This window comes from Talpa occidentalis, unplaced genomic scaffold (assembly GCF_014898055.3).
Source record: "Talpa occidentalis isolate TD23 unplaced genomic scaffold, MPIMG_talOcc4v2.1 talOcc4.5, whole genome shotgun sequence".
In the NCBI taxonomy this organism is placed as follows: domain Eukaryota; kingdom Metazoa; phylum Chordata; class Mammalia; order Eulipotyphla; family Talpidae; genus Talpa; species Talpa occidentalis.
This window is the reverse complement of record NW_023604861.1, coordinates 35,657,900-35,802,078: the sequence shown is the minus strand read 5'-3', so window position 1 is coordinate 35,802,078 and position 144,179 is coordinate 35,657,900. Positions and strand designations below refer to the sequence as shown.

Below are 144,179 nucleotides of genomic sequence, written 5' to 3'. Positions count from 1 at the left end.
ATGTCTTTCCATTTCTTTGTGTCTTCTTCTATTTCTTTTAACAGTGTTTTATAGTTTTCTTTGTATAGGTCCTTTACCTCTTTTGTTAGATTTATTCCCAAATATTTGATTTTTTTTGTTTCGATAATAAAAGGGATGGTTTTTTTGATTTCTTCTTCTTCAGATTTGTTGTTTGTGTATAGGAAGGCTACTGACTTTTGCGTGTTGATTTTGTATCCTGCCACTTTACTGAATTGATTGATGAGTTGAATTAGTTTTTCTGTGGAGATTTTGGGGTTCTCTATGTATATTATCATATCATCTGCAAATAGTGATAGTTTGACTTCTTCTTTTCCTATTCGGATTCCTTGGATGTCTTTCTCTTGTCTTATTGCTCTGGCTAGGACTTCCAGTATTATATTGAAAAGCAGTGGTGAGAGTGGACATCCTTGTCTTGTTCCAGATCTTAATGGAATTGCTTTCAGCTTTTCACCATTGAGAATGATACTGGCTGTTGGCTTGTCATAGATGGCCTTTATGATGTTGAGGTATGTTCCTTGTATCCCAAGAATTTCAAGGGCTTTTATCATGAATGGGTGTTGCACTTTGTCGAAAGCTTTCTCAGCATCTATTGATATTATCATATGGTTTTTATATTACTTTTTGTTGATGTGTTGGATAACGTTGATTGATTTTCGGATGTTAAACCATCCTTGTGCCCCTGGAATGAATCCAACTTGGTCGTGGTGAATTATCTTATGGATACATTGTTGGATTCTGATAGCTAAAATTTTATTGAGGATTTTTGCATCAATGTTCATTAGGGAGATTGGCCTGGCACATATTAAAAAAACTAGCAACAACAAATGTTGGCGAGGGTGTGGAGAAAAAGGAACTCTCCTGCACTGTTGGTGGGAGTGCAAACTGGTCCAACCACTGTGGAGAGCTGTGTGGAGATTTCTGGACCTACTAAACATAGAGCTTCCATATGATCCAGCAATTCCACTCTTAGGTATTTACCCAAAGGACACAGAAACATCAATTCCAAAGAGCACCTGCACCCCTATGTTTATAGCAGCACTGTTTACAATAGCTAAGCTTTGGAAACAACCCAAATGCCCAAAAATAGATGACTGGATCAAGAAGATGTGGTACATATATACCATGGAATATTACTCAGCATTCAAAAAAGATAAACACATGCAATTTGCAGCAACATGGATGGCGCTGGAAGGGATCATGCTCAGCGAAATAAGCCAAAAAGAAAAAGAAAAATACCGGATGGTCTCACTCATAGCAGGAATCTAGAAAACTTAAATAAGGGACCAGGAAAATGAATATAAGAAAGTGAAAATCAAAATCAACAAAAAACTATGAACCAGAGACACTTTTTGGGGGTGGGGGGCGGGAGGGGAAGGATTGGGGTCAGAATGGGGCATTTGCAATTGTATGGGGGAATATAAAAATAAAAAAAAAAAAAAGTAACATGTGCTTTAATTGAAATAATGGTAGAAAATTGTGTTTGAACAAAAGATACAAAGTGATTTTGCTATGTTTATATTGTCTATAAATATAGCATTTACTCTATAGTTATAGCTAAGTTGTTAAATTTTTACAGGTTAATATACAATTATAATCTGCATACACAAAATATGCAGCCTTGTGTTCTTTTAAGTTATTGCAGATCTGATGTAATAATTGGTCCCAAATGAAAAAAATAAAAAAAGGGGGATTCGACCCAAGTAATTAAACTGTGCTCATGCAGCAGAAAATATTTCAAAGTACTCTCTTGTAATTTTTATGTAAATTATTTTTATGTAATTTGGTTTACCTCTTCTAGACAACACTCTCCACCCTGGCACCCAGAGTTCTTCACCTGTCTTCTGCCCCTTTTCATTCTAAATCCAGTGCCTGTTATTTCCATAGTAGCATTTGCACCCCTTATTAAAAATGTTAATTTGTAGTTATCATTAAATATCAATGTTGTTTTAAAGATATTCCTAAATCAAAGTTTTCCTCTTCATATCTTAGGGCTATTTTAAGAGATTTGCTCATTTGGCAGAACAGATGTGAATCTTGCTGTTTTTAACATTAATTTTTAAGAAGATTACCAAACCTTGATATAGTTTGTGAACTTTTTTCCAGATCCTTTTAGAACACAAATATAAAAAAATGTAGATATTTATAGCTAAACATATTGATAAATGCTATAAAATGTCTTATGTCAGAAGAGATTTTTGTCATCAGACGTAACTACTGAAGATGCAAAATCTGACTTTCTTATTTTTGTTGTGTTTTATGTAATCTGGTTTTTGTCTCTGGATAATTTTAGAATTTTCTAACTTCCTTAGAGTTCTGAAATTTGACCTGGATATATCTAAGAATGGGTCTTCAAAATTTTCCTGCTACTGGCTTTACTCAGGTGAAACTGAATATAAATATTCATATATAGTTTTTCACTCAGGATATATTTTGTATTGTTACTCTGATTAATCAACAATGGACTTCATTGATCTCTTCTCCTTATTACTTTAAAAAAAACTCTACATATTTATTTTTATTATATTTTAAATTCTTTATAATTTGGCTCTAAATATCTGAGCATCACCTTAACTTTGCCTTTAAGATCATTGAGCCAATTAGTACGTGCCTGCTTTTGGCACTTAAGTACCTAGCTAGATTCAAAGTTCTAGTGTGACACCTTCATTCAAAGTGTGACTGCTCATTGCTAGCTTTATAGTCTTGGGTAGTTAGTCTAGTTTCCTCATTTATGAAATGGAGATGATAAGAGTATCAAATTCATGGATTATTTCTGACAATTTACTGAGTTAAAAAATATATTGATTTTGTAGAATAGTATCTAGCCAGTTATAATCCCTAAATAAGTATTGTCTATTTTATCAAGGAATTGGTTTTTGTTTCTAAGGTATTATTAATCAGTTTGTTTACTGATTCTTCGCATATCAAAATTCCATGATTTTTTGCTGCTCTCTTTGCTCCTCATTTTGTTGCAGTTAGATCTGTAACATGGAGTATATGTTTTAGCCTACCCAATCTCTCCATAGAAATATACCAAAAACTAGTGTTATGATTGCAATCCTTAACTTTTCATTTCATTTGTATTAAAAAACAAACATATCATTTAGTATAAGGAGTTGGTATAAGCTTCTTTTTTCGCTCTGTAGGGCTAGTTGCATGACAAATCACTCCTTTGTAAGGAAGATTGGTGATGCACTCCATGTAGGGAGATGGCTTTGAGGCAGGATGTGCTCCTGTAGAATGCCTGATCCTAGCACAACTGCCAAAGCAAAGAATACTTTACTCCTTGACCACACTTCTTCAGGAAGCTTTATTGGTAGGGAAAGGTGGTATTGAACTTTTTTTTAAATTTTTTCCCTGCAGAAGGAACTATGATTTCTTTCTATTGGGTCTCACATTCCACATTTGGAAATTTCTGTGACATATCTGTCACTTAATTTAAAGAGTGGATCTTAGTTTTAAAACTGAGCACAACACTTGCTGCCTGTGCTTTGTATGAAGGTCAAAGCAATGGGAAGAGGGAAACAGCCTGGCTCAGATGTTTTAATTAAAGTTATGTAATAAATTACCTAGGCAATTTCTTCTTCTCATCTTCTGCTCTTTGGATTTATTGACCCTGAACTTAGAGATTGTCTGGGGATGCTTGGGAAAGAAACTTTATATCTGGTGTTTGCAAGTGCTAGTTCTCCTGCTTTATCCTAAATCCACACCCAATTGATTTCTTCTATATTCAAGAAAATTTCCAATCAACTGCTTTATACATTTTTTAACATGTTGTCGCACCTTTAACTCTCTTATAAAAACTCCTCATTATCTAATCCTTTATCAGTTATCTTATAACATAATAACACCTCATTATCTAATCAATTGTTTAATTAATGGCAGAAAAAAAAAGGCATTCAAAGTAAATTCACTTAGAGCAAAGACCAAAATTTTATTTGAGAAGAGGACAAAATAAGATTTGGGATATCAGATTGAAATATCAAATAATTCTCCTCAAAGCCCTTGATAAATTTTTCTTCATCAGTAGTTAATTAATTTAGTAATACAATATTTTTTATTACTTGGCACTTGATTCCTGCATTTGCAGTTCTCCAAAGTCACTTCCATTGCTTTCATGATATCTTGCAGAATTTCAGTTTTCATTGTTATAAATATACATTGTGTACATAATATATGTGTATGTTTGAAATGTAAAATTGTGAAGGGAAATATAGGTGACAAAAATTTGATGCAATAGACCAAAGAACAGCTGGTATTAAATGGGAGGAAATGTTTGTGAGAAAACAAGCATCTTTTGTAATGACAACGTTAGCTTCCAAATGCAGCCTCATGGGAGCTACTCCAAAGATCCAGAGAGGAGCACCCCTATATGCATATTGTATCCACTCAATAGAACAATAGTACTTTTTAAAAAAATTGTTATACGTTTTATTTTCAGTTTTGATTTTTTTTGTAAAATTCCTCTTTTCTCCATCATACATTGCCAATTTTTTGTACTCCATGAAAATCAATGATTTCAAAGAAATACTAGTTAAATAGCTAATTATATTTAAATCTTGAATATTTTCTTACAGCCCTTTTCATAATGCCATTTCAATAAAATAGACATTCAATGAAAGAACTGCAGACAGTGGTTTCTGATTTTAATCACATAAGTTTGTACTATAGAGTTTCTATATATTGCTTATATATACACATATTCTTTACTGTTTTAAATTTTTAATATTTTATTTTATATAATTCTTACATCATTTTTCATTTTTGAAAAATGAAAATTCCTCAGAGCAGGAATTTAAAAAACCTAAATAAGGGATCAGGAAAAGACTAATTTATACACATATTCTTTATTGAACATTTCATTTAAACCATTCTTGCTGGCAGGAACAGACACACTAAGATATTCTTTTATTGGAAAGAACATCCAACAATTCCTCACTGTAAACACTTTTGAATAGGATAAGGCATGAATGATTGTTGCTTAATTTGTAAAAGCCTCCTATCCATGACAAAACACTCTAATTACAGTCCACCAACAATTAGCAAAAGGACCAATACCTTATGGATATGGGTTTCTTGAATGTTTTGGAAGACCTGGGTCACAATTGTATACCACCTTTTTTTAAATCAAAATCTCAAAGATCTTCCTTGGTTGAAACAAATCTTGTTCTTCTTCATAGGTATTCTCGACTGACATATTATATTTGCAAGAGTTAAGTAAAGGCTTTTGGATTCTAGAAGTCGAGGGTGGCAGGGTGGGTGGTGACCCAGTGGAGTATATTGGGGCTTGGTTAGTGGGAATGTTGTAAAAACACATATTTGTAGAAGTTTGAATCTATAACTCCTAAAACAAATGCAATGTTGTAAACCAACTTTACCTTAATAAACTTAATGGGAGTAATATATATAAATGTTTGTACTTTCAAAAGATATTTTCCTTGTCATTTTTTATTTTGTGTATTGGTCTTTCCTTTCTTTATTCATGATTATGTTAGCTATTGGTCTGTCTTTTAAGTTAATTACTTTAATACATCTGCTTGGTTATTTATCTATTAGTTATATCTTCTTGTTTTCTAACTTGTTAATTTCTTATGATAATATAGTTTTATTCATTCTGCTTTTTTTCTATTTTTCTTGTTCTTTCTCTAGCTTTACAAAGTGTATCCCATCTTCCAGTTTATTATTATAAGAGCTATGCATTTTCTTCTGCATACTGTTTTAACTATATTCTATAGATTTTATTTTATACAACTTTGAACATTTCTAAAAGAACTTTTATTTAAATTTTGAATTGTTTTCTTCCTTCGACTCGAGATGTTTATGAGGACTTTAAAATTTTAATTGTAGAGATTTTCTCCTCTTTAAAAATTAACTGCTAGATTAATGTACCATGAGATTGTTATTTATATTATTCTTTTTAATGAAACATTCTGCTTTATCCTATTTTTATCAGCTAAAACTTATATATCCTTACTTAATAATTTTTTATCCCAATTACTTAAAAAGCGGGATCTTGGTTTATCTACTCTATTTTGTACTACCTTTACACACATGAATCTCTCTCATATATAATCCAAGGTCTTTCCAAAGTGTAAGTCCACAGTCAGATGGTAAACAAGATTATTTTATTTCATGGTGTAAATCACAACACAATTTCTCTGATATATAACATAATTTCTCTGATACATGAAATATTTTTAAAAATGAGTAAGTTACCTGCCATATTAATAAAATATGTAAAAATAACCTAAACTAAATGGTTTAATTATGTTAACAGCTTGAATAATTATTACCAAAGATTGATAAAAGCTAAAATAATTTTTACAAGTTGGAATCTTCCTTACTCTATTTAATATTATTTCTAGGTAATTCTAAATTATGATAAACATAAATGAACATGGAGTGTAATGTTAACCTTCCTTGTTTTCTATAAAATACCCATTTGATTATCTCCATCCTTTCAGTAGAGAAGAAACAACTGAAGTGATAGTCTTATTCATTAACTAGGATAAGAGGATGATTGATTGATTGCTTAATATTTGAATTGTTCTTCCATGTGCATTGAATTAACTCCTCTGTTTATAGGGTAACTGTCATGCATAATGCTTAGACAGCTTAAATAATGAATTATTTCATTAAAAGAGCTGCAGTATCATCATTGTTATTTGTTATACAAATTACGCTGATTACTATGCTATATTTTAAGAAACTTAAATTCCTTAAAATTAAGCAAAAGTTTTCGGACAATAAAGTAGTATACTAGGAGAACCCTTTTGCAAAAGGGATTATGTGAGTCCTGACTTTAGAGAAGATAGCTTTTTTTTTCTTTTAATTTTTTTAAAGATTTATTTATTTATTTATGCACACAAGAACTGAGGTACAGGCCAAAGGTGGGGGGGGTTGAGAGGCTTCACCAGAGACAGAGTGGGGAACAGAACAGGCAGAAAACCTGAAGTACACTGCTGAGGGGAGCAGCGGGTGAGGCAGGAGAGGTCTGCTGCGCCATGTGGGTTGCTCCCTGGCCAGCTGGAGATCAAACTCATGCTGCAGAAGCTGCGGATAGCTTCATAGTGCTGTGCTTAACCCGTTGCACCACGAGGGAGGCCCAGAAGATAGCTTTTAATGATGATTGTATATGTATTTTGGGTCACATATCATAAAGATTTTATAGTGTATATGTATATATATATGTGTGTGTGTGTGTATATGTATGTACGTATCCTCAATATATTTATAGTTATTTCATGCCATGTACTTCTTACAGTTTAACATGATAAACGTGTGTTTTTTCCTTCTTAATTTGTAGACTCAAATGTTGTACACAACAGCTATTGAATATTTCCTGCTGTTAATTCAGCTATAATATGTCCTGATATCTGCACTAGCTGAACAGTTAAGAGACAGTAATTGCATAGCTCTTCTTTTGTACCTATTGTATTCTCAGTTAACTGAAGATCCATGTTCTTGAGTCTTCAGACATTTTACTAAATATTCTGTCAGAGGAGAGTTAGCACTATTACACTGTTAGCACTGTAACACTATTACAGGCACTCACAGAAAGAGGTAGGAGAAGTGCTAGACACTTAAAGACACAGAGATGGGAAAAGCATCTTTGATCTCTAGGTCTTTATAATTTTTAGAAAGAGTTGTGTGGTATATTTAAACAGAAATGATAGTGCAGAACAAAATAAAATATTTCATAAGAAATTATAAATTCTGTGACTATTCAAGAAAAGCAGAATCATATCCAATTGTAAGGAATCAAGAGAGGATTTGCATAGATGTGGGCTTTTTATGAAGACATGAAAGGATTAAGGCATGAACTTATGGGATATTAATATAAATGATTAATATGATTTCAACAGCTGTGAGGTTTTAAAGACATTGTAGGAAAAAAAGGAAAATGTTTAGGAAAATAGAGGCATGTTTAAAGAATGGCAACAAATTCAGAGTCAGAAATGCATGTAAGCACAGCATTATTTTGATCACTGCTTGATTTCACTATTTTATTATTATTACATCTAGAATAGAAAAATTCCATCTCAGAAGCAAAAGTTGGGGAAGATGTAGCAGGTATATAATTCTTTCTCAATAGTGACTACAATACACTAGGATTTTTGTTTAGAAAACCCTCTTATGATGCTGGCCCTAAATGCCGGGGCCATATTTCCTAAGTAATTGAATGAAGATGAACATTCTGGCAAGGCTTCTATGCTCAGCAATAATGTAGTGCAGCTATTTATCAAGGTTTTCACAAATTCTCCAAGAAATAAACAGTAAAATATATAGATGGAGGAGTAGCAACGAACTCCCAACTGCTTTCTACAAACTTCTATGAGCATCTTCTGGGGAGAATGGAATGATGGGGGTGACTCTAACATTCTATCACCACTGCCTGGAAGAGGCTCTTGTCTGTAATTAAGGAAGGAAAATTAGAACTCAACCTTTATTTCTATTCCTGATAGTATAGTGACAAATTTAATTATAAGTCAGGAATCATCAAGGTTTTCAAACTTGAACTTTCATTTCTTCTGCAGGACCCAAAACTTTGGTCACATCTAAGGAGTTGCAAGTGGTCCCAGCTTACATCTTGCATGCAGTCATGTTCAGGAAAGACAATGGCAAAACATGGTGAATGAAGGGAGAAGAAAGATTTATGTGCTTTAGTCATTGCATTTTCTCACTACTCACTTCCTGAAGACCAGAATGGTTTTGACCAGAGTATCTTGCTTTTTAAGATTGGAGACAAATATGTTGGAATAAGAATAAAATAAGACCTAAATAAGAATTAAATGTCACAAATTCCTTGCTCAGTTAATGTACTACAATCAGGAAAACAGCGCCACTGAAGAATTTAAACTCATTATAAATTAACAAACATCTCACCAATAACAAAGAGAAAAAAAATTCTGTTTTCAAATTCTGACTTTGTCACCTACCAATTTTTGACCACAAAGTTATCATTTTGCACCAGTTATTTGGTTTCAGCTAAACAACATCATCTATGTGAGAGTTGGCTTCCTTCTTTATCAATTGGGTGGTGAGGATTGCTATTTACAGTACTGTTAACATTTTACAGAGGAAGATTTCAGACCACAGTGAGGCTAAGCTATGATCACACAGCTTGCACATGGAAAACCCAATTTTGACTGCAGCTTTGGATACACTGCTGTGAAAAGAGAAGAAATCAGCAAAGGAACCTTTGAAGAAGCATCATTATAGACGGTCAATCGGAACAGTTAAAAATTTTAAAAGCTCATTCAGAATTTAAACTTTTTATCACCTGATTTTTATAGAGATATAAATACCAATTCATCTGTTATTATACTACAAGGTTACTGAAATGATTCTGAAGAAAAAAAAATTAGAGTGTGAAGTATGTTTCAATATCACTACAATACACATTAAAAATGATGAAACCATAAAACAGAAAGATCTTTGGGCAAAGATTTTGAAGGTAATGTTTCTCTCCTACCCCTCATTGACAACCTCCTTGAGTTAAAATAGACAAAACAGGTTCATGTGGAACAACTCTGGCTACCAAGATTCTACATTCACTTTTTTCCACATACACTGTTCTGGGGCAACCATCCTCATAGTGATTCTTCCCATTTGATGAGTCATCATCTTTGGAGCAATGTGTTTCAATGTCTGTCATTACAAGGAGTCAAGAAGTTGTTCTTCTTATATGATAGCTTATTGAGCACATTTTTAGATAATTAATGCTCATAAGTTATGATTAAATTATTTCTGAAAATAGTGCATTTTAATGTATAACATAATCCTTTCTTAAAGTCACAGAAAAAAAATCATATTGCTGACTTTTTTGAGCAGTTTTAAGAACAGCCAGTGTGAAAGGAAAAAAAACCTGGGACTCAGAGTGAAAGAATATTTGTATGGATATTTTTAGTCTATTAGTATTCTGGTTCATGATCCTACTATTCTTAGATGTTATGACCTTTTTATTTTCTATTCATCACATGCATTGCATTTAATATAATATATTATGACTTAATTTGAATTCATTAAGCCATACAATTAGCTGCATATATTAATATTTTGCCTGTTTTTTTCCCTAAAATGATTCTCAGAGATTTACACATTAAAAGCAAGTGAAATGTCCTTGAGGAAGGTTCAGTAACTGGACCTTAGTAAATATTATAAAAACAATAATTTCTTCATCAGTATGGGGAGCCAGTTTCAAAAAGCTTGAAGAATATAAATTAAAATGTTCTCTGGGAAAATGGAAAAGGTTAAAATTCATCATTTTAACTGATAGGCTTTCTACAGGAAAATAAGCAATGCAAAGAATACTAAATATAGTTTTAATTTTATTGTTTTCCCAAGCACACTTTTACAAGGAAAAACAGTTTATTTCAGTGGAAAACAAGATTCTTATGATAACTATTGATTTCATATTTAATTGTCTTTAATGAGATATATTCCTAGGTTTAAAAAACCATTAAATGAAAAAAATTAATGCCTTTCTTCTTTTATATGAAGTACAACCCAAGAGCTATAGTTTTAAGTCCTTCGTGTTTGATGTGCTGTCTCAGGCTTCAATTAGTTTTTAGCCTGATTTTCATGGGTACAGTGACACAACTAACTGTAATCCTAGAATTAAAACATCCTTGTCTTCTCAGGAGTATGAAATAAGATTTTTTAAAAAGATTTATTTATTTATGCATACAAGAACTGGGGTACAGGCCAGAGGTGCAGGGGGTGAGAGAATTCACCAAAGACAGAGTGGGGAACAGAACAGGCAGACAAACTGAAATACACTGATGAGGGGAGCAGCAGGCAAGGCAGGAGAAGTCTGCTGCACCATGTGGGTTGCTCCCTGCCTGGCCGGGGATTGAACTTGTGCTGCAGAGGCTGCCGATAGCTTCATAGTGCTGTGCTTAACCCCGTCAACCACCAGGGAGACCCCGAAATAAGATTTTTTAAATAACCTTGCTATTCTTATCTATTGGATTCCCTTTATTGGTTTGGGAGTAAAGTAAGAGAAAGTTCAAGGTCATTGGTGTCCTGGTGTGATTAGAAAGAGAAATCTTAGTAGTAAATTGTGACACGGAGATGAGGAATTTTTCTGTTTCCAATCTCGGTATGATTAATGCACGCCAAAGAGTGTCTCTGTCATGGAGCAGCTCTGGCATTCTTCCCTTTACTGAAAAGCAAAATGAGAAAGTCATCACTCCATGTCTAAGCAGAAAACTGGAGGTTGTCTTACAGACAGAACAGGCTCCAGGCAATATGCATAGTGCAGAGGCATTTATGTCTTTACTCCTTTTGCCTTTTAGCTTTTTATTTGAGAGGCCAAGGGATCTTTGGGGAGGCCCTCAAACTGTGTTTCAAGCACAGAGGAAGAACAAAAATTTCCTAGAGATTATTATTGAAAGAGAGATGAACTTATGGGATATTAATGTGAAAATTTTGGTTTTGTTTCAACAAATGGGAACTTGTATGATCTGGAGGAAGTCTAAATAGCAGGATGGACATGAGGACTAAGGGCATAAAATTTCTTTCATGTATGATCTGTGTGTAATGAAATTGAATTCAGGATGTGTGTGTGTGTGTGTGCACAAAAGAAAAGCTGGAAGCTGTATTTTTCCCTGAAACGTTTTATGAGAGAGAGATTTCATAGAGCACATCCTTGATACTGATACCAGATCAAAAGCCAAAGTGAGTCCAAGGGCTCAGGTTGACCAGGAAGTACTGAGGTGAAGTTTCGACAGGTTAGACTATGATTAAATACACAGGTAAATACTTAGGAAAGGAAATTCTGGTCTGTACCTATGGTATTTCCGAGTTTAAAATATGCTTCCAGGGCCTCCCCGGTGGCGCAGCGGTTGAGCGCTGGGTTGAGAAGCTGCCCGCAGCCTCTACAGCGCCGGTTTGATCCCCGGCTGCTCCCCGGCCACCGCAGGAGGGTCCCACATGGCGCGCAGACCTCTCCTGCTCCCCGCTGCTCGCCTCAGCAGTGTACTTCGGTCCTTCTGCCTGTTCTGCTCCCTGCTCTGGCTCTGGTGAATTCTCTCACCCTCCTGCGCTTCTGACTGTACCCAGTGCTTGTATAAATAAATAAATAAAAATCTTTAAAAAAAAAATATGCTTCCAATGTCTGCTTTAACCCTCATTGCCCATTATTTTTTCCTCTAGTTTTCCATATCTTCTGTGATATCTCAACATTTAAGAAAAACGAATTCTACTTTTTACAATATCAAATGGAATTTTTAAGGCTAATCTTTTTATTTTTTAATAACTTATGTTTATCAAGGTAATGACTTATAACACTCTATGTTTTAAGGGTATGGTTCACGCATCTACAAAACTGTCATCACACCACGCCCAACAAGCCACTTATAAGTTTCCAGCATGGTTCATTGATCTCCTACCTGCTTTACTCCTTACATCCCTCTACCTTCTGGTACTTCAGTGAAGCAGTCAGATTTCTAGAGTTTATTTTGGCTCGATTTTGTCTAGTTGTTGTTTTTTTTCATTTTTGCTTTGTGTTTATATTCTATATATTAGTAAAATCATCTGGTATATTTCTTTCCCCTGACTTATTTCACTTAGCATAATTCTTTTCCCTCTATGTTATAGCAAATGGAATATTACTAACTGAGTAGTATTCCATTGTGTACACACCACAACTTTATCCACTCATCTCTTGTTGGGACTTAGATTGTTTCAATAAAAGTTAATCTATTTCTAATCTTAAATATTTTTTTGTTGTTAAAGATTTATTTATTTATGCATACAAGAACTGGGGTACAGGCCAGAGGTGTGGGGGGGTGAGAGGATTCACCAGAGACAAAGTGGGGAACAGAACAGGCAGACTGAAATTCACTGCTGAGGGAGCAGCGGGTGAGTCAGGAGAGGTCTATCGAACTCGTGCTGCAGTGGCTGCGCTATTGAACTCGTGCTGTAGTGGCTGCGGCGAGCTTACAGGTTGCGTCTTAACCCTTTGCACCACCAGGAAGGCCCTAATCTTACATTTTAACCTTACATTTATTTTCTAAATATGGCCATGATATTAACTGGGTCATTACTGTCTATGTAATAAGAAATTCTTCAACCTCTCTGAATTCCTCATTTTTAAACTGGTGAAATCACACATCAAAATGTTGTCTAGAGTATTAAATGACATGATGCATTGGAAATTGGTCAGTGGCAATAAATAAGTGATTATTATCATTAATTGTAAAGCTCCATCTAGTCTCTTAATTTTGTATCTTTAAATTCTAGGGCTTGCTAGGTAACCTAAGATATAAGATTGGCTTTATTGATGTTTTGGTCATATCATCATGGCACAGCCCAATTTGCCTAGAAATTTTGGCATTGTTGCTGTGCTGCCAGTTTGTTTTATCCCCATGTTGGAGAAGAGAAGAGTAAGGTCAATGAAGTCTCCTCAGTATCTTCAATCAGTTCATCATAATGAGCAATTAACTCTCGGATGTTTTTACATTAAGTCTCCACTAGATATGAAAAATAGCATAAAAATAAACTTGAAATTTTGTGAGCAACACAAATAAGAAATCTAAATAAATATGTATCTTCAGGCAACAGATTATCTCTTCTTATGAATTTGTATTAATAATTATTTGAGTGGCAATTCAAACAGTCTCAATTATTGATATTTTAAGTTATTTTTACTCTGGTGAGAGATAATCTTTAAGACAGTCAAGTGCAATTACATCAAATATATTTAGATACACTAGATGTAAATACATTAGATACATTTGATCTAAATACATATACATCAAATACATAATCTTTTAGTGTCAGTACTGCATGTCCTTTGTTCATACAAAGTTCTGCTTATTTCTAACATGTCTGTTTAACCCAGTTTGCTGCTGAATGCTTTTAATGAAGCTGAGCATGGATGACATCTGTTTTCAGGCCGATTAACTGTATGCTATCCACATACCATAACCCTAACCTACAGCAAATTGTACTAAAATTAAATTTGTTTGTCCCAAGTGGGAAAACAATTTGACATCCATGTCTGTACGAGACAAGTCACTAGAGAAGAAACATCATCTAAATCTAACCTTCTCGGGCCTCCCCGGTGGCGCAGCGGTTGAGCACTGGGTTGCGAAGCTGCCCGCGGCCTCTGCGGTGCCGGTTCGATCCCCGGCTGCTCCCCAGCCACCGGAGGAGGGTCCCACATGGCGCGCAGACCTCTCCTGCCGCCCGCTGCTCCCCTCAGCAGTGTACTTCAATCCTTCTGCCTGCTCTGCTCCCCGCTCTGGCTCTGGTGAATTCTCTCACCCTCCGGCGCTTCTGACTGTACCCGGTGCATGTATAAACAAACAAATAAATAAATAAATAAAACTTTAAAAAAATAATAATAATAATAAATCTAACCTTCTCAAACTACCTGTGCTGAAGAGCCAGTTTTCTTTTTTTTAAAGATTTATTTATTTATTTATACAAGCACTGTACAGTCAGAAGCGCGGGAGGGTGAGAGAATTCACCAGAGCCAGAGCGGGGAGCAGACGGACCATGGTACACTGCTGAGGGGAGCAGTGGGCGTGACAGGAGAGGTCTGCGCGCCATGTGGGACCCTCACCTGGTGGCCGGGGATTGAACCGGCGCTGCAGAGGCTGCGAGCAGCTTCGCAACCCAGCGCTTAACCGCTGCGCCACCAGGGAGGCCCTGAAGAGCCAGTTTTTAAGAAATATTTTTGCAATGTATACTGGACTATTACTTTTGTAGTACATTATAGAAATGAATTACCAAAAGATAAAATGAGATGATATATAGAAATGCAAAAAAAAAAAAAAACCAACTACAGTGCTACATAAACATATTATTATTTATTCAATGACCTTTATAAGTTCTTATAAGTTCTTACTTTTTTCCTTATTTTTTTTTTTTAATTCTTTTTCTGCATAGAAGACCTGGCGTGTTGGAAGGGGATGGAGGGGAGAGGGTTTGCCAGAGACAGAGTAGGGAACAGAACAAGCAGATCTACTGAAACACACTGCTAAGGGGAACAGCTGGGAGACAGGAGAGGTCTGCTGCACCATACGTGGTTTAGCTCCCTGGCCTGGGATGGAACGCAGGCCAAAAGCACTGAGACTTAACCCCTATGCCACCAGGGAGGCCCTTCCTAGTCTATTTTGAGACAAAACAGTTAATTGATATTCAAATTCTTTTATTTTTTTAATTCTTGGGTATATATACTCCAAATCATAGAGACATGAGTGGTAGTTCTTGTTGTGGGTATTTTATCTTGATTTAGAACTATCGCCTTATAGAAATAGTTTCAACTTTCATTCCATTCTCCATGAACCCACAAATAAAAATATTATTTGAACTTTTAGGTCAGTTTCTGCTTTAGCATTAGGTTCGATTGATGACCTCTATTCACAGTCATGGTGTGAGTCAGGTTTATGATTCTCACAGGGGTCTAAAGTCTTTAGACCTGTCCATATACCCCTTACTATTAGTTAGCCCCTAAAAGTGTGGCTGAACATTTGAAAAAAGCTTATAAATCATTTCAAGCTGTCCATCCAAAACAACTGGTTTGACGTACCATCTGTTATTTTTCCTTTAAAACCCTTTAGTCTGTTTATCTTAGGCAGCCATTAACATTTAAAATGATGTTCCTTTTTAAGGTGTGTGATGGACTGATGAAGACATGCTTTTGTTTTAATTATCAACAATTTCTGTGATGCGATATAATTTTTGCAGTGCTCAGGGCCCTTTACAAATCAAAAGGAATCCAACGAAAACAGTAATTAATGTCAAATGACTAGTCACAAAAGGCCCTATTTAATTAAAAAGTTCTAATCTTTGATTAAACCTCATCACACATTCTCCTGATTGCAAACTGTTGTTAAAAAAGGAATGTAATTGGGTACATAGTCTATTGTCTCTCTAAAATGACACCTGCAAATTATGTAAGATGACTATAGTTGTCTTAAAAACTAAAAATCATTCTTAAGTAATATTTTTCATTGTTTTTCTTTTTGCTACTCTATTGGAAACTTTGTTTTTCATTAAATAACGTACCAACAAAATATTAGTAAGTCAAATAAACTTAATTATGATTTATTAAAAATACGTTAATAAAGATATTTTGAACTGACCATATTTTTTGGAGTTGAAATTAAAAAGAGTAGCATTATTCTTGTAAAATAATTTGGAAAGTTGCAAGAAAATTACAATGTTAGCTCAACTTATATGGCATATTTTGTGCTTATATTTAGAAATATTTTAAAAATACAGTGGCATGAAATCTCCACTTTTTTAGTTCTTTTCATATTCTAAGGCATATTGTCTTTTATTGCATGTTGAAAACACTGTTAATTCAGGTTTATTTCTATATATTTTGTTGCACTTACTTGTGATGGTAGTGATAGATTTAATTACATTTCTCTTAAGTTTGGGCGTTAAAATAGGCATAATACTAATGGATACAAAGACAAAAGTTTGTTGGCATATTCTGGGAGGTGGTTACTGCCTTGTTTTTCCTCCATTTTGATTACAAGTATCTAAACCTCATGCAATCAATTAACACTATGCTCATTCAAGTTTTAATATTATATATTGACAAGTTTGATTGAGTGTTTTATTAGTGAGTGTTTTATTGTTATATTTTTTCCCACATTTTCATTGTTTTTATCCATATCATCGATATGCATACAACCACATCCAGCCTTATGCCTATCTTATGTTCCATTCTAACCTGTGTGGTACTTGCCATTTCTATCATTTCAAATTGAATTAATAAAGGAGAGATTTAAGAAAACTTAGGGGAAGAAAGATAATGACATTCGTTGTGTCTATTACTGCCCAATGTGTAGCATTTAATATGTATCATTTCATTTAACCTACAAATCAAATAATTCATCTATATTTTAAATAAAAAACTTATTTTTGTATTTATCACCTGGAATATATATAAAAGTAGAATATGTATATATTTTTTCATCATATAAAATATAAGTAAAGCTTTTTAATAGACATTTCTTGAGCTTATGACTATTTGGTATCATCAAGTATTTTAAATTCTAATATCAAGCTGATTACTAAAGAAATAGAAATTTTTTCTTAAATTCGCCTTTTAAATTAGAATTTAGTCCTTGATTAACTAACATAACACATCTTACATGATAGTATTTATTCACTTATATGTATGACATGAGTAATGCAGTTTGCTAAATTTGGTGGATTTGCCCCTTGAGTAAAAGATGGAATTAACTTCATATTATAATTGAAACAAAAACGCAAGTTAAAAGGTAATCATAAAATGATTCAAAAATTACTCCTGTCACGCATTTAGTATATGATATCAAAATTGATAAGCTCGGGCCTCCCTAGTGGCTCAAGGGGTTGAGACACAGCCTGTGAAGCTGTTTGCAGCCTCTGTGGCATGAGGTCGAGCCCCACCAGAGCTACCCACATGGCGCAGCAGACCTCTCCTTACTTGCCGGCTACTCCCCTCAGCACTGTATTTCAGTCAATTCTCCTGTTCTGCTCCCCACTCTGTCTCAGGTGAATCCTCTCACCTCCCACACCTCTGTCTTGTGCCCTAGTTCTTGTATGCATAAATAAATGAATCTTAAAAAAATTGGTAAGCTTTTTTTTTTTTTAAAAGATTTATTTATTGGGTCTCCCTGGTGGTGCAGCGGTTGAGCGCTGGGTTCCGAAGCTGCCCTCAGCCTTTACAGCGCCAGTTCGATCCCCGGCTGCTCCCCGGCCACAGGAGGAGGGTCCCGCATGGCGCGCAGACCTCTCCTGCTGCCCGCTGCTCCCCTCAGCAGTGTACTTCGGTCCTTCTGCCTGCTCTGCTCCCCGCTCTGGCTCTGGTGAATTCTCTCATCCTCCGCTCTTCTGACCATACCGTTTTTGTATGAATAAATAAATAAATAAATCTTTTAAAAAAAAAAAAGATTTATTTATTTATTTAAGCAAGCACTGGGTACAGTCAGAAGTGCGGGAGGGTGAGAGAATTCACCAGTGCCAGAGCGGGGAACAGAACAGGAAGACTGATGAAATACACTGCTTAGGGGAGCAGCAGGCGAGACAGGAGAGGTCTGTCACGCTATGTGGGACCCTCGCCTGAGGCCAGGGATCGAACCTGCGCTGCAGAGGCTGCGGGTAGCTTCGCAGCCCAGCGCTCAACTGCTGCACCACCAGGGAAGGCCCAAATTGATAAGCTTTTTAAAATGAAAATAAAATATATAAAGTGTTACTGAATTTTGATAGTTCTCTACACTGAAAATGAACCAGACTCATAATTCTTTTATATATAATATTATAATAAATTATCTAATTCTGGATATCATTATCTTTTATCTATTGTAAGATACATGAAATAAAAATTCCACCAGACCAGTTAAGTAGGTAATGAAAACTTTATTCAAGACAATTGCAGTTTTGGGGTAAGATTGTACACCAGTGAAACAAAAGACAGGAGAGTTTCAGCACACAGGGCTAACAGACCCAGAAAATTGCAATTTAGCCACCAAATATTCTATTGAAGAAGAAAAGCCTTATTTTGACTTTAAGATGGAAATAAGTGAATTTACCCACACATTTAAGTTAAATTAAACAAACTATTTTTGAATCCTTAATAGTTCTCCCTTCACTATTTCATGTTTTTAAACTAAATAAATTAACTCAAGATTTATTGATGTACATCAAAGCATTAAAGCTCTGTTTTTCTGCTGTATCAAATATTCAGTCTTATACTGACAAATTTTTTTTAAACAAAAGACAAGTTTCCTAAAAGTTGAAACTACAAATAAATTTAAGTAATGCATACCTTTATATAAATACATAAAAATGTCTAAAAATCACATTACAATTTTTCATTTGTTAATGTGCCAATCAATATATATATATAATATCTGTTAATAAGAAATTATGTAGAAATAGGACCTTTGCACTTGTAAAGTTCTAATTCAGTTTGTATTTTCTTTTATATAGTTTCAAGTGTATTCGTTGCAAAAATAGTGCAAAGAAATACAATGTCTCCTTCACTCATTAAATACAGTTTTCTTTTTTTTTTAAAGATTTATTTATTTATTTATACAAGAACCAGGGTACAGGCCAGATTTGCTGAAGGGTGAGAGGATTCACCAGAGACAGAGTGGGGAACAGAACAGGCAGACTGATGAAATACACTGCTGAGGGGAGCAGCGGGCGAGACAGGAGAAGGCTGCTCGCCATGTGGGTTGCTCCAAGTACTGCGGATATCGAACTGTCACTGCAGAGACTGCAGATAGCTTCACCACGCTGCCCTCAACCGCCTGCGCCACCAGGGGAGCCCCAGTACAGGTTTCTAAGTAAAGTTCTTGGTAGCAAAATATTCAATTGCAGACTCACTATTGTGTCCAGCTATGTGTTGGTTATAATTGACTTTGGAGCAATCTCTAAATCTCTCCTTAACTTCCTCAAATTTGGCAAGTTTGGATAGTATAAATAAGTCATCTTTCAGATTACCAATAGATCAGTTTCTTATTGCCTCTGTAACAGATTAACCCAGTTTTGTAGCTTAAAGCAACACAAATTCAGCATTTTACAGTCTTGAAAATTAAAATCAAATGAGTCTCACTGGGCCCAAGTTAAGGTGCCAAGGTATTTTTCTGGAAGCTCTAGTATATAATCTGTTGTCTTTCTGTTTTTAGCTTCCTCTGTTTTTTTGTTGTTGTTGTTGTTGTTTGTTTGTTTTGAGTTAGAAACCAGTCTCACTCATTTCGTGACTTGTCATCCATTTGAAGTTTCGTCGGCAAAGGACTACTTGGGGTCTCCCTGGTGGTGCAGGTGGTTGAGCACAGCGCTGTGAAGCTGTCTGCAGCCTCTGCAGTGCGGGTTGGATCCCCGCCCAACTCGGAGCAACCCACATGGTACAGCAGACATCTCCTGTTGCGCCCACTGCTCCCCTCAGCAGTGTATTTCGGTCTCTGCCTGTTCTGTTCCCCACTCTGTCTCTGGTGAATCCTCTCACCCTCCTGCACATCTGGCCTGTACCCCAGCTCTTGTATAAATAAAAAAAAAAATCTTTAAAAAAAAAAAAAAAACCATCAACCACAAAGGACGACTAAGTCTTCTTAGTAGTGGGGGATAGAAGGAGGGAAGTGGTTAATAACATTTGAAGAAAGGGGGTAAAAAAACAGAAAGAGTCCTGAAATAGTCTTGTAGTATGAGAACAGTTTGTAAATGTCTACAGATTTTTATGTTTTACTTAGAAGCACAGTAATTTCAAATCTACAGAAAAGTTGCATTAATAAAAGTGTAAGGAACACCTATAAATCCTTTACTAGATTTACCATTTCTAAACATTTTGCCACATTTCCTCCTCATTCTCTCTCCCTCTTTCTTCTCCCTCTTTTTAGCATGTATATATAAAAACATATATCTGTATGTGCGTAAATAAATATGCATGTGAATCTGTGTGTACATACATTTATTTTGTGAACCATTTTAATTTTTTTCTTTTTTTAAAAGATTTATTTATTTATGCATACAAGAACTGGGGTACAGGCCAGAGGTGTGGGGGGTGAGAGGATTCACCATAGACAGATTGGGGAACAGAACAGGCAGATTGACCAAAATACACTGTTGAGGGGAGCAGTGGGCAAGACAGGAGAGGTCTGCTGTGCCATCAGGGTTGCTTCCTGGGCCAGGGATCGAACTCATGCTGCAGAGGCTGTGGACTGCTTCATAATCCCTTGTACCTTCATAACCCCTTGCAGAGTCTGTGGACTGCATCTTAACCTCTTGCACAACCAGGGAGGCCCTATTTCGTGAACCATTTTAAAGTAAGTTTTGCATTGCCATTTTCTCTTAAATATTTAAATGCATATTTCATCAAAATAAGGTATTGCCAATAAAATTATAGGCATCAAAATTATAAAAGTGATACATTTCATCCATCCTAATCAACTATGTGCATTAAAATCTTGTCTTTTTATCCACTTATACAGCATTTATAGCATTTTAACAATTCAGTACAAAATTCTAAGATCAGGTATTATGACTAATTGTCATGTCTCTAATTTCTTTTTATCCGAAATATTTCCACAGTCTTTGTCTTTTATGATACTGACATTTGTGAAAAATATAGTTTCCTTAGTTTTTTGTAGAATATATCCATTTTTTATTAAAATATGCATTTCTTTTGATATAGCTAATTAAATTCTCATAAATTGTGTGAAAATATTTCCATTTGTATATAAATATGTTAGTAATTGTGTCAATCTCTACACTTTCAAAATAGTACATCAAAATCAATCTATAACTTGTCAAAAGGCAATTAATTATTTATATGTTTATGTACCTATATAATGAAATACTGCATATATTTTCAAAATCTTTATGTTCTGACATGGAAAGATATACTTAATTTATCATTACTGGGAAAAAGATAAATTAATATAAAAGTATGGTAGAAATGTAATTGTATTCAAGCAAGCCCTATTTATGTCTATACCCCAAGAATGTGGTAGATTATTGATGCCTCAAAAAGGCACTATGATTGAAACATTTTTTAAGAGTTTTTTTTTATTATTTTTTATTTATTTATACAAGCACTGGGTATGTCAGAAGCACGGGAGGGTGAGAGAATTCACCAGAGCCAGAGCAGGGAGCAGAGCAGTCAGAAGGACCAAAGTACACTGCTGAGGGGAGCAGCAGGCAGCAGGAGAGGTCTGCGCGCCATGTAGGACCCTCCTCCGGTGGCCGGGGAGCAGCCAGGGATCGAACCGGGGCTGCAAAGGCTGCGGGCAGGTTCGCAACCCAGCGCTCAACCACTGCGCCACCGGGGAGGCCCTATGATCGAAACATTTTTGAAAAAATTATATCAACACTATTTTGCACTAAATTTTATTTCCTATCAAATACACATGTTTAGAATACTATTCAACTTGTATTTTGATATTAACCTTAATGATTAAAATCTTTCCCATTAAAAAATTTTAGAAATGTTCCTATTCATTAGTTTTCTGACATCATATATCTGTAACAATTTTACTGACATCCAAAAATATCATAGTCCCAAATATTTTATATTTTATTAAGTCTATGACTTCTAATAGCAAATTGTCTTTACAGATACAGAATAGTTATATCCATGATTACTTTGGAATGTGTAAGGTTAATATTATCAATTAATGTAACTGGTAGTTTTTAGTAATCTATCTAGTACATAGTCAAACAAATTATATGTTAAAACTGTGCTTACATATGTATCAAATATCTTTTAAAATAATGTGTTGAGTATCTTCTGAATCAGACTTACAGACTAATAACAGAGAAGGGCCCATGTAGAAACACCCTCTATGTAATCAACATGCATGTCAATGTCAACCCCAAATCATGCTATAGGCAGCAGAATATTGCTGCTAATTGGTATATGTTTTTCTTCTGAAAGTGAAAATGCTAACCTTTTACTTGACAGATGTTTGGGTAAAATGCCATGTAACATTTTGAAAGCTTATCTGTGCTCTTTACAATTGTGTTTATACTACCACATTTCCGGAGCAAACAAATGAAATAGTAAACAAAAGTTAGAAGATGACCTAGCTAGCTATTTATAAATAAGCATAAAATTCAAAAGCAAGTTAATTTCAAGTATGTTAAATATTTAATAGATCAATCAAATAAGATATCAATAAGTACATTACATTTCTAATCATTTAGAACATTTGAAAACTAAAATCATTAGGATGGTTTAGAGATTGGTATTTATAAGTAAATGCAATTACTGTATTTTTTAAAACAAAAAAGTGTATAACTCTTGAATGTTCACCATATCCATTTTTGTCATAACTTAGCTACAGAGGAACTAACACTGCAATAGTAATGACAACTGATTATTAGTCAGGAAAATCCTTTTCATTTGGTCTCCACAAATTTGGAAGGGAGGAAAATCAGATATTTCATTAATTTTTTTTGAGATGATAAAATTTAGTCTCTGGGAAATTATTTACCTACTGAACCAGATAAAAACCAAGGTCATCTAGTAACATTTTCAACATCAGTATGATACATTCTATTCTGATCACCCAACTGACCCCACACATACTCTAAGATTGTCATAAATTCTAAGATACAATTAATACTGCCAGTGAGCCTACATATAAACAACAGTGAACCATAGCAATTTAGAGTGTCTTAGCTAGATAAGTCACACAAACAAAAGGCAGTTCTCAGAATTAAGGTCATGGAACCCATAAGCATCTTAATCTGCCTCAAATTTAGTGCTCCATCTATACCCCTTTTCAGAGGCCTATTATCAGGCTCACCTCTTAATTTTAATTCAGAAGGGGTCTCTCATCACAGCCAGATGTTTATCTGCCCTTGTCTCTCACATGCCTGTTTATCAGTGTCTTCATAAACTAGTGGCTACTCTTTAATTGATAGCTGTAAGTTGTTCTCTCTTAATTGGCCCCACCTTGAGATTAGTTGGGGTCATTACAATGTCAATATGTATAACATCTTGATCAGTCAGGAGCATGACAGCATCAATACATATGACAGACTTAATTACAGCAGTCTAACTGCTCTCTGCCCACAGGGTGGAGCCTACTCAAAGCAGTATAAAACGGGGGAGAAAAATTTGGAGTTAACATTTAACTATATATTTTTGCATCATCCTTGAAATTTGAAAATCAAGGTGTTATAGGACAGGGAGAGGGGCAGCCCAAGCCCCACAAACCTGCCTATTCTAAATGGGTTCTGCCATCCGCCGCATCAACACAAAACATAGGAGACTAATGGGAAGGATTTTTAATAAAACTAGGAAACAATACAGGTAAGGCAAAGAGTTTAGTTTCTAAATGAAGCACCCAAAGTTACCCGTCCCCTCGTGGGTAAAAGTCCATCCATATGGAATTGGCCCAGAGCAAGGCCCCAAAGCCTGCCACAAGTCTAAAGCATCTTCCAGTGGGGACCCACAGAAAAGGGTCACAAACAACTGGACAAGCCCGGAAGGAAAAGAGCAAAATCAACATCCAGATAAAAGCTGCCATGGTCACCTCCCCACGGGTCTCACCCACATCTGTGTCACCCAGTCCACGACCAAAAGACAAGCGCAGTTTCTTCACATGTCTCTAGGCTCCATGCGCCTCCTCCAGGCCTAATATTTTGAGTAAAACTGGCACAGAACAATTTCCACAAAATCAAATGTCTTAGAAAGTCACTACAAACAAATTACATACAGACACACAGATCTTCACAAAGCCCAAGCCAGTTTCTCAACAGCAAATCGACATATGAAACAAACACACCGGAGAAACCAAAAATCACATTTGCGCTTATGGTAGCCAGTGCCATAGGGAAGCCCAATTTCCCCATGGGGCTGACTAACCACGGATGGCTCTGTCCTAAATCTTCGTGGTCGCCAAATCTGTTATAGGACAGGGAGAGGGGCAGCCCAAAAACCCTGCAAACCTGCCTATTCTAAATGGGTTCTGCCATCCGCCGCATCAACACAAAACATATGACACTTTAATGGGAAGGATCTTTAATAAAAACTAGGAAACAATACAGGTGAGGCAAAGAGTCTAGTTTCTAAATGAAGCACCCAAAGTTACCCATCCCCTCGTGGGTAAAACTCCATCCATATGGGGTCGGCCCAGAGCAAGGCCCCAAAGCCTGCCACAAGTCTAAAACATCTTCCAGTGGGGACCCACAGAAAAGGGTCACAAACAACCGGACAAGCCCGGAAGGAAAAGAGCAAAATCAACATCCAGATAAAAGCTGCCATTGTCACCTCCCCACGGGTCTCACCCACATCTGTGTCACCCAGTCCATGACCAAAAGACAAGCGCAGTTTCTTCACATGTCTCTAGGCTCCATGCGCCTCCTCCAGGTCTCCTGGCTCCATCTTGCTTCCTTCCTTCCTCAGTCTCTTCTTCTCCTTCTCCTCCTCCTGCTCAGCTCCACCCTCCCTTGGGTGGGGCAGGGAACCTCCCCCTTTCCTGGGACCACCCTGTTACAAAGGGACTATTTGTGTTGATTTTCATATTTTCCCTGATAATCATTTGAGCTGTTTTAATTATTTTTTTAAGATTTATTTATTTATGTATATAAGAGCTGGGGTACAGACCAGAGGTGCAGGAGGTGAGAGGATTCACCAGAGACAGAGAGGGGCGCAGAACAGGCAGATCTACTGAAATGCACTGCTGAGGGGAGCAACAGGCGAGACAGGAGAGGTCTGCTGTGCCATATGGGTCACCTCCCTGGCCAAGGATAGAACTCGTGCTGCAGTGGGTACGGATAGCTTCATAGTACTGCAATTTAACCCCTTTCGCCACCAGGGAGGCCTCTGAGCTGTTTTAATTATTGAACTTTGATTTTTTAATCCAAAAAACCCTTTCTCATAATTTGTGGTTGTACATTTCCCTGTTGTATTTTTTTTTCATTTCCATAACTTTCATTATTTTTAATGTTTTCAGTAACTGGATATCCTGTTGTGTTTATTTTTCTCTGATTTCATTTAGCTCCATTGGTCCCTTTCACCTGAATTACAGGAAAATAGCTAAACTTTTTCGTGAATTTGCCTAAGTTTTTTGCCATATTCTTTCTGCTGTTAACTATATCTACTGTAGATTTGCATTTCATAATCACGCCTTTTGAAATTTTATATTATTTTCCTAACTCAGCTACCTCTTCAAGATTCTTGGATTCATGATCTCCAAAAATAATTTTGAGATCATAAACCAGAAGCTTGCAAGACATTCTTCTGTTTCTGCATTAATACCACTACAGTAGAGCAAAGGTTTTATTGCCTCAATGTTATTTGAAACTCTTACCTATAACACCTTTTCCTTTTTTTTTTTTTTTTGAATGATGCACTTATTCTGTTCAACTTCAAAAGGGGAGATGATTGAGTGTAAAAACAGTCTCTTTATGGGCCTTCCTGGTGACTCAGGGGTTAAGTCTTAGCTCTCCCATGTTTCATACCAAGCCCAGGAGCTAACCCATGTAGCGCAGCAGAACTCTCCTTTCTGCCCACGGCTCCCCTCAGCAGTGTATTTCACTCAATCTGCCTGTTCTGCTCCCCACTCTGGTGAATCCTCTCCCCCCTCCCAACCCTGCACCTCTGACCTACACCTCAGTTCTTGTATGCATAAATAAATACAAATTGATCTTGAAAAACAAAATAAAACAAACAAAAAAACCCTGTTTCTTTCTTGCCTGGGAGACTGTACAGATTTTAGTCAGATTCATCTGATGCACTTCCCAGAATTAGTAATAAGTTATTCGACCACCCTCTCCCCATAGCCTGATCTTTTAACTTTTCTCTCTGAAACATGCCATTTACGTTTCTCTAGGTCTTTTCCTGTAAATCTGGGGAGTTATGAGAAGTTTCCTTCAATCTAGTCCTGTCTCAACTATATCTATAAAACAAGTGTATTTGTTCAAATATGTCATTATTTCCCTTTCCACATTGATTTTACATTTCTAAAGATATTTTTATTGAGAATGTAGGGAGATTTAGAGGCAAGGGAAGAAGTGTCATCTATACACATCACTGACTTACTTTGAAACTAAAACCAGTATTGAAACTTTGATTAATCACAAATATTTCTTCCTCTTAAGGTATGCATGCATTTAAAACCATGCACTTTGGATTCCTTTTCTTTAATATTTTCACTGTTAACCTAAATTACACTGTTACCCAAAGTGTTCAAGATTCTTCTGAGTCCAGTGATGTACAAGTAATTCCATTGTTTGCTCTTCATAAATGCTCCCTTAAAAAGCACGTAATAATTTCAATGTATGTTTTCATATGCAGATATGTTAGAAGTAAATTTTAAATCACTGATGAGATGCCTGCAAGTATCCCTGACTCAATAGTTACCACTTTTCAAATATTGTTAATTTATGCTTGTTGAAGTGGCTGAGTCATAAAATAAACTTTTGTAACTTTACCTTTTTTTTTTAAGATTTATTTTTTTATTTATTTATGCATACAAGAACTGGGGAGTAGACCAGAGGTGGAGAGTGGGGAGCAGAACAGGCAGCAATACACTGAAATACACTGCAGAGGGGGAACAGCGGGTGAGACAGGGAAGGTCTGCTGCGCCATGTGGGTCAGCTTCCTGGCTAAATCAGACTCGTGCTGCAGTGGCTGCAGATAGTTTCATAATGCTGAGACCTAACCCCTTGCGCCACCAGGGAGACCCCTGTAACCTTACCCTTTCATACTCTTTTGTCTGTTGACACCAGCAGTACTTTTTACCTCTAACTATACAGAATTATATGTCTATTGTTCTCCAGAGAGAGAAAGATCTCTATATCTTATGGACTTCTTGATGCTGAAACTGAAATAAAGGAAAAAAAAAGGCTACGTTCTGGACAATCTTCTAAATCCTTTCTGGTTGAAAGATTCATTTGCAGCATGATAGCTATGATCAATTAAGCTTATCACTGCAAATGAAGCTTTCGGTTAAAGTACAGGAAGCTTTTTATTTTTTAAAAAAAATGGATTTTTGAATTATTAAAATATAGCTTTGGAGTGTAGTGTGTCACATAAATTCATCTCACCTCTCTTAAATCTTAATATTATCAGAACAAATATTAATTTGATAATTAATTTTGTTGTTTGTACTTAGTGAGTATGGTAATCAAGAACATTCAAATCTTTGGCACCTCCCCTGGTGGCTCAGGCTGTTGAGCGCAGTGCTGTAAAGCTGTCCACAGCCTTGGCAGCAGGAGTTCCAATCCCGCCCAGCAGGCAAGATTCCCACATGGTGCAACAGACCTCTCCTGTCTCATCCGCTGCTCCCCTGCGTGTATTTCAGTCAGTCTGCCTGTTCTGTTCCATGCTCTGTCTCTGGTGAATCCTCTCAACCTCTCTTGCATCTGGCCTGTACCCTGGTTCATGTATGCATGAATAAATAAATCTTTAAAAAAAAAAAACAAACATTCAAATCCTACAAGTGTTCATGTAAGTATTTCTATAAACTGAATTTATAAATCACCATCAAATTTATTGAAAAAGAGACTATAACATTCAACAAATTCTTTATTTTATTTTATTTTTTTTTATTTGTGCATACAAGAGCTGGGATGTAGGCCAGAGGTGCAGAGGGTGAGAGGATTCACCAGAGACAGAATGGGGAGCAGAGCAGGCAGATTGACTGAAATAAATGCTGAGGGGAGCAGCGGGTGAGACAGGAGAGGTCTGCTGTGCCATGTGGGTAGCTCCCTGGCAGGGGCTGGAACTCAGTGAGATAGTTTCATGGTGCTGAGATTTAACCCCTTGTGCCACTAGGGAAGCACATATTCAGCAAATTCTTGGACGGATCCTTGACACAAAAATTTAGTAACTGTTGTTCCTTATTGATATATCTTCAGAATATTTTTAATTTATATTTCTATAAACGATTGAGTAGTGCAATTTTTTTTTCATTTTTCAAACTTTTCTCTGATTACTATGCTGCAATCAAATCATTCAGAAGGATAAAGTAGATCACCTCAACTCATCTAATTATTGCAGTCAATATGCTTGAGAATTTAATCTGTATTTTTCTATGGTAAATATTAAATAAGTGCACTGAATCTACTTTTTTTTTTTAATACTATACTTAAGGATGTCACATATCAAACTTATACTACAATTACCATTTTTGGTAGAAAGAAAGTTATCTCCTTAATTACCAGTATTGAACTCAAGTTCTTCAATGTCTAAAAAAATATTATGAATCATTATTTTTCCTTTTCAGTATTGACAATTTGTATATAGGCATGGCTTTTTTCCTGAATATTCTATTCTCATCTTCTAGAAACAGGTGACACTGACTCAGAAAACTATGGCCACTCTCTAAGAATGTATAGTTAGAAATTATGTTCCAATTATCAATCCAGCCATGGTAATTTCAAAGATGACTCATTGCAGTGATTCCTTTTATTTAACATTTAATATGATTTCAAAAACATCACTCAAAAATAACAGACAAAATGTTATTTGTTGTGTACCTGTTTATGGATGTTTGGCAGGCAAGAAAACTAAGCAAAGCTTCTTTACCTAAAACAAAAGTGTACTATTTTCAGGGTGACAAACAATAGCATTTAACAGCCTGAGGTTTTCAACTGAACTGCTCTGAATTTTTTAAAGATAAGAGGAAATAATATGCTTAGTTCACTGGAAAGAGGAATTTGCATAAGTAGAACATAATTACCCAAGTAAGACCTTGTCACTGAGACTTCAGAGGGTTAATGATTATGATGATAATTAAAACGCAGAGGATTTGTAGAGCACTTATTTGCTTTCTGAAGAGCTCAGTGACTTCCCGCACATTCTCATTGATCTCTGTGCAATAGCTATATAACAGGATGTTTAAATATCTCAGAATAATGGAAAGGAATGTGTGACCCGCTAAAACCATAAGTGATTGTAAGCTTTTGGGTTTTTCCTCACCTGAAAGGCAGGACCTCCAGTGACACAGCTTTTTGAAACATCATTTTAGGTCATCATAACAACTGACTGAGGAAAGAGTGCCACCTACTGAATCAGATTTCTCGGGTTCCCTCCAAGGGCTGATCTCTTAGTTTTAGCATTGTCCTACCTACTTAACTGTAAGAAATAATGGGATTGCTGCTCCATGCATGAAATACTTAATATCTTTTTTCCAGTTTCAGACACTTTGTTTTAACGACCCAACCGTCACATCTATAAATTAACTATTTCATTCGTAAACATTTCATTTGTTTTAAAAAGTAGTATGCGAAAACTGAACAAACTGAACTTTATTTTAATGAAAGAAATTTCCAAAAGAAGTGGCTGAATTAATGTCTCTCTTTTTTGGTAGAAATAACCACAAGGGGGAGCTAGCATGTAACGTCTTATGGGGCAGGAGAGTGGAGATTTCATAATTAATTGAATCCTCTTATTTCTGGCTAAGTCAGGAGAAGATATAAATGTGTCATTTGGAATTTATGAGGCTGAAGATACCTTTTCTCAGAATTAGATTTTGTATAATGTAATCCAACTTCCCTTTTAAATATATACCAACTAATACATTAGATATAATGTAATATTTTTGCTATGACAACTTTTGTTTCTATATGGTCTCTCTCATGTACTCTACATTCAGGTAGACACACACACACACAAAATCTATTTAAAACATACCAAATACCCTTCACCTCTAAAACAAATATAAAATATTAAATTAACTTCTAAATTTGTCTCAATACTTTGAAACAAATGCCTTGAAATATGTGCAATTGCAAAAGTTAATTGTTGTCAACTAATACCTGAATTTTTCTTCTGATGTATATGTGTTTATTATAAATATTACGTATATAATACAGGGACATCAGTTGGAAAATTAGTTCATTTATTGTGTGAAATTCAAATTAACATACCTTGCCTGTTTTTATAGGGTTAATCCTGTAGCTTAAATTTTTGACTGTTCCTTGGAATACACTTACCACGTATGGGAGGAGAGCACAGATATGTATCTGTTATGTCATAATATTACATATACATATGAGATAGAAGAAAAGTGAAATATATTATTTACTGAGAAATACTTTTCTAATAGCAAGATTTAATAATATCAAAAAAACATTAGAAAACATCACTATTTAAATTTAATGTACTGGTTTTTAGAGATATTTTGATTTTTTTATTTTATTGCTGTTAAGTAGAAATAGCTGAGTTCTCCAAAACTTTTTAAATTATAAAGCATTTCCTTTGAAGCTTAAAATTTCAAATTAATTTGTTTTGCTTGATTGTAATTCTTATTTATCATTAAGGAGAAAGATATGTTTAGGTGATTCTCCTATTGGTAGTGTAAATTTGACATTTGTTAAAAATCAGGTTTGACATTTGATTAAAAGTAAGCAAATGGTCAGCAGCTGTGAATTAGAGCTGAGCCACAAATACCTCTAAAGTACAAAGAAAACTAGCTATGAATAATGTACTATTATTCATTTGAGGATTTAAATGATGTGAAATCTTTAATATTTATTATATCTAAAACAGTTTACTTGTTATGTTAAATTTATTTATGAAAATTTTCTCTTAATATGAAAATATTTGAAACCAGCTAGTGAATAATGATAAAAATGAAGAAAGAAAGAGTGGGGAGAGAATTATTCATTCATCTAAACCATGGCTGTGTTGAAAATATCAACATCAAAAATTTTCTGTTAAGAGCCGTATTTTATTGAATTCAAGAATGCAGTAAACAGAATGTTTTTGAAGAATGTTATAACTGTTGCCATTATAGTTACATGAATAAACTCTCAGACGTACAATTACCACTTGTAAATATGAATTTTAAAGAGTCAGAGTCAAAGTTAAATAGTTTAGATCACATGAAATTTCATGACATAACATTTTTTAGAACATGTCTTAAAATAATATTAACTTAATTTATAATTTAACGCAGCAGTATAAATCAGATTTTGTCCATCTATAAAATAGACCTTCGTAATTCTATTTGAATTTATTCCAATATAATAACGTATTTTAAAACTCACCCAGATTAGCATAATAGCTAATTAAGTGTTACATTTATATACATCCCTCAAAATACTTTTTCTCAATGAGTGTGCAGACATATTATATCTTGATTAACTCACACAAGGTGATTGGATGTTCAGTATATATGTAATAAAAAGGATTAGTATAATTTTGGTTTAAGATTGAGACTATAATTATAAATCATGATTATCAACTAGCTCTTGAGAAGTGCATGTAGGTATTGCTAGCTATGCACAATGCTACATTTTTCTAGATTCCTCGACTAGATCTCATATATTTATAACCTGGCATAAAAACTAATAGGATTTTTTAACTCTTTTATCATATTTACATCATCTTTGTTTTCAGAAACATTGATTTCAATAGTTTAGGCATAGTTTAAAAAAATCCCCAATAATGACATTGCAAATACATATGTAAAGTATTTTGGGGGAAAAGATAGAAGTTATAACATATAATATGATTAAAAATTAAGAAGGATTGTAGTTTTAAAAACTGTGCCTGTCTAAAGGGAAGTTAAATAATTAAAAATATCAGTTGATTCCATGTCCTTTCAAAATAAAATACTGGGATGATACATAAGGATGAGAACATTTTGGATATATGTCAGTCTAACCATAAAACTCAAGACTACAAATTAAATAAAATATGCGAAAGACATTTGACATAGTACTATTTCCTACCTTTGGCACATGCCCTGTGGTATTTACCATAAGCATGGTCATTCTCTTCCCACACACTAGGGGGAGGTGTGACATAATTACTCTGAAGGGAGGATGGGCACATTGATACTTATGAAGATATATTCATATCACTAGTCTCCTCTTAGACACTGTCTTTCTCTCCTTAGTTATATAATATCACATCTAATTAAGATTCATTAATAATTAAAAATTCCTTTCCTTGGAATTTTTATTTGCTTATTTTTGTCTCATCATAAACAGATATTTTATAACACTTCCTAAATAATAATGTAATGCAAAAATAAAGTCATAGATTTGTCATATTTAGAAGTAATGATTAATAACTGAGTTTATAATCTTTAAGTTAGCAGCTGTTTTTCAAGCCTCAAAGCTTCAGCTTCCAGAATACAAGATATACTAACCCAGAACAGATGTAAAGGTGATGTTCACAACGGGCAGCATGGTTAGGTACCCACACAGCAAAACAAACAGATTTCTACAAAGGTCTAGCTCCCCTGCATAGCACCACTGCATACATATCAAACTATTTATCTAGATTATGTAAAAACAGACTAGGACTAGAAGGTCTTACTGCAAAGAGCTCCCCTTTGAATTTTTAAACTGTCAAAGATAATCTTTAAGGGGAGTGGTGAATTTTGGATCCAGATCAGACAGCAAATTCAGACTGGAAGTTAGCTCACTGGATCCCCTGGGAAATAAATTATTCCCTTACCTGAATCTTTCAGCAATTATCCCAATAACAATCATCAGAACTTTCTTGTAATTGTACTTGATTTGATTTGCTTTGAATCCTGAATTTTCCATGTTACAATTCATATGTTAGTCATTCACAATTTATAAATGGCAACTTAAATTTAGTATTTATGAATTGCGATCAATACTCTAGCAATCAAAACACTCACCTTTTCTATTTCAATACTTCAATTTTCTTTTTTCGTCATAACTCTTTCCCAGAACAACTGGATCACAAGCAAAACAGTCCTGGTTTGTGGATGTTTGTGATAATAGTTTGGAAAGAAAAGAATCTCTGGGATTAGGAACTGAAGTTGGAGTAGTGGTTGAATCAGGAACCTGTGGGAGAGGGTGAGGGGGTTGGTGGTCTTTGTGGTGATGGTGGTACTTAGGATGACTTGTAACAGATTTCCACTGATCTGGCTTCATATTTTACCATTCAACTTCCATGCCCTAGGAGCGCTGACAATGCGGTTTTATCAACGTCTATTTGGTCTTATGAAATAAAATTCAAATTGCCACATGAAACTTTAATAACAAGATCAAAGTGAACAAAACACCAATAACTTCTGGGGGTGGGGGGAGCTTGGGGGCGGGGGAGACAGGATGTCCGCTTTGCCTTGAATCTAGACTGAGACGTAGGTGACTGTAAAGTATAGAATCCTAAGTATTATTTAGCCAGATTTGAGTTTTAACGAACTATAAAGCTCGATATGCCAGAGAGCCTTTCTCCTTAAAGGAGAGGTGCTTTTCCTCTGGGAAGAGGCAACCTCTCTTTCACCAGGCTTCTGTTTTTCTTCTGAAACACTTTCATAATCAAGTGTCTTTCCTTGCATGAGTGCCTGGGGACGAGTAATTTTTCTCCCAGGATAGAGAAAGTTACCTATTGATTGCTGTTGCTCCCCATGCGCGCGCACCAGCGCCCTGGAATCCACACACGATCCCTGATACATACATAACACTCCCCCAAAACACACACGCGCGCGCATAACCACACACAACACCTCAGACGCACGCACACACTCAGACACCCCTCTGCAGCTCATCCAGCCAGATCCACGCACAGTCAGGAAATTTGCGCCTCCCTTGGCATGGATGTGTATATGCTAAACTGCGGCGGTGGAAAAGGGAGGGAGAAACAGAAAGACAGAGGGAGAGACAGACAGAGAGAGTGAGTGTGTGTGAATGCAGAAAACCCATCAGGAAGACCGCAGCTACCTGATTCTGCAAGCAGGCTGCGATGCCGGTGTCTGTGTACCTCTGACCAAAAATAAAATAAATAAATAAATCGCTGTCAAACTTTCAAAGAAAAGTCTTTCTTTTCCAGGGGTAGACGGTGGAAGAGCTTCTGCTGCTAGTTAAAGACAAGGGAGGCCCGGCTGCGAGGCCCTGGGCGCCGCGGTCACAGGAGAGCGCCGGGCTGGGCCAGCACTGCCCGGCTCCCATCTAACTGATCTAATCAATGACTCTGAAGCTCTGGGGTTCCTGGCTCCACCCCCGCCAGTTCTTCTGTTCCCCCCATTGGGCTCGGGGCTGGGAGGCAGGGCTTGGTTCCTCGCGCGGATTGGCTGGCAGGGAATCAGTATCAATGTTTAAGCGGCGGCGTGAGGTGAATAGAGTCAGTCAGCTAGAGGCGCTGGGGTGAGAGCTGGGACCGCCAGCCCGGCGGATGCTGCAGCCGCGGAGGGCGGCCAGGGAGACGCTCTCCAACTGTTGAATTGAATTTTCACCTTTCATTTCCTCTGATGCTTTGCTTGCGGAGATGGATTTATTTGCTTTGAAATCCGCGAGTCTTTCGCAGGCTGTGAGCTGATCCTGACAGGCACCAGATTGAAAGAGACCACCCGTGGCAGAAAAGGAGGAAAAAAAAAACAAACCAAAAAAACAAAAAAAAAACAAAAAACCTCCACAACGGACTGCACAATTAACTATGCACACCGGTGCTGGACTTTGTGACTAGAGAACATTGAGGGGAAAATCTTGAACTATGGTGCGGGGCTAAGCTATGAACATTCACTGGAATCCTGATTTCCCCCCAAGACTCTGAAAGATTTTGGGGTGTCTCACGTCTAATCAAGAGGAAAGGGTTTTTTTTTTTTTTAACTAATAATTATAATAAATAAATACACCTAGCAAAAACAGAAGCCTTGTTTTCCAGAGCCTCGGACTCCGGCAGAAAGAGGTAGTGTAAAAGTGCTGCTGGATTCAGCTTCACCTTCTTCCTTCCCTCCCTCCCTTTCTCTCGCTTTTTCTTTATCTCCAAAACATGAATCTCGCTTTTCTTTCTGTTGAGTGAGTCAGAGAAAGCGTTAGGAAGAAGCTGCAACTAATGTCTGTGAAGGGAGGACCATGAGGCGAGAGTGAATACGATTCGTTCCGCTGCTTCTGACTCATCCGGCAGATCAGAACACCTGCATTTCTGGATGTGTCATTCCCGTATGTCGAGGCGCGTCGAGAACCCGAAATATGTATAGACAGACCTGTGCCTAATATCCCCCCAGAGGTGTCTCCCCGGGGTGGGCGCCCCTGGCAGGATCGAGGCTTTTTTTTTTTTTTTTTTTTTTGGCTGCAGCTCTTCACACCCTGCCCTCCCCGAGTCGCCCAGAGAGACTGAGTACGAGGCAGACTGCAGAATGCATCACGCCAAACCTTGATGTGTTTCTCTCCTCCAGCCCACTCCTTCTACTATTAAATTTTTTTGAAGAAAAAAAAAAAACCCGCACTTTATTCGCTTCAAATATTCGCCACTTTTATTCCTAGCCAAGGTTTTCCTTTTTAAATGAAGAGGACTGAGAGGCAGGGCCATTGGAAGGAGATGCTGAATAGAAAGAAAAGAGAGGCACTTGACAGCCCAGCCCTGTGAATGCAGAGACTGTTTCCCTTCTAGCGAGAGACAGGGAGTGTGTGTGTGCTAGGACTGGGAGGGTGGCTCCCCCTTCCTTTTTATTCCGCCTCTCCCTCCCCCTGCAAATCTGCACATCCAACCATGAGTTGCCTGTTGATTTCCTTTCGCCTGGGAAGAAAAGCAAACTGGAATTAAACTGCATGGAGAGAAGTCCTTGCTTGCGGGCAGAGGATGGGATGGTAGCGGCAGCTCCTGCCTGGGTTTAGGGAAATCTCTGAGTGTGTGTTCTACGAGCAGAGGCGGAGATATATCTATATATTTTCCCCTCCCAATAGACTCACACAGCAAACGCTGATCTGGCTGTGGTTTTCCTGACTTGGGGGAGAGCCTTTTCCGAGGAAGAGAGGGAGGAGCCTGCTGGAGGGAGGAAACTACAAATCGGGACACTAGTTCTTTGCGCTGCATTTCCTCCCCTCCCTTTGGCTGCTCGGAAAGGAGAGAGAGAGAGAGGGGGGAAAAAAAAAAATACGCTGGGCTGGGAGATGCAGTCCGCCGCCGCCGCTGCTTCCACCGGCAATGCAAGATTAAATCTCTAAATGCAGCAAAACACTGCCTGAAAACAGACTAGCCCGCGAAGCAAGCAGACATTTCACAGAGCTCCGGGGAAGCTTCAAAATACGCCCGACTCTCTCCTCATTGCTCCTCGTCCCCACCAATTTGAGACGAAAAATAAGTAAGGATTTTACTTTCAGATCTGCCTGGAGACACACCTCCCTGCTCCCTCCCCCACTAGCTGTGAAGAGTATTCCAGAGACTAAGGGCGGGAGTGGATTTGCAGCGCCCTAGCGGGAGCGAGGAAAACCTACGGATTCTTGAGCTCATTATCATTCCTCCCGGACGCGATTTCCTTCTCTTCTCCGGCCTCATCGCTCAAGTTTGAGTCGCCCGAAGTCCGGGCAGGAGAAACAAAGCCCGGGGCTCGCCCCCAGCCGCAGGGAGTCGCCGCCTTTTTCGGTGGCCCTGCGGCTTCCCTGCACCGCTGCTTCTCGCCCAGTGCGGATGCTGTAGATCAACAGGTTCGGGGAACTTGAGCGGAATAACGAAAGACCGCCAGTGCCGCAGCCGGGGAGCCCAGGGAAAGAAGGACCCACAGACTTGTGGCTCGCGCCTCGCGCACGCAGCGCAGGGACTCCAAGCTGGCGCGCGCCCACCGGCTCGCCTCTCCGGTCCGGCTGCTCCTGCCCCCACCCCACCGGTCTGGGATGTACCTTTCCATCTGTTGTTGTTTCCTCCTATGGGCCCCTGCCCTGACGCTCAAAAACCTCAACTACTCGGTGCCAGAGGAGCAAGGGGCCGGCACGGTGATCGGCAACATCGGCAAGGATGCCCGGCTGCAGCCGGGGCTTCCGCCCGCGGAGCGAGGCGGCGGCGGGCGTAGCAAGTCCGGCAGCTACCGGGTGCTGGAGAACTCCGCGCCGCACCTGCTGGACGTGGACGCCGACAGCGGGCTGCTCTACACCAAGCAGCGCATCGACCGCGAGTCCCTGTGCCGCCACAACGCCAAGTGCCAGCTGTCCCTCGAGGTGTTCGCCAACGACAAGGAGATCTGCATGATCAAGGTGGAGATCCAGGACATCAACGACAATGCGCCCTCGTTCCCCTCGGACCAGATCGAGATGGACATCTCCGAGAATGCCGCCCCGGGCACCCGCTTCCCGCTCACCAGCGCGCACGACCCGGACGCGGGCGAGAACGGGCTCCGCACCTATCTGCTCACGCGCGACGACCACGGCCTCTTCGCGCTGGACGTCAAGTCCCGCGGCGACGGCACCAAATTCCCAGAGCTGGTCATCCAGAAGGCCCTGGACCGCGAGCAGCAGAACCACCACACGCTGGTGTTGACCGCCCTGGATGGCGGCGAGCCGCCGCGCTCAGCCACGGTGCAGATCAACGTGAAGGTGATTGACTCCAACGACAACAGCCCGGTCTTCGAGGCTCCGTCCTACCTGGTGGAACTGCCCGAGAACGCCCCTCTGGGCACCGTGGTCATTGATCTGAACGCCACAGACGCCGACGAGGGTCCCAATGGTGAGGTGCTCTACTCCTTCAGCAGCTATGTGCCAGACCGCGTGCGGGAGCTCTTCTCCATCGACCCCAAGACCGGCCTGATCCGCGTCAAGGGCAACCTGGACTACGAGGAGAACGGGATGCTGGAGATCGATGTGCAGGCCAGAGACCTGGGGCCCAACCCCATTCCTGCCCACTGCAAGGTCACTGTCAAGCTCATCGACCGCAACGACAACGCGCCGTCTATCGGTTTCGTCTCCGTGCGCCAGGGGGCGCTGAGCGAGGCCGCCCCGCCTGGCACCGTCATCGCCCTGGTGCGGGTCACTGACCGCGATTCGGGCAAGAACGGACAGCTGCAGTGCCGAGTCCTGGGCGGAGGAGGGACGGGCGGCGGCGGCCTGAGCGGGTCCGGGGGGTCGGTGCCCTTCAAGCTGGAGGAGAACTATGACAACTTCTACACCGTGGTGACCGACCGCCCGCTGGACCGCGAGACCCAGGACGAGTACAACGTGACCATCGTGGCGCGGGACGGGGGCTCGCCTCCACTCAACTCCACCAAGTCATTCGCCGTCAAGATTCTGGACGAGAATGACAATCCCCCTCGGTTCACCAAAGGACTGTACGTGCTGCAGGTGCACGAGAACAACATTCCAGGAGAGTACCTGGGCTCCGTGCTCGCCCAGGATCCCGACCTGGGGCAAAACGGCACCGTGTCCTACTCCATCCTGCCCTCGCACATTGGCGACGTGTCCATCTACACCTATGTGTCCGTGAACCCCACCAATGGGGCCATCTACGCGCTGCGCTCCTTTAACTACGAGCAGACCAAGGCTTTTGAGTTCAAGGTGCTTGCTAAGGACTCGGGTGCGCCCGCGCACCTGGAGAGCAACGCTACCGTGAGGGTGACAGTGCTAGACGTGAATGACAACGCGCCGGTGATCGTGCTGCCCACGCTGCAGAACGACACGGCTGAGCTGCAGGTGCCGCGCAACGCTGGCCTGGGCTACCTGGTGAGCACCGTGCGGGCCCTCGACAGCGACTTCGGCGAGAGTGGGCGCCTCACCTACGAAATCGTAGACGGTAATGACGACCACCTGTTTGAGATCGATCCGTCCAGCGGCGAGATCCGCACACTGCACCCTTTCTGGGAGGACGTGACACCCGTGGTGGAGCTGGTGGTGAAGGTGACTGACCACGGAAAGCCCACCCTGTCCGCAGTGGCCAAACTCATCATCCGCTCGGTGAGCGGCTCCTTGCCCGAGGGAGTTCCCCGGGTGAACGGCGAGCAGCACCACTGGGACATGTCGTTGCCGCTCATCGTGACTCTGAGTACGATCTCCATTATCCTCCTAGCGGCCATGATCACCATCGCGGTCAAGTGCAAGCGCGAGAACAAGGAGATCCGCACCTACAACTGCCGAATCGCAGAATACAGCCACCCGCAGCTGGGTGGAGGCAAGGGCAAGAAGAAGAAGATCAATAAAAATGATATCATGCTGGTGCAGAGCGAGGTGGAAGAGAGGAACGCCATGAACGTCATGAACGTGGTGAGCAGCCCTTCCCTGGCCACCTCCCCCATGTACTTTGACTACCAGACCCGTCTGCCCCTCAGCTCGCCCCGGTCCGAGGTGATGTATCTCAAGCCTGCCTCCAACAACCTGACTGTCCCTCAGGGGCACGCGGGCTGCCACACCAGCTTCACTGGACAAGGGACTAACGCGAGCGAGACCCCTGCCACTCGGATGTCCATAATCCAGGTAGGAGACTTTTAGCATAACTGGTGCTTAACTTTATGGCTGGGTTTGGACCTGTCCTGCAGCCTTAGGGACAGGACAAGCCATCACCCCAGCGGCAAGGAGAGGGGGAAGTTTCCAAATGGAAATGGTTTTGCACTTTTGCCACTGTGTGTATGTACAACAGAGTCTATACAAAAAATCCTCCCGTGTAAATAGCCCAATACCTACAAAATGTAAATTGTCTTACTTTTGTTGCAGTTTTAAAGTTTATTTTTATAGATTTAAAATGTTTGCACTGTTTAGTATTTATTTTAGATTTTACTTTTATTTGTTGGTCTACATTTCTTCCAAAACAAAAAAATTCCCAGAGTAGAAAAAAGTTTTAGTTTTATCTCACTTTAAGTTTTTAATTCCATCAAAAAGTCTGATACCAAAAATGAAAGAAATGTATACCTGAGTGTTAAGAAGGCAACTCACTGAAGTTCAACATAGCAACCAGTCAGAATTCCAGAGCCTGGACTGATTTGAATTAAGTCTTCCTCCCTCAACAACCCAATTTTTTAGTTAAAATGTGTTTTCAAGGACATGAATTCCATTTTTTCTTCATTTGGAACTGAGGCATAATGTAATAGTGGAACTGAGCTATGGAAGTGTGAATCATGCTCTCATTTCTAGTTCTTTCAAAAGTTTGAATAATTGTAGGCTCTGGAGAATGACTACTAACTATGAAAAGTTCATATTTAATTTAACCTGTGGTTTTCCTAATCTGTTTTTTGGGTTTTTTTTTTTTTGAATCATTAAGCAGAGTACACCAGGGGGTCGAAAACTTATTTTGTGCTATTGAAAGAGTAGGCAAGTAGTACTAAAGGCATCTGATGTGTGAAATAATTCTAGGCTGCTTTAGGTTTGTATACTGTATATTTTCAGTATACTTAAGTGTTATACGATATACAGTAGTGAGTGTAATTCAAAGTTGTTCATTTAAAATACTAAACAACTGGCCCATCACGGATGTTGAGTTTAACAACAGCAGATGACTGGCTGTATTGTCTAGTCACTGCTTAATTTCTTTTACTCACCATTGAGTTGTGTTATAGAAAAAACATAATTCTTGCCTATTAATAAGTCTTGCTACAAATTATTCTGGATGAGCAGGACTTGAAATTCAAAATTGAGTTAAACTAAAATTGACATTTTTGGGAGGAAGTATAGTTTGGGGCAAATGAAAATAACCTGCATAATTTTATGCTTTGAAAAGCAAATACCTTTTAATGACACTTGACTCAGTAATATTTTTAATATTAAAATTGAGTATTAAGATTTCACAATCTTATCCTTTCTAAATGATACTGTATAAACGCCAAAACTAAACAAACCATATTTACTTATAATAGAATATCCATAGAAAAGACTCTTGTATTTGAGGATACTGAGTGCTAAAGTATGAAATGTAGTATTAAATTCCACTTTTTAACAGTGTTTTACTGTATATTAATAGTCATGATTTTTTGAGGTCTCTATAAACTGAACAAGAAACTCATCCCTTTAAAAAATTTTCTTCAAATGTCTGCACCAGTATAAAAATGATATTTATGATCATTTATTCAGAGGGAGATATGTTAAAATATATCTGTAGATCTTTGTAGTTATTTAATAAGTGCATAATATGTTACATACTTTTTAAAATTTTTACCACTGACAATTTCAGAGATATTGCAGAGGTGCTAATTTTTACTTCAAGTGCTATGAGTTGACTTATTCTTGAAATCCAATAAAAATGAAGTTGGTGCCTTAAAATTCTCAGCAAGCCTGATTCTTTTAGTCAGATTAGTGAGGAATAATCTTTCATAGAAGTATTCAGAAGGTTTTGATGGGCAGGAATGACTATATTCTATTTACACCAGGCTGTTCTTAAAGCTGGTCACTGTTTGAGGGAGGGATGCATGAGGATGAGGGTGATGATGATTCCTTTCATTAGGAGGAAAATTTAAGCCAAAGCAAACACACACACACACACAGACACACACACACACAGACACGCGCGCGCTTGCACACACCCTCACCCACTCACTCGCTGGGGTGTTGGGAGGTGGGTATGGTAAGAGAGAAAATTTCAAAGGAAAACAAAAGACAAACTGCATTCCATTGCTTTTCCTCTAGAATCATTATCCATGACATTAAAGTCTTAGAAGTTTTAGTTTTCAAATCTTGATTTTTTTTTACCAAAGTGGTTATTCCCTATATTGCTTCTTCCATGGAAATATTCTCAATATAAAATGTTAGAACAGGCCTTTTTTTAAAACTTGGTTTTTACTTTGTAAATTCCTAACATGCTTATTTCATTTTAAATATGTCAATTTTTTTCTTAATGCCTATTAGGGAGAACAGAGTAAATTAACTGCAATGACCTTTCTTTCTCTTTTTTTTTTTAAAGTTAGTGCTGCATACACTTTGTCTTGGAGTGACATACTTAAATTAAAATGTTCAGGTATCCATAATTTTGTTTCAGGTGCATTTATTAGTGTGTGCATTTAACACACCACACTATTAATCTCATGTGCAATTCTCAAGAAAGAATTTTAATCCACAGAATGCTTGTAGACTAGCATCTAATAGGTCCAGTTTATTTTCCAGCATTTTGTGTACTGTTTAGAAGATGCACAGTATATTTCTATTGATGGAATGAAAATAATTTCATAATTGTTTCAAGATTTCCTGGTAAAGTCTGGTGAAGTGAAATTTTGGACTTCAGGATTTAGTATAATTCAAATTATGGCTTGGTTAGTATGAAAGCATTTTGTGTGAGTCACAAGGTCTAAAGATTTGAAGCTTCAAATCTTTAGGTTTGTAGATAAGAGTATGTTTTACTGCATGTGAATGCTGAATAGTCATGTAAGCTGGTATAGCAACTGGTTTGTGAGAAGAGATTTTATCGCAGATTTTATTCAAGTGTCTCAAAGTAAAGTCACCTCTAAGTGATGAAACAATAGACTGGTGATTAAAATATTTTACTAATCATGCCCTAGTTCAACATTGTTAAAACAAAATATTTTATCCATTTTAAAGCTATAAAACTGACTTTGAAAAATAAGAACAGTATTTGTGGTAGGTGCGGCAAATTGATATAAATTCATTTAAACATTTTCATAGGCTTAATTTACATGTGAATTATTTCCTATGTTAATAGGAGAATCTAAAAAATCAAATAGAGATCATTGCTATTTGTCAGAAACAACTGCTAATCTTGGCTTATAAGAATTATTTGTTAAGTTTCAGGGTAACTTCTCAACAGGTGTTTTCAACGAAGCCCTCACTGAGAAGAAGGGAGGAGACTGGGGACTTCTCACTGGTGGGAGAATTTACAGTTTTGTTTGAGCATCTGTGTTTTCAGATTTTTTTGTAGCACTACTACAAGTCATTTTAATGTTCTCTGGAAGAAAATATATTGAGCCAGCAGAATAAAATCTACAAAAATAAGTTCTTTTTAATAATACATTCATATATAGTGTTTTACAGTTCAATTTCAAAAGATTTACTTTAGGGTTGACTTTAGATTCTATCTTCTAGGAAGGGAAAATTCTTTTGATATCTAAGAATGGCCTTTTCAATAAAAAGAAGTTAAACACATGGTAAATATTACTGTAATCCAAACATATAGAAATTATATTGAGGCATATAGGGCTAAAGTGTTTTAGCACAGACAATAAATCCAATGTTTTATAATAAAAAGGTGGAAGAGTATATCTTTACAACCAACATGATTTGTTGTCTGGCTTTATTCTTACTTCTCTAATGCAAGAGCTTATTGACTGTAGATGACTTTTCATGATCTTGAAAACTTTTCTAGTACACTAGTGATTTCAGTAACAAACAGAAAGCACGTGAAACATTTCTTTCTTCATTTATGATTTGAAGATATTTTACCGAAATTTTATTATGAGACAGCATTTTATTATGAGTCGCTGCTTGCATTAGTTTCATAAATTTTTATTTTCCATCTCTGTTTTAGGAGTTTATGGTAGACTGGGTAGGAAGGGAATGTGCCCCTTCAGGAGTGTTTGTCCACTTGTCTGTTTTTAAGATATTTTTTAATACATGGAAGGATCCATTCCTAATTAATATTAATATGAGTACGTAATCACTTTTTCTAGGTTCCCATATATGAATAGTAGTACAAATAAAATGCACATAGCCTTAAGTTAAAAGTAATCAGTCACTTAGGTGTTTGAAGTTTCTATGGAGAAGAGTTTAAAATTCAAATTATTATCATACTTAGTATACTTTACCTTATTCTTAGTTTTTTGTGCACCCATAAAAACCTCAGCTCCAATGTAAATATGTGCACTTCTCCATTTAACAATAAATGAAAAACAGTTTAATTTTTTTTAACTGCGTGAACTACAAGCCAGAGAATCTTATCTTTAATAGTGGTAAATATAAGTATTCAAAAAGCAATAACTTCTTTATCCATTAGCTTTTAATTTTCAATAAAATTTCTAAAATATAAGCTGGAAACATTTTACTATGTTCATATAAATAAATTCATCAGAGTTTTTAAAATGTAGGAATGGGATAATTTTCAACTTTATTTCTGTGAGTGCTTTAAGTTTACTTGAGTTCTATGAGTGAACTCTGTAATTTACTTGAGTTCTAATGTTTCAATAAATATCGTATGTAAGTCTGCCTGGAGGGAGGATATTGAAATTTTATTCTTGGCTTCTTCATGCTATTTAAGGCTATGAGTGATTGTGAAAAATATCAGATAATAGAAAAGTATGTCCTAAAAAGCTTATCACTACTTCTGGAATGTATTTTCAAAAAAAAAAAAATTTACCTGTTCTAAAGCATTGTCTAGTAATTGTGACTATATTGCCTAAGTCACACTCTCAAAATAAAAATGAAAACAAACATTTTCTAGGAATTTTTTTCTGTAAAGTTGATATTATATGTTTTTCATTTTTTTACAGTGCAGAGTTACAGGTTTTTATATGAGGTTAAAATGAATTAATTATTCTTAAAATAATCACAACTATCATTGCTATTAAAAGTTAAGAATATACATATTTTAAGAGTAAGACTAAAACGTCTCCAGATAAATATTTAATTCTATTTAAAAACATATTTATACTTTATAATGTTTCACTACTATTGTCAGATTTCAAATTTTTCACTGCTGGTGCTGCTTATGTAATAAAACTCCGTAGAAATCTATCTATACAAATAATAGATGTAAACTTAAAAATATTTTATGTTTTTTAAGACTAATAAAGGTTTACATGTATTGATTGCAGTGAAGGTCGGCTCTGCCTATATTTATGAAATGTGAACAATAAAACTGCTTGGCAAAATTACAGCATGCGTTTACATGTATATATATATTTATATTTTCAGTATAATGTATGTAAATACTTATTTAAGCACAATTTGGATATGAGACTATTAGCCCATTTTTATACTGTTTTAGTGCAAAGATATTTCTCTTTTTAAGGATGGGCTTTATTTTTCTTCAATATATGTTAAAACTTAATTCCTTTTCCTGGTATTAAGCTTCCAAAATTTTGATTTTCCTTAGAATCAGTAATTCTAGAACAATGAAGGAGCTAAGGAACAGCAAGTCTTCTGTGGGGAACATTGAAGCTTATGTAGATTAAGAGGGAAAAACCTCTGATTCTTTTGGGAGGATGATGGGATGGCTTTAGCCATTGTGAGAATATACTGTAAGCCTGATGATGAAATACTAGGAGGAAGATGAAGCCACTAGCACTGGGCTCATGCCAGTTAGGAAGTAAAACAACTCCCTAAAGCTGAGAAGTCTTGCAATATACTCAATAGTGGGTAAATTCTTACAAATGCACCCACTAATTATGATATTAGTCATTGCTCCAGAATGTATTCCCTTTAGTGATACTTCTGTTTAATAAATCCCACAGGGCATTATCTAAAAGTCATATTTTAGTAAAGCCATTAGGGAAGATTTTTTTGTATTGAATTCCTTCAACCCAATGATTGTATGTTTGTTTGAGATTAGTGTAAAGTTCATTTTACCTATCAATTTGAAGATAGTGTGACTTGTGCCACCCACCCACAAAACTCTTTTAAAGTTCATCAGACCTACACTAATCTATTGTCAACCTTTTTTAGAAAAGGAGACATTGACAAGCATTTCCTTCAATGGCACACAGTATTTTACAGTTAGTCATAGCTTTCACCACTAGCTTTGAAATAAATTATCTATAATAAAGAAGTCCTTAATGACATCAACATTCCCTGCTGTGACTAAGCAGAAGCATACTCCTGCTTCTTTGCTACTGCAGAAGCATAAGCTCAATATTTTGAAGGTAAAGGGGGCGGAGGGTGAATACATAACAAAATGCAGATACATAAGTGTCACTGTGTGGGTGGCATCTTTCTCTTGTATACACCGAGTTCTTCCAGTGATAGACTGTAAAATTGGTTTCAGATAGTGTTTGAGAGAGCCTATTGATATACATGTGACACACTCCTATTTGTCTGTTCTAGTCCTAGTGACATTCTGATTACTGGTATTTGTAGGCCTTGCCCTGGATCTGTTCCAGGCAGTTTATTGTAGTGAAATGGCTCTTACAGTTCATTGAGCATCTAGCATAACTGTGCCGAATATGATTGGCGCGTTTGCATATATTTATTCAAAAAATAAGGCAGTTAAACAGCATAATTATGGGAAAATGAATCATAACAATAAAAGATCATTTAAGTTAACAAGCTTTGTGATCAAAGGATAAATACAGGTTGGATAAATGAGACTTCAGATGTAACTAATCTACATAAAAAGATTTTGGTCTGATTAGAGGAATAGAATATATTAAAATAATTTACTCATATTAAAAATGCATTTTATTTCAGTCATTTTGAAATATTTAAAGAGCTTTGGTATTTTCTTTCTGTTCAGTATTTTTGTTGGGTGGAAAATGGGCAAGGTAAAGGTAAATATTACCTTCTAAGCTTCTGTTTAGTTCTGGAATACATCCTGTCTGAATAATATTTATTCTTTTTAAAATTTGTAATGTTTCTGATTTATTTTTAATTAAAAATATATTAAAGGGACAATTTAAAAGATGATTTCTTGTTTTCTCTCTTTCTCAGCTAAAAGCAGTCTTTGTGGAATTTGAAAGCAAGAGTTTTATAAGTATTACAAGTTTTCAAAGCCTTACATTCATAATGTTTTATAGATATGTTGTGGTTAAAAACACACTGAGTACATTCCCATAACTTACATTAAAACATAATAATTTTATATTCAGAAAGGTTCTAGTACTATTTTGATAGCGTATTTGATTCATAGTGTGATTAAATAATTTATTTTAAAAACCTATGGTCCTTCAGATGTATATTTTCTTCAGCTTCTTTAGGTGGTAATTTTTAAAATGTAATTTAAACGTAAGCCATCAATTGGTTTGCTTACTTGCAGTATTTCAACCTGAATCCTTAAAATCATTTCTAAGTAATGACTGGATTCTTCTTTTACCTAGATCTTTCATGTTGTCCAATTCCAGAAAAGCTCAAATTGAAATATACACATATTTCCTAAATTCCAATAGCTTTTAGGGAATGGAGATGGAATAGATATCTTATTTTAGGAAGAAATGGTCATGAGAGTCAAAATATCTTTTTTGTTTTAATTATCCAGTTTTAGGCCATCAATTTATTTGATTACATTTTTTTGTATGCAATACTAAAATTAGCATCAGTTTTGAAATTTAAAACCATATATATATATATATTGTTCACCTTTATGCTATTGTGTTCCTTTATGTTCAGAGGCCTCAATATAAGTACCACTGGTAATAGTGGTTCATTTTGCTTTTTACATTTTAGCAGATTATAGATTATTTTATGAGTAGATATTGATAGATTTTTCTATTGTTTCACAACACCAGAGCAATTGCATAAGCGGGACTGATACAAAAGCAAATTCACCTGTGATCACCAGAAGTGTTATCTAACCACATGTAAAGTAGCCTATCTGTGCTTTTAACTGATGCATCCATTGCACTAGGTGAGATAGCATAAGAAATTAGAATATTTGAAAAGCAGTATGCTTAAAATTTGAGCAAAATTTACTAAGAAAAAATATTATTTAGTAACTTGGAAAACAAAGAAATTAACTTCAAGAAAGGATATTTTCTAGTTCAAACTTGATACTTGATGTATCTTTACCTAAATATTAATCACAAAAACTTTCTGAACAAACTTAAAATCATTTGCTTTCATTTCCATTCTGTCAGCAAAAAAAAAAAAATCTGAAAATCAGCTAAATATTGGTGAATTCTATCATTCTGTCTTCCTGAGGCACATAATTCTTACTTCTATTTTGTGCCAATGGTTTTAAAATTGATTATCCCAATCTACTTATCATATGAAGAATGTGGATAAGAGAAGTTATATTATGCAAAATAAAGGAGAAATCAGCCATCTATATTTTGCTATCATTGTCATTATGATAGAATTCAAAATTGCATACAAATTTGCTTTCATGTGTTTCAAGGCAAGATATTTGATTGCTTTATCTTTATTATTATTTTAAGTTTTACATTTTCTCATGCTACATCAATTAATCATTTTTTTCATCTTAAAGCAGTGCCTGATCTGTTATTTATCTTGGTTGATTAAATTAGAAATTCCTGATTATGAAAGATTATTTGGTGATATGCATTGATTTCTGCTTGGCATGGTATGCATGATATACATTTGTAATTTTAGAAAACAATGAAAATGCGTTGTTGCTAGTGCAAGAACGTAAGTGTAGAGTAAGATACAAGGTAGTTAAGACTATATATATTTGCATATATGAATAATTGCACATATTTTAATACAAAACATAGATTGTGAAGAAGTCGATAACCTTGCACTATTAGTGTTGGCACGTACATGGATTGTAATTATTAGCTAAATTTCCAGATCCTGACCTTCTGAGTAAGCTGTTATTTATCCCTAGATGATAATAAGGCAGAAATAAGAACTATCCTATTAAACAAATCCCACTCACAGCAATTTGTAAGGGTTGTTGGCAAAAATCTATTCTGTAGCGTGGTTCTAATGTCAGGTGTGCCGGTGCAACAAATGAAAAAACACCCCTAAGTGCAAGAAAAGCTAAGAGACAAGGAATACATTTAAAGATACCTTTTTTTTCCTTCTAATTTTGAGCAGTAGACTTTATAAGACTTTTTATAATCAAGACAATTACATAGTAATTTGGGTTAGAATGCATGCCCAGTTCCCCATCTCAAAACCCAATTTGTTACCACCTGTGGCTATTTCTATTAAAAAAAAAAAAAGAAACATAATTACTATGAATCTCAGCAGTCTTAGAGTAAATTTTTGCAATTACAATACCTCCCTTGGGCAGATGTGTGAAAATGGCAGATTAATTCCTGCCAGGATCTTTCTGTTCCTGGTGCATTTTTAGGTTTGGTGTCGCCTTCTTATTAGAGTAGTCCTGTTTGCTCTGGTTAAATGTTATGTCAGTGTTTCCAGAGTAAATGTCTAGAAATGAAAATTCACGCATCAGCCATTAAATTTTGCTTTAAGCAAAAAGTTGACATGTAATGTCTCGGCAAAGGAATTGATGATATTTTCCATCACACTCTTCTGTTGTCTGGTTAAGTTTGAAGTAAATGGTAGTAAGACCATTTAGCAATGTTGATAAAGCAGGACTTAGACTAGCAGGTAAAATGGAAAGTGTAGTCTTTTTAGCTGTAGAATAACATCTAATCATCAAAAGTCAATGGAAGTATTTTTATTCTACATTTGATTCTAAAGTCACTGAATACATAAGTAATTTGATAAAGCCATAATAAAATAGAGACTAGATGACTAAGGAACAATTTAACATCCTAACAATTTCCGTTCATTCCTTTTCCTGGTTGTGGTATGTAAACTCTATTCATAATTAAAAAAAAAAAAAGCTAGCTGGATCTGTGGTTTAACTCTTAATTCATGGAGTTAATTTGTCACAACTTTATCTAGCAGAATATTGGAGGAGAGGGATCATATTCTTGCTTATCACCATAGTTCAGAGAACCCAGCAAGGTTTCCAGCACATAGTGGACACTTTAGAAATATGAATTATTGGTTTCTTATGATCACTGGTCAGATGTGAAATGCAGCTTGGATTCAAACATGGAAATTATTAAAGTCAAAGACTAAGATTTTATTTATGTAAACATGCTGAAATAATGATCTGCTGCTAATAGTTACTTGAAGGTGGCATATTTTGGTATTTTTTATTTATAGGTATTGTCTTAACTATAATGACAATTGTATTAACAATATTACAAGTTCATGGAAAAAATCAGTTGATCAATGTTTATAATTGTGAGCATAAAGTGTTTACATCAGTTGCCTATAAATGTACATATACATCCACACATACAGACACATACAATATATCAAGAGAAACTAATGTTGGTAAGAGTATTTCTTTTTTGCCCTTTTCCATAGTATACTCTATAAAGTATCGAAACTGTACATTTCAGATATTATATCTATTTATTGCAGTGTTTAAGATCACCAGGCTGTAGTAAATTAAGAAGCGAAGTTGATTTTTTTTCTATATTTTAATTAATTTGAAGATCCTTATGCTTAAGGAAATATTTATACAGGGTAAATACTTATTTTCCAAAACTTTAATGAAATTATAGATAAAACATAAATAGTAATTATGGGAATGCATCTATTTTATGATTTAATCACTTTGTTGCCGACCATTTGCCATCTGATGATGAGAAAAGAAAATCATTGTGGGCAATTGTAAAATGTCTATAAATAATTACCACTTAAAAATTCCTCTCAAAATTTCGGAATCTATCTTGTGTAGGTGATATGAAATTATCATGCACATATTGAGGAAACATAAGGTAAGCATTTGTGTAAACACTATGTTGCCCATTTTAATATTGTTATTTAAAATTCATCCACAGTCTGCAGAGTTGTTCAAACCATATCCATTAATTTCATTAGTAGATAATGAAATAATTTAAAAAGCTATTAATTGAAATAATTTACTACTTTTAAGCTATTAGAGGATTTAATTACTATTTATCTGAATTTTAAATTCTAATTGCAAAATCCATATCAACCAACAAGGAGGTCTGATAGAATGGAGACTTCAAACAGAATGAGTTTCCTAACCCTATTAAAAAAACTAATTGTTACCGTTTGGCAGAGAGCTGGGATACAATATGAAAAAAAAAAAAAAAGAAACGGGGAAAAAAAGTATAAAATTTAGGACTCACTCCAATTAATACTCATTCCAATTAACACAAGAGATACTTTCTGAAAGACTAAACTCAGTGTAAATATTATAAAAGATTAGCTAGAAATAGCAAGTTCTAAATGGGGACACATCCACAATTATCTAAACTTTATAGTTAAAGTTCACTTGTAAATTCACCCTAGAATATTTAGCATTTTGGAAAAGAAGGCACATATTGATCTGCTGTTCTCTGCAGATAGACTGCCAGGCTAGGTCTGGATTGGAGATAGGTTGGATTAATTATTATTGTGTTTGACATTGTGAGAATGCATTTGATTTAAAAGACAAGAAACTTTTATTTATTAAAGTAGAATGTTTCTTGATTTTCCTTTCATTTAGACCTGAGTATATATTTTAAGAGGTAAAATGTTGATTTTTCTTTTATACAAAACAATAAAATAAGCATCTCCACATGATTCTTTTTGTTCTTCAGGCAACATTGTGTTCTGTTGAGATACAATGAGATAAATCCTCCATCTGTCACTTCTGAAAACAAAATGTTTAATTTTTTTTTAAATATGGGAAAAACATTCTCTATATGTTTATACCTATCCAGGTCAAAAAATTGACTAATGTATCAGCTTACAACTTAAAAAAAGCAAATATATATTGAAACTTAGTCAACAAATTCTTTAAAATTATTTCAGTTAGAAATTTCCCATGGAAACTCAGTGAACTTAAGCTTGATATTTATGTTAAATACTTATTTAGCTAGAGATATCAGATCTCCAAGGATATATCTGTTATTTAATGATATTATAGGTTGGTTATTGTTTGATAGGAAGTGTGAGATGCTAATGGAAAAGTACTAGGTGTGGGAGAAAGGTAAGGAGCTGTGATTCCATGTCCCCAGGTAATATGATATAAATAATTGGAAAATGGATATATCATTTCAGTTGGTTAATTGTAATAAACCTATTATCTTGTTAGAGCATTAAGGTAGAATCAACATGTTGGGAAACAGATAAAAGGTGCATGAGAGCATTTAAAATTCAATCATTAGGTTTCATTGCATCCATCTGCTCCCAGGAAATATAATTGGAAATATGATTCATTGACCTTTAGCTGCCATTTTGGACCACCATTTCTAAATCTGTTTTCAACTGTATATTTGAAGTTAATTTGATAAGAGCCATATTCAACACATTTTTAACCCAATTACCTTTGTGAAGAAAATTTGGAAAAAAAAAAAATTAGGCTTAATGGGCTGTTGTATATTTGACAAAGAGTCAGCACAGTTATTTAATCCTGATCTGGTTAAAGCAACTAATGTTCAACTTCATTAAGGTTCGATTAACTAGAGGGACTGTTGAACTTTTTAGTGTTATTTTATGCATGAACTCATGCTTTTTATTAATTATTCACTGGGTCCATATTACACTACATTTATACTTACAACATTCAATTACACTAAAATTACATACCATGAATAACAAAAAAAATCAGTATTTTGTGTTTCACGTGGTTATCTTGAATTTCAAAATTTATGGCACCTCCTGAAACCCTTTTATCAAGATACCAAGGAGCCTTCCTTAAATATTTCTTATGTCTTCACACTGAACGGTGATAGATTGAAAATACATATTAACCTAAGTATGTGATATAAGTTGATTGTGATTTATTTTCAGTATATGTGTAATGCTCTGCTCTCTGAAGTTCAGGTAATTTGGAACAGTGTCATGATTAGACATGTATTTCTTCAGTCTATGAGATGAAATTTCTAAAATACGTATATAGTGACACGCCAGATGTATATAGTTTAACCTTATAATCCCATTTCACAGAGTTTCCAAATACTTGGAAACTTGCTAAGTATGAGCCTGATTACTTTGGCAGCATATTGCCATTAATAGAATTTAGATCTTCCTTATTTACAAGCCAGTACTCTCAATATAATCTAATTTATTAAATCAATAGAGAAACCGAAAAAGTAGAATCCACCTAAGGATAAATTGACGGGGAAGTTTTTTTCCTACAGTTTTTAATTTTTTAAACTGATTTCATAACATTGCACATACATAAAATAAGTAAATGATCTATTAATAAATATTTTGGATACCATGCCACTTCCATTGTGGTGTGAAGAACTTTCTGCTCAGAATCTTGTACTCTCTCCTAACCTTGATCAGCCACATAATACCATGTATCTGCCCTTTATAAATATTCCTTTCAGCATCATCCCAGTTGCAAGGTTTACTGTCTTTGGCATTTGAAATTATTTTAAATACACTTTTTTTTTAATGAATAGCAGCAATGCAGAGTAATGTGTCATGATTTTCATTATCCTTATTTATTGGTTCTACAAGCATTGATGGAGAGCTTATTGTTATGCTTTCAGCTTGAGCTATTTATGTTGTCTCCTACTTGTTGTACAATTTTATATTTGTGATGTTTTCTCTTCTTAAAAAAGGTGTCAGGATCTTTAAATCAAATTAGACTAAGGGAAGGGTTTTATACTTTGTCTTTTTTATATTAAATAAATAGCTTTTATAAGCTACCTGATTCTGCTTGAATAAACTCATGCTCTTTCAGAAAGAGGAAAAACTTATTTTTCAAATTATGTATGAAAACTTGGTTCCCTATATTGAAAAGAAGGAAGGATAAAGCAGGCTATCAGTGAATACTTCCACTTTTTCATTTCTCTTTGAGAAGGAGTATTTATTTTGTGTTTTCTAGGACAGCAATAAGACACAGCATTTAAAAAAAACAACAGAGAATGAAGTAATCTATAAAAAAGTATTTTTAAAGAAAACAAAAATGTAAATATATGAGAATTTTAGATCCTTGATTTTTTGTTCCATGACAGTTACTGCAAAGCTGATGCTACTCCACTGAGACTGTGGGTCTAAACCTGTGTGGCTGAGATTCAGGTACTGCTAGTCAAGTGCCTCTTGGATTTCTTCTGCTCTGTCATTGAACTGGGGATTTGTTGTCAGCCTCCAGGGATGTTTGGCTATGTTTGACTGCAGGGCCAGTTACTCTTTTCCTGTTTGATTTTTAGCAAGTCAATAGCTTCCCAAGAAGAAGAGACAAGAAAAACAACAATTATTACAAAACCCTAATATGCAAAACGCAAGCTTTTGCATTAAAACAATTTCAGAGTCTTTTTTCCAGTATACCTTTGAATTTCTTTATCTTTTTTTTCAAAAGTACCTAATTATCAGAAGAATTGTTACCAATTGCAACTACTCAAAATATATCTTAAAAAGCTCCCAGTGTATGGAACAGAATTCATCACATACTTGTGATATGAGTAAAGTGAATTTAAAAAGTAATTGCTTTTAAAATTTAGTTCTCAGAGGTATCTATTGCTAACCATTTGTTGTTCAGATATACACAATCTTTTCTTTAATTATGAAAGACAAAAGACTCAGACCTGAACTGATTTAAGACTGTATTTAAACCTTTATTTACTCCACTTTGTGTTAATATTAACAATTTTAATTGAAGAAAGATTAATAAGTTTAATTTTGAGATATCATTCATGAGTCCCTACTGGAATAGGTAATACATGACATACACACTAAAATATCATTATAAAATATGAAAGAGTTAGGAAGTACAGAATATGTCTGGTGCAAGGATTTTGAATAAAAGACTGTGAGCCTGGATATCTTCTGGCCTCTTTATGTGCTCATGTATGCATAGATACAAGCACAGAGTTAGATTTTTTTTTACAAAAAGTGATGTATATCAAACATATTAGGCTGTTTTTTCCATTAAAATGATATAAATATATCAAGACATTTCTGAATGTCAGTGATATAATTTCATATTTATTTTAACAATAGTGAAATTCTGGTTCAATTAGTGGATATATTATCAATTATATAATCATATATTCCTGAATGATAGATTCTTTACACTGAGATTCTGATTGTGGTATTTGATTTAAAAAAAAGTAGCTTTCAGTTCAGAGGGCGTTGCGTAGCTGTTGTAATCTTTTCTTAACCATGTATAATAATATTTCCTGCTAAAAAATAAGGATGGAATTTAATAATGCATATAAATAATATATTCAATATTAAATGCTGACTAATTCCTAACATACATCATTAATGTTGCTGTTAACTAAAACATGACATCAACATTCTGGAGAGATTAAATTTTCAGGTCCTATGTAGACATTCTCTTTAACAACATTATTGATATAAATGTTAGCAATTGTATAACAAGGTAGTTTTATGCCAGTGTAGTTATAATTATAAAAAGTAATTTTGCTGGAATGCTAATTTATTTTACCGTACATGTCCATTTTTACTTCTCTAAGCCAGGATTCGTCACTTCTGTTTTAATGTTCAAATAGACATTTCTAAAAATTACCAGATTTCGATAGACCAGCTTGTAAAAATTAATTTCTAGATATCTTAAACTTCTTAAACTACCAAACTATACTCTCAAGTGGCAATACCTTACTAAGTCTTTTTAAAAACTGTTCTTGTTACACAGGGAGACATCATAGGGAAAAAATTCACACTTTGTACAAACTAAAGAATTACAAAAGACTTCTTGAACGACAATGAATACCAGAAAATTAGAGACACGTGAATGAATCAGATTTTATTTACACTTCTTTTCATGTTAGAAAAAAATTGAAGCACAGAAATGTTACCTAAGATACACAACTAACTGGGAACAGAATTATGTCATATGACCCAGAGCTTAGTGGTTTTGCTCCTATACCAGGTGGGATATCATGTTTGACATGTCTTTCTAGTGAAGTTTTTATAGAATACTAAACCCTCTTATCACATACACATGTTATTAAATTTTGTTTTTTCTCCTGCTATTATGGCTATTATTAATCTGTTTGTCCATACAACCTCAGGACAACCAAGATGGGGTAAGGGGGTTTTCCCCATGCATCCCAACAGATCTGACTTTGAATCCTTTAATATAATCCAAATTGTCCAGTAGAGGCATTGCTTTTTGTGTGTGTTTAATCAAATTCATAGTTGAATAGTTACAGGAACAAAGTTATTCAAGGGGGTGTAACTTCATATTAGAACTCTGTAGGGTGCATTGATTAACAAGCTTTATTAGAATGAAAATAATAAATCTGTAAAAGAGATCAGACAATGATAAATAAGATAAAATAGAAATTAAAATATAATATACACAATAGCAATATGAATCACATGATGCTTGCAGGTTTTTTATTTGAAACAATGCAAAATTTTGAGTGAAAAGAATCTTGTTCATATTACTTACTCATACTGGGAATTCCTCCTTGTCTTTCATGAATTCCACTGACCTCAGTTTTTCTAGCCATAAAATAGAGATAATTATAATGGTCCTAAGATGAGATTGAAAGGAAATGATAGATTTGGAAAGATTGAATTACAGTGAGGAAATCACCCTGTGAAATATGTAGTTAGTACAGGAGACAAAGGACCAAGAAATGAAAAGTTCTTTTTTCTGGAAAGAATAGGTTACTTACTCTTATTCTAATTACACTCCAGGGGAACATGTAATACACTTCAGCAAACTTCATGGGTCTAAATACACTTCATTTTCAGGTGTTCCCATGATGGTATTGTCTCTACAGCTTTAAGTAGTTTGGAATTGAATATAAACACGATACGAATCACCTAACAATGAAATATACTTAAAAAAATACGAAGTTTTTCAACATTTTCCAAATGTATATCTTGTGAGGGAAGTCTGTGTCCTAGACAGAGTTATAACTATAAATATTAGTGAACAACTGTAAAATAACTAAGACCCAATAATGCATAATGCATATATGAAAATGCCCCCATATTTTACTTATGGAAATGAATACAATGAAAGTGATTATATGGTTAAGAACTGGCACTTACTTAGTCTTTTTAAGCTTTTTAGTCTAAAAAGTCTGCAACTTTTTCAACTAAGGGCCTGATAATAAATTTTTCAGGATTTGTGGGTCATATGCTCTATGTCACAAATACCCAAATCTGTCAATGGAACATAAAAGCAACCATAGACAATAGAAATGAAACAAGATATATTCCAATAAAACAAATAGTGGACCAGGGGTCACTGACTGGTGTTGTAAGGCATTAACAACTGTTTAATAATATTTCTTAATTTTTTTTCCATTTCTGAGTTTGTTAAAAAAAAAAAACAAAACCCTGCTCAATGTAGATTATAGACAGTTTCAAATAAAATTAAAATGGGGCCTCCCCTGGTGGTGCAGGCAGTTGAGCACAGTGGGTGAAGCTGTCCACAGCCTCTGCAGCGTGGGTTCGATCCCGGCCGGCTGGCAAGATACACACATGGCACCGCAGACCTCTCCTGACTTGCCCGCTGCTCCCCTCGGTAGTGTTTTTCAGTTGGTCTGCCTTTTCTGTTCCCTGCTTTGTCTCTGGTGAATCCTCTCACCCTGCTGGCCATCTGGCCTGTACCCTGGTTCTTCTATGCATGAATAAATAAATCTTTAATAAAATTAAATTGATTGCTAATTTAAAACTAAATTTGGGGGTGGGGGTGGAGAAAGGAGAGCTTGGGGTCAAAAAAAAGGGGTTTGTAATTGTAAGGGGAATATAAAAATAAAATGTAAATAATAAAAAAAATAAACTACAGAAAAAAAAAACTAAATTTGGAAGAATGTAGGCCTATCGTCTGCCTCATGAAATGACTGCTTAGGTAAGATTGCTCCTTTCAGTAGAGAAGGACAATTCTTGGATTAACGTGTTCAAGCAAAGAAAGAGCTGGGGATGCTTGAATTAGGTACTAAGTGACAGTCTAATAAAAGGTAGAGATATTTTATTTCATTTTGTGTTAATGTTTGATTTAAAATGTCACTGTTAGTAAAGGTATGCATGTCAACCTAAAACAGACATTCCAGTAATCTAATACTCATATATTTGATTAATAATTTTTCCTCAAATTGAGGAATGCTTTTCTTTTGTAATAAACATTTCTGAGCAAAAGTCTTCCAAATTCTTTGTATATTATCTAAGGAATTTTCATAATAGTGTTCTGAAATTGCTCTTTTGTTTTCAAATGAGAAATTCACATCCAATGGGTAAAGGTTTTTGAAAGTTAAATTTTTATGCAGTGTTTGCATTTTTGGGGAACTATTTAGCAAGCATGTTTAAAACCATGAAAAAGATTGGGAATACCCAAACTCCCCCAGAGCATGCACTTTTTATTATCAAATATGTTGTTTAATTAGCTGGCTGACTGAATTGTTGTTTATAATGATAGAGTTAAAAATTCTCTATGCCTCTCAAGAAGAGTTTTGTAAGGAAGGAACTAGAAAGGTGTATTTTTCAATTTCACCTTGAATTCCTTCTATTGTTTTTCCCCTCTTGTTAGAAAATGGAATACATCTATTCATGTGATGATGTTAAAGAATAATGCAGAATCAAGCAGAAAACTAATCTTGCTGAATTTTTTTCATTTGCAATTTTAACCCAGTACTTAAATAATTATAATTGACATTATCTTTCAACTGACAACTTAATATTTTGAGAAGCAGACCAGTGAATTTTACTTAATAAGAAATCATAGCATTCATTAATTTTAAATTTCAGTATATTGTAAAAAAATATAAACTGATGAAGTGGATAGCAGACATACAACTTGATTTATTTTTTAAATTAATTATTTGCTTGTTTGGCGATTTAACATCAGGATTGATTAATATAATATCTTAAATGTCTTCTACACTGAAAAGGTAAGTGTTCAGAAATGTCTATTGAACACTTTATATGACTGTAATGATGGTAAGTAATCATGTAGTTAAGACTATAGCATGTATTAGAATATTTGACAATAAATGACTATTATTACCTTTCTATATTATTAGCCAAGAAAAAAATCTAGTTATTGGAGTTACATAAAATGGCAGCATATTAAAATAATTTAACATGAAAGTATAGAAAGGTAAAATGCCAACTCTTAAAAAGCTGTCTTGTTACTTGGGGTAATAGTAGTAGCACTGTTTCGCTTAGTAGATAACAATAATTTAAAAAGCATTTCAAGGAAAGTTACATTAATTTTCATTAACTTATTTGTGAAAATACTGGAATGGATCATTATTTTTACTCTGTTTCTCAGAGAGGCATTATAGCAACTGACTGGTCTGCCTGTATCTGGCAAGTGCTATTGTTCTGCAATAATTTGGGTATATAATTGGCAACTCTATGAAAGTCAGTTAACTGCAGTTTCTGTTTAAAAAAATGTAACAGTAGCACTATTGTGTTTCCTAGAGCAACTGAGAAGAATCAATAATAAATATCAACAATGCTCTTTTATAGATCCTAATAAAAGACAGAATACTCCAAATCTTCTAGCACCATGTATGCTGAGACTTAACATAGTATGGCTTCAAATCATGAATGAGCTAGGCTAAATGAGTTAGGCTAAAAAAACCAGATTGAATCTAAATAATTTAATTTGTAAAAAATTTTCTTTTGTTTGTTCCCAGATTCCTTAAAGTTAATAAAAATGAGATTTTAAGGACATATGTCTTGCCAGACATTCAGCATTCATAGTATTAATAAGTAAAATAACATCAAAAATTGTCTCCATTTTCCCTCCATCTTTTTCTTCATATGTGGAGGGCTAGAAGTTCAGACTTATAAATAAATTTCATTGGGTACAGACATAGCTTTGACTTTTTAGTTTTAGGGATTGAACTGCAGATAAATAGTCCCTCCAGTGGGAAAATTTTTTCAACATTCTTAATGGAAATAAATGGTAAAAAAGTATGACAGGAATGCAAAGAGAGTCTCCTAAGACTGAGAGCAAAAAACAGAAAAGAACCTCAAACTTCAAATCCTGTAGTGGGAACTGTGAAGGGGAGGAAGAGATAGGCAGCTGGTGTGTGAGTATAGGTGGTTTGGTGGAAGGTGAGTGGAACATATACACATGTGGAAAAAAAATAAAAATGTCAGGGCCTCCCTGGTGGCACAGCGGGTTGGGCGCAGCGCTGTGAAGCTCTCTGTGGCCTCTAGTGCAAGTTCGATCCCTGGCAGGCCAGGGAGATTCCCACATGGCACAGCAAACCTCTCCTGTCTAGCCTGTGGCTCCCCTCAGCAGTGTTTTCAGTCAATCTGCCAGTTCTGCTCCCCACTGTGTCTCTGTTGAATCCTCTCACCCTCCTGCACCTCTGGCCGGTACCCCAGTTCTTGTATGCATAAATAAATAAATCTTAAAAAAATAAAAATGTCATAAAAATTCAGTTGTTGTAAACATTCAACCCTCTCCCCCTTCAAAAAGAAATCCTTAGCCACTACCACCACTGGAAAAAGGAGGGAAGGCTGGTTATTTTATAGGTCAGATAGAAAGGCTGCCCTCTGGAAAAAAATGGATTATTTGGGGGATTTTGAGGTTAGCAAGTCTGAATTAAGTTTGGATTTTTTTTCCTAAGACTTCACCTCATGGCATCCTGCTATGGATGTCATTGCAATCAAGAGAGGACATCTAGCATTAAGTACCATCTCAGCGGCCTCTTTAACAAATGTACCTAAGAGAATGCATACCATTCTCTCTTTTGTGTACCTTCATAGATATAAATAACATTCATCTTACCTTTGGATGATCTCAGTTTTCTACTTGTTAAGGATGATTTTCTTCAAGATTTGTAAATTACATAATTAAAAATTGACACATATTATTAATATTATGAATGTCATTGATAGTTAACATTTGCAAGAAGACTTAATATACAGTCAGATCACTTTAAAAAGTCATCCAAGTCATTCTAATTGAGCAACAAACAGACTCGAAATTCTTGCTCATAGGATATGGTTGTTCTCATCCTCCCATTTTTAATTTAAAATAATGCTAGTTTTTGCTAAATGTGGTAAGGATTTCTCCTGTTTTTATTATGCCTTTAGTAACAAAACACAAATGTCGACCACATTCTACTTATATAAAATGTATTATTTTGAAAATCGCTGATAAATATAGTTATTGCCATGCTTCATGCACTTTAAAAATTCCAAAGCCATAGGTGCTGTCAGATAACTTTATAAGTGGTGGCTTAAAATGCTGTTGCCTACTTCAGCTATGTAGAAAGAACCACACCATATATTCTGTTGAAGGCAGAGCTATCAGAAGCAATGTCGGTATGAAAAGGCTTAAAGTGAATTATTCACCTCTTAACACTCCCTGGTGTTCAGTCTGCTGCAAAGAGAATGCTTGTTATCAATGTGAAAAGCAGTGCCTTTGAATTAAGGGAAAAGTTCAACTTGTTTTGTTTTCAACCCAATGGCATCAATATATGCAATCAAACTTGTGTCCCTGGTTTCAAGAAATTCTCAGAATTCCACTTCCCTGTGCCTTCTGTACTAGGGAAACACTGATCTTCTAAGGATAACTGAAGCTGTAATGATATGATTTAACACACACCATGACTACACATCCAATGCTAAATTGGCTGAAATATATAAGTTGCTTTCTTACTGATGATTTCAAAGGCAAAGATATACTTCATTTGGTATTTTATAATTCCTTTTCTAAAACAATACATCTTGAATGAAAACTTTCTTCATATTTATTTTGCAACTATGCAGAGATCCTTTTTGTATTTCACATACCTGTCTTTAATATCTGGTTTATTAAAAATATATAAAGAAAATGTTAACACAAATATATAAAGCTTATACAGATAAATACAAAAATAAATTTAGTAGTATTATAATTGTTGAGGCCAATGCTTCTAGAATCTGGTACAATATGTTGCATCTTTTCTTTTTTAGTGTCTAATCTGCTATCAGTACTATCCAGTGTGTTTTTAATTTCTAATATCATAGTATTCATTTTTAGAAGTTCCATTTAATTAGTTTTTATTTATTTAATCTTAATTGTATTATTTTTCATTGAAGCAACATTGGTTTACCATACTTACAAGATTTAAAAGTGTGGTTCACACATCTTCATGTTACCATCCCATACCCCAAGCCCATGTAATTTTCCACCAGAGTCCATTAGGGCCCCTCTCCTATAAGGTCCATTCCTTTTTTTGTTTCTTTTTTGTTTCTTTTTTGTTTCTCATCTCTCATTCTCCCTCTCTGATAGCCTCACTCTGACAGCCAGATTTCTGGGGTTTGTTTTGCTTTAGTTTTGTCTTTTCATTTGTTTTGTTTCTTTGTATTCCACAAAAGAGTTGAAATCGTCTGGTATTTGTTTTCCTCCTTCTGACATATTTTACTGAGCACAGTCTCCTCCTGTTCCAGCCAGGTTTTTGCAAATGGCAAGATTACATCTTTTTTTTTTAACATATCTATAACCAAGTAGTGTTCCACTATGTAAATAACATATCTTAATCTACTCATTTGTCATTGTATTCTGACCTTCAGGAATAAGATTAAGATGGGACAAGGGAGGTACTTAGAGTTCAAAAGTTAGGTACTTACTCTCAGGGTCATGCTTTTACATTTCTGACCATATTGTTAATAAGTCTAATCAATTTTTAAGGTCCTTATCGGTTAATTCCATCATGTCTTTCATGCCTGAGTCTCTTTTATTGATTGATTTTCTTCTAGGTATGGGTTGTACTTTCCTGGTTTATTGCATGCCTTGTAATTTCTGATTGGATTTCAGATATTGTGGATTTTACACTGCTGAATACTGGACTTTTTTTTTTTATTGCTTATGGTCTGAACTAAATGTGTGTGCTTGTGGAACGTATTTTCCCACTGGACTGCTGTCCCTAAGGTCTCCTATTTGGTAAAGAAACAGGCATAGAAAAGCAAAGGATATCAACAATGCTCGCAGTTTATAAATCAGTGTCTCTTATATATCCATACTAAAAATTCTGTAAATGTCACAGTTGTCTAGTCTGTCAACATTGTTCTTTCCATAGGGAATTTCCTGACTATCTTATGACTCTTTTCTGGGAAATATAAATAATATTGACGAATTAGCTCCAAGGTATTGTTTATGTATTTAATTATCAGACAGTGATTATACTAATCACAGATTGAATTATAGCTTAACTAGTATCTGTCATGCTGAAAACTAACCATATAATCTAGTTTCCTAAAGCTTACATTATTCTTCTCTTTTTCTTTTGCAGGGATACATTTGGAGGATAGTTCTGATATTATTTCTTAGAAATTCATTTGAAATGAGACTCAGAATGATGAGGTCTTTATTTTTCTCATCCCACAGTTGTTTTATTTTCTAGAATCAAAGTATTGCCAGATTTTCAACCAGTTGTTATTTCAAGGTCATTATAGTGCTGCATCTAGGATTTTATACAAATTGAAACAGTTACAATAGGAATTGTATTATATGTTCAAGAAATCTTCATATACTATCTCATATAAAATACATTTTAGAAAGTATTATACTAATTTGACTACCAAACTTATACATTTATTTTGATAATATTTTTCAAGCACTTTGATTCATTTTAAGTTCTAATCATATCACATTGGATGTCTTTACAAAGATTTTCTATTTACTTCCTTAAAAATGTTTACAATGTTATCTTCTAAATTTAAAAACTCACCATTTCTGAGAATGAGCCCAGTTCTTCATGACTTAGCCATGTTTGATTCCTCTATTGAAAGAAAAGACTTTGCAATAAATACAGCCTGAAATCTTTTTAAGTATTTATTTTATGGCTGTGTAAATTGGAACGGCACACAAGGAAAACATCTTTGAGAGAAATGAATATTGAGCTAAATAATTCATGTTTAAGGTGACTGTGTTATAGAGCTGCTGTTTGGATTTGCTAGTGTGGCTAAATAGATCTTTGTAACCCAAATCCATTTGTAGTCTGTCCAAATGAATATGGGATTTCTACATAGGTTTTTAAAAGTTGGATCATTATATGAATATAAAAAATAAAGATCAGAAACACTTTTTATAGAGATTATTTTACAGAACTTCTAGATGAGAGAAAGGAATCTTTAACTTACATGAAAATCAGATGATCACCTTAAATATGTTTTTGGAATTTCCTAAGACACGGTAAAATGACCTTTTCTTGAATGTTGAGTTTTATGTATACTAACACCACAATCAGAACACTAAACAGTTCCATCACTGTAAAAAGCTTCTGTATGTTATAGCTCTATAGCCAACTTTAACCCCTGAAAATTACTGATCTGTCCGTTGTGACAAAATATTATGACAAAACAAACTATTATGTTTTTGTCTCTTTGAAAAGTTTTATGAATGACCTCATATAAGTATGCAAGTTTCTGAGACAGGCTTTTTTCACTTAACATAATGCTTTTGATTGAGATTCATCCAATTCACCAGTAGTGCATTTTTTATTGTTAAATGGTTTTCCATTGTCTGTATGTACCACAGTCTATTTATTCACCTGCTGAAAGATATCTGGGCAGATTTCAGTTTTAACAGAGTTCCTGTAAACTATGTATTGTGTGAATATAGTTGTTTTTGAGGAATAATTGGTTGTTTGAGTCTCTCCCTTCACCATGGATCATGCTTTAACTTTGCCTAATTCCAGGTCCTAGTTTTTTTTTTTTTTTAAGATTTATTTATTTATTTACTTATTTACTTACTTACTTATTTATACAAGCACTGAGTACAGTCAGAAGCACGGGAGGGTGAGAGAATTCACCAGAGCCAGAGCAGGGAGCAGAGCAGGCAGAAGGACCAAAGTACACTGCTGAGGGGAGCAGCGGGCAGCAGGAGAGGTCTGCGCGCCATGCGGGACTCTCCTCCAATGGCCGGGGAGCAGCCGGGGATCAAACCGGCGCTGCAGAGGCTGCGGGCAGCGGGCAGCTTCTCAACCCAGCGCTCAACCGCTGTGCCACCAGGGAGGCCCCCATGTCACAGTTTTTCTGCTAGTTTTAATTCTAAATTTTTAGTCTTATGTTTTACATACAGGTCTATGTTCTATTTTGAGAATTTTTGGTTTTGTTTTTAAAAAACAATGAGAGGCATTAGTTGAGGTTAATTTTATTGACTTGGCTTTTGCAAGTTTGTTAAAAATAAGTTGACCTTAATCTTGTGTGGTCTTTTATTTCTCTTTGTTCCACATAGATCTATATGTCTTTTCCATGGGCAATACTGCGTTGTGTCGATTAGGATAAATTCATAGCAGCTCTTAAAATAGGGTAGCCTAATTCCTTCAGTTTTATTCTTCCTTTCAAAATTATTTTGCAGATTCTATTTCTTTTGCTTTTCTATATACATTTTAAAATTATTTTGTGTATATGTACAGAAAATTTTGCTGGGAATTGAGTGAGATTATATTACATGTATTTTATTTGAGCAGTAGTGACATTGTTGTCATTTTAGATATTCTGATCCATAAGCATGATAAACTCTTCATTTATTTAGGTCTTTTATGATCTATTGCATCAGCATTTTTTTTGAGATTTATTTATTTATGCATAGAAGAGCTGGGCTACAGGCCAGAGATGTGGGGTGGTGAGAGGACTCGCCAGAGACAGAGTGGGGAACAGAACAAGCAGACTTACTGAAATACACTGCTGAAGGGAGCAGCAGGTGAGGCAGGAGTGGTCTGCCTCACCATGTGTGTTGCACCCCGGTTGCTGGGGCTAGAACTCCTGCTGCAGAGGCTGCGGACTGCTTCATAGTGCGGTACTTAATCCCTTGCGCCACCAGGGATGCCGTATTGCAACAGTTTTATAACGTTCACCATACAAATTCTGTACTTGTTTTCTTAAAATACTTATAGTGCTATTATTAAATGTACTTCTTTTGAAAATTTGGTTTCCAATAGTTCATTGCTAGAATGTAGAAATAAGACTGATTTTTGTGTAATGATGAATGTGGCAATTTTGCTTAATGTATTTATTAATTCTAAGAAGTTGTATTTTTTATTCCAACTTACTTTTTGCCTAAACAATACTATTTTCTGTGAAAAAAATAGTGTGAAGCATTTTTTTCTTTCTTTCCACTTTTCATTTCCTTTGTTTTTTTCCTGTCCTATTAAAATTAGGAATTTCAGTACAAAGGGGACTATAAGTGGTTAAAAACTAGGGTGAAAGTTTTTAGTCTTTCACCAGAATGATGTTAGTTTTATTTTCTTTATATAGCTGAAGAAGTTTCATTCTATTCTTACTTTGCTGAGAATTTTTGTCATTAATAGTTCAATTTTGTCAAATTTTTATAAATTTTGAAAAATTCTGTTTACTAGTAGTAAAATACATTTTGACTCCTTTTGCTTTTTATATTCAGTTCAACTTCCCTAGGCACATGTAAGTACCTACAGCAAATAAATCTATTTCTACAAATAAAATACTTAGCAATTTCAGCCAGCATGGCTGAGTTTCAGTAATTGTGTGGGCTTTTTAAAAATTTTTCTTAGACACACTCATTCATTAAATTTCTAGTGGGATAAACAATTTGTCAATGATGGCAGATATGAGGGTAATTTATTATGAACTGCTATTGATAAAAATTCTGCATATCATTTATAAATTTACTGTAATTTTCTGAGTTATAGCAGAGAAATACATAGACAAAGAAACCATCCATATCATGCAGACTTTATCTACTTTGTGTGATTGTTCAGTTGATTAGTTCTTTGTGTTTTCTGTACAAAGCAAAACTAAACTATAAAAACTGAAAAACTAATAAAATAAGTACAATTTTATTATATTCATCAAAAAATAGCAAAAATAAAAACATCAAAATAAGAGGGCACAATTAGTTTCACAAGTTAGCTCAAAGTGTTTTGTTATGAGCAAATTATCACAAAAACACAACTTGTCTTACTGACTTTGGAATAGATTAAAAAGATCATTCTATACTAAATTTCTTAAATTTTGTATTTTATAACCTTTCTATAACATACCCACAAAATCTAGGTATACTTTTAAAAAGTAATAGACAATTATATGTTTTTAAAATAATAGATAAAATCACTGTGCTCAAGTTGAATTTGAATGGAAAACATTCTAGGGATGAGTTTTTATGGGAAAGGATAATGTTTTTTAGAGTTATAAATATTCATATCTAATTATTCTGCTGACATGAAAAAGTTACAAGTATTCAACCTCAAATTTTATTTTCTTCTGAAACTTAAAAGGTTTATAAATATAAAAGGTATTTTGCAAAGTGTACAATTTTTTAGGGTACAGTGTTATAAAATACCTGAAAATTCTTCTAAATTGAATGATGCTGTGATACATAGGTCTTTTTTCTCTATTTTTCATTTTAATATGCAAATACTATTATATTTAGATGATTTTAAATGAGTTTTCAGACACCCTTGGAGACTCGATAATGAAAATGTTATTTTCTATATTAAAACCAGTGTGGTTTTTTATAGTCAATTAGTTATATGTTTGTTAAAGGCCAAATAGCTCTTTCATTGTGGTAATTATAAGCACACACACGATCTCTCACATTCTTACCTATTTTAATGGATGAATGCAGACATTGTGGACATTATTAATAAACTCCCAATATTCTGCTATTAAGTTACACAATTGTAAAATTGTACTTTGTGAATTCTACAATAATAAACCAACTTTGCTTTCCTTTTTTTTACATGTTTTTTTACCTCCCTCTACCCTCATTTCTCCTCTTTCATAGGGCTTTATTTCCTCTTCTTTCTTCCCTTCCCTTTTACCCTATTTTATGTTTCTTCTCTTTTTTTTCTATCCAAAGTTCCTTTTTTCCTAATTCCCTTTTGTTTTTGTATTTTTTTTTTTAATTTTTATTGAAACATCTTTGGTTTGTAAAATGTTCAGGTGTATATCGTTGTAAATTAGTATCTATATATGCTATATATATATATGTGCTATATTTATCTATACATATAATATGTTCCCCTCTAAAAGTCTGATCCATCCTTAGCCCAATATTCTGTAGCAATACCTTTGTTCAGTGCTTATCAAAAACAGACATATAGATACACACATGCATGTGCACCGCATGCACATATAATTAAAACATAACCCTTTGCTTAAAGGAAAAAATATTTTTATTTTTTAGCTTAACTGCTTAAAACTTTAAAAATATGCAGTTTTGGATACTGTCCCTTTTAGAACAAGGGAAAAAGTGTGTCCCCAATCTGTCTCTCTCTGTCTGTCTGAATAGGGATTCGTAGCCAATAGCCTCCACCTAATTAAACCCTTTAAAATTACAGGACAACTCATAAGAGCATTTATATTTTCTAAAGAGAGTTTCCACTTTCACTTCATAGTTTACTTTCACCTTAATACTCAGGATTCTGTTTTTTCTGAAGTATTCTAAGATATTAAAGTAAGCTAAGATATATGCTTAGCTTTTAATTGATAACAATTAAGGAATGGATACATAATTTTTAGCAGTTCAAAAGGTGAATTAGATTTTATTAAGTTAAAATTTGGAGCTTGTTAGTGATTGTAGTTTTAAATATTGCAAATTCTTTTGTGGACAGTTCTTCCCACTATCCTTTTTACTAGATTGTTATTTTTTAGATGGATAGTTTGGCATCATGGAATCAAAAATCAAGGTGCTTCATGTGATCTAGAAACTAATAAAACATGTTGATGAAAAATGACTGCTACCCAACTACTAGTTAATAAGAATTATGAGGAGAAATGAATTTGCTTGGTTTAACTTCATCTTTGCATTTAATTTGATAAAGGTCATTTGAATACCAACCAAAAAGTTACAGATTTCTTGTCCCCCAACTTCTCACATACAATGAAACTCAGTGCTTAAGCTGCTACTTTTAACATGCCTTATTTTCCCAGTAGTAGTTCAAAAAAATACAAAAAAAATTAATTACATGGGGAAAAAAGTACTGTTAATTTAAATTAACCTTATTTATAAGGAAAACACATAGTACACCACATCATTCCTTACCTTGGGCCCTCTGCATCATGAATCGCATGCTCCCGTGTCACTGGTGCTTGCATGCTGGATGGTCTTGTAGGAACCCATAGCTGCTACAGAGCACAATGGTGTGATATGAAGTGATTCAGAAAACAGGAGAACCTTTGTTGCTGAGTCAGCTGCAAGAAGAAGTAACGTGTATCAATGTACAGTATAAGGAGATCTATGAAAGATCTAGTCTCTTTCTCCCAAAAGACTCTGTTCATGATACAAGGAGAATTCAGTTCTTTTTGGCAGACTTCCATGTCAGTTTGGAAGCAGTAAAAACAACCACAAAAACAAGCCTGGTTCCTCAATGTCTTTACTCTCAATGTTTTAAGTAACATTTTATTTCTTATTTTTATTGTACTTAGTTTTTAATAACTAGAAAGTAACACCCCTTTCCACTGTAATATTTGAGTACAATTTCCTTAGTAGGGATATATATGAGAGTGAGTAACAGATACGGGTTCAACCATATGTTTTTTGTTTATGTTTTTTTGGCAAAATTTAAGGAATTCTCTTTATTGAGGAAAGGATGACTTTGAATGATACTATATCAAAGAGAGCCCAGAATCCCAGAAGATGTTGTAATTATGTTTAAAAATGAGTATTATTAAATAATTCACACTTTTAATAAGAAGAAATTAGGTCATTTTTCCACTCCTCCCACAAATATTCAATCTTAATATCTAAGTAATGAAACAACACAGTGTTATCCATCCTAGCACTAACGGAGAATGCCAGTTATGACAGGCTCATTGTTTACTTTAACAGGTAATTTGTGGACCGGAATCATTTAATTGTTCTGAGTACATAATTACATGTCAGCAATTTCCAATTTAATTAAAATGTACAAATCTGAAGATTAAGGGAATTTTTGAATTATTAATCATTTTTCCACTAGGAAATCTTGTTGCTCTGCAGGAGATTTGTCCAGTGTACAACTATACGTATTTTTTTCCTTCTCTTTCGCAGACAGACAATTTTCCCGCAGAGCCCAATTACATGGGCAGCAGGCAGCAGTTTGTTCAAAGGTAAGGCCTATTAAATAACTTTCTCAGCTTCCCCATTTGCATTCGTGTCAAAATTGCTTTGCAAGAGACTACACTTCAGATTCAAACTGGTAGAGACAACACTTTCTCTTCTTTTTCTTTATATGTATTTCAGTAGCTCCACGTTTAAGGACCCAGAAAGAGCCAGCCTGAGAGACAGTGGGCACGGGGACAGTGATCAGGCTGACAGTGACCAAGACACTAACAAAGGCTCCTGCTGTGACATGTCTGTTAGGGAGGCACTCAAGATGAAAACTACTTCAACTAAAAGCCAACCACTTGAACAAGGTGAGTGAAGCCTTCCAATGCTTACAAAGTGTAAAGCTTAAGCAATCATTATAAACCTATTAGTACTAGAGTTGCAGTTTATCACGGTGGAATGGACCATTGATAATATATCAAAAGAAACAGCAAATCCTGAGCTAGTCCCAGACTAAAAGCAACTGCTCAATACCTCATAACAACAGAAAAAGAGGAAGACCATGGGTATTAGACTTTAATCTTCTTAAACTGAGAACTGGAGCAAAGTCACTAGATTGTTTTTATTTCTATTGACGTCTCCTAACCTTTCCTAGTTTGTGTGTTATTAACAAGGAAAATATGGCATATATTAGTTAGAAATGCACATTTTAATATACTAATTTACAGGATTAGAAATAGTAAATTTAACACACTTAAGTGAGATGAAAACTTGATTGGAATTTTATAGCTCTAAGCAATGTTGTTTTTAGCATGAATTTTTAGCATCAGAGTAGTTTTTCAAGAGAGTCAAACCGGAATTTGGACTCTGATTTTCATCTCAGGTTTGTAGACATCAAATAAGCTTGAACTTGTTTACCGTTATAAAGATAGAAATACTTCTTAATAAATACATATAAGTCTATCTTCAATTTGATGTCATTTTATTAATTTTGATGTTTTTACTGTTTCAAATACAATGGAAAACTTACTAATGAGACATTTTAATAATTAAGCTACTTTCAGAGGCTGTGAATGCATGTTTTTATATTTATTTAAAAAAAGAACTGTTACATAAATCAGATTTCAGACTTATAAATGCATGCTATATGAACATAATGTTAGTTTCAAAATAGTGTGTTTTAAAATATATTTAGTGTTTATTATTTATGCTTTTTAAATGAGAATTAAGCTATGGCTTTAAAGTCACTTATTGATTGATGACTCATAGAAAGTACATTTTTGCTAATAGTTCATTCTATCCTATTTTATATATATATGTATACACACACATACACGATCAGCAAGTATCATGTTTATTTTTGGTTTCCTAATAATGCTGAAATTACAAACATACATATGCACATATATACATTCAATGCAGAAATAAATATATATTTAGCATAATATTTATTTAGTATGAATATTTCTTCACTGAATATAATTATGCTGGTTTTATGTTAAGGTTAACTTGTCCAAAAACATTTTCTAAGGGATTAAGTGACAGATAACTTTTTTCCTGACCTTTATCTTTTGCACAGTGAATTACTGTGTAATATTGTTTTTTATACGATTAACAAAAGTTATTTGAATACTTAGTAATATTCAGTTTCTGCAGAGTTGAATGTTTACTTGAAGTGACTTATATGGCCTTGATGGGTTGTAACTATATGTAATTACATGAATCTTAAAACACATTTTAAATAATGGGTTGTAGGATATTGATATGTGAATACATAGCATAAGATAGATCCATGTGTGTAATAAATAAATTAATTTACAGATAACTCACTGACTACCATTTGTAAAACTGTGTAAAGACTTTGCACTTACTGTGACATCTTTAAAAGAAACTTTGCCAATAAAAGAATAATTACCCTGAGGTTCACATTAACACTAATTTCTTGCTGTCCACTAATTGAACAATATATTGATGGGAATGAACAAAGACTCCTATAGTAGGAGGTTTCCTTTATGTGTGAAAATGCCATTTATACTGAAAAACTATTTCTTCATTGTTGATAACAGAAAACAATATCTTGTAAAGGTAGCTGTTTTTAAAGAATACATATTTGATATATATTTCAATTAATATTACATATGAAATAATTGCTAGTATAAGACTGAGAATGTTAGTAAAAATGACTGAGAATGTTAGTCGAAATGACTCCTCTAAAACAAGTAGTTTCAACATATCCTTATTAACCTATATGGAAACACATAAATCTGAAAGCCATAGAGAGTGGTTTTTATTTTTAAAATGATTTTGAAAAATTAGTTAAAATAGTATTTTATTCATTTATTTAATAAATATCTGTAAGCACTTTCAATATGTAAAGAAAACGGGTTTCTTCAGGAACATCCAAAAATAAATTTGTCTATATATCTGGTAGATACACTATGGAACTAGCAAACCAGTCTCTCTCTCTTTCTCCCTCCCCTGCATATCTACTGTCTCTATCCCCATCTACTGTCACCTATGTCCTGGCTATCACATTATCTCTTTCCATTATCAATTACTTCCCTTTCTCCCTACCTTTCATCCTCCCCCTCTCCCTTCCTTTTTTCTTAAATTTATGCTTACATTTATCTACATAAACTTACCCAGATGCACAGGAAGAGACCAACATGTATTAAGTTCTTACTAACATAACTATGCTAGCTTCATTTCCACATTAATTTATTTAAACTTCAACCAAACTCTCAAGTGGTTTTCATTTTATTTGAGTTTGGGAAATTTATTAACTACTCAGTAAAGCAGCAAGTTGGAGGTCTAGATACTGTCCAAACCTGTGACTTCTCTACACTTTATCTCTAAATGGGAGTATTTGCTGAAATAGAACTTCTAATTCATTGTTAAAACTAGGTATCAGATAAATATTAAAGAGTAAGATAAAATCTGAGTTCGTGTTTGCAAATCATGGGAAGGCCATCACAACTACACATATGTTTATTACGCAACACTCCAGAGCTTTCCTCTTAACCAATACTATGTATTGAATTATGTATATATTTAGTAAATTTTATGTATATAATTTTATTTTTTTTAAGATTTATTTATTTGTGCACAGAAGAACTGGGGTACAGGCCTGAGGTACAGGGGGTGAGAGGATTCACCAGAGAGAGTGGGGAGCAGAACAGGCAGATCTACTGAAATACACTGCTGAGGGGAGCAGCAGACAAGACAAGAGAGGTTGCTGTGCCATGTGGGTAGCTAGTCGGGGATCAAACTTGTGCTGCAGAGGCTACAGATAGCTTCACAGTGCTGTGCTTAACCCCTTGTGCCACTAGGGAGGCCCTAGAAATTATTTTTAGATGTTTGAAGAAACAACCATTGTCTTGGCAAAAATATTCTGTTAATTTATTTGAAATGCATCATAGATCTATTACCAAATTAATTCAATGCACATCAATAAAGAGTAATTTCTGTACTGATGCAACATGATGACAGCCATATTGAAGCCTTTATCACACGTCAAACTTTATGTATTAAATGCAATTTTTTAATACCTACCTTTATAAATTTCCTGAGAAGCAAAAATAGATTTCCTCGTAGGAGAAAGAAACAAAGCAAAACAAAAAGAAACCAATTAGCAATGTTTTTCTCTTACTAAACATTTGTAGCTGTGACTTAGCAGATTTCATTTGAAAAATCAGTAGCATATTATAGTTTATATTTTTCTTTTAGTTTAATTGGTTCCTTTTCATATATATATATCAGTTAAGAAATCAATGTTCTATTTTCAAATTGAAATATTGCTTTACTTAGAAATTAAAATCAATTCCAAAAATAATCTTCACATTTTCAGTGGAATTTTCTATGCCATAATGGTTTTCCTTTGTAAATGGTTTAGGTCTTTGAGATTTTATTTTATTAGCTCAAATACTAGATTTTCCCTTCTCTTTCATGCACTTAGATTTTTTCCATCTGTTTTATTCCTGATACTTGTATATTTTTTCTACCATCAACTTAATCATTGCAAGTATACAGCATTAGTACATATTACCCATTATTTTAACAAAATATTTGACAGGCTTCAGAAGTTAATTTTATGGTACAAATTAATTTATATAATAGCGCATTATTTAGAAAGACAAATACACACACAAATATATATTTTGTCTAACACGTATTGTTTATCATAAAATAACATATAAAATTGACCAAAATACATTCAATTTTATTTTGCAATAAGGAAAGCTGATTTACATCAAGAACTAAAAAATACATAAAATGTTTTTCTGTAAAGAAAAATGAAGTACAGTTTTATTGAGAATAACACTCTTCAAAAATTTTTCAAGTTAACTTATTTCTTATTTCTCAGAATGTATTCATACTCTTTTAAGGAAGCAGTGTAACTTTGAATTTCTATCTCCTAGTAGTTTTGAAAATTATTTTGATTTTTAGCAATAACTGTTTCTTCTTTAAGAAGATCCAATAATCTTTCCCTAAAACACTGTAATATCATTGATTCCCAGATAGTAAATATGCTGTTTTCAACTACACTGACCAGTGATTTCTCTAAGCAACTTTTTGATAATGAGGTGACAATTTTCAAAAATACTTTGCCTTTTAATATTTTATAATTGAATGAAACTAAACCCTTGAAGTCTGAAGCTAGTGGAATACTATTATACATCCTAACTGTTAACCTAAATTTACACCTTCAGACCCTTCCCAAAATCCAAGTCCCCTTTGGTTGCCAGCTGTCAATCCCTTCCCTTTGATTGGATTCTAGGCTTTTCTGATCCTCAAGAGTTGCTCCATTCACATTCTCTCTTATTTCTAATTTTTTAATTGCTTTATAATTTCTACTTTTCCCTTTACTTCTGTGCTTCTCTTGTCCTCTCTCTGCTGCTAAAAAATCTGATATCTTAAATTACCTTCGGGTGCAAAACATTTCACAATGGAATCCTGATTAAATCTAATAAAAATAAAATCAATAGAAAGTTGAGAATAAAAGGAATACCAAATAAGCCAGGTTTGCTCCAGTGAATTCCAGTTTTAAAACTAAATTACAATCTTATGGGTTGCTTTCCTTTTTCCCAGAGGACATTCTAGAAAACTACAAAAACTAAAGATAATGGATTTTGTTTGTTGTTGTGGTTTTTTTTGTTTGTTTGTTTTCTGGTAATCAGTGTTTGAATATTGCTTGTGGGCCCATTATTCAAAACAAGATTAAGCTATTTTAAAGGAGTACAGTATTTGTTATATGCTTTCAGAGTCTGGAGAACACTGAGCCCTCCCCACTTCTTTACATCTCCCTTCCTAATTCTCTGCAAGTGACTAGAGTTTCACCATGTTTCTAATAATGTTCAAAAGAAAACAGTTTCAGGTTTTCAGAGTCCACACTTTCCCATGAAATAGCTAATAAAAAAAAGCTGCATTAAGGAAATGGAAGAAGAGAAGGTGAAGCTCATATTCATTGAACTGAGCTTGCGGGGGAGGTCCACACTCAATTTAGGAAGTTTTTGAGCAAGAAGATTAAGATACTGAAGATAAAAATGTTCTGCTTCACAATTTTCCCTTGAAATAACCCTGAATAGATGAGTACTAGGATAGTACTTTTTTCCCCCCTAACGTTTCCCTTCTGTTTTCTTTTCTGCAATGCAGTTACTTCCTACTAAGCAATGTCTCTTCCCAGACCTTCCCATATAAGCAATAGCAAATCCACTTTTAAAATGACCAGCAGTGGGCCTCCCTGGTGGTGCAGGGGTTAAGTTTCAGCTCTCTCAAGCTATTGCCAGCTGCTCCAGCATCAGTTTGATCCTCAGCCAGGGAGCTGACCCACTTGGGGCTACAGACCCCTCCTGTCTCACCCTCTGCTCCCCCAATCAGTGTATTTATTTCAGTAGATCTGCCTGTACTGCTCCCCTCTGTTTCTGTTGAATCCTCTCACCCCCCCACGCCTCTGACCCATTTCTTGTATGCATAAATAAAAAAAATAAATAAATCTTAAAATAAAATGACCAACAACACAAAGGTGGTGACTACATCCCTCAGTGGTCATTTAATGATCTCTAAATATAGTTTTTAAAATAAATATTGCTACAATATTATTAATAATAAATTTGTTTTAGGGAGAAAGTGGATAAAACTGGAAAAGATTATGTTAAATGAAATAAATCAGAGAATGCCAAATACAAGATGATTTCACTCATATGTGGAATATAAAGAAAGGAAGCAATGGAATAGACAAAACTAATCCAAAACACAATGTAGAAATCTGATTATAGAATTAAGACTACCAGAGGTGGGATGGAGATTGCCAAGAGGGGAGAGGGCAAATGGGCTTTGGTGGAGGATTATGGGTGCTTGGGTGGTGGGTGTGGTGTAGTAATATACATCTGAAGAGGAATGTGCCTATCTCTATACCTCCACATCACAGACAACATTGTAACACAACACTATCTCAATAAAGAACAATACAGGAAAAAAAAAAAGGGAAAAAATACTTACATTTATGGGAGCCAGGAAAGCTCTGTTGAATATTTGGTGTCAGACATACTGAACTTAAAAAAAAATTCTGTTATTTGCCAAGAATGCATGTTATATTCAAGCTCTGTGAGTTTTTATTAGACTGGATTTACTTAATAGAACTTTAATATCAATTTTCCCATCCTCACATACAGAATTTTAGGACTGTCAGAAGTCATTTGATTTTACATTTTACTTAATAAAATAGTCCCAAATTGTGAGCAGCTTCAGTGTATTTTTGCTTACCATACTTTGCAATTGTCCCATAGTTCACCTAACTTTAAAACTTTCAATGACATGTCTTTTTCTCATGTGCAAACATCTGCTTCCAAAATCTAGCAGCTGGTATCATGAAAAAGAGAGATTTTATCACCATCGCATTCGTTGCTAATCGTAAAACCTCCCTAACAAGTGCAGCATGATTTACTATAGACACTCAATGTGATTTTGAGGTTCCTTTGCTTTTGGTAAGCATGGCAATGACTTTTGCTAAAACACTCCAATTAGGGAAGGACAATATTCCCCCAAACTTCTGGAACTCATTTTGTTGCATATTTGGAGATAGGGCCAACCTCCCTAGACTTTGGTCATTCTGTCTCCCAATTATTCCCACACAACCAGAGGACATAATTCTTTATAATTTTCTGGTAATTTTTTTTTCATTTTTATATACATATATTGCATACACTCTTATAAAACTAGGATTATGCCCATAAACTATGAAAATCTAGAATAGGTATCAACTCATCTGCTAATAAACAACTGTAATATTATTAATAGGTTTAAAATTCCTCAGAGGAATTTTCCATTGTTTCACTTTGAAAGCATATTCTTATATTGCAATTTCTTTGATCCTTAGAAATCCATATTATAAAAAACCAGGGTAAGAAAAATCTTGCATTAACTCCCCTGTTGCATAGGTTAAAACAAGCAAACAAACAAAAATAAGTGGGTAGTTTGAGTGATTTTCCTGAAGACTTCAAGCAGTATATAGTACAGGTTTATAATTTTCTGCCTTGAGCTCTTTCATCTTTCTATGTCATTCTTGTAACTCATAATAGAGACCACAGAGTCTCCTAGTAGATAATTCAGATTTGTCATCACATTTCATTTTCTCATTGACCTGATTATGTAAGGAATCATACTTGAGAGTTCATTCTTTTCTCTTTCATGTATATTTAATAAATGCCATATATTCATATAATATATAAATTATAAAAGCTCCAAAGTTCAGTAAAATGTGTCATTACAAATGTGTTGCTACTTGTCACCAAACACAGGAAAGTATATATTTCTTCGACGTGCACACTAGACCACACTCTCCCACATATGGGTCCCTGTTACTTTCTTAGTGTACTAGGGAATCTGGATTTAGGAAATAAGTCTGTTTTTTTTTTTTAAGATTTTTTTTTTTAAATTTATTTGTACAAGAGCCAGGGTACAGGCCAGATGTGCGGGAGAGTGAGAGGATTCACCAGAGACAGAGTGGGGAACAGAACAGGCAGACTGATGAAACACACTGCTGAAGGGAGCAGCAGGTGAAACAGGAGAAGTCTGCTTGCCATGTGGGTTGCTCCGAGGTGGGTGGGGATTGAACTGGCACTGCAGAGACTGTGGACAGCTTCACAGCGCTGCGCTCAACTGCCTGCGCCACCAGGGAGGCCCGGAAATATTTTCATTCATTCATTTACTCAATCACTTATTCTTTCTTTTAATAAATAATTGTGCCAGAGATGCAAAGATGAGCTAAGGCATTGGCTGGGTCCCCAAGGAACTCAAACTGTTGTAAGATAATTTGCTATATAAGTGGTGATATCAGTACAGCAAGACATCCTAAGTTATAATGGAGTCACAAGAATGAAAACCCTGTCCAGATTTGGGAGATCAAATTCCTAGATAAGGAGACATCTGAACTGATCGCACAGAATTTATGTGCGATGAGAAATGGCTGGTGTTATACTAGAGGCCGGGGGGTTGGGTAGAAAGCCCATTGATGAGAGACTTGATTGGAAGTTATTGGCAGTTCAAACAGTAACTATTCAAACTTCCATTTTATAGATAACATTTTTATGGCAATATTTTGGGAAATGGGTATTTTTCAATTTCATAGTTCCCATGAAATTTTGAAAGTTGATGCTTTGATGTATAAGCCTACAAAATTAGTAGAAACACAAGTTTTCCAGAATTAAACCTTTTTTTAGAATTCAGACAGGTGATGTAATGCAAGTATCTTTTTATATAACAGCCAAAAGCCTTACTGGAATCTGTGGCAATACTCACATTCAGACACATTCGTACCTTCTTAGTGAAAGTCTGAATATTAAAAAGAAAAATTGAGTGAGTGAATAATATAAAGAGCCCATGTCAGTTCACTTTTCATTATTGAATTAGTAACAAAATAACATTTAACTCCTAAATATATTTGTGACTTCAAAATTATGTAGAGTGAATTATAGATTTGTACTTAATTTGCATGTTGGGGTTCTTTCTCTCTTGAATTCTTGACAGCCAATTATACTGATGATGATTCAAATAGTAACACAATTTAAAAATATATCAACCACAAAGAGAAATTATTTAATCCAGTTTCCTATTAAATCATACCAGACATGTGCAGTTGAGATCTTGCTTCAGGCCAAATTTTGAAAAAAAAAAAGTTTATCACATTGTAGTAGGTTTAATATGATAAATATTTACTTTGGGAAGTTTAAAAGTAATATAGAAACATTTAAGTGTTTAATCAACGCATGAGATTATTTGTAGTAGTATTTTTAGGAAATGCAAACCATTAACAAATGCACTCTACCTCTGATACAGGATATATTTTAGAAGCAAAGTACATATTTCATGGAGATTGATTTGTCTTCTCTGGGTTTTATTTTTTGAGGTTTTGAAGAATCATAATGAAGGATGAAATTGTTCATTTTGTCTTTGTTTTATTTTCTTCCTAATTTTAATTTGTGTGTTTATTACAAACTTTGTGTAACATCTGACCATTTACCCCCCCAAACTAACATGAATAAAAACACAGAAGAGAAGGATGGCAAGAAAACTCTAGAAAATTTTAATACACACAGAATGACTTCATGATATACACAGCCATTACTCCACACTGTTGCAAAGCAATATGCAATAGATTGAATCTTGGTCAAGTATGTATAGCTGATATATATTTGCTGAACTCATGGAGTTATAGTGTTTTTTTGTTCCAGAGCAAAGCTCATTTTCATTAATTCCATTAATTTCATATTAAGCACTATGATATAGGTGTAAGTAAAAATAGCTCTGCTAGAGAAATAAATGGGGTATAACATTTTTAGGTTTTTTAACAAAAGAATTATTTATTTATGCATAGAAGAACTGGAGTACCGGCCAGAGGTGTGGGGGGAGAGGAGTCACCAGAGACAGAGTGGGGAGCAGAATAGGCAAATTGACTGAAATACACTGCTAAGAGGAGCAGTGGGCTAGTCAGGAGAGGTCTTCTGTGCCATGTGGGTAGCTCCCTGGCTGGGGATTGAACTTGTGCTGCAGTGGCTGCAGATAGCTTAACCTCTTATGCCAAGACAAGGACTATAAATTACAGGTTGAATTGCATATTGGAAACTGGGATAATAATGACTCAAAGACTTTGGGATATGACAAATTACAATATAATCTATGAATGGAAAATAAGTAGAAGTCTTTTTTTTATTGGAAGATGAGGGTATAGTTGTAATGGGAAAATAATTGACCGGAATTGTCAGGCCTAGTCTCCCAGCCAGGAACAGATCCCAGGCTGCAGGGGCAGCGCTGAGCCCCAGCCACTAGACCCCCACGGGTTGGTGTCTCACGAAGCCGCAGCAGGAACTTCGCAGATGCTCAGGCAAGCAAGCGAGAAGAGGCAGTTTGTTTAGAGAAAGAAAAAGTTTATTGAGGAGAAAAGGAACAGAAAGTGGGACTCCCAGGCCAGGAAACCAGGCCTGGGAGGGGCAAGGAAGCCAAAGTGGAGTTGTGTCTCAGGGAATATATACCTTTTTTCCGCTCCACCAGTCTCTTTGTGATTGGTCAGTTCTCATCTGTCTCACTTAATTTGCTACTGAGTGGGGGATCTTCACATTCCTTATCTAACAGCTTTCTCTTTCCCCATTTGTTACATCTTTATCTTTATGGCCCAGTCCTCTGGATGGGCATCCCTGCATTGAAGTTAAACAGCTGCCCTTCGAAGTTGTCCATAAATTAAACCACTCTCCATTTCTCCAATCTCCGCCTCCCTTTACCACCTGAAGGAAACCAGGTCCAGCGTTAACAATGTTGTCCTTGGTCTTGAGATGTTTGTTTTTCCTAGTGGAATGGGTTACATTCCCTTGGTTGTCCTTATCTCTGAAGCCTCCCTAAATTCTTCAGAGGTCCCCTCCTGCACTGTCCCTAAAACTGCATAATTCCTAGCTTGCCCTGTGTCTCAAAATGAATGGATAAAGGTCAGATTATGAAAGACCTTAAATGTTGTACTAAGGAATTTGAATTTTACTTTATAGGCAATTAAATTCTTACTTTTGATTGAAATTACCTGATCAGGTTTTTGTTTTCGAGTGATCAATAACAGATCTAAAGAGCATTGGAACTGAAAGAAACCCATTAGCTAAACTGATCAATAACAAAGGTGGGAATATGTCTAACATCTGCCTATCATAATTTTGTATAATTTAATTTCTGTGCAAGAGTGCTTCTTGAAATCCTTCTGATCAATTAATTGTAACTCAAAAGAAAAAATACTCAATTTAAAGTGCCATTTATTTAAATTTGTTGATTTTTCACTTTTACTTTACAGCAAAGATAACAATTCCTCTTTAAATATAAGTATAAATGAAACCCTTAAAAGACTACACATATATGACAATCTGTGTGAACTTAATCACATAAAAAAGATCAACAGTAGTGAAGGGGAATTAAAAAGAAAAAAGTATTATTGAATATCTACTGTATGTTAACACTGTTCCAAGTACTTTTAAACAAATTCATCCTCATGGCAAGCGAACAAGATGGTTGTTTTTCCTTTGATTGATGAAAAACTCGAGCATCAGAGACCTGAAATCACTTGCTCACAGCGATGCTGTTACAGGGCAGGGAGAGAGACACCCCAGAACCCCCAAACCTGCCTCCTCTAAATGGGTTTTGCCATCTACCACATCAAGACAAAACATGCTCTAGTGTGTAAGACTATCAGTGAAAAGGAACATTAATACAATTAGTGTGCAATACAAAAAAGGGAAAGAATAAAGTTTCCAAATCAAGCACCAGAAGTTACCAGCACCCTGTTACAATGCCTTCAGAAGGGTAGCAGTTGTCTGTCTGATGTCATGTTTACGCTCGTTCCTCTCTAGTCACTTTTGCTTATTTATAGTCTTCAACAATAATATGCAAAGAGATTTCCCAAAAAGTTACTCTAGTATTTTGAAGTTGAAAGTAGTGTATCTTACTTTTGAAAGTTGAATTGAATCTGATTTTTTATGTTTCTGTGTATAGATTTATGAAGGTTTTGTTAGCACCACCTATAGTTATTGAATTAATAGACATTATTATTATAATAATTATCATTATTATTTTGATGGGCTCTGCAGCAGTATCTAGATATTTGGACTATTGGTTTTGGTCCTTATATATACTAGTTGCCTTTACCAGAATATCTCTATTTCTTTGCTATAATTCTGTAGTTAACCCTGCTTAGTGTTATTAACAAACAGTACAAAACATTCCATGTTAATGTGTTAATACCATGTGGAAAATAAATTAATTTCCACATACTCCTTAAAGTCCCCTTCATATATAAGGCTTAGCTTATCAATATGTGATCTCTGGTAAAAATTTATAAATGGACAGTTCTAAAAATATATTTATGGCCTCTTAACTTTTTCAAAATGGCCATTATGCTAATCTTGATCAATAAATAAAACAACTTTTTTTTTAAAGATTTATTTTATTTATACAAGAACTGGGGTGCAGGCCAGATGTGTGGGATGGTGAGAGGATTCACCAGAGACAGAGCGGGGAACAGAACAGGCAGACTGATGAAATACACTGCTGAGGGGAGCAGCAGGAGAGATAGAAGAGGTCCTCTCGTCATGTGGGTTGCTCCAAGGCTGGCGGGGATTAAACTGGCACTGCAGAGGCTGTGGACAGCTTCACAGCACTGTGCTTATCTGCCTGCGCCACTAGGGAGGCCCCTAAAACAACTTTGTTTTTAAAATAATGTATTTAGTAATGTCTAGCATTGCTCCTTCTTTTAGAACAGACTACAGATAAAAATTATATACACCAATATAATTCTATATTATTGACAATCTATCATCTGCAAGGCTAATCCAGATGCAGTCTTAAAACATTTCACGGTTCTACAGGTATTTGCTCAAAGTTTTTGCACAACTAAAAATAGAGCAAAAAACTTTGAATATATCCAATTTGCCTCATTTTTTCCCTCCATCTCAATCCTTCAGTAGTATTTTCTCGTTACTTTCCCACCCTCTCCCCAGTCAACTCCTAGTCCCAGTAAGTGTGTTACTATCTACCTGGTCATTACAATCAGGAACTAGCAAAGAAATTTCTCTCATTTCCTTTCTCTTCTTCATCTCAGCGTGTGCCATTAAGTCCTATTGTTACCACCACCCAATTCTACTTGCAGCTTCTTCAGTTTACTTATCCATTTTTCTACCCTGCCCAAGATGTGCCTCTATCTCACCACAACACCCTCCCAGGCAGGTGGTCATCTCCTTCCCTATTATCCTGTTAATCATCATCCATTAGCAAAAAAGGGATCTCTTTGAAATATAATACAATCATTTTATTCCTCCAGTTAAAACCCATTAGTGACTTCCAGAGAATTCTTCAGGGGAAAAAAACCAAAAACACATGGAGAATTTACCTTGTAAACCTTCTCTTTTCTCACTCTTGCTAGCCTATCATAAACAATTTAGAAAATGTTCTTGATTTTTTTCCCCCTTTTCTTTCTCATCAGAGAGGTGTCTAACACATAGCATTTTTTTATTTTTGCATTCACTTTTCTCCCTCATTTTTCTGCATGTCCCATGTGCAAAAGAACTATTTCTTTTATTCTCCAGTATATTTCCAATGTTTAGTTTAAAAATGGGTTACCAAAGATTGACACTACAGATTAAGGAAATTTTAAGAATTTGAAGTCTCTGGGTGAGCAAGCTTTGGGGAGCCAGTTCTGTTGCATTTAGAAACAGATCCAGTAAACATTTAATGGTTTCAAAAAACTGAATTATGAACATTTCCTTAAATTATTTTATTTAACAAATACATCTTTTAATTTCATAAGTTTGATGTGGTTTTTGTAGCGTGCTGGGTCCTTGGGTTCACTCTGGGGAAGGTTTCACCAGAGCTCCTGTTTCAGGGACACTCGGGGTGTTTCCCAGGCGAGTTTCTCCACGAGACAGAGACGTTAGTTATATTTAAAGAGCAGGCTTATTAGTGAAAGGGACGGAAGAATGAAAGACACTTGGATAGACACAAGCGGGCAGGAAGAGCTGCCCTGAAAGGGACAGGTTTGCTGAAAGAGGCCTGCATGGTAACAGGCAGGTGGCCTTGAGGAGAGCTGCCTCCGTTGAGGGAGGTCAGTGAAGAGAAGCCCCGGCATGATGCAGGTCACGGGCAGCCAGAAAGCTGCTGCCCTGCAGAGAGTTGGTTAAAAGAGGCACCTGCATAGTCACAGGTGGGCAGACAGAGTGCTGCTCCGAGCCTTGCAGAAACTGCATGGATATAGTCCTTTTCTCTTTGGGAGGGGCTCACTCCTCCGTGGAGTGGCCTGTTTGCTGCTGATTTTGGATAACTAGGCAAAACTAGAAAAGGATCAGAGATTCCAGGGTGGGCCCAATCTCCATATCTTTGCCCTCAGGTTTGTGCTCCACTCCCTATAGCATCTGATCCTGCATGGGTCTTATACCTTGTGATAAGGCACTGGTGCCTAAGGGTCCAACCACTACAGTTTTCAGTTTTTTTTCTATTCCTGTCCTCCATTAAGCTCAATAGTGTTTTTTTTATTTTGAATGTAGGAAATGAATATTCTAAGGTCATAAACTTTTATGTGGCTAATTCAAAATTTTAAACTAATGTACTTGATGCCAATTTCTTGAGTCTTTTTATCTATAGTGGGAATAGCCTAAAACTAGGGAAGTCAAACAAGTCTGAATGATAGTGAAAATTAAAGAGATGCAGTTTGCCAATATTTGGAGATTAAAGGTCTGAAATTCTTGGTAGGCAGTAGGAAGGAATCACAAAAATTTTCAATATTAAAAACGACCATCAGTTCTTAATATTGTTGGGATATTGAATAGTATTAGTTCATAAAGCAATGTGCAAACAAAGCAGATGTACAATAAGAATGGGTGAAAAGAAAATGGGACAATGCAAAAAAGTATAATCTATTTGTAATACATGACTACAGATATTCAGAATATATATATATATAATATTGAAGAAAAATTGATGCAGTTGAGTTAGCCTCAGAGTATCTGTTACTAATTACTAAAGTAATGCACAAATTAGAACTAGTGGATGAAGTGATACATTCAGAAAACTAGAAAAGCAAGTTACTACTATGAAATACAGGAAGCAAGTCAGTAAAATGAAAGTCCTATATTAATAAAATGTAAGGAAGAAACTTGGCAAATGCTAGCCTCTGAACTGCTTCTTTAATTTTTGTTTCAAATATATGTCTGTCTTAAATATCCTCTCAAGAGGATCCATAACAAATAAATCTCTTATTTCATGTGTAAATACAATATAGAACCTTAGGTGAGGCAGGTGATGATTCCACAGGGCTCAGAAGTGATCTTTCATTTACTGAACCCAGAGTCAAACTTGCAATAAACAAATTAAAATTGAATAACCAGAAAATACTGTTCATTTTTAAAGTAACTATACTCTTGGCCGTATTCATATACTAATTTAAAAAACTCAATTTAGGTAAATCAATCTAGAGAAAAGAAGTGTGGGAAAAATGGTGACATTTGAAGATTTGGGAGAGAGTTACAGAAGCCTAAGAAAATTAATCAGAAAGTATTCCTATATTGAGTAGTTACTAAAGTAAAAAGTAAATGTACCTCTTTAGAGCAAAATAGTAGATCCACTTGAGAGTATGCTTTAAAACGAACACAATTTAAAAAATGGGGCCTCCCTGATGGTGCAAGGGTTAAAATGCCACCTATGAAACTATCTGCAGCCACTGTAGCATGAGTTAGATCCCTGGCCCGCCAGGGAGAAACCCACGTGGCACAGCAGACCTCTCCTGTCTTGTCCGCTGCTCCCCTCAGCAGTGTATTTCAGTCAGTCTGCCTGTTTTGTTCCCCACTCTGTCTCTGGTGAATCCTCTCACACACACCCCTCCCCCACATCTCTGGCCTGTACCCCAGTTCTTGTATGCATAAATAAATAAATCTTTAAAAAAAAAAGTCAAGAGAGCTTTAGTAAATAAAATGAATTTATTGAACATTTAAAAAAAATGATTAAAAAAAATTCCTTCAATGTTAGGATTGTCCAAATTTATTCCTTACATTTTACTAAGATTCTACTTTGTCTTTTCTTCTGCAAAATAATAAAAAAAAAAAAAAGGCTACATAAAACTCCAAAGGTTAGGAAATATATCTCCTACTATATAGATTTGTTTTTAATGGGATATAGCTCTGACTTTCTATGTCCGATTACTAAACATATATTATTTTTCATAGTCACATTTATAAATAAGAAAAAAAACATGAGTTTATGTAAACACGTGTATTTATCTTTAAAATTGGATTGGCAAAGGCTTTAAACTGTTTTTAAATTAAGTTTAACCTATACACCAGGATATCACTAATTTTGAAAAAAATATTATAGAATTATAGAATGTAAAAATTATACCAGGTAATTAGAGACTTCTCCTTGAAATTACAAAATGTATAACTAATATATAATAATACATTTCCATACAAATTTATTAGCTCAAGAATATTCTAAAACCTATTAGCAACCTAATTATGTCTGTGTTCACATGACAATATTTTATTCATCGTCATTTAAAATTTTTTGAATGTTGAAAAGAGTAAAAGAAGCAGCTTTTTAAAAGCCATAGAGCAAGTTATTTGGTTGTAAGTATTAAGTATTTATGAATACAGCTTAACTATTTGCAAACTTGGCAAATCCTAGCCTCTGAACTGTTTAATTGTTATTGTTTTTTTAAAATGTCTTTCCTAAATGCACATTCTGGAACTATGATGTCATGAACATAGCTATGTACATTCACTTCCGTATACTTATTACTTATATATTATCAGTTTATTTGAACAGTCCATATATTTGTTAACATAAACAATTTTGAGTCATTTTCTTGAGATATAACCATTTTCTTGATATATAACTGTTTTTTTCTCTGATATCAGTGTTAAACTGCTGAAATTAACTCTAATAATATGGCACAGTAATTAATACTGAGGGTAACTATATGCATCATAAATTGCTTTAAAAAGAAGTTAGATTACAATTTTGCTTTGATTCAAAGATGTATTGAAATTTAAATTGAGTCAATAATATATTGCCATGTAAATTCCTATTTGAATCCTCACAGATAAATAGATATGATAGATAGTAATTAATATGTTATCTATAATTTGCTTCTAATTTATTTGAAGGAGACTCAAAATTATTTGTTTCTTTTGTGCTACAAGCATCCCTTTGTAATTATGTTTATACCTTAATGTGCAATATCTATTAAAATACTGGACAAGGTAAAAACATCTATCTAGTAATTATTATATTGATTGATATAAAAAGCATTACTGATGCTTCAAAGTGGCATCTATTCTTTACTATCTTCTCAAATATATTTTCCATTACATTACTTGACATTTCTCTGTACCAGACACTATATAAATACAAAGGAATGAAATTACACACACAACAACATAAATCATGATTTTGTAGTATCCATAAAATGACTTTTGTTTATTCAATGCTCTTGGAAAAACATTTAGGTTAACTATTTATTATTTAAACATACCAATCTGAGAAATCTGAAAAATTCACCATACGAAAATCAATGAATTCTTGGGTATTGACTTTAAAATTTGGGTGAAGTGAAAATATATTTTATCTGTAACTATGGAACTTATAGGTTAGAAATTTTATCTCTTTGTGCAGATAAAAATATTGAGGAATAATGTCTTACTTGGAACCTTTGAACAGAAAAAGGACTTAAGTAAAAAGTATGAACCTCTGAATAAAGTATGTACTTTAGTTAATAATTTGCCAATATTGATTTATTAATTGTGACAGATGCACTATATAAATGTAATATGCTAATAATGAAGTCAATTGAGTGTGAGGCACATGGAACTCTCTAGTATTTTTTAAATTAATTTTTAATTGATAAATTTCATTGTAGCATTTCATTTCAGGTATATATAGTATCATTCATTTTTCTGTAAATATAATAGTATTTTAAATTTCAAAATTAAAAGTTGTTAATAAAAATTTACTTTGGTAGAAAAAAATTGAAGACATCAAATTGTGCAGATATTAACCTTTTTTGATATTAACCTAAGAATGTGTGAACACTTTTAATGATCAGTAAGAAGTCACTGAAAATGTGTGGGCAGGAGGGTAACATAATGCAACCACTTAGGGAATTCTATATCTATACAGATTAATTGTAAGAAGGAAGTGGTGGCATCAAGAACAATCTGATTCATAACTTCCATATAAAAATGATAAATACTTTAATTCATGTGGTAAGTGGTGGTTAGTGTGAATAGACAGGTAAAGATTTGAAATAGTTTTAAAATGTGATTAATGATATTTGACAATTTAGTGAATATGGATTATATCAGAAAAATAAATTCTGGGTGATTTAGAGAAGAAATTTGCAGTGGATTTAGAATAGGAAAGTGGATTTAGAATAGGAAAACAATATATAATTTTTGACTTAGGCACTACAGCTGCTGGTGGTGTTAAATCAGGGTAAAAAAGATGTATTTGAGTTACCTAGACTCAATGAAAATTTAATCATTTCCTTCTATAGTTAAATAATATGTGAAACCTCTTGTGCATAAACAAGAAATGTTTAGTACTTTTGAGACTAGGCTTTTACTGTGGTTCGTTCTATAAATCTTTTTGTTATGATGATCATGTTCTTAATAGAAATATTAATATATTCTCAGGAGCACATAGTGAGCCATACTCTCTTACTGCCTCAAGTAAGAATTGGGAGTAAAATAGGAAAATTTCCAGATGCTAGCCTGTTAATCAGTAATCTCTAGCTTTTATTCAGAATATTAATTAATGGTTATAGCAGGAGTCTAAAAATGGCACATTGTTAAAACTCCAAATTCATTTGATAAAGTGAAATTTTAAGTAGTTAACTTTTATTTTATTCTCATTAACATTTCTACATTTGATTATTAGAAGTAATTTATGTTCCATATTTCTTAAGTGGAAAAATAAATTATGTCTGAAACTTTTAAAGAAGGGTAAGTATTGAAATTGTCACATTTGAAAATGACCCACAATACATGAGTAAGGACTTGAAATAAATAGCAGAATCCTGTTCCTGTATGTGGAATGGTCCCCTTGATGTCAGTGGAGGTGCCTAGAATGTTTTTGTAGGTGATGTGACGTGTTCAAATTAGAAATAACTATTAGATTAAACGGAATCTGAATCGCATTTAAATTTGCATTTTATAGTCTCAACTGGCTCTTTAGGGGTCATTCTTATTAAAGGAATGAATTCTTCATCAAAAAAATTGTAAAATCGCTTCATCAAAAAAGTAACTTGAAGTAGTTCTGGAAGGGGAGAGGGACTCACATTCATCCTTGGACCTGTTCAGTGCTTTTCATTTGGACTCAGTAAAGTGTGATCTATAATTTTATGATTAAATGAATAAATTATGTATACATTTGACCACCAGTTTGACCATTAATTCCTGAAAAGTAATGGAGTTTTTGTTTGCACAAGAAAATGGACAGCACAAACTCCTGCCATTGTGGGGATGTTCTCTCATCCCCACTATCATCTACTGTCTGTGGCTTGACCTGTGGAGGAATCTCCCTCAGAGGAGCAAATTTCCTCAACCGGGTGCAAATATTTTCAGAATGGCTGGAATCCTGTGAGAGTATTTAGTCACTATAAACAGGGTAGGTCATGCATAATGTCATGGGATCCAAATATCTTTGTAAATTGTTCCTATGCCAAAAAGACCTAATCTATGCCCCTTCAGCCACCCTATTTTCTGTGTCATCTTTAGAGGTCATGTGCTTTTCTTATTGTACAGTTAGATAGTTAGGGCATTTAGCAATTTTTTGGGAAAAGTTGGGTTTGCATAGCATTTCTATTTTTATACTAATGCAATTCCTAATTTTTTTTTGGGGGGGGGTCAGAAAATAGCAAGGTTAATGACTTATATTGGAGGCTGATTTTTCTCCTTAATTCATGATTTGTGTTTGCTTTTGCTTTGCTATAAATATCTACTGACATTTGGGTATCAGCTCTGGTTACATGAAAATTCATACATATGTTATATATTATCTATCATTGCTTTAATGTATCATCAAATATACAGAAGACCTGAAACTTTCTACATCATTATAATATTAGATAAGGCATTCACAGAGTTGGTTCTAGCAATAATACCAAATGCACATACATTTCTTTAGCTATGACTTTAACTTTCTAGGCCTAAAATCGCTTATCTATAAATGAATGGACAAAACTAGATTATTTCTAATATGACAGTCTCTTATAATGCCACTTGAGAATATTTATATATCTATAAATCTATATATCTATATACCAATATATCTGCTTATCTATATCTACATCTGGATCTGGATAGATGGACACTGAAAAGTTTTACTATTTTGGACTGATTTTTAATCTCTACTCTAATTCTACCACTTATTTTCTCAGTATGGAAATATGATTAATTTTTCAGGTAGTAATATCAATAAGAATTCATTGGAGAGAGAGTTCATTGTGCTGTCCCAAATTTGAGCACGCTTACTGCTGTTAGTGACAAAGATGATGATATATTAATAATTAAATGTGTTGTAGCAATGGTAGACAGGAGTCCTCATGGAGAATATGGCATTCTAGTCAACATGAAAGTAGTGAAGGAGGACATTCATAAAGGTAGATGGAAGTACAGCCAGGTAACTCTGAGGGACAGAATTCCAAGCAGAGAGACTGTCCCTGCTTTTCTGTCATGTAGAATCATAAACACAAAGTTCAACATGACCAGAACAGAGCAGAGGAGGTGAGTTTGAGATAGAAGGAGAAGAAGATGGTAGATAGATCGTATGGGATGATATAGTCATAAAACCGAAAGGACAAAATGCCTGTTTGTTTAATTACTGGTGATGCTTGTGATTTATTTATCAAAAGAATCATCTAACTAGGTGCTTTTATAGTAAAGCACCAAACCTTATAGATAAAAAATAATCAAACTTGCCTAGAGATAACCTTTCTAAATAATAATATTTATTACATATAATGCAATTGGATTCTTTCCAAATGTATGACTTGGGCATTTCCTTTAATAGTTAACATTATAACTTGAATTAATCCCTGATTCTTAAATTTCTTCAAAAGCGTTAGTCTTATTCAGCTCAGTATTTAAAACTGTCTTTGAAAATTTTTTATTAAAGCATATTTTGAAAAACATATAATACACATGTATTTCAAAATTGCTTTATAAAATAATGGGCTCTTCTAATTACTTTTACAGATATCATACTGTTTGAAGGCATCTTTTATAATAATTTTCATTTTTTTTTCCTTAAGGAGTGATTCTAGCGAATGTTTTTGAAAAACTAAAACTCCTGAGGAATTTAAAATAAAATTAACGAACTGTAGATTCCTAAAAATTTTACACACAAAAGCAGCCAAGTTTCCATAACGGAAATATTCTTAAGAAAATGGAATTAGATTTTCATATTTAAGTAGATCTCAAAAATCATGTTTGAAAAATGGTTAGTTAAATTTTATTGTATTCATGCAGTTTTTATTTTGTTGTTGGCATTACTTGGGCAAAAATGTTTTCACAAATTTGTTTTAGGAATTACTATAATGTCCGTATAATGTAATAAAAAGTTTAGAGGATTGTATTTGTCTTTCATCTAATTAGAATGAAAATAGATCATTTAGGGGCTCCCTGGTGGCATAAGGGGTTAAGACGAAACCTATGAAGCTATCCACAGCCACTGCAGCACTACTTCCATCCCTGGCCAGGGAGCAGACCTCTCCTGACTCGCCCCCTGCTCCTCTCAGCAGTGTATTTCAGTCAATTCCTGTTCTTTTCTGCCTGCTCTGTCCCCCGCTCCCTTTCTGGTGAATTCTCTCACCTCCCACACCTCTGGCCTGTACCCCAGTTCTTGTATATATAAACAAATAAATCTTTAAAAAAAAGAAAGAAAATAGATTATTTAATAGCATAAGGGAGATCAGCTTTTAGATATAGCAGTTTAGAAAACCTAAAATTATTACCATATTATTCACAAAGGATATACCTCGTTTATAAAATTGTGCAACTGAAATTGAATAGAAAAATGTGAAAGTGAGCAAAGTCATGAATTTTAGTAGGTATAATAATATATGTAGCATGTAGCTATATGCAAAGAATCTGACTCTGAATAAAACAGAAAATTCTCAAGTAGTATAGAAAATGAGCCAAAGCATGAGCCATAATAAAATCCTTTAGAGTATCACTTTTATGTTATGATTTATAATGTACAAATAGTGCAGTTTTTACTTTGTGTCATGTACATTTTCCAAAATAATTTAGCTATAATATGTTCACTAACTGCAGAATTCTATCTGGCTATATTGTATGTCCTTCATTTGATACAGTATAACTATATAATCTTTCAAAATGGTATCCCTTGTGATTCTGAAATGTACCATCAACATTTGGCAGAGTCATTTTATAAGCATTTAAGTTACAAGCATTCGAGTTAAAAATTATATCTGAAAATTGTCTGCAGTATACTTTTTAATTGACTCTTGCCTATTGGAAGTATAATAAATTAATAATAATTGTTGGTGACTCTTTACCAATTCATTAGTCAAAATTGATTCCCAAAATTGAATATGAAAAAATTATGCACAAGTGTTAAGCTATTTCAGTGAAAATTCTATTAGTGAAACAAATAGGGGGAGAAAAATGAAACAAACTTTGTGTTCATTTGAAATAAAATTTACTCATTAATTCATTTACTCATTAATTCTTAACCATCTTAATAGCATTTAGAGCATTTAGAAAGGATGAGGATATGATTTATTATCCAACTTACTAATTTTTAGGGCAAAGGGAACATTTGTAATACTTTACACTGAAGCAGATTTTATAGGTCATATCTGAACCTATGTTCATCCTAACATATAGGGATTTTTTAAATAATGAGATAAAAAGGGATTGTGTAAGGAAAACAAAATATAAGCACAATGAAGAAATAAAAATGAGAAGGAAAATAAAGTGCTCTTCTCTTTTGCACCCCATGTGATTATTTTTTAATGCTAAAGCTTTAACACTGCATTTTAATTTTTAAAAGCCTGCAAAAACTATTTTTGTTACTTATAGATGTAGTATATATACATATCAATTAAAAGTTTAATAGCTTTACAGATAGCTTTACACGTCTCCTTTGAGTACTTAAAATGAAAGTAGTAGTTTGAAAGGGAATACATGAGAAACAAAATTATTTAGAATTTAAATCATACATAAAAAAGCTTACCTAAAATAATTAAAAAATTTTAGTTGCTACCTAGGTGAAAGTATATTTTCCTTACATAGTTTGCCTTTGCTTAAATCAATAGACAAATTGATATGTCAAACTAATAAATAATAAAGGTAATTTATTTTTTAATACATGGCATATCTATATTTGAATGCATAGCAGACTGTATCTTTCTATTTTGAATGTATGCTAGAGTTTATTAAATTTTAATACAAATAAACCAATTTAAGGTGACTTATGGTTTAATAAATGCCAATGAGAACAGGAAGTTAAAAAACTTATAAAATTCAGCAAGATAATTTCAAGTTGATAATGTTTCATGGTGCAGATGGATAAAATTTTCTTTTGCTCTTTGTTTTCATTGTCTATTTTCTGCAATCCAGACACTGATATTTAGCAATTTCATGCTTTGAATAATATAGCAATAAGTTCTATGCTTATTACTAAATTGTCCATAATTTTAGGGATAAATGAGTGACAGTTTCTTTATTTCTCAGCCAGGACAGAAAGCATCCTGGTAGCTTTCATTTATAGAAATCAATTGATTATTACTTTAACTAGCTGTTCTCTTAGTGTATCAAGAGTTAATTTATCTATATTAGTTTACTTTTATTTTTTAATTTTTTAATATAGTAATATGGTTTGTGATTAACAATGCTGATATCTGGCAATTTTACTTGCATTGGAATAAGGCTTTCAATGCCTTTTATTTAAATAAGTTAAAATGTGCCATAAACCTGTTACTATAGTAATTACTATTATAGTTCAGCCACTTCAATAGTAATTTAAATATTTTATTTAATAGAAAAGAGTTACATCTAAGAAGTTTAAAATGTAGCATATATTCCTTACCTATTGGAACATGTCTCTAAGAATGGCATTATTAGATGAACTAATATAATCTAAAATGAAAGAGAAGCACAAATTAAATTGTAAATTAACTCACTTATTCTAGGTTATTTCTTTTCCTTCTCTTTCATTTTTTAATCTCTTTCATGCTGCCTTTTCATAGGGGTGGAAAAACTGCTTATTTAATTTTCCAGTTCAGTTTATAAAACTAAATCTTACTTTCAAAATTACCACTTTAATTAACAAATAAATGTATATATACACATATTCTCAGTAAGATGATCAATATAAAACAATCCATGCTTTAACATTTATTTGAGCTTGTTTTATAATCTAATTATTTATAGTCACTTCTCTAATAAATGGATATAACTTTAAAAGGCTTAAGAATTTCTTCAATTAAAGAAATAGAGATATTAGAATTTTGCAGCTTTCCCATAGTCAGAAAGAAATCCATGACACAGTTTGTACTGGAGGTTACAGTTTCTTGACTCTTCATCTCAAGGGATGTGCCTGTTGCCGGTGCTTCGAGACTTTTTTTTCTAAATTGCAAGGAAGCCAGTGCTGCTGAGGTAGTAAGGACAAAAACTTGAATGCAGATCAACATTATTTTACTTCAATGTGATAAATCATTGTGAGTTGAAATAGTATTTGAAATAAAAAAATTAAAAAAGAACTTTATATGTTTTACTTACTTTCATAGGTATATCAAGGAGTTAGAAGACAATATATATTATCTCTAATAATAATCAAATATTGAGACTCAGATCTATTAAAAATTTGCTTTGTGGAAAAAAAAATTTGCTTTGTGTTCTCATGTTTTCATTTGTAAACTTGCGGAATAGAAATAGAGAAATTGCAGCTAGATCAGAGTGGAAATGGAGCCTATATATTTTATTTAGCAATAGTGAGATCAAGTTGCTTAAAATCACTTGGATTTTTTTATTTCAGATATTAGGATGGGGTACACAATAATTCAGCACTGTTGATTAGTTTTTAAAGTTCAGCTACACAGAAATAACTTTTATAAGAAGGGTTAAATATTATACAAGTCTTAGTCCAGTCAAATAATAGTTGTCTTATCCACACGAAGCTCCTTATATCACTTTTCTCATATTGTATGATATCTTATTCTTTGGAGAGTGTACATATTGTCAGAAGGAAGCTAACAGTTTTACAAATGTTGCTTTAAGAAAATAATCTCAAAAACTGTTTAATTCTTAGCATTTCATAGGCTATAATCTTTTTAGAACATTTTAAGTGACCAATGAAAGTTGAAGTAGCTTTTAAAAATACTTCCAATTTATACACTGTAGATACCTAATTTTAGGGACCATATTATAGCATTCAGTGAAGTTTTTGTTTTGTTTTGTTTTGTTTTTAGGTAAGTACATAAAGAATGGCATATCAGGGAGGTGCAGATAATAGATGACAACACATCTTGGATAACTCATAGACAAATTTTATTTCTTTTTCCAGATCAAATAAGATGCAAAATGAAATCAGTGTTACCTTGATATGGCAAAAACTGAATCTTGATTCAGTTATTAAAATGTGAACTAAAAGCGGGTAAACATGTCCAAATGTATGATCCTTAAGCTATGTTTTATCGGTCAAGAGTGTCCGAGTGTTGTTAAAAAAGCCCAACAGAAAAGGTTTATCGTTGCAATATTTTTGGAACATAATGTAGTTGCTACATTATAAAAGCTACTTTCTTATCTGTAAAATTACATCAGTCATGCCTTGCATACTTACCATAAAGGGTATTTCTTACTGTAATAAGAAATGAATATGAAACTTTGATGAGAGTGAGAGACTATCCCCCTCTGGTCTTCCTTTTAAATGTGGGAATTTAGCTGGGAAAAGTGCATGTCCAGCATTAGGAAAAATATTGTGAAGCATTAACTAATTCAGAAATTAGAAGCCAATTTTTAACCCTGTATACACCTGGAGAGGCAAAATCCTATATTTCTCAGTCATATGTAGTATCATAAACCTGTATTACCTTAAAAAATTACAAAATAGTATAAAATGAAACCTGTGTGAATTCATAATGTAACAATCAGAACACAAGTTTAACCTCTAAAGTAAACTATATAGAGGCAAATTTTTATCTCTGTTTTAACAGCGTGAAATCTTTTCTCTTGAGATTAGCATTAATTATAAAATTTTTAGTCTTTTGTCTTGTTTTGTTTTATTTTGCTACAAACCAAAAAAGAAAAACACACACACAGTTGCAGGATATAGTAGTATAATTGTTCCGTTTTAATAGAAGCTATTTTTTTCCTCAGTCTTCAGAGAGCTCATATGTAGGCCATTGCCAGATGTATCATTCTATAGTATATTAATCAAGGATTTGAATCAGGATGGCAACTCCTGTGTGTCCAAAGAGCTGGGTCAAGATGTTTCTATAATTCCCTGATGAGGAGTAGAAAGATATTGGCCTTTTGTATTATATAGACTTTAATGTTTTATATTTTATTAACCACTTGCTTGCTGCTCAGTGTTCCTTTTAATTAGGACACTCTTGTTCCAACAAGTGACAATCTCTATTATCCGATTGAATGTAATTTTTGGAAATGTTTTCCTTTGCTTGCAAGAAATGAAATCACCATGTTTTTCCTTTCCAAATAAATTAACACCAAGTGTACGGAGAAGAAGGGAAAGTTGAATTGTATTTTCTGTATTTTAGAGTATCTGATATAAAACAATTGCACCAAGTAGATTGATAAGTTACATTCTAAAATAATTATCTAAAAGAAGGGACTTGATCGTGTTTAGTTTGTAAATTACTGCTTTTCATTTAGTAATTCTAGGGTAACACCTTGGTTTTGAGATGCTGCCAGAAACAGGATTTTCTTATAAAAGGATACAAAATAAAATAGAGATTATAAGCATAGTAAGAAAAGAAGAAAGGGAGAGAGAAAATGAAGGAGAAGGGAAGGAAGGGTAAGGATTCCTTTCTAAAGGTAAGTTACAATTTTCAGGAAAAATTATACTTACTCCAATTACTCCAGTGAAAAATCCACCCACTATTAAGTTATAGTTTGAAGTTTACCATTTCCCTTTCAAAGTTAATTTTACGTAAAGTAAAATTAATTAAATTTTTTTTTATTTATGCATATAAGAGCTGGGGTACAGGCCAGAGGTATGGGGGGAGGGTGAGAGGATTCACCAGAGACAGAGCAGGGAACAGAACAGGCAGACTGACTGAAAATCACTGCTAAGGGGAGCAGCCGACGAGCCAAGAGAGGTCTGCTACGCCATGTGGGTTGCTCCCTGGCCGACTGGGATCACACATGCACTGCAGAGGCTGCAGACAGCTTCACAGCGCTGCGCTCAATCACCTGAGCCACCCGGGAGGCCCAAAATTAATTTTTTTAAAGATTTATTATATTTATTTATGCATTCAAGAGCTGGGGTGTAGGCCTGAGGTGCAGGGGTTGAGAGGATTCACCAGAGACAGAGTGGGGAACAGAACAGGCAGATCTACTAGATATGCTGCTGAGGAGAGCATCAGGGAGAGGTCTTTTGCACCTCACTGACCAGGGATTGAATGCATGCTGCAGTGGCTGCAGGCAGCTTCCAGAGTGCTGGAAGTGCACTTAATCCATTGTGCCCCCAGGGAGGCCCAAAAGTAAAATTAATTTTGAATAGGAAAATCAGACCAAACTTAAGAATTTTGGATAGTGAAATACCTACCTACCTTTTTACTGTGTCTTTACTTTTAAACATCCCTTTATATATATCATCACTTCTCTGATTCATAAGAACTGCAATTTAGAGGTTATTCCCATATTACTAGGAAAGAGATTGTGACTTGACAATTATTCTTGGCTTGCTTGTCCTTCCTCCTTTTCTCCCTCCCTCCTTCTTTCTTTCTTTCTAAGTAACATTGGTTTACAACACAGTGTATGACCCAGAAATAGGATCCCAACATTTCAGGTGTATGCTACCACCCCTCCCACACCACCAAGGCACATGTAGTCCTTCACCATCGTTTTTTTGTACCCTCTCCCCGACTTCCTCTCCACCTTTTCTGTCCCTGCTGGGAACATCTATTTACAATCACATTTTTAGGGTTTGTTTTTGGTTTGGTGTTGTCTGACTCTTTGTTTTGTTTCTCTGTATTCCACATATGAATGAAATCATTCGGTATTTACCTTATTCCATCTGACTTATTTCACTTAACATTATCCTTTCTGGTTTCATTCGTGTTGTCACAAATGATAAGAGTTCATCATATTTTATAGCTGAGTAGTATCCATTGTGTATGTATACACACACACCACTCATCTCTCCTTGATCATTTAGGTTGCTTCCATAACTTGCTATTTTAGATAGTGCTGCAATCTGCTCTACCCAAGATGTCTTGTTGTTTCATGTTGATGTAAACAATGAAGCAGAAAACTTGAGTTCTGATTTATTTTTGGATATCAACATTCCCCTTGTGAAATCTAGAACAAATAGCAACTGTTCCATCTCCTTTGTATATAAAGTTCAAGTGCACATGGTGTATGAACTCTGTATTTCTATACATATATGATATTATTAAAGCAGTTGTTATTAAGAAGAAATAGAAATATATTGTTGATCTTTATGTATTTGATTTGTAACTATTTTTCTGGTTTCTGAGCCAGTTGTTGTTAACTTCTCTTTATTTAGGAAAATACTGTTTTGATTCTAGAAAACAAAGAACACTGCAACTAATATAACATAATTGAAATCTTCAGTTTTAGAGAGCCAAATTCTTATTTTATAAATCAACAAAAAATTGGATCTACAATTTTATATAAACTAATTGCATTTAACCCTAATTGCATTTAACATGTTAAGAAAGAAAATCACATTAAATAAATACAGAAACATATTAAAGCAGACTATCAATAGAAAATGTTGATGTTGCCTCAAATAGTTTAACATGAAAATATAGATACATACTTTTTGCATGCAAAAATGAGGAAAATATTGGACTTCTTTTGAAATCTTAGAATTTATTTCTACAATCTATCTCAAACTACTTCCAACACCACATATTATACATTTAAAAACATAATAGTGAGATTGAAATTTATTTTTATCATTATATTGAATAAAGGAGACTCATGGTTCTCTTTTTCAAGTAAGATATAAGACATAATGCACATTTTGAGTATTCACATCAGAAATTGGAAAGGAATTATAAAGTGAAAGGCACAATGAGGAAAAAAATACTTTCCTTCTAAATGGAAGTAAAGCTACTAAAGTTTTTCTCTGTTAGTATAAGAAAGAAGTCAAATATGAAGGTTAGCAGAGCTTTCATCTACTTAAATTCCTCCCACATCTACTGTTGATTGACATTCTCAACAAACTGATAATTGCCCACTTGATTTGTTTTAAATTATTCTTAAATTTTTTTTTGGATTTTTAAGTAGACATGAAGATATCATTAGGAAATACTTGCATCAAGTGGAATGATTTTTTTTAATATTTTTGTCTTTTATCATTTATTTATTTATTAAGACATTATTAGAACCACCATTTGCTTATTTTATGTTTAAATGAACCATTTTTTTTTTTAATGGAGATGATTCAGAGAGGTGCCTGCTAATGTTTTCAGGTGCCGATTCTCCAGTGAGTTGTACGCACTTGTTTTCATTAAATGAAAAGTCCATGAATTCAAGCTGGTTTCCCACTCTTTCTAGTCTTCCTGGCAATACAGAGTAGTTCTTGTTTATTCATAAAATAAAATAGCTTTCACTGCATCTTAGCTGTGTTGCAAAATAGAGATTTAGCAAACTTTTGTGTGAGTGTTTCAGGCCAGAATTCTAAATATTTATTCTTGAAGGGACATTAACTTTAAAAAACTCTCCTATTAGATTTATGTTAATATGTCTGACCTATCCTATATGCAATTTATATAGGAAAAAAAGGTGCAAAATATCAAAGTGGGGAAAATGCTATTTAGAAGCCACCTATGTCATATCTAATAGCTCTGTTACCAGGTTCTCTGTTATTTACACTTACCATAATAAGTTTCTAGCAAAAGTGAATGACGTTTCCACCTATTAACAAATCATACTGCTTAGATATGGATGGCTGACTGCATACCCTGTATAGAGAACCATAAGTAAAATATTCTAGAATATAATTTTTTTAAAGATCATAATACTATCAATGAAATAAAACAGAGTATCTGTTTTTCGAACCCTCATCTTATAGCTCAAGAAAGAAGTTTTTTTTTTCTTGTTAAAGAAAAGAACTGGGGTGTAGGCCAGAGGTGCAGGGGGAGAGAGGATCCCACAGAGAGAGTGGGGAGAGAGGCAGATCTACTGAAATGCACTGATGAGGGGAGCAGTGGGAAAGGCAGGAGAGGTCTGCTGTGCCATGTGGGTTAGCTCCCTGACTGGTTTGGGATCCAACTAGTGCTGCAGTGGCTGGCTATAGCTGTGATAACGCTGTGTTTTTAACCCCTGTGCCACCAGGGAGGCTCCCTGTTTTGTTTTGTTTTTTTTTCCTTAAGGCTACAGTGGAAGTTGGAAAGGGTCAGAAAGAAAACAGAACAAAAGCTCCAAGTCTGGCATGCTTCCCATTAAATTAATTAAAATTATCTTCATTATATGAAATCAGATCATAATTCTAATTTAGGTTTCCATCATTCTTTCAAATACATTAAAATATACTTTAATATCCCAGATATTCTTTAATTCATTCCATGGCTAATCAAGTCATAGCTGCATAGCATCTGAATTCAAGGACAGGGAATATCCAAAGCCTTGATAAAACAGTAAAATGTATATTTTACAAAGCTTTCATCAAGTAAGATTTTTACCTTGTTCTAATGTATTTTGTGACATATTAGATCTAAAAAAAAGTTTTGAAATGACTTAATTGATGGCATTTCTATAGATAAATATGGAAAAATACATGGAAGAACAATACATGTAGAAAAGGATTTTTTGTTTATTTAACTTTAAAATTTTTTAATAGCACAGAATCCTTCATTCATACACTTAATTAGGTCCCATGACTGAGAGATATTCATGAAAACAAAGTTCTTGTTGGTTTGATAGAGAAATTGATAATAAATACATGTGCAAAGTCACAGGTTTGAAGTAAGATCAGTGTTTATATATTTGTCTTCAGTGGTTTGTGAAGACCATACTGCTTTCTCTTTATCATCCTACAATGCAGAGGCTGACTATAGAGCTTGGGCAATTATTCCCACTCATGTTACTAAAAACAGCAAATAGCTGCATACTGTGTTTTTTATAATTTCAATCACTAATTATGAGCACTAGCTAGTAAAATGAATTTATCTATTTTACAGAAATTATTGGATAACATGACAGTCCTGGAAAAATATTTCAACATTATTTCTCATTCTGGAACTGATTCATTCAGCTCACAGAGATACAATAATCAGAAATGTTGCCTTATAGAATGGCCTTGAATACTCCTGAAGATGGTCTTTAGAGCTAAAGAACTCAAATGAGCAGCCAACTTCACATTGTGTAACTTGTCTTTATGAGAGGGGAAATGTGATCTTCAGCACCTTGTGAAAATCAGAATAATATATCAGCTAACCATTTCATGTCAACAATTGAAAGGAAAAAAAATTAGAAAATCCTTGACACCTCTCCTCCTGCCCCAGATTTAGTTCTATGTAGCAGCTCCATTTTGACGACTATTTTCCTCAAGACACAGATTTGAAATAGAAGAGATAATGGCAGATTTATTAGATTAAGTTTTGTCAGGATCTTTTAGTGTCCTAGATAATTACAAGCCAATATATATCTGAATGTTTTCAGCTTATGTTATTGTAATGTGTGCATTCCTTTGTAGGCATTGATGTTGTGTCAAAAGAGATATTAGAAGGTTTACATATTCAGTTATGTTTCATTGATTTGTGTTGAATGTATGTGAAATAATTTCTTATCTCTGGATTTAATTTCCCCCAAAATTAAAAAAAAAGGTGAAAGTTCCTTTCTATTAATTTCCTGAATTTTAAAGAAACTGCTCTCTGAGCTATCTTCTAATTTTAATTATTGATATGTCATTCTTTGATTACTCAAGTGAGCACCACCAGAATCCTTCATCAAATTTGCACATATTTCTCCCTTCTGTTTTGTATGATTAATTCACACAGTTTCTTTGCATTCTTGCACTTCATTCTGAATCAAATGCCTTTTCATCTTTTATTTTCATATGTTGTTCTTTACTAGCTGCTTTATACATTTGATTTTTTTTACAAGTAATGTTTTTCACACTACTTTTTATAAATTAATTTAGCTTAAAGTTTCCTTATTTGTTTAATATTTTATAGGAATTTCCCTAATAATCTTTTTTTTTGTCCACCTTGGTGCCTATAATTTCTCACAAAAACAGTATAATTTTTCTACTGCATTTTTCTATATACATAAAATGAAATATCTTTTAGGATTAGTCAATAAGTATGTAATTGTTTTCCAGTTTTAAAAGATAAAAATTCATATTCTTTTCTAGAAAAAATGTTAATATTATTGATTCCAAATGCAATTTTATGTGATTTAAAAAAATATTCAAAAGATACTAAACATGGTCTTTCTTTACTTTCTATGGAGCTTATCACTTGATATTATTTGCTCAGAAATCTCTCTATACCTATTGTCCAGGTATAATTATTAATATAGTCCTTATCACTTTAAAAATGTCTGTGGTTGGACAATATATTACTGTGGTAACCTTGTTATAAGTACTATGATAAAACAACATAAAATAAAAATATATAATGTATAAAAAAATTGGGCTTGGGATCAAAAAGATAATTTTTTTATTCTGCCACTATTTATTATAGATCTCAATTTTCTTATCTGGATAAAAAGACATTTTATTGCATGATTTCTAAACTGACCCTCATCTCTCAAATACAAATTATCACATATAATTGCATTTATTTTTGAGATCAAACTACGCAAGATTGTGTGCATATAAATAGTTGCAGGGAAGGGAACATAGATCAATATGCTCGATTTAAGAGAGACCTGTTTACAAAAGTGCATACTTGTTTGCTTTTGTTTGCAGTTATGTCGATAATGTCCAAACACCTTTGGAGAAGTGGAAGATGAATTTATTACTATAATAATCAGTCTGTACATGAATTATTAGTCATCCAAATGGAAACTTGAGCTAGATTTTTGTAGAAAACTTCAGAGCAAGCAGTGATGAAAGTGGGGCTATTGGTACAACGTTCAATTAAGGGTTAAAAGGATATACATTTTTGTGTGCCATCATTTCTTTGAATATCAATAAGCCATATGTAAATCATGAAAAGACCAAACTGAAAAATTATTTTCCTCCAGTATTAAAATCTCAGAAAAAGGAATTATTAGAAATGAAATTTAGTTTATTAAAAAAAATCGATGAAAGAAAAGCTAGCATCACTTTTCATTTTGTTTATCAAATTATCTTGTCGCAGTATTACTTTATCTCTTTGTTTCTTTGATTTTGTTACATAAATTATAGTAGCAGAGGGTGGAAAAATACTTGTATGATAGATAAGAAAGATAAGAATGTGCTTTTTAACCTCTAATCTGCTTCTAGCATGTGGGTAACCTAGGCCAAATCCCCCTACTTTTGGACTTTTCTCAGATTTTTCCGCTAAGAGATCCCTAAAGGACAGAAGAATAAATGCATACTTATAATCCACCAGAGATATTTGTTTCTTGTGTTCTAATTTTAATATACTCATTATTTTGCTTTCTGAATAATATTTACCTTAAGAGAGGCGTGATTCAAGTCACTTTCCTTTTTTTTTTTTTTAAGATTTATTTATTTATGCATACAAGAACTGGAGTACAGGCCAGAAGTGTGGGGGGTGAGAGGATTCACCAGAGACAGAGCGGGGAACAAAACAGGCAGATCGATGGAAATATACTGCTGAGGGGAGCAGCAGGCCAGTCAGGAGAGGTCTGCTGTGCCATGTGGGTTGCTCCCTGGCTGGGAATCGAACTGGTGCTGCAGAGGCTGTGGATAGCTTCATAGGTTGCATCTTAACCCCTTGAGCCACCAGGGAGGCCCTCAAATCACTTTCCATTCAATAATTTTATTCTTGAACAGAATGTGTGATAATACTTTTGGGTTTTGTATCTTGACCATACTTTCCTGTTAGAGAAGTATAGAAAGAGTTGATCAATGACTGGAATTCTGATCCGTTCATACAAAAATGACCTAGAGGGGAGGAATATGTGCATTTATGACTTTTAACCTCAACTGTTAACACGCCAAAAAAAAAAGAAAACAAAAGAAAACAAAAAGAAAAAAAATCCGTGTAATACTTTAATCAAAACCAGGAAGAATTATATTGAGCACATTAATACAACAATAACTGTATGTTTTTGCTTTGTGATCTAAAATGTAGAGTCCTAAAGTGAGTGTTTTTCATTTGCAAGAAGTGCTACATTCAAACTGAATTTGTATATTGTACTTTCCTTGACTTGCCAATCCTGCCTTAGTGATAGTTAAATAGTAGCATTTATTGAATGGTTTTCCTGAATTACTCTAACTGCTTTGCTTGCATGTGCTCATTTACTCCACACAACAGCCTTATAATGATATCCCTGTTTTACAGATGATGAAACAAAATTTGAACCAGATTTGAACCAGAAAACCTATAGTGATATTTTAGATTCAGCTGTGAGATTTTAGATACAAATTCAATCCCTGTTTCCACAAAATTCTAACTGCCACACATTGTTTATATTTGCTAAATTCCAGCTCAAGAGTTTTAAATTTTCAAATCTCCAAATGAAGCAGTTAGCTCCAGTCAATGCTGTATTGTCTTTCTCTGTTTGTGGTCTTTGAGCATTAAAAGAACTAGGTAGTAGAGCGTCCAGCTGCAGGTAGCAAGACAGGTAATTCTTATAATGACCCACATACACAGCTCACTCTCCCTCCCTCATTGTCTCTGCCACATTCTGAACCCCAATGCTTACAGAAAGTGGGGGAAAGAAGCAGGCAAATCTAGGGATACTGCTGGCACCTTTATGACACTGGTCTTTTTGTCTCTGCAAAAAGTACATATGTATTGTATATATGAGGTGCGTGCACGTGTGCATTTGTGTGTCCTGCCTTGATTTCATTTTTAAAATTTCAAAACTGAGGCTGTTTATTAGTTTTGTAAATGTCCTTAGTTTTTGTAAAGATACAGTCTCTTTGACCCATAAAAGCTCACAAAAAAATAACTTTTTTAATAAATTTTGAGAAAGTGAGGGTTTATTAAATCATGTGACTTTGAATATGATTTTATCAAATAATTTTTAGCTATACTGTGTATGAACTTCTGGGAATGAAGTAAGTTTTCTTTCTTTTTTTTTTTTAAAGATTTATTTATTTATTTATACAAACACTGGGTACAGTTAGAGGTGTGGGAGGGTGAGAGAATTCACCAGAGCCAGAGCGGAGAGTAGAACAGGCAGAGTGACAAAGTACACTGCTCAGGGGAGCAACAGGCGGCAGGAGAGGTCTGCGTGCCATGTGGGACCTTCCTCCGGTGGCCGGGGAGCAGCCGGGGATCGAACCTGCACTGCAGAGGCTGCAGGCAGCTTCGCAACCCAGCGCTCAACAGCTGCGCCACCGGGGAGGCCCTGAAGTAAGTTTTCTTAAGGAAGGAAGTCCATAGGGCATTTGGTGGCACATACGCATGGGGGGTAGTAAATAAATCAAAATGGGAATTTCCAGTTGGGAAAATAAGGGAAGACAAATTTAGGGGGAAAGATATTAAGTGAAGGGAAGGTAGGAAGGAACATCAGAGAAGATACTTGTCCTCTCACTTCAACAGTGAGAATTTAGCTGTTGAGGTTTGTAGTCTCTGAAATGCAATCGTGACTGACCTATACCTGTTGGGGAGCCATTTTGATTTGAAATCAAAGAATTGTAAAGCATTGCTCAGTAACTTGAATTCCTACCAAGAACCCACTGAAATCTAGGATGTGGATATGGTAGTTAAAAGACATTATTTGAAACAAAGTGAGGGGTAATTTGCTATGCTGCAATAAAACATGCATTGATCTTTTATATAAAGAATTTGAAATAAAATGGCAGAAATATTCTATTGTGAACAATATCACAAAGAAATATAAAATATTTTCTTACATTTGTGTCTAGAATACTGATGTCAGTTTTTGCACACCATTAGATTCAATCCCTCTCAGACACAATATATAACTTGGATGGATCAATTTTTGGGCTTTGCACTTGCAGAGGATAAAATACTCAATAATGATGTAATCTGATATTTATGTACATAAACTTGAATATATGTATATAACTATAACAGTATTCTGTTTTCATTTGTAGGTATTTCCACATTACCTGTGAGATTTGGCTCAATTTCAATTTGGTTCACTTACTTTCTTTCATGAAATAGAATACTGTTATAGAGTGAATGTTTGTGCCCTCCCCAAATTCATATGTTGAAACCTAATCCCCAATATGATGCTTTTGGAAGGAGAAGAATTTGGATTGATAAGGCCATTTATGTGGAGTCTACATAAATGTAATTGAGGCTCTTGAAAAATGGCATTGAATCTTCACCATATGAGGACATAGCAGGGAAAAAACTTCCTGTGAGCCAGGAAGCAGGTACTCTCAACACTGAGTTGTTCTTGATCTTGGACATTTTCTCAGGCTCCAGAACTGTGAGAAATAAAAATCTGTTGTTTGTAACCACCCAGTCTATGGAAGTTTGTTATAGTAGCCCAAAAGCACAGGTGTCTTATAGGAAAAAAAAAAAAAATTATTAATATATTAGGACATAAAGGCCAAAAGAAAAACAATGTATTTGTGTGCTCTAAATTAAAAAGAAATGCATGTTAATAATGCATGTAATTATTGCTACAGTACATTTTAGTAAAATTTAACAATATATTTCTAAAGGGAACTATATTTCAGCCTTATTTTTTCCATTTAGATGAAAAATTTAGTCAAATGCCTCCAAATAAATGTATGAAAATTGAATATTTTAATGTTTATGTACTCATTTCCAAAGAAAGTGGAAGCATTTATTAATGTATATATTGAGATATGCAGAATATCTCTGATTTGGAATCATCTATACACTCTTGTCTATAGTGTGCTTCTGAGAACAAATGTCCATGTCTTTGAAGCCTTATTACAAACATGGAAATATATTTTCTTAACAAGAGACTATCTTTTCACTGTTAATCCAAATACTCATGCACATATTTTCACATACCTATGATTAAGATATTTTGTTTAGTAAGCCACTAGTATAGTAGTCCATTAAAAGGAGTGCTTTAAGCAAATTTGTCATGCAAATGTGACTAAAATGGGATTCATATACATAAAAATCAATAGTAATGCAAACTGTAAAGAGAAGTCTTAGTAATCTTAGGAGTAAGCACACAGAGCTATTAACTTGCAGACCTTTTGATGGAATTTTCAGTTTTAGTGTACTTGGTAAAATGTAGAACAATCTTATTCACACAGACACACACAGACATTTTTCCTGGGTGATTTCAGTTGAATGTTATATTCAGCAGATCAATTTTACTGGCATAAGTGCTTATCTTTTATGCCAAGTTTAGTTTATTTATGAATCATAACATAGAAGACAACATTCTAATTTAGTCATATCTGTCTGGTGTAACTTTTCAAGATCCTACTTTTTAATTTGCCCCATTGTCATTCTCAACAACAGTTGGCTTGTTTTTTTTTTTTTTTGACACCTGGGTATTTTATACTTTGATGTTTCATTTTGACTATGTATGGTAAGCTTACTGATATTACTGATATAACCAATATTACTGATTGGGTGTACTACAACACCAGAAATTTATTATTGCACAGTTATCATGACTAGAAATCCAAAAATAAGATATGAGCATGGCCATGCTTGCTCAAGTTCCAAGAAGAGGATCCTTGATTGCCTGCCCAAGTTTCTGGAGGTTTCCATCAATCCTATATACATCACTTGCAACTCTGTCTCTATGGTCATTTAGTGTTCTCTTGTCTTGACTGTCTCTGTGTTTTTTGTTTGTGTGTTTGTTTTCTCTTCTTATAAGGTTACCAGCTATTGAATTACGATCTACCTTAATATTAACTTAACCCACTATATCTTAGGTAATTATTTTCTTTTTTTTTTTAAGATTTATTTTTATTTATTTATTTATACAAGCACTGGGTACAGTCAGAAGCGTGGGAGGGTAAGAGAATTCACCAGAGCCAGAGTGGGGAGCAGAGCAGGCATAAGGACCGAAGCACACTGCTGAGGGGAGCAGCGGGCGGCAGGAGAGATCTGTGCGCCATGTGGGACCCTCCTCTGGTGGCCAGGGAGCAGCCGGGGATAGAACCGGTGTTGCAGAGGCTGCGGGCAGCTTCACAACCCAGCGCTCAACCGCTGCGCCACCGGGGAGGCCCATCTTAGGTAATTGTTTTCAAATACAGCCTTATTTTCAAATAAGTTCACATTCTGATTTTCTAGGTGGACATGAATTAAGGGTGTCACTATTCAGCACTGTCTATCCTATAGTCCCTCAAGTTCACATCCATCCCATTTATATAATACATTCAACTACTCCCAATATCATCCAAATGTCTTAACATTTTCCAGCCTGAATTGGAAATAGAAGCTTCTAAATAGAATAGAATAGAACAGAACAGAATAGAATAGAATAGAATGGAACAGAATGGCTTCTAAATAGAAGCTCAAAAAAAGTCCCAAATCTCAGCATCTAAATTAGACATGGTGATACTCTAAGTATGGCACATACTGGAACAATGTTTCTCTTCTTCACAGAACTATCAAACCAGAAATCACGTTCTTGTTTCCAAAATTTAGTGATGGAATAGACATAGGATAGACTTACTCACCTGAAAGTGAAAAAATGGAAGGACTAAGGGATAGTAGTTTAAAAGAAGTGGACTACACAGCATGGCAAATTCCATTAAGTTTCAAGGCCTGAGAGTAATCCTTTTGGTTTTATTTTGTCTTATCCTTTATCCTTTAATCTTTCTTTGCTCTCTAGGGAAATAATTGCCCTTCCTAGTCCCTGTGTCTGTGACTGTTCCATGGGACTGTTCCACTCATTTTGTTGCATTACTGTCCTTTCAGTCCGTGTTGACCATGTTTGTTTGTTTTTTTAAAGATTTATTTATGCATATACAAGAACTAGGGTACAGGCCAGAGGTGTGGGGGCTGAGAAGATTCACCAGAGACAGAGTGGGGAATAGAACAGGCAGACTGACTGAAATATACTGCTGAAGGGAGCAGTGGGGGAGTCAGGAGAAGTGTGCTGCACCATGTGGGTTGCTCCCCAGCTGGGGATCAAACTCATGCTACAGTGGCTGCAGATAGCTTCATAGGTTGTGTCTTATCCCCTTGTGCCACCAGAGAGGCCTCATGTTGACAATGTTTTTACTACAGAAAATGCTCAAAATTTTTGTATTCTGGCATGTTGAGAGCATCCACACTGTTAGACAAGATGGTGTCCATAGATCCTGCTTCCAAAACCCCATCTTCAATCCTGACTTCTTTTGAGATAGTTGATTTGACCCATAAATCACATGCCTAATCTCTGTAACAACTGGCTATCCAGCCACACTGATGTCCTTGTTTCCAAAACATTTTATTTGGATAAGCAGAGAATTTTTCAAAGTATGTCCTGGTTCTTTTTGCTCCTTTATTTCACTCAATCTCTTTCTCCTTACATGTTTCTATAACCAGAAAGAGAAACCAAGCCACATCTTTTACACTTTGCTTGGTAAGCTTCTTAGCTAAATACACAAGTTCATTATTTATACATTTTATTTTCCATGTAACAAAGTGGCCAAGTTTTCTGCGACTTTTTAGTATTACTTTCCAATGTCTATCTGAGACTTCATGAAAAGCATCTTTTATATTCATATTTTTGTCTACTTTTTATTCGTGGTGACAGCAGTATATGTACCTTCTAAGATGGTGAGTGCTTTCTCCAAAGCTCTCCTCACTTCTTTTTGAGTCTTCATCAGAATCACCTTGAATGTTTGTATTTCTCCCAATCATCTCTTTAAGGAAATCTAGGTTCTTTTTCTTTTCATCATGAATCCCAAAACCTTCAGTTTCTACCCATTAACCAATTCCAAAGTCCCTTACACATTTTTAAGTATTTCTCACAGCAACATCCCACTTCTTGGTACCAAAATCAGTATGGGTTTCTAGAGCTGTCATAACACAAAACTGTGAACTGGGTGGCTTTAAAATAACAGAAACTTGTTCAATCTCAATTCTGGAAACTTGAAATCCAAAATGAAGGTCTTGGCAGGGACAGGTGCTCTGATGACTCCAGGGGAGGATTCTTTGTCTCCAGTTTGCTTCTGGTGATGACTAGCAATCTTAGACACAACATTCCAACATCTATTTCTATCTTCACATGGTATTTTCCCTCTGTGCTGTCTCTGTGTCTTAGATTTCTCTTCTTATAAGGACACCAGACTTTGGGATAGGGCCCATTCTTATCTTCTATGACTTCATCATAAGTAATTACATCTATAAGGACCTTATTTCCAATAAGGTGGTATTTTGATGTTTGGGTGTATATGAGTATTGGCAGGACAATGTCTAACCCAATGCACAGTCTGAAACTATTTTTTCCCTCCAGTTTGAATGTGTATATTTTTCTGAATTTTCTATCTCATTGATATTAACATAATAATTAAATATATATGAGCTATTTTGACGATATCTAAAATATATTAGCTATTGGTTTCTGAATTTGGATTATTATCAAGTGAATATAAAATTCATTTTACATAGTAAAATGGTCAGTGGATAGGGGAAACTCCAATTTTTGGTAGGATTAAAAATTTAAGAGAATTGCATCAAATCCACAAACAGGCAAACAAGTTTGGAAACAAAATTAAGAATAAATGAATGTTGTAGACAATAAATTTTTCTTCATATGTATTTTGCAAGGCTAAATTGTCTCTTCAGAATTTTAAATTGAACATAATAGCAAGATAACTCCATTCCCCTAAACAAATATACTGCATATTTTGTATTCTCTTTACTGCATTAAATATCACAATAGGCATCACTTAAACATGTGCATGAGGCAGACTTATTTTCAGGTGTTTCCATCTGTTGTGGGAATATACTTTAAGAATAGGAAAGAAACATACACAAATTAAACACAAAGCCAGGGGAAGAAAGGAAAAAAGTGAAAGAAACATCTGCAGGGCAACAGTGCGTAAAAGATGTTTGAGCTGCCTGTTATTAACTACTCAACCTGTTTTACATTGGAATCCTGCAAATTACATTCCAGGGAGGGGCAAACAACAGATGTTGAATAAAGGTTGAAAAGAAGAAAATGAGACTATTTTAAAAATAAAGCTACTTTTGCTCACCAACAGGGTCTTTTTTATTTTTGGCAGGCCTTTTTGATTTTAGCAATAATTTTTATAGTCACTGCACATTTCGGCAACATTAATACAAATACAATGTTCTTTTTTTTCAGTCTAAGAAATTGATCAATTGTATACATCCACAAAATACCTAAGTTACAGGTTCATAAAACCAAAACAAAATATTACAAAAAATGCTTTATGTCAGGTTTAAAAAAAGCACAAATTGTTAGAAAAATATATAAATGTACATATAAGTATATATGTTTATATTTCTCATTCCTGAAGTCATATACTGTTAAAAATTGAAGATTCCTATGTGAACAGTAAAATGCTAAATTATAGTCATTGCTTTGAATTCCAGACATTATGTATTGTGTAGCTAATATTAAGAAACAATGAAAGTTTTTGTTTAAATCTTGATCTCTAGGGATATAAAAGAATAGACTGTTTACAACTTCAATTTTGGTGGGCTGCTTGTTTACATCTTCTCCCCACTATTGCCAAAAACTATTTTATTTAAGATAAGTGATTCCATCACCATCACCAGAGCCTTTTTGCCCCTGACCTAGGCAGCTATATTGTTATTTTGGTCTGTTTCTATCTATCTAAACTGAAGTACTCCAAAAAAGCAATTTTCTTCCAATAAGACTAAGTCTTATGTATCTGGGGAAATACAGTGTCCATACCTTTTAGGAATTGATCAATTTAAATAATTTTAATATGAAAGTTAAAATCAATAGAGCATTCATGATTCAGTTGGCCCTTTTTACCCATTTGGTTTTTCTATTTGTTAACTAAAAATATTTTATTTTTCAAGCATTCCCGACTTTGCTTTCCTTTGCTATCCTCACCCTACACACCATCACAAGTAGACTTCAGTCTGTTGATCTGCTTCCTCCAGGTGAGCAATTTCTTCATCTGCTAGCTTTCTTCTCTGTGATCTGCATTTTACTTGTTAGATGATGGCACTCATAAAACTATACACACATCGATGTTAATGGATATATAAATATATGTGCATATGTATACACATAGATATAGATTTCCATACAGAACATGTAATTTCCTTAAAGGGTAATAGCATAGCAAATAATTTATTCTATTACAGCTGCATCGATACTATTAGTATTTTGGGAAGAGCTGTGTAGTGAGCATTAAGGATTGAAAAGAGACTAGAAATGTTTCTTTATATTGGGGTTTTTCTTATTCTTATGTGAGTATGTGGCCCAGTTCTTAATTACTTAATATAAAAAAAAAAAACTATCACATGTACTAATGTCACTGTGGAGGTGGTATAGGAAATGTTAAAGGAGAAATTGATGGAATGGAATGTGGGCTGGTACAGAAAAGGGAAAATGACTATTTTTTCTTGGATGTTAGTTGTGGTTGTTTAACAATTTGCTTCACTGTTACATCTGAAGACTTTGATTTGAGAAAGTGCATCGCCAAATACTTTAAGTTTTTTTGTCAAACAACTGCACTCCATACTAGAGAAATATTATTTTGTGGAAACATATTAATGCATCTTTACACATTATTTCATAAAGTCTTTGCATATCACTCTAATATAGATTCTTAGAGGCAGGGCAGTATAAAATTCATATAAATTAAATTAAAACAGTGAGACTCAATGTTAAAATCCTCTGAAATCAATAAATTTTGCCAGTATATTTTAATATCTCTAAAATGTATGTGACTCAGATAATCTTGGAAAGCACATTTAAATTTGAAATAATGGATAGATTAAGTGAAATGCAGAAAAGGGTATCTTGCTTAGGAGAAATTTTAACTCACCACATATTTTTATATGTCTGGATTATATGTAGTTAAAGTCTTTGAACCTTTGAATGCTTTTGAGAGATTTGGTTTTTGAGCAGTTTAGTCTTTGCATAAGAAAATCTAGCCAGTGGAGAAAATTATTATATCAGGTTGTTTTTGTGCTTGAAAAATATACATGTATGTTATAACAATCTAAGAACCACTGCTATATTTATTTGGGTTGCTTTACTCATGCAAAGAAAAGCAAATAGGTTTGTGGTATTTTCTGTATGGAAACAGGGAAGAAAATATTAGAGAAGACCTTAAACATATAACATTAGGTTAGGAAAGCTCTGTTTGTTCCTGATTTTGGGGGGATGTGGTAGGAAGTTTGACAACATGTAAGTGAATACATGTGCAACTACTTTTATGTATAACTTCTCTCTATATCCAGTCGTGATTTCACATTCAGTTTTATCTGTTGGGGAAAAGAAATCTTATTTTTCAACTCTAAATATTAAATTCAATACTGACATTTATACTCATAAAACATTTTAATTTTTAGGGTGTAATTTTCTGTGCATCATTTTATGTGTTCATAAAAATCTCTCTCATGGTTTGACATCATTTTCTGCTCTTACACACTGGCATGTGCCCTGATGTATGTACACGTGTGTGCATGCATACACCTGCACTTTACCAGTGGTCATTAACCAGCTTGAAACAGAGCCAGCTGGACTCTTGGCTGGCTGGTCACAAGGAAAGCCAGAAGTCATTCTTAGGTGGATTTATTTTTTATATCACTAAATGGTTCTAGAACCCATTTTTCTCTTAGGAAAATCTTCTTCCATTCATTTCCTTCTAGCATAAGAATGTGCTTTTTCATCATATATACAAAGGCACATACATAAGGATTTGTGTGCTTACTATTTAGTTGTATTCTTTGTTGATAATTATCCAACATATTTGAATTTATTTCAAAGCATATATTTTTTCATTTAAAGTATCAAAATAGTGAAATTTATGATTCTTTTCTATTAATTTATATTCTATAATGAAAGTTTACAATTTAGAGCTCTATTGGAGTTTACAGAGTGCAGTTTTTTCTCTTTCTGTATATGTGTATATAAATATTATTTTTTGATTATTATAAAAGAATTATAATCATTTTATATGTGAGGTTAAACATAATCAGAATTTTATCTTCTTCATTTGTTTAAATCATTATTACTTTCCAAGAACCTGGATCATATAGACATAACCTATGTGTTTGTGGGTTATGATAGGCTAATGAGTATGTTAGATTATGTACATTTTAAATAAATACTTAATCTCACAATATATTAGTATTTGGAATTTTATGAGAATTTTATGTTGATACATGTGTCTTTCAATAATAAAACAACCATACCCAAATAACCAGGAGATATCTGTATTATAAGTATTTCTAATTTATTCCATTTTGCAAAAATTCTTAACTACAATAATTTTATTTGCAATAATAATTTACGTAATTTTCTTGCGTGATCATATATATTTTACCTACATGTATAAAATAAATATTAAAATACTTTACTCTGTTTGCTTAACTAAGTGACTAAACTTAATTTGGTTTCAGTTGCACTATGAATTTTAATGCTGTTTAATTTTATATCAAAGAACAAACTTAACCTGAAGCTGACAAATTAAAATAAGTCACCTAGAAATTTTAGACTAACTTGACACTTTCTCAAGTTCAAGTTTTTCTTTCCTTGGAGCAGACTCTGTGATCCCATCTATGAAGTTAGTATCAGGTATACCTTCTTCAATTGACACAGGTAATTTTAATATTCTAAAAAAAATTTAGGGTTCAGTTAGAAGATTGCTGTCATTTTTCCTTAGCTTGGAAAGAAATTAACTGTGAAAAAAAAAGTGTGCAGATTTGATTTATTAGAACTTTTCAATTTTTTTTTTCTGTAAGGATAACATTTTCTAAAGAATTTATTTGGGATGGATTATGAAGGGCTTTGAAGGACAAACTAAGAAGTTCAGATTATAAACTTTTTCACTAATGATCACGGAGATTTTAAGTAGTTATTCAAAAATAGACTTGGTAGCACAAAGGATCACTTCTTTCTAAGACTGAATATATACACTTTTAAATGGAAAAACTCAAATATATCATGCCTAAATTTAAAAGACTATCTCAATGAATTTGCCCTGTGATGTCAGTATGAATTTCCTTTTAGATTAGATTTAGATTACAAGATGAAATGGAATCTCATACATTTATTTCCCTGTTATTATTACTCATGGAAAATGCACTTTGCTTTTATCATCTGTCCTTTGTTTCTGGCATGGTTGTCAATTAAATCATAGACAGTACTATCCAACATAAGAATGTATCTAAAAGACATTTTTTAAATTGCATAATAATTTTTTAAATTGCATAAAAATTACATAATATATGGTGTGTTTTCATATTTTTCCCATAATTTTTATATGTTGATAACATTGATTTACAATAGTGGATATGATTTAAAGGAATAGGTTCACCTACCACCACAGCACCCATGATCTTCCACCATAGTCCACTGTGCATTCTCACCCTTTTGTTCAGCACCTACTACCCTCCCTGCTCTGGTAGCTTCAATTCTGCAGTCATATTTGTAAGGTTTATTTGGTTTAGTTTTGTCTGTTCTTTGTTTTGTTTCTTTATATACCACATATGAGTGAAATCATTCGGTGTTTGTCTTTCTTTTTCAAATTTATTTTATTTAGCACAATCCCCTTCAATTCCATCCCTGTTGTCACAAATGGCAAAATTTCATCTCTTTTTATAGCTAAGTCATATACCATTGTGTACATATGTCACTTCTTTTTCTTATCTCTCTTTGGGCACTTAGGTTGCTTCTATAGCATGGATGTTGTAAATCGGTCTGCCAAGAACAAAAGAGTGCATATATCCCTTCAAATTGGTGTTTTTGCATTCCTTGAACGAATATCAGGGAATGAAATTGCTGGATCATTAGGTTGTTCTATTTTTAATATTTGAGGAACATCCGTACTGTTTTTCATAGGGTCTAGACTAACCTACATTCTTACCAACAGTGTAGGAGGGTTCCTTCTTTTCCACACCCTTGTCAAAATGTTCATTACTTATCACCCACGAAATGCAAATGAAAACCCCACTGAGATACCATCTCACATCTGTGAGAATGACTTTCATATTATTTAAAAACATTTTCTCTGATTCAAGTATAGCTTTTTTATATACCTTTTTGACTCTCCATTTCATTACCTAGCAGACTGATCAGAGGCCCATATCTCCTACCTTTTCATATCTGAGTTTCTCATTATTGTTTCCTAATTTCTTCACTGCTCCAGTGTATTCTAATGATTGCACAATGTTAAAGCTGTTACTAGAAAAATGGCTTGTCATTGCCAGTAAAACCTATTACAAGAAACATTTCTGTATATTTACTCTAGAACCTGGCTATTGAGTGTATTGATTTTGCTTAAATTTTCATTCTTGGGATGAACCAATCATACAGGATAAAAAACACAGGCTTCCAATAAGCTTACAACACACTAAAGATAATGAGAGCAGAATGGTTTTAGAGCAGTAATTCCAAGAACAGACTTTATTTAAAATGTCAATTATCTTTCCTTTTCTACTCTTTATATAGTTTTAAACTGTCTATAATAAATAATAACAATAATGGTGGTATTATTAGCAGCGTGGTGGTAAAATTGTTTTATTAAGAGTGAGACCAAATTTTTCAGTTTCAAACTGCCCATACTTTACTCTAAAACTACGTTTGGACACTATTTTCTTTTTCTTTTTCTTTTTTATTGTGGTAGTGTTAGTGCACAGAGAACTTTCAGGAAGACTTCTTTTTCCAGGAGGTATTTTGGTAAAGACATATATTTATTATCATTTGTGTATGTGTATATATGTGCACATGTAACTTCAATTATTTTTAATTGTAATATAAATGATTATTATAAGACTCATTTTGTAGGGAAGCAAAATTTCAAATATATTTTCCTTTAAATCTTAAAATATCTTTTGTATTATTTCTTTAAGAATATTATATTTAAAAAATATCCATTTGACAACACATTCTTTTAACTATATCCATCTAATTTAAGGTAACTTAATTGAACCTTTAGGCCTATCTCTAGAGTACTATGAATTTAACAGGCAGCTTTTGGAGACTAGAATGCCATTAAAATATAAAAACACTAAAAATCTTTCTTAGAAATCCATTTTCTGGGACTTCCAAATCCTCTCGAAAAGCATTGGTTACAAATAATAAGCAGGGGAGGTTTAGTCGTATCTGAATTAATTCAGTATTCTGAGGGTGCTAAAAATGATACCCAATTCTGTTTACTTGTCTCTGACAATTGAAGACAAACAAGTGGTAGAAACAAGATACACAACAGGATTTAGGCTGGTAAATAGATATATATCCCAATAGAAATCAGATAGCAGGCATGAGAACAAAACACTAATAAGACTATCTGGCTTGCTTCTGACAAAGAGTTTGCCTTAATAGGCATGTTTTCATTGACCTTCCTTACAGGATTACCACTCTACTCAGAGGATGACTTGAATTTTCAATGTATTCATCCATGTCATCAAAAATGGTGTCATTATCGGAGATGGGGTTAGCTTACGGAGGCAATACAAGCAGGAAGAAAACATCCTCTCTCAAGATGAAGAATAGTAGCATATTTAAATAGTCTTGGGTCTGAAATTCACAGTATTATTTAAGTTGCTAGAATTTTAAATTTGTCCTTGTAAACCAAACAGCTTTTACTAACTATCGCATGCTGGAGCATAGGTTTCTCACTGCATGTAAATTAGATTCTTTTGGAAGCTGCATTAACCCTTTTAAGACTCTAAAAGTGTAAGAATTTATTAATAAATTTATATGTTGATGATGCATTCAGATAAATATAAGATTTTGGTTTTTTTAAAAACAAAGGAGACTGACACATTAGTCACAAAAATACAATAGAAGAAAATTAGGACAAATAGAGAAATCTAAGAGAGAAAAAAGAAATTTAAAGATGTTGAGGTGTGGGTTTTCAGTATATTTACTCTTCTCCATAATTTAAAATTTAAAGAGGTGATTATTTAAACATAAGCTTCAAATTCAGTAACAGTGTCACTGGTTTAAAAAATTCTCTAAGGGAGGAATAGTCTGACCATATTGCAGAGTACTATATGTCAGGCAGGATTTATTCGACTTATTTCAAATAGTACCCTTGATAATAAATAGAAAATTTTAGATTTTTATATAAACATGATTTTTAACAGAACTGATGTTTCCTTAAACACTGTATATTTATTACACATAACTTCATCTAGGTCCCAAGGTCATTATGAAAGCTGACATTATAGCCTCATAAGTGAATCATTTTTGAAAGGAGTAAAATGTAAGGATTAGTTATTTCTATTATAGATTACTAATAGTATTTGATTCCTTTTAAATTTATTTTTCCTTTACATCAATGACAGCATTTTGTTCAAACTGAGAAGTGTTTTTTGAGTGTGTTTTGTGTACTCCAGGAATGGAGTATGAATTAATATACTTTGGTATCAGTGTTTTGATCCTCAGGGGAGTATAAGAGTCTTAAGGAGGCAAGCAATTTAAAAAATAGTAAATAGGGCCTCCCCGGTGGCGCAGCGGTTGAGCGCTGGGTTGCGAAGCTGCCCGTGGCCTCTGCGGCGCCGGTTCGATCCCCGGCTGCTCCCCGGCCACCGGCGGAGGATCCCACATGGCGCGCAGACCTCTCCTGCCGCCCGCTGCTCCCCTCAGCAGTGTACTTCAGTCCTTCTGCCTGCTCTGCTCCCCACTCTGGCTCTGGTGAATTCTCTCACCCTCCCGCGCTTCTGACTGTACCCAGTGCATGTATAAACAAAACAAACAAACAAACAAACAAAAAAAAAAAGCCTAAAAAAAAAAAATAAATAAAAAATAGTAAATATTAGGGAGTAAAGCTAGAATATATAATTTAATAGAAAATGGTGGCAATATCTTCATCTAAAACTGAAAAGCTTATTTTGGAAAACATTTTCAGAATTTCCTTGAGTTATTTATTCTTCCTGTGGTCCAGAATCAGCTTGGACAGATTTCTGAAATTCAACATCTAATTCAGTTGTGGCTGTTCTTTCCTTGTAGGAATATTCCTTACCACTCTCCTAGATACTTATAAGGATCTTCATTTCTGTAGACCTTTCCTTTTTGGCCTTCTAAAAGAATCCTTTAATCTTTCACATGTGATCATATGTGGTATTATGGTTAGAAAAAACATTAGAAAATTTGAGAGAAGGAAGAGAGTTAAAATAAGTGTAGGAAGAATTTTTTTCTAATGCTGAATTATAAAATCAAGGTTATACTACTAATATAAAATACCAGTTAAATCACCATGCATTAAGACCAAATTTTTTATAAGTGGAATGTGATGTAAACAGAAAAGCAAGCTTGTGTTTGGAATGACTGTCAGTGAATTAGCACACCAGGTCTTTCTGTGGTACTTAATTCATTCTTACCTTATAAATGATTGCATATAGTTCTCTAAACTAACTGTTGAGCTGCACGCATCTGATTCTCCCACAGAATTTGAGCTGTCCTTACTCTGGTGGAGCATTGGAGATTTATTGCTTTTCTTTGAGAAGCACTGTCACAAAACTTTTCTCAAAGAAAATACACAATTCGTTTATTTCAGTATTAAACTTCAGAGCCAATTATCCTAAGGGTACGTGTAAAGAAAGAGATGGCCCCATTTATCTGTGCCTTCATGTCCAAGCATCTGCTGCTGCTCTAGGTGATGGCTATGTCTACAATTGAGAATTGGGGGAGGGACACAACTAAATTTTGAATGTTAATCTCAGAACAGCGTGCCTTGGGGTATAATTATTTTCATGCCATAGGTTTCTAGTGGATGATTTAGATTCTCATTTTATATGTGTGTGTGTGTGAGTGTGTGTGTATTCCTGTCACCAGATTAAGTGTCCTTATATCCTTCAGTATGCTTCAATTTAATTTTGTTTTCTTCATGTCAGAGCATTATTCTGTGTAGTCAATGTATATGCCAGAAAATTTATTCTGGTAGATGTGGTACTATGTCCAAAAAGTCACACTCATATAACTGTCCCTGAAGGTGTGCAGGTGCACTGAATATTCCATGTGCTCCAGATACCCAGCTGTGATTGAATTCCATTGAATGTGATATAGGCAAGTGGTTTCTGGTGTCTGAATGCAACCGTGGCAATATATTCAGAAGCATTGTACGATGCAGGTGCACACTAGAGGATTGGCACTTCAAAGTTGCTATGCTTTAACTATTTGATAGTATTATACTAACTTCCTCTTTGTATATTTGTTGTTGTGTGATTGGTAAAATGACATAGATACCCATGCACGAGTGAGAAACAAAGGAGCTCAGTGGAACAGATGAAAGGACGCTTAGCTAAAAAATGTGATTGGTTCCCTGATGCCACATTTTGCCTTAACCATCTCTTTTCAACCCCACATAAGAGATACACCAAGCTTATTAAAAATAATACTCATTTTAGGCTTGGTATTCTCGTGGACACCTACCAGAAGAAGAAGTTACATTATAAAACCGTAAGAATATCCCTTTCCTTTCTAGTCTGACTGAGGGGGAAAAAATGATATAGCTTTCCAGTACTGTCTTTAGAAATTATATTGAAAGTGAAATTTTTCTCCTCTCATAGAGAGTGAAATAAGAAGGTTTATTTTTAACTAATGTGTCATTAAGTAGGACATAGAAATCACAAATGAAAATAACTCGAATGAATATAGGTTGATACGATGCCATGTATATGAAGTGATTCATAAGTGAATAATAATCAACGTGGCCAAAAAAAGAAAGAACTGTTTATGACAGAGAAGTGTCAGTTCACAGGATATTGTAAATCATGTCAATTTCCTGAAAGAAAAATTATCTTAGAGGTTTTTTGGACTGTATTCTGTTAAGTTTTATATTTTAGTATTGATGTTTTTCTCTGGTATGTTAGAATTTATTTGGATAATTTACAACTTGTATTCACATAGAAATTGTGTGTGTGTGTGTGTGTGTGCGCGCGCACACTCGGAGAGAAAAAAAGACGGTAAAAGCAAGCTGTGTTTACATCATTAAAATCTTTCAGTAGAAACTGGTAAACGTTGAACTCCTAGTCTAAGGTCTTGACTGTTACTGCTTGCTGTTAGGTCATCTGTGCTGGTGCCTAGTTGAGATGCTATAGAGTTAATCTCCAGATCACTTATGCCAGCCAGAAATAGAGAAGGGTACCTGCTCTGTGCTTTTCCAGACGGCTAATTAGATGTTATGAAAGCTTATGTTGTTGAAAGAAGGTAAATTAGAAATAAAAAAGAAAAAATGGGAACAAATAAAAAGTGGACTTCCATTTATAGAGTTGTCTACTTGGAAACAACCCTAATTTTAAGATGCTGCTAGAAACAGTAGCAAATACTCTGTTAATAGAAGAGCACTATTCCTATTTAAAGCTATTTACAGAGCAGAGCTAAAACTATTTTGTTGACAGTCAAATAGCAGAGAACACAACTCTCAAATAGCCTTCTGTGGCACATAGGAACACCTTGCTGATACCCTGACATAAGGATTTGGTTTTTGAATGACTAAAACACTGTCATCTAAGTCTTCATTATAAAAATTAAATCAGATGCATGTCTGAAATCTGATGCTAGAAACTATATGCATATTTTCAGATGTACAAATATGTGAGCTCCGGAGACAGCAGGCAAATTTGAAACTAAGGAAATCCTTTTATGTTTTCTAATATTTCCCTAAGTGGTAACAAATTAGTTGCCAAGTATCTCTCTTCTTCAGATAATTTGGTAAAGTGTTTTGAAGACCAGGAAAATAAGCTTAACTTTTGATTTGTGATAGATTCCTGCCTGTGAGAAGACAGAATATAAGAAAGAGGTAGATGTGCACCTAAGTAAGAAAATGCAAGACTGGTTTCTCCTCTTGTTTCTATGTTTATTTTACCATGAGCACCACCGTCATAACATGTAACAATTGGTCCCTGGATTCTCTAAAATAACTACTTCCAGCAGAGTCTCCCTTAATCTTTGTTAATCCTTTCTGATTTAAGGAGTTCTTTGGCTTCACATTTTAATCTTATGCATAGTAATTATTGACACTGATTTACCCATCCTTGAAATGGCTCTACCCTCATAATAATATATTACATTACAACCTTTGTGTACGATTACACAAATAAAATAATTGAGAGCAGATAATTTTATGCTTTACCTAATTTTTTTTTTTTCTTCACAGAGATGTAATTTAGTATAAGTCCACAACGCCAGTTCTTTTGATCGGATGTTTTGGCAAAATGATTGCTTGCCGAATGTCTCTCAGAGTGTGATTAAACTGATTAGTCTAGGTTAAAAAAAGAGTGAGTGAGACATTTTAGATTATCAGTCGCTGTCAATAAGAAGATTTCAGGAATCTTTATGTTTAACTCAATTTGAATTACATAAATTTTTAAAACGAAAGGTAGACAAGTTGTGCATTCTATCATAGAATTTGCAGCCATAGTTGTAAGGCAAAGGGAAAATTAAAGTGTTATTTGTTGGTGATTTTAATTCAAAAGATTCATATATACATGTTTTATTTATGTGTGTGTGTATATGTTCCTTGGATTATGTAATACTTCCCTGTGCATGCTCTTGATTCACTCATCTTTTCTTGTGCCAATTACTGATAGTTAATTTTCAGGAATGCTTTGGATATATATTCAAATTAAAAGGTTTTTTTGTCAATATTCTGGAGACAGGGCCTCCCCTGGTGACACAGGCGGTTGAGCACAGTGCTGTGAAGCTATCTGTGGCTTCTGCAGCACCGGTTCGATTCCCGGCTAGTCAGGGAGAAATCCACATGGCAAGACAGACCTCTCCTGTCGTGCCTGCTGCTCCCCTCAGCAGTGTATTTCGTCAGTCTGCCTGTTCTGTTCCCCACTCTCTCTCTGGTAAATCCTCTCACCCTCCCGGGCATCTGGCCTGTACCCTGGTTCTTGTATGCATGACTATGTAAATCTAAAAAAAAAATCCTAATATTTATAAAAAACAATATTCTGGAGAGAGCTCAATATTATACAACACATGAAATACTTGTCTATGTATGTTTGTGTGATTTATGGCATATGAACTGCATGGACTACAGTCATTGAGTTACCTTTATACCATTTACAAAAAAAATCATATAAATTAAGATACAAAATTGAACTCATTAAGGTTATTGTGTTTAGATAACTCCCTTTGGGAATTTATATAATAGATGTGGCTATAGGAGTAAAGAAAGTGATCCTTAATACTAAACAAGTATATAAATTTATCTGACTGTCATATGACCCTTCAGGGAATAATACATTTAAAAAATTAGACACTGTAAACTTTCCCTAAAGGCAGAAATGCCCAGAGTTCCAGCTGTTAGACTTCAGAATTGTTTTCTCTTTGCAATATAAACATGATTAGCAGTTTCTATCATCTGCATACCATTTAGATTATAGTATCTTTCTTGGCATAGCGTACAATTTGAGAAAGAGTAAATATCGTATTGAGGAAAGAATAAAAATGTGTGTAATAATTTCTTCATTCTCCCAGATTGGTCTGGTAGAAAAAAGTGAATCTTGGATTAATTTTGCTTTGATTTCTTCTGCCCAGCATCACTGAAATTTTTTTCTATATCTAGTCTATGCAATCATAGCTATCTAGACAATTCATTTGCCTTTTATCTCTATAGCCTGTATTTAATATATCTATTCTGGTATTCATTCTCCTTAAGGTACAGAAAGAAGTTTGATTATCTACCTTTCTAATTCAGGAGCTGGAGGAACAGATGTCACACACTAATTATTACATACTTAGCTTCGTTTTTTAAACTAATCTTTATTTTCTTACATTGTTGTTTATTTTTGTACAATATTTGATTTCTCTCCTCAGGTGTAGTTCCTGCAAATCTCCCACCACCATGCCCCCCTGTGTACTGTCACCACAGTCCTTGGGCTTGTCCCTTTCCTGTTTTGACCCCTCTTCCTCTGCTTCCCCTGCTGTGCACCTCAGATATATCGTCTGCCTGCAAGTTCTTCTTTTTTTGACACTTTGGTTTCCCTATATTTCTCCTATACACACTCCTTTTTTTTTTTTAAAGATTTATTTATTTATTTATACAAGCACTGGGTACAGTCAGAAGCACGGGAGGGTGAGAGAAATCACCAGAGCCAGAGCGGGGAGCAGAACAGGCAGACTGATGAAGTACACTGCTGAGGGGAGCAGCGGGCGGCGGGAGAGGTCTGCGCGTCATGTGGGACCCTCGCTGGCAGCTGGGGATAGAACCGGTGTTGCAGAGGCTGCGGGCAGCTTCACAGCCCAGCGCTCAACAGCTGCGCCACCAGGGAGGCCCTATACACACTTCTTGAGGCGATTATAGACGTATATTTGGACGGCACACATGGCAGAAATCTTCCCAGTCCAACTCGTCTCCACTAAACCCCTTCCTGTGGGAAACCTCCCATCCCTCTTGCTCCCTCTTTCCTCCTGCTTTCACTCTAATTTCATTCCTCTCCTTCCTCCTTCCCTTCCATTTTTTCCCTGTCTATTTTTTTCTAGTTAGTCACTCAAATATACTATCTATGTCTCTTGTATGTTCCTACCCATTCATCTATTTATTTCTGTTACTTCAGAAATAATCCCACTCTGTCATGATTTCTTATTTGACCCTTGGTATCTGAAGTTCACTTTGTGCTCAGGATTTCTGCTGCTTCTACAGAAGTGTCCATTCGATTTTCTTCACTGTTCTGTGAACTGCTGCTGTCAAAATTACAGTCTAATTGCAAGGTGAACAGGTTATAATGTATCATAATCAATACTTAAAATTTGCTCCCTAGAATGTGACATAAAGGAGTCAAGTAAAAAGCTGCAGATTTTCAGCAGCAGAGTGCAAACAATCATTTTATGTTGATAGTTTCAAATTCAAGGTCGATTTATACTTTCATACATTCTGCATTATTCTATCTCTTTAACTGTCTTCTTAAATTCATATTGGATTCATTCAATGCTGAGGCTATTTAAATTGCTAAAATGGAAGGCCAATCAATATTGGGTTTTAAAACTGTGTTAGCATATTTCAATGAGAGTGTATAGATCATAAAATGAATATTTTAAAAATCACAGCTATAAAAGATACAAAAGTATTACCAAATAAAGTAGACACTTCTGTCTTTTTTGAAGAAAACTGACTGAATGAAATGATACATATTATTATTTCTAACATCTGCTGACACAGATGTAGAAGTAATATTTACGATCCCTTTCAAAATAGGTAAGGGAAGTAGACACCTGGTATTAAACTTTTTTGATATCTTTTTGCTTTCATTTAGTCTCTGCTCTACTTTAAAGTCATACAAGAAGGTTCCCTAGAATGTGGTATATGCTTAGTTTCTTCTGTTGCTGTCATGTCCATCTGTCAACACCTTTCAAGGCATAGGTAGTATTTGGGTTTGTAGGTGGGTAGTTAGTTTGAGACTGCCTTTCAGCATTCTTGCCTGATTAAATAATAATGTTAACATATTTCACTACTCATAGGTAAGTGTATTTTAAAAATATGATGAAATTAAAATAGAGTCAAGCTACCTAAATACTTTTTTAACATTTCAGAAGTGTGAATGACACATGGTATGAAATACCACAGTATTTTTGTTATCGAGATGTCATTTTGCTTGCTTTCAAAGTTATTTAATCTCATAGGAAATTCTTTTATTCTGAACCCTTTTGAGATAAAACAGGTTGTGGCTTATTGTTTTCTTTCTCAATAAATAATCATATTTATTTAAATATAAATTTTGAAATATAATTTAAATATAAATTCAGGTTTTATATATGTCTTTGAAAATTAATTATAAATTTAGAAAGTTATTGAATTTTTTTGTTTTCTGTTTTAAATACCATCATGTGGACTTTTCCCTTTGTATAAGACACTGTAAATTTGTGGGGATCCTCTTGCATCAATTTAAGGGCAATCCCAAGAGTTCCTAAATGTGCAGGGAATTATATTCCCTTCACATAGAGGAAATTGTAAATATCCTTTCCTGGAAAAAAAAATAGTCCCTGACTTTAAAAGGATCATTAAACTTAAGGGGAACCACCATTTGTAGATGAAAGGGACAACTGGGAAGATTAGTTCAAAGGTATAGGGTAAAAAATGGGTCGTGGGACATTGCAGCTACTGTCATCATGAAGGGATTTTCTTTCCTATTTTCTTGTTCAGCATCTTTGAAATAGAGAGCATTAAAGAATGTTTTATTTAGGTGCTCTTATATGTCAGTTGATAAAACATAGAAGAAAAATTCTCACAAAAACTGTTATCGTTTAAAATAGGAAATCATGATTTGTCATTTATTCTGAGCTGTATCTGTTGGCTAAATCCATTTTCACCTACTTACACCAAAAACAAAAGCTGAAGTGAAGAAAAACAGATTTATATGATCCATAAGCATATCTAATAAAATAGGAATGTGCACTTTTTGACAAGCTTATTCATAACACACTCTGATAGAAAATTCTATTTGCTACTCTCAGTGGGAAGAGACTTCTAAAGGAAACCTTTTCTTACATGACTGTTGCCAATATAACAATTACAAGTGAAACAGGGATAAAACATGAAGGGGAAAAGCACTTTAGGACTTGTTAGGGAAGTTTGCAATCCAGTGGTTTCTGCTATTTGATTTGGAAAAAAATAATCCTGGTAATCTATTTTGATGTTCACTGTTTCCAGGATGGGTTATACAGAACAAAGACTAACTGATATGCTCAGGAGATTAGTTTACAGTGATGTTGTATTCTACAGAGAATGATTCTCCAATGACCACTTTTTACTTCTTCTCAGGCTATGGGAATTCATTAATATCTAGAGAATAGACTTAAATAAAACCATTGTCTCAACCAGCAGCTTTATGCAACCATCCTGAAATGTTTTAATTATTGTTTTCTTTTCTTTTTTAATTAAGAGACCAGAGGTCAAGCAAGCCCACTGAGAGCTGATCGCAGCCTCTGGAAATTTAAAGCAACCCTAATGATTGGATTTGCTGTTTTCTCTTTTGTTTTGCAGAACCGGAAGAGTGTGTTAATTGCACAGATGAATGCCGAGTGCTTGGTCATTCTGACAGGTGTTGGATGCCACAGTTCCCTGCAGCCAATCAGGCTGAAAATGCAGATTACCGCACAAATCTCTTTGTACCCACAGTTGAAGCTAATGTTGAGACTGAGACTTACGAAACTGTGAATCCCACTGGGAAAAAGACTTTTTGTACATTTGGAAAAGACAAGCGAGAGCACACTATTCTCATTGCCAATGTTAAACCTTATTTAAAAGCCAAACGTGCCCTGAGCCCTCTCCTCCAAGAGGTGCCCTCAGCATCAAGCAGCCCAACCAAGGCATGCATCGAGCCTTGCACCTCAACAAAAGGCTCTCTGGATGGTTGTGAAGCAAAACCAGGAACCCTGGCTGAAGCAAGCAGCCAGTACTTGCCCACTGACAGTCAGTACCTGTCACCCAGTAAGCAACCAAGAGACCCTCCATTCATGGCTTCAGATCAGATGGCAAGGGTCTTCGCGGATGTGCATTCAAGAGCCAGCCGGGATTCCAGTGAGATGGGAGCTGTTCTTGAGCAGCTTGACCACCCCAGCAGAGATCTGGGCAGAGAGTCTGTGGATGCAGAGGAAGTCGTGAGAGAAATTGACAAGCTTTTGCAGGACTGCCGGGGAAATGACCCTGTGGCTGTGAGAAAGTGAGGGGAAAAAAAAAAAAAAAGCATTGGCATTTTCTTGTCTCTTCTGTTGATTTAAAAAACTATCCCTTATGGTGACGACCCATTTTACAGGGATGAAGAAAGACCAATGCTACTTTAAGGCTTTTAGTGAACATCTGAAGTGCCCACAAGTATGTTCTTTTCACTGCTGTTTCTTTTACAGAGATAACAATGGTTTTGTTTTGATCAAACTTATATTAGGACAGAATTAATGATGCTCAAAGAGAAAAAGAAAAAAGAGAGAAGACAAAGGAGGATGAGAAGGCGAGTTACCTTTTGACAATCTGTTAGGAAGGTATGCAGCGTGAGAACTGAAGTATTTCTGATCACTTTAAGACTGTCCTCCGTGATTTATGCTGACTTAACTGTTTACCTATAAACCCCATTAAAGCAGGGTCATAATTTGTGATCTGTGGTGGATTTCTAGCAGTCATCACAGGCTTCTACTGAAAGTCCCCAAAAGACCTTGCAGTAGTCCAAGCTACACCAAACATTAACACATATTCGTGGTAAACATTTCTGTATAAAGTTACCTGCCACACATATAAACACAAAGAACATTCCATATCATTAGTCGAAAAAAATTTAAATACTTGGTCATCTGTAAGACACCTCATGTCGTATAAAAGTTAAATGTAAAAAGATATAGTCCATTTTGTCCTGCACACACATAGACTAATTCACTTCACTAAAAGAGAAGAAAATGTAAAGGTTTAAAATGCCTTTTTAGCATTTTAGTGTCCTGGAAACATACAAATAATGATGGATAGATTTTAAATTTGACCTAGAAAAGTTCTGAAAAATAGTTACCACTGAGTGATACTATTCAGAGAAAATTAACGATTAATATGTTTAATTCATTGTGGACACTAAAATAGCTCAGGAAAGTGAAATTGTCTTTGACATACACAAATCACATGACCATTTAAATGTGCAAATGTAAGAAGATTCAATGTGTTTACATCAAATGACATATTTTTATTGATTTATTGCAGATTCAGTGCATATGAGCCAAATTGTTGAGTGTATAAGAGCTATATTGTGTATTTTATTAAATTAATATATAGTTGTGTTGCAAAAATATTTGGGCTTATATTGTAAATGGCAAGTGTTGCCTCAGTAGCTGTCGAACTCTATGAGTTTTGTTTTTTTCTGCTTCCTTTTCCCCATGGAGTGTGGGAAGCAGTGCCTCAGAGCAAAGTCTCTTGTTTAATGTATAGTCTACCAAGTACTACAGTACATAATCTGTTCAAAATGTGTTTGAGTGAGCTGATGGAGCTAACTGAAAGGTCAAAAAATACATCCATCAGTCATGGTTATGTGCAAGTCCTTGTAGAAGCTTTGATTAAAGTCATGCTAAATCACAAAAGTTACATTTGTACCAATACCTGAAACTTCTTCATGTTTTTTTTTTTTCAATAGCATACAGCCTCTTCCTATGTAGATATCATGCTGTTGATTGGTTCTCAAAAATATTTTAAGTGGTTCAAGATGTGTGTTCCCATTATATTTCAAAACCATGAAAAATGCTTTAATGCATGTGTGGTACCAGCACTGGTTACTTGCATTGTGTAGTGTTTTTCAAGAGGTCTGAGTCTTAACAAAATGTTTTTCCTTTTTCTCAGTGCTCTTCGGCCTCTTTTTGTTGGTGTCCTTTGAGAACAATACACCTTCTATTCCTTCATTTAGTTGCACCTTTTCTTGTGATATTTAGCAAGCTTCCATATGAGGCTAGGAAACCTCACATTTCAGGAATTGGAAAAAAAATAAAATTAGCACTTGCAGAAGTAGCAGCAGATGGGAAAATGCCTTGATTGACATTTTCCTTCAGCGTTTAAAATTTTTGGCATTTTACAGCTTCATGACAAACAGTTTCCAGCCCATACCTTAGAAAATGTGGTGCTGAGTTAAATAAAGGCTGTTTGTGCACTGGAGCAGAAAAATGCATTATTTGCAAACTGGTGGAGAATTCTGTGCCTTCTTTTCTGGCCACCAAGCCAGTGTAGAAACAGCATAAATGTCATAAAATCCTTACACTTAAAACAAAAACAAAGCAAAAACAAATATTGAACTGAATTAAGTTTTGTAATTTTAAACCTCAAAAAATTCTACTGAAAGTATTTCCGTCAAATACTGTCAACATTTTAGAGTGTACCTCGTTGGCAAAACCGCTTGAAAGGGAAGAGTGGACAATTCCCATCAGCCTTATTCTCTCAAGAACTGTTTTTGGTTCCTAGTAACAGCCTTTCCAAAGCTCTACTCTTGGTTTTTATTATTCGTAATGTTTAAATAAGAAAAGAAGGGATCTTGTACATGTGAAACCTAATCGACTCTATATTTTGGACAATTTATGTATCTGAAATGTGTTGTCTCTGTTATATGATGTTATTATTATTTTTCTTTTTTGCCAGGAGACTACAGGTTGATCGAGCTTGATAGCTGAAATTTGATGGAAACCTGATTTTCATTTAGTCTTACCAAGTGTTGCCTCTCTCTTACTAGACAGATAGCCACTTAGTAAAATCCATGGTAGTATGTAAATGAAATCAACAAAGAGAGTAGGGCTTATTTTTAAAACATACTTAACATTGAGTAACCAGTTGTTCAATTTATTATATGTGTCTGAAGACATTAAAACACGATAAGATTTTAAGAATCGGTTGTGCCAATGTGTGAGGGATTTACCTTTAGGCTCTCTGTCACCAGTGATTTACTAGTGTTAGCTGTTTAACACATTATCTGTAGTCAGTAGTGATTATTTATTTACAAGTTGGTGGTAATTCAACAGTCAAGACTCTAAGCTTTTATAGTTAAGCTGAGGGAATTTTGCTTTTATTCATTTGGCTGGTAACTGCCTTTATCACAGACCTCTGGTGCTTGGCTTCCAAGGAAGTCTCTGAGATGCCAAAATCATCCTTTTGGGGAGCAACTTGCTCGAAAGGGTGATGTATGATCAAACAGTTATATTTTAAGGGGTTTCAGCATAACTCAGAATGTGAAAAAGTGTCTTAATTCATATCCTCCCAATGTTAATCCCTCAGAAAAATCCCACACGTTTAAAAATGAATAATTTGATATTTTGTCTTTTAGGTCCTTAAGTAACTGAAGTCAAGCACAGAAAAATAATTTATAGAAATTTTAATAAGAAAGTCAAAGTTCTAAGAATCATTTACTGATGAACTAAAAACAATCAGTAACAAAACAAGCTTTTTTATTAAATGTTGATGATGAAAGATCTTTGCATTAAAGTTTAAAGTAGTGGGAATCAGTGTTAGTCGTACCTATACCAAAGTAAACATTAAATGGACATATCATGCGATTTCAGAGAACGCTCTCATATTTCTTAACCCGACATACTTATCCTTATTGCAAACAATATACAAAGATTGGCACACTACTCCGTAAATCAATTAAATTCCTGGTTAGGAAATTGACTTCCTTTGCTTCCTAAATTATTGGAAACCTTGTAAAACATGACTTCCCTTTAAAGGATCTAGGCACTGCTCAATTTAAAAAAATGACGCCATAAAAACAAAGTCATGCGGTAATATGGAAGTATGCTTTATTAGAACCAGGTTAAAAGCTGTTTGTTGCCTAATGGAGTAGAAGTTGCTGAGGTCAACAAGTAGACTGAGGTCTAGCATAATATATGCCCATTCATTATTGTCTAATTGTATTCTTTTGACAACAGACAGCATTTATCAGAGCATTAATTCAAATGAGAGTTTTGGCTATCAAGATGTGTTGATTTGAAACATAATTGAATGAGACCTGATTAAAGTCTGACTTTCCTGGCCCCAGTGTTTTGCAGGTTGGCTATTCCCATTTATCAGCCCCATCACTCCATATAGTTCTTAGCTGCACCAAATGATTGGTGAACAAGGACAACAACAACAAAAGCAGCATACATTGTATGGATTTATCTCAACGCTATTGTTTAATGGCTGTGTTTAATGTGACCTATCTGGAAAATGAGGACTCCGAATAAAAAGCTATTACTAATAGTGGTATCGCCTTCCCTTGAATTCATTAATACATGAGTGAAGGGTTATATGCTGCATACATCAGGACCCTGAACATATCTATTTTGGAAAGCAATCACAATTGCTTTTCTAGTTATTTGTTTGCCAATAAAACAGGATTAAAATTATTTAATAATAATTTCACTAAGTTTTCAGTGGGGATGAGCTAACAATCTTTCACATAGCTTAGATAAGATGGATAGTCGAATAATTACCATGGAGTCATACATAACAATATTTGCATCTTTTAATAGTCATGATTGGTTTGAAGAATTAGTCAGACAAGTCGGACATTAGTCGGACAAGATCCTAAGGGATTTTAGGAAAGTTGTTTTTATAAGCCCTCTCATACTCTTACATGACTGATGAAACTTGTATTTATAAATGGCATTTTAAAGCAAATGCATGTTTATCGTGGCATCTCAAAGTAATAGGCTTCTCTTTCTACTCTTTCAACAAACATCAGTGGAATCCCCACTGTGTGTTTGCTCTGGGCTATTTATGCCCAGGAGTAAACAGTAAAGAAGAATGGTGACTGAGTCAGTCTGGTGGGGGAAACAAATAGGTAAATTCTAGTACACATTATCCTTTATAAATTGGTTAGCTGGGATTGCATTTTTCCTGTTACTCTATACAGCCCATATTTCTTTCTCACTCTCAATGAGTGGCATCTCCTAAATTGCAGACTAACCAGATTAACATTTTTTTTATTTAGATATTTATTTTAATTTGAATTTTTTCTGACAGCATAACATATACTAAGAAGAATGATTAACTTTTCCAAATTTAAGATCTTTATGATTTAGATTTGTAAGGCAAACTAAATGGCATGTCTATCTATGCTTTTTTTTATTTTGTTCATTCATTTGCTGAGTTTTTGTTTATTTTTCATTGAATACAGCTTAGGTGTCAGATGCAATAAAAGATCCTGAGGTACAGGAACTACACCCATTGCAGCCTGCCATCTGAGTGCTTAATTGTTGTGCCCAGGTGATATACATGAATATAGGACTTTATGGCTTTATGTTGCCTTGATACTATTATCTTTACACAATGAAAACAATCTCACTTTTAAGAAGAGTAAAAATCATATGCCTACCATATCACTCACTTCTTTCAAGTGTTAGGATAGTGTTAATGGAGTCACCTGGAATATGACCAGCATGGAGGGAACACTGAGTGATTCAAATGAGGAACACTTCCTCGCCATGCCACAATTAGAAGGTAGTCATGAATGGAACATATACTACAAGCTTGCTGCATGTCAATGAACCACTGAAGCCCCTTGAATTTGCAATTTTAAATAGGTATGCCCACAAGTTACAACTATTTGACATTACAACAGAATCATTCTTTGTAGGATATAAAGAGAATAAATTCACAGAAGTCATTATAGCATCAATGCAGCCTACAGAAGCAGATCAGCAAGTTCATGGGTCACCTTCAAACTCTTTATTATATGCGTTTGAAGATGGTTGCACATGGTTCACCAAGGAAATATATCATTTTTGTTCATTTTAGATGCTAATAATAGTGGACAACCAGGTGTACATTAGGGGATTAGTTTGCAGTGTTATTAAAAGAGGGTACAAATTCTTTTGCTGTTCTTATTTTAATATTTCAGAAAAATATAAAAAAATACAGTTTTTCTGTGTTAAGTAATTTTGTTATTTTATTTTTATAAAAAGATTTATTTATTTATTTATACAAGCACTGGATACAGTCAGAAGCAGGGACAGAGCGGGGAACAGAACAGACTGACTGATGAAATACACTGCTGAGGGGAGCTGCGGGCGGCAGGAGAGGTCTGTCGCTCCATGTGGGACCCTCGCCAGCAGCCAGGGATGGAGCCAGCGCTGCAGAGGCTGCAGGCAGCTTCCCCTCCAGGCCAGTGCTCAACAGCTGCACCACCAGGGGAGGCCCAATTTTGTTATTTTAAATGACAACAAATATCTTGTGTGGAAGGATTGATCAAGTTTTGCATATACTGAACTAATAGGATTACTTTCTTTTTAGAAATGCTTCCATAACTATAGTGATATTTAAAATATTACATTCACACATATGTATTTAAGCACATATAAAGACCTGAAAATCAAATAATTTCTAAAGTCAGTATCAAAAAATAAAGGAGAGAGGGAATTTAAGCAATAGTGATATGGCTAAAGAATAAACAAATACTGCTTTTTTATTTATGACTTATCTGATCCACATTGGGAAAGAAATATATCATTGGCTTCTTCAATGATCAGATGAGAAAGACAGGTAATTACCATTAGACATTTTTATGTTTGAGAAATCAAAGTCAAATAGGTAGGATCTGCAAAATGTATCAGTATTTCCTCTTTAGCAATATTAAATCATTTTTGATAACATTCTTCTTTACTCTCACAGTTGAAAGACTGTATTTCCAGTATAATAATATGCTTTGAGATTTTTGAACTTTTATTTTACATCCTCCCTTTTAAATTAGATTTTTTTTCTACAGCTCTGTTTATAGTATTAATTAAATAATCTTTAGAATTTACTATGTCACATATGGCTATTCTTTCCTTTTCATCTTCATTTAATTTCATAATTTTCTCTCAATATCAACTATTATGTAAACTTTACTTATTTTTCCACTAAGATAGCCCCCATATGTCTCCCTCCATGCTTATAAGTCAGTTGTAGAAGTAGAGTGGAAATAGAAATTAAACAGAAAATGTCCAAACTGCTTTATTAAATCAGAGGAAAATTAACAAAATTTGATTTTTAAAAAATTTTTTGTTTAGAACTGGGGTGTAGGCCAGAGGTACAAGGTGGGGAGAGGAGGAGGAGGGGATGAGAGGATTCACCAGAAACAGAGTGGGGAGCAGAGTAGGCAGATATGCTGTAATACACTGCTAAGGGGAGCAGTGGGTGAGACAGGAGAGGTCTGCTGTGCCATATGTGGGTTGCTCCCTGACCAGGAATAGAACTCAGGCCACAGTGGTGATAGCGCTGAGACTTAACCCCTAGGACATTAGGGAGGCCTTTAACAATATTTTTTAATATGTAACCTAAATGGAGCATTAAATTTGACAAGATGATAAATAAAATGTAACAAATGTATGCAAAATGATAAATAGGTTAGGATGTGGTTAAAAATCTTAATGCAGGAAGCCTAGCTACTTCTTTAAAACCTTGAAAAAGTGATAGAAAATGAATCATATGTCATATTACTCTAGTATTCCTAATTCTTAATTTTTAAGGACGCTTTCCTTTAAGATTTCATCATGTGACTTTTTGGATTGGATAGAAGAGAAGAAAATGTACTTATTTTTGAATTATGTCCTTAGGAGTTTTCAATCTGCATTTCTTCCCAAAATGCCTATAAAATTCTATTATACATACTTCATTACTTCTTTCATTTGGATAACTACTAACACTTAGTCTTGTTCATAATCCACAGGAGAAAGGGACCTCTCTGATGACTTTCCTTCCTGACGGTGTGACATCCCAATTCAACATTAATTTATGGAGCGTATATTGTGTTTTTGAACACAGTGGCCATGCAGTGCAGTTTGTGTCTCTATAGAAATTTAAAAGTGCTGGGAAATTAACTTATTTACACAAATACAGTTTGTATTTGGTACTATGAGAGAAGTGCAAGTGGAAGGGGGGGTGCGGAGAAAGGGAATTTTCAGCTGAGGAAAAGAGAGGTAGAGGGGGGAATCAGTAATAGCCTCCTGGAGAAGCCAGCATTTGCATGGAACATTGTAAGGTAGAACAGAATTCTGGTAGTGAAGATGTGTAGGAAATGCATTCAGGAAGAAGAGAGAGGCAGCATATGCAAAAACTTGAAATAAAGACAGAATATTTTCTTTTTTTAAAGATTTATTTATTTATGCATACAAGAACTGGGGTACAGGCCAAAGATATGGGGGTGAGAGGATTCACCAGAGAGAGAGTGAGGAACAGAAGAGGCAGGTTGACTGAAACACACTGTTGTGGGGAGCAGCAGCCGAGTCAGGAGAGGTCTGCTGCGCCATGTGGATCACCTCCCTGACTGGGGATTGAACTTATGCTGCAGTGGCTGTGGAGAGCTTCATAGGCGTCTTAACTCCTTGCACCACCAGGGAGGCCCCGAAAGACAGAATATTTTCTGCTTAGAAAGTTAGGTTTGGAAAAGTGAGTTAGGTCAAGTTGGGAATGGTACGGGATGTTGAATTTAGGAGATGTCCTGTTATTGCCTTTACAAACAAAGCAACTTGAAAACACCTGAATTAGGCTCACAAGTTTGGAGAGCTCTGTGCAAGTCTTGCCAAGTTGAACATGAATTCAGGAAAATAACACTAAGACAGCTTGCTGCTGCCTGGTGATCCATTCTTTATAAGATGCTGCCTAATAGCACCTTGTTCTTGGTTTGGGTCCAACTATCTTGAGGCAATGCCAACTTTGCTGAATCTTGCAATTCTCAGCTTCAAGCCCTCAGCAGAGTATTTATGTGTATGTTTCCAACTTCCCAGAAGTAATTTCACCTTTGAAATCTGTAATCATGAGAGGCAAAGGGAGACTGAAGAGAAAGTTGAAGATGAAGGGCAAGGATGATTTTTATCCCAGGCAAAAATGACTCTTGTGTGTTCCCAGATTCTCCAAGCATCTTCTGGCATATGCTGTGTAAATTCTGGTTTGCAGAATAATTCTATTCTTAAGTTCTTTTGTCTGTGTTCATTGACCCAGGAACGACCTCCTGCCTTTGTTGCCACCCACCCCTATCTGACTATAGATATCCTATATTAGTGCTTCCATACTGGTGTATGCATATCAGTACAGGAGCTTATAATAGTTGACTTTTTAAGCAGTGAAATGGGGAATAATGACTTTAGATTAGTGGTTACAAAGTATGACAATTTTGTCCCCAGTGAATAGTTAGCAATATCTAAAGACAATTTGGGGTTATCAAAATGTGTGGGAATTGCACTGTGATGTGCCTGGTAGCTACTAAACATCTTATTATGCACAGCACAGCCCCCACTACCAAGTTTTATCAAAAATGTCAATAACGCCGAGGTTGAAAAATTCTGCCTTAGAGAGAAAGGATGTAAGAAAAGAGGAATTAACATCATTGGGCTTTTGATCATGGGTTTTGAATGCTAAATAGGTTGATAAGGTTTTCTTTCAGAGAGGAGTCCTGGAAATTTCCCTGAAATTACCTCGCAGAAAGGTTTATCTACAACTTCATGTAGGTCTATTCTGCTTGGCAGACTGGCAGGGACAGTATCTTCCCATAGAGAGTAGTACCTCAGGCTTTAATCAGTACCACAGCACATATACTGGAATAATTTCCATGGAATGAAAAAGAAAGGTGTTGCCTGGTTGGCTGTTTTTCTCATCCATCTTGAAGTGGTCTAAGCTAATTGTCTGAAATGCACAGATAAATCAAATTCCCCCAGATGTAAAGGGAGAGAAAAATGTACCTTGGAATTATCTCTAGGTTTGCCTTACAGGTCAATTGGCATGATCAACTTATCCTCCAACTTCAAATCACCTGCCATGTGCAATGTTTATTGCAATGTGTTTGTGCAATATATTTATGCCCTGGCACAGGGAGGGGGAGGTTTAGGGCCAGATACTATAAAGGTGATGATGGTAGGGAGATGGCAGATCAGGGAATGGCCATAACCAAGCAGAAACTAGGTGAACATAAGTGTGCCCAGATTCAATACAATGAATATCTCTATTGATCTCTAAGGTACCTCCCAGTCATAGATACTGACTTTGTTTTATTTTTCAAAGTAATACATGGAATACCAAAAAATGTCAGATTGACTTTTTAAATGAGGTGAGTGGAAGGTGAGTGCAAATGGTTTCTTAAAAGTTTTATTTCTCTTGACACATCTTCTGTTTTACCCATCTGCAATACAGGGTGGGCGGTTCCAATGCACATTTTATGAATTTGAACTTGAAATGACTCTGGTTTAAAAATAATAATGGTAATGTGCTAAAAGGGTGACAGGAACTTTAGTGGCAAAGTTGAACGTCTACGCATTGACAGGCTAATTAATATAAATAGTAATTACCATAGCCAATCCACATTTGAGATTTTATTTGGTATAACTTGACTGCCTATGCACGAAGTGTGTTTAAAATAAAGTTATAACGTACAGGAGTGAATCTAGTGTTACCAGTAGGACAGGGGCACTTTGAAAAGATGGAGGGGCAGAAGAGAAAACCGCAACTTTAGCTGGGGAATGTCTCTTTCTGCTGGATACTCAGTCACCTCTCCCACACAAATACAATTTTCCTGGGTTTTATTGATGCTGAAATCTTTTTATATTAAAAAGCATTATAATTGCTGATCTACCAAAACTGTTGGAGCTAATTTGCTTCCTAATGGCCTATTTGCATAGTGGAATTTGCATTTTATTTCACGCAAACATTATGACTCCCCCCGCCTTACTTTAGATAAAATACCAAAATTATAGAGAAAACAGTATTAAAAAAAAAAGTAATATAAGAAACATGGCATCCACCCCTCCCTTCTTGGCAACACTGAACCCAGTTGCAGGAATGGGGATGACAGACCCCAATGTTTCTACACTGCAGACTAACGCACCGATTTTCTGTTTCAATCTTCTCTCTGTGTCTTCACTGTTGCAGTTCAATAAAGGTAATTTCCACAGGTGATGTTGAGCCACCCTGAGTTCATTGTGAGGGTATATCCATTTTGAGAAATGTTAAAGACAAGTGAGAAGTTACATGCAGACACAGAATGTCTCACCAAACTTTGACATCACTTTTGCATGTCTGACTTTTAATGGCCTCAGACAGAGGTGCAAACTGTAGGTCACAGCCTAATATAACAAAGCTTTGCTTTCTGACCTCTTCTGTGGTCCAGAACATGAAATTTGGGGACATATTTTTCCTTTCCATTGAAGCAAAGGCATCACTGTGGGTATGCGTGTGTGTATTCATATATAGATGCTTCAAGGTTTAAATCCTATGGTGACCACTGCCATTTTAAAGGTAACTCATCACAGTCATTTAGAGAGTCCCCTAACAGACGTATTGGACTTTGATTCTTAGGAAACACTGACAGGTTAAAATTTTCTACAGTTTTTAATCATTTCAACAAACTGATACACATCTGTTCATTACCCTCTTTTGTACAGTGACAACACAGTAGGTGGATGGTAAGAAAGTGCTGCATTTAAAAAAAATCATAAATGTTTACATGAATAAAAGAAAATGTAGGTCAAAATATACTTGAACATTTATTTTTTTATCCATAGGCAGAGAGTTCTTTTACTTTCAATAATAGCTTTCATATTTATGCTATGATTCAGAACAATTCTTAGGTACCCCATAGAAGTAAAAGCATTCAGTACAAACTATGAAAATATAAAGAATAAAACAAAAAAATTACACCAATTAGGCGGCATTGTTCTTCTCCTTGAAAACTTTAATCATTACACAGTAAAGATTCCCAAATGAATGGAATTGGAAGTATTTCTGGTTACAGAGTTAACAGAGAGGAAGGAGAGGATCATAGTTAAAGATAACCAGTGTGCAAATGAACTAGAGCAGTTAAAGTCATAACGCTTACCTACCACTCCCTGGCTATTTGACTTGATATCAGAAGTGGGTAAACTATGCCCTTTGGGACAAATCCAGCCCCCAGCCTATTTTTGTAAATAAAGATTTATCAGAGGCCTGTCACACTGATTCATTCTCATATTGTCTGTGGCTGTTTTCCAGCACAACATCAGAGTCAAGGAATTACGACAAAATTGTATGGGCCACAAAGCAGAAAACATTGACTCCTGGCCCTTTATAGAGGAAATTTGCCAGATCTGAATTTTGTAATTACTCTGTATCTCAATTTCTCCATCTCTAAAATGTGTAGTAAGACTATCTAACTCCTAAGGGAATAAATGAGGTAATATATAAAAAGCTTAGAAGCACATTGGGCAGATAACTGTCAATGAGTGATATCCTTTTTTTGCAAATGCATTTATCTCAGTAAAATAAATCCATCCCGATAACCACACACATCATTTCAAAATCCTGTTGACGGTTTCTGTTAGATAATGATTCTAAAAGAAAACACACCAAAACAATAACATAACAGCTCAACTCGTTTATTCCAGTTCCCCAGTGATTGCAAACAACTACATTCCTTGTATATTAATGTCACTTAGGCACTTACAGTATTTCACTAGAACCTTGGACCTCTTTACCTTGTTTGCCACTAGCTTGTAGAAGTATGTAGTCCATGGTCAAATGCTCCTCAGTAAAGTTAAACAAGTGGCAGCTGGCACCATACAGCTCTGTTATAATGAAAACATGAGGTGGCTGCCATTACACAGTCCTGCACTAATGAGAACAGTAGGAGGCTAGCATTACAATGGTCTAATGAAAACAGGAAATGGCTGGCATTAAATTGGTATAATAAAAACAGGAGGTGGTTAGCATTACACTGGTAGAATAAATAAATTAAGCAATGTCAGGACTCCCCAATCTCATCTCCATTATATATGACCACCCTACCCACAATTCAGACCAGACCCACTCAAAGATAAACCAGTGTTGGCTGAAAACAAGATTTTTTCATACTGTGCTTCCCAAGTTTTTTATTTCAATTTGTATTCCCCTTAGACCACTGCAAGCTCTTTGTAAAATAATGATATAATTTACACTGAAATCTTTTTTTCCCCTTAATTCCAAAAAAAGCAACATTATTTCCAACTCAGAAGTAGATTGGCTAGAATAAGAGCCAACATTTCAAAAAGAGTTTCTAATTTGGTCCTTGCCTTTTCCTCTCCTTTCTCTTTTAAGTATCCAATGGTGACTAAATACTCAGAGCTGCATAAAACACACTAAAAAGGAGCACAGAAAAGAAAAAAAAAATGCTGTAGAGAAAAATTAAGCACAAAATCAATTATTTAGCTAATGGAGTTTTTTCTCTGAACAAAAGGTCAGAGTTTCTCATATGTTGCCTGATTAAAAATTAGTATAGATAGAAGACTCTTATGTATAGCTCTTGGACAATACATTTACAAGAATCTTATGCTTTATTGTAATTCACAGAGCCAGCTGTATCTGATTCATCCTGGTCTTTTTAATCCAGGCTGAAAACACAGCAAGTTGGCACTGTTCAAGGTCAGCACATTAAGAGAGGACATCAGTCCTCTCTCAGTGGCTCCAATTCCCATTACTTCAAATCTATTTTACTAATTTTTTTTGTTCAAATATATATATATATATATATATTTATTTATTTACAAAAGACTTTAAAAAAGAACGTTAAAAATATTTCCATAAAAAAGGTCAGGTGTTTTGCAAGCTCACATATGCTGAAAGTTTTAGCTTCCCAATGCAGGAAATGGCAAGATACATTCTGGTAGGGTAGGAAAACAACAGAATAATTCAAATAAGGTGAAAATAATTAAATATAGTTATTTTAGTTCAGTTTTCTACACTGACATTTAGTTTTCTTTGCTCCATCATTTCTTTAGTCGTCTCTGAGACTTATGGATTAGCTTAATGAACAACTCCAATTTCATGGATACATTTTTATCTACTAAAGAAGCAAGTTAGTTGAGAGGCAGAATAATCTTATACTATGGCTATCCATATTTTTATATTTATGTAAAATTATTTATTTGACTATACCTTTATAGGAAATGAACAAAATTGATATTAAAATTTTACTAAGGAATCATACACCAAAAAGTGTGATTAAATATTCCTTATTCATTTTTTTCAAATAGGTGGAATTTTTAAAGTAAGGAAAATAATTTCTGTCACCCGTTTAAAACCAGCATTAAATCTATAATGTGCTGAACACTAACACATGTATTTTCATAAAATCTGTTGCTGGGCTTGCATGGGATTCACAGACATGGCTTAATCGAGACACAAAGTGATGTATGCCATGCATTCAAAATTAGCATCTGGCCCAGGGCCACTAAATTTGGCATCCCGCGAAAAGATTCTATACTCTGCCAAGTTTCACAGGGACTAGACTCACTGAATTCTGAATCACAGCCTCTAATTTCCCCTTTAACAGGCTCTCTTTGAATTGTGAAACCAGGGAAACTTGCAAGTGAAAACAAAATTGAATGTGAAATATAGAACTCTCCAAAGAACTTTCTAGATAAAGATGAATAAAGGACATGAAATAATTCCAATTAATCGATTGTGATGTGGGCTGCTTCCTAACCAGTTCAGCCTCTATTCAATCTGTGTGTTTCCTAAACAAACAGAAAGCACACTATTGGTTGTCCATGCTGGCCAACTCCAAAGAAGAAAAATACTTAAGAGCTTATGAATTTTGCATTCCATAAATTTACTTGACAAGTCTCATCACATTATAAGCAATATTTTTATTAGGCAACTTTGTAGAACACATGGCATTTTCCCCTAATATCAGACTAATTTTGTCAAGGTTGGTGTCTTTATCACATTATTAAATGCACCAGTCAATAGCACCTGGTGTAACTGGGTCTCTGAAAAGCAATTCAGATAGCTTTTAAAAGTATGGATTTTTTTCTAAATCAAATCAACAGGCAGAAAAGAATATTTTTAATGAAATTTTAGAAACATATATATCAGCACTGCAACTATTTCTGAATTAAAATAAAGCATTGACCTTTCCTCGGATTATGCTCAAAATCATTTATAATTGTTTTCCACTGAAAGAACTGCATTAAGCATTTGATTATATGTGATTTCAGCTTTGTGTAGCATGTGCAATGCATGAAACTGCACCTGGAAATGACAAGGGGATCACACATGAATGATGTGGCAAATGTGAGAAGAACTTGAAAAGGTTTGCTTAGAATTGAAAAATGTGGAGGATAAAAATGATCAGGAAAGACACAAACTAATAGAAGAAAAACAAAGGGTTAATTATTTTGAAGTATTAAAAAAACAACTTGAAAGAAAAATCATAGTATGTTTTCTTGGAGGTCAATACAATTAGTTTTAAATAAGTAGAAAATATGCTAAGGGAGGAAAAATTCAAGGAAAAAAATGCAAGTGTTTAGTTTTCTTTATTCTCAAAGCTCATTAAACCTGCTTTAAATGCCTAGATAAAATAATGGCATACAATACAGTTAAATTTCCAAAGACAGGCTTATTATTTAAAAAATCAGAATCTAAGCTAGAAAAAAGCAACTTAATTTCTGAATTCCCTCAAAATCCTAAAACCCAACACCTGTTCCACTGTGTTTTTTCAAGGCAAAGTAAAATATTCTTTTGATATTGTCCAAGAAGAACATAATCCCCATGAGAAATTTCTTATGCTTTTAGCATACCTGAACTTTTAGGATTCTATAAGTAGAAATTTTAGTAATAGTCCACACTGGGGAAATTTTTATGTAACTCACTTTAAATAAAAATGAAATGTTAACTGAAATATTCTTTAACCCAAAATATAAAACATAACATAATCACACATTTTCAATAGAATTTCCAAAAGTATATTGAGAATAAAAAAGTAAACTTCTGAAAATATAAAATATATTTTGGGGAATATTTCCATTTGCTGAAAGCTATTCCTTTAATTTCTTTTAAGTCCAAATTGTGTGTAAGGATAAACATTTTAATGTATATGTGCATGTAAGACTAGTCCCAAGATTAAAAACAAAAATGACCACCAGAGATAAACAATATTGTCCAAAATACTCCTTTATTTTTTGTAATGCTCCTTTTATTGTCAATTGAAAACATCTGGACATTACTGGGTATTGTGGGCAGAGGATGGAGAAGAGTAAGAGGGTTGTTTCTAAGTGAGATTTAAGTTCTATACCATAGCTGACAAAAGCAGGCTCTTCATGTGATTGCATTTTTATATTTCCACCAATAGACTCTACTGAATATTTTGACAGCACAAGAGTAATTTAATACAAAGCCTATATAGTCTCTCATGAAGGCTTGGTTATTTTATTGCTTTTCTTTATCCCATTTCAGTTTTTTGGCATAGGTTTTTCTTAGGAAACTGTTCCTATTACGTTCTCACTACATTTCATTTCAGAGATCTCAAAAACTAATAGCTAAATTTGTCAGGTAGCTCACAATTTTCTGTTAAGTACTTAGACTTGAATCCATATTTGGGAGATCAGTTGGGTAAGTAGATGTTATGTCCAGTGCTGGGTATCCCAGAAAATAGACTCTGCCCATGTTAAAATATATCAACAGAGCAGTGGTAAAAAGTGGAAGAAAAAGCTTTAAAGTGATTTTAATGTTTGGTGTTTTTAAAGGATCAAAATGGTTATAGAAAGAATACAATCGTTATTGGATCTCCTCACAAATCTCCTGTTTTTATAATATTTTTAATTTGAATTTTATATTAAGGGATGTAGTATTTATTTTATGTGTAAATTCCTTATAATTTTCTTTTTTTGAATTACTTTATTTTATATAATTCTTACATCATTTTTCATTTTTGCATAATGTATGCATTTTCATTTTGGTTATATTCTCCATACAATTCCCACCCCCTTTTTCT

At 34.6% G+C, this 144,179-nt stretch overlaps 1 protein-coding gene across 3 annotated transcripts; it reads left to right on the top strand.

Moving 5' to 3' along the window:
- The first annotated feature begins 34,559 nt into the window (after positions 1–34,559).
- On the top strand, positions 34,560–127,910 carry PCDH17 (protocadherin 17). Of its 3 annotated transcripts, none has more exons than XM_037526795.2 (4): positions 34,560–39,588; positions 69,593–69,651; positions 69,788–69,957; positions 126,980–127,910. In XM_037526795.2, the coding sequence occupies exons 1-4, from the start codon at positions 37,027–37,029 to the stop codon at positions 127,660–127,662; spliced, it is 3,474 nt and encodes a 1,157-aa protein (XP_037382692.1). In that variant the 5' UTR covers positions 34,560–37,026; the 3' UTR covers positions 127,663–127,910. The 3 variants fall into 3 exon arrangements, with proteins under 3 accessions (XP_037382692.1, XP_037382691.1, XP_054557811.1); XM_037526794.2 differs by having other exon boundaries at positions 69,785–69,957; XM_054701836.1 differs by lacking the exon at positions 126,980–127,910 and adding an exon at positions 111,888–112,068 and having other exon boundaries at positions 69,785–69,957.
- Positions 127,911–144,179: the final 16,269 nt, after the last annotated feature.

Excerpts from the sequence above, each read along its gene's own strand:
- PCDH17 (XM_037526794.2), top strand. The coding sequence starts at position 37,027 with ATGTACCTTTCCATCTGTTGTTGTTTCCTCCTATGGGCCCCTGCCCTG. Across the intron at positions 39,589-69,592 it reads CTCGGATGTCCATAATCCAG|ACAGACAATTTTCCCGCAGA; the intron begins GTAGGAGACTTT and ends TCTCTTTCGCAG. Across the intron at positions 69,958-126,979 it reads AAGCCAACCACTTGAACAAG|AACCGGAAGAGTGTGTTAAT; the intron begins GTGAGTGAAGCC and ends TTTGTTTTGCAG.